This window comes from Channa argus, chromosome 19 (assembly GCF_033026475.1).
Source record: "Channa argus isolate prfri chromosome 19, Channa argus male v1.0, whole genome shotgun sequence".
Classification (NCBI taxonomy): Eukaryota; Metazoa; Chordata; class Actinopteri; order Anabantiformes; family Channidae; genus Channa; species Channa argus.
Genome location: NC_090215.1, coordinates 10,984,558 through 11,127,795, shown reverse-complemented (window position 1 = coordinate 11,127,795; position 143,238 = coordinate 10,984,558). Strand labels below are relative to the sequence as shown.

General features: G+C 39.6%; 5 protein-coding genes across 6 annotated transcripts; 2 read left to right on the top strand and 3 right to left on the bottom strand.

Annotated features, from left to right (window-relative positions):
* Window positions 1-21,641: 21,641 nt before the first annotated feature.
* On the bottom strand, window positions 21,642-23,443 carry LOC137105024 (musculin). Its single transcript, XM_067486979.1, has 2 exons — window positions 22,782-23,443; window positions 21,642-22,653 (listed from the first exon to the last, which is right to left on the bottom strand). The coding sequence occupies exons 1-2, from the start codon at window positions 23,202-23,204 to the stop codon at window positions 22,573-22,575; spliced, it is 504 nt and encodes a 167-aa protein (XP_067343080.1). The 5' UTR covers window positions 23,205-23,443; the 3' UTR covers window positions 21,642-22,572.
* Window positions 23,444-25,486: 2,043 nt separating this feature from the next.
* On the bottom strand, window positions 25,487-41,465 carry trpa1b (transient receptor potential cation channel, subfamily A, member 1b). Its single transcript, XM_067486978.1, has 28 exons — window positions 41,367-41,465; window positions 39,379-39,510; window positions 38,897-39,059; window positions 38,496-38,671; window positions 37,916-38,023; window positions 37,605-37,713; window positions 36,930-37,075; window positions 36,025-36,161; window positions 35,095-35,143; window positions 33,860-33,959; window positions 33,664-33,764; window positions 33,095-33,270; window positions 31,782-31,946; window positions 31,547-31,661; window positions 31,117-31,283; window positions 30,609-30,699; window positions 30,431-30,490; window positions 30,221-30,313; window positions 29,547-29,617; window positions 29,202-29,358; window positions 28,959-29,048; window positions 28,454-28,623; window positions 28,243-28,372; window positions 27,597-27,779; window positions 27,355-27,423; window positions 27,145-27,246; window positions 26,948-27,066; window positions 25,487-26,633 (listed from the first exon to the last, which is right to left on the bottom strand). The coding sequence occupies exons 2-28, from the start codon at window positions 39,472-39,474 to the stop codon at window positions 26,420-26,422; spliced, it is 3,357 nt and encodes a 1,118-aa protein (XP_067343079.1). The 5' UTR covers window positions 39,475-39,510; window positions 41,367-41,465; the 3' UTR covers window positions 25,487-26,419.
* Window positions 41,466-62,187: 20,722 nt separating this feature from the next.
* Window positions 62,188-131,131, top strand: kcnb2b (potassium voltage-gated channel subfamily B member 2b). Its single transcript, XM_067486808.1, has 3 exons — window positions 62,188-62,765; window positions 63,762-64,463; window positions 126,680-131,131. Exons 2-3 carry the CDS (start codon window positions 63,879-63,881, stop codon window positions 128,636-128,638), a joined length of 2,544 nt encoding a protein of 847 aa, XP_067342909.1. The 5' UTR covers window positions 62,188-62,765; window positions 63,762-63,878; the 3' UTR covers window positions 128,639-131,131.
* A 2,851-nt stretch (window positions 131,132-133,982) lies between these two features.
* Window positions 133,983-139,311, top strand: terf1 (telomeric repeat binding factor (NIMA-interacting) 1). 2 transcript variants are annotated; one of them, XM_067486871.1, is made up of 10 exons: window positions 133,983-134,196; window positions 135,152-135,247; window positions 135,659-135,786; window positions 136,578-136,664; window positions 136,782-136,931; window positions 137,865-137,956; window positions 138,061-138,087; window positions 138,181-138,278; window positions 138,443-138,513; window positions 138,671-139,311. In XM_067486871.1, exons 1-10 carry the CDS (start codon window positions 134,031-134,033, stop codon window positions 138,824-138,826), a joined length of 1,071 nt encoding a protein of 356 aa, XP_067342972.1. In that variant the 5' UTR covers window positions 133,983-134,030; the 3' UTR covers window positions 138,827-139,311. The 2 variants fall into 2 exon arrangements, with proteins under 2 accessions (XP_067342972.1, XP_067342971.1); XM_067486870.1 differs by having other exon boundaries at window positions 138,058-138,087.
* On the bottom strand, window positions 139,291-142,540 carry LOC137104963 (somatomedin-B and thrombospondin type-1 domain-containing protein). The gene is made up of 5 exons (XM_067486872.1): window positions 142,003-142,540; window positions 140,968-141,162; window positions 140,742-140,820; window positions 140,010-140,186; window positions 139,291-139,740 (listed from the first exon to the last, which is right to left on the bottom strand). The coding sequence occupies exons 1-5, from the start codon at window positions 142,223-142,225 to the stop codon at window positions 139,623-139,625; spliced, it is 792 nt and encodes a 263-aa protein (XP_067342973.1). The 5' UTR covers window positions 142,226-142,540; the 3' UTR covers window positions 139,291-139,622.
* Between the last annotated feature and the right edge of the window lie 698 nt (window positions 142,541-143,238).

The window sequence follows — 143,238 nt, the reverse complement described above, 5'->3', positions numbered from 1 at the left end:
TCCGATTCAGAGTATAATTAAGGGGTTAATTTATTCTTAATTTATAGACATGTAACCCATAGAATATAACCGGATATCACAAGATAGTAGGCCATATCGGAGTCGCAAGTAAATAAGATTGAGAACTACTGGTGTAATGATCATATAAACAAATCAATATACAGTAACAGAGATTTCTGGCACAACCACATCTGCTTCCTGTGCACATGGACAAAGGGGTCGAAACACTCCACACACACACACACACACACACACACACACACAAAGAATAACAATAATATTTTTATTCTATATTGGTTTCTGAAGTTCTTTAAATTCTCCATCACAATACATTTTTGAGCACACAACAGGGGATACAGATGGCAGTTGAATGAATGTAACGTGTATGTCTATATAGTAAAGCAATTGTCATTCTACTCCTTTGATACTATCAGCTCATTGGACCAGATGATTGGATGGACAGCCCCTAACAGCCCTCACCAATACATCACAAGACAGTTCTGATGATTTGTTGCATCAATTGACTGGTCACATAATCTCATTTGGGTTTGAAAATGCACTCATCCAAAGGTTCCAGTCCAAGCCTTCATTTCAGCACAGCAGCCCACACACCTTCAGATAAAGGGATGCAAGTGGATAGAGAGTGCCACATATCCTTGAGAGCATTTTTTAATTTCTTGGTGCTCCATCTGTTGAAATGATAAAGTGCAGCTGTAATGGAGTGCAACAAGATTAAATTAATCAGGTTTGTCCATTATACCGCCACAGGCTCTTCACAGATGATTGCAATTTTCTCTGTCAGGCCCATTATTGTAAGATCTATTTAGTGTCTTGATGCAATTAAAATGGACTTAATGTAAATTTAACAATACAAATAACACTTCTGTCTGTGTATGTTTAAGAGGGGTGCGGCTGGAGGGTCCTGAAGTGCAACGGTAAACACCCACTGTAACCATTTTTAACTTCAAACAAACCAGGGTGCTATTTGATTAGCGTGGACTCTGTGATCAATAACTATGTTTCATGTTTTCATGTTCTCTGTGATGTCAAAAGATCCGGTTGCATAGACCACCCTTGTCTGGATGTCGGCTGTAAGGAACACAACAACTTCCACAAGCGTATCATGATGCCCATAGATCATTTGAACCTGGAGAGGAGGGGGTAGTAGTGGGGGTTTAATGGAGTCACTCTGATGAAAGCATATAAAGTGCACGCCTTCACTCTTGTGTATGAATCTCATGGTTCAGTGTAGTAGGTGAGGCAGACTTGCGAGAATTTTATTAATTTTTCACAGAGCTGATCTAATATCTTCCTGATTGGTTGCTTCCTTCTGCTGGATCAGGTCACTGCCATGGGACAAAGCCTGCAGGATATGTGCTTAACAGGAGGAGATCTCAGCCTTGCACCACAAAGCTCCCATCGCCACTAAAACATAGGAATGGCAGAACTGTCATGCTGAAAATGTCAGATGCTTTTTATTCTCAGCCCCTCTATAATTTTTGATTTATGCTATACAGTAAAATACAACAACGCACCAAACCTTTCTCTGTAGAAGATATAGCTCTGAAGTTGAGGACCACATTTTGTGGATATGTTTGCTGTGAGACACATTTTTTCATAGATCTATCTGGTACCACATCTGTTTTAAGTGATTGTACTCAGTTTCGAGGCAGCTGAGCTTAAGGTTATTGTGGCTAAATAAAGAATTACCATGACCAATCAGACAATGCACTTTATTACATTATATGCTGCATTTCATTTAGAGGTCAGGTGTTCTGTATTAGTCTCCCGTTACATTGTAAGCAAAGTGAAATAACCCACACCTGGTGAAAAGTACATATTTTCTTTGACACATAAAAGAGGAGGAGATAATGTTTAAATCTGCACAATATTTTTTTTTCTCTTTGCCATCTGCTTGTTTACAGCAACATTTCTAATACCTGGTGTCTTGCTCATGCAGGTAACCGGAGGAGGTATATGCACCAGTGTACTTGTTGCAGACACATTTTCATACGAGATGCATTCCAATGGTCATGGCCAGCCAACAACAAGTCAATTAATCACATTCTCTACACCAGTAATGTAGTAAGTGTCACACTATCTCTTTTGTTAAGACATCAGGGCAGCAGTGTGAGTCATAGAAGCAAGATAACAAAATGCTTTTCAATCTGCTGATGACACATACAACGCAGTATGAAGCCACATACAAGGAGCAGTGTCTTGCCAAGGTCGCTTGGACATTTTTGGACAGAAGGAGATGGGAGTGAAACTGCCAACCCTACAGTCAGTGGACAACTCATTCTGTCTTTTTGAGCTACAGTGATCCCAAGAATCAGTGACCTCCACTTATGAAGAATTTGTGATATCTATGTGAAATGAAAAATTATTTTGAAATTTTCTTCCCCAGTCAAGGAGTTTAGCTATGAAGTGGGAACCTATAAGTTGGCGAATATTCACCAGGATGTACACTAGTCCACATGGAAACATGAATGCCAGTCTGTCAGTTAAAGGACTTTTTGAGTTAAAACATTAGTTCTGTTCTCCGTATCTCTACAATTTAACATACTGCTTGTTTTTCTTTCAGTAGTTACAGATTTCAAATGAGTGTTTGTGTGTGTTAGCTGTTAGACAACCATGTAAAACTTTTCCACAGAAGCACTGATATCCAGTTATGCAGGCTTAATAAACTGCACAAAATAATACTTTATTTAATACCACACAACTCAGTGCAGTTAATTAATTGCCAGTGGTGGTCATTTATATGTTTAACTTGCAAGACATCCAGATATACAAATCCAATAACAACCAAAATATTCTGATTCATTGCTTGGGTAGTGTATGGCCTTAGGATGAGGGCCTTCTAGTTGCCAAATCAAATACCCCTGCAGGTATGTTAAACCATGAAAAATACTATTCAATCTGTCCTCTATCAGTGGTTTTATTGAAGAGGAAGTATGGCCAATGTTTGAAAGTGGAGCATATAATAATGAGCTGGCTCTTCCAAAAAATGTTTAATAAAAACATACAAGCACCAGCAATGCTCAAATCTTCCACAAAATGAGTGAAATGCCATGAAGTTTAGGGAATTTGTAGTGGGCAGCAGCCCTGGTCAGTACACTAAATCACCATGTGTGGAGTCTTTTTAACATGTCATGGAGAAAACCTTATGTCATGAAGAAAACCTTTTCTTTTTTTCTTGTAAAGAATAACTTTTGGAGAAAATAATGTGTGCGGAGGTTACATTAGTGCCTCTACTTAGACCTAATGTGATTCCACTGATGTGCCATCCGCAATCATCTTCTTTAATCTTCCTCTTCTCCACTATACTGACACCAATTTTGCCAGGTTTGCGTCATATATCTGCAGTTTCATATAATAATACAATATCTGGTAGATGTTCGGGTTAAGAGCACTTTCTTAGAAAAAACATTGTACATATATAAAAAAAAGTACTAGTGGGCCGCACAATTTGCTTTAAAAACACTTTTGTACATTTATTGTCCCTTACAGGCTCTACCATTGCATTTTCTACCAAAAGGTTTTATTTCATGATAATGTTCGAAGTTTGTTCTCAGCAGGAAAAAAGTGGATTTGTAATGTATCCATCCCGCTGTTTTATAATGAAAATAAAATGGCCTGTGCCATGAAAAACAGGCCTCAGCCCATATGGTGTAACTGCCTTAATCACAACACATACATTTCACCAGGACTTGAAAATATCTATATCCTTACCCAGGAAACACACATTTAATGAAAATGTGTTTGCCCCATAGCAATAGGTCAGCAATAGGTGTGGCTGAATCCACAGACGGATAGTGATCATGTGGATTAAACTGCATTTAGCCACACTTGTCTCATGGGATTTTCCTTGGCTACATGCAAACAGACATTGAGCCAAAGCCCATCTCAGTATTTTGACAGCAGAGCCAGAAAAAACAAACGTGTTTTGCTTTTCTGTTAAAATAAAAAAAAAAAAAAAAGCAAGAGAGAAAGAAATGAAGATGTAGTGGAGAGAAACAGTAGTCCCCTAGCCACTTCCTTACTCAATCCATATGCGAGGCTTAGAGGCAGGAAATACCCACAATTCAGTGTAATCAGGGTAGAGGCTGCCTACCCCATTGGAATGGACCTGAACTGATTGGGCACCATTAGGGCAAGCAAGAGCTAAATAAGCAGCACACTCAAAAAATTACATTTTCATACGTGCTGAGATGCAATCGAAGTAATGGAAGGGAACAAGTTCTATCTCCCATGAAAATTAAAGTAGAAATGGATTCGTGAAGGTTTTGCTGTATGGATTTTAGTTTCCTTTCTAATCTGACAGCTTTAGTGTGCTGCCAAATATATGTAAGTCCCATTGGTGCACTCTTACCTTAGTTTAAAATGACACATTTCAATGTTGCTGATGTTTGATCTCTGCAATAGCACATTGTGTAAAAAAATAACCAGAATCTTACTATTGCGTATTCTCACTTCCCATTGATGCACAAAAGAAGTTGTACTTTGTTCAGTTGCATTGCTAATTCACAAACTGACTGCTTTGCGTGGTACCAACATTTAACCACAAGTAAGACTTCAACAGAACAAGTGGCAACGTGCTTCCCTAGGAAGGCTGCAGTTGTTTGACAGCCTGGTGGGTTTGTTTCATGATGAGGGAGAACTGCTGGCATGTTAAACCATAATAACACTTCCCCCAAAGTGGCGTGCTAGCTATAGGACCTGTGTAAAAACTAGAGAGGAGTTTCCCAGATATACAAACAGAGTCTTGCTGGCTTGTTGTCTATAAAGCTTTATGTTTATGATATTTGAGGAGTCTGCATGTTTACTGATAGTTGGTTTGGTTTGTCCCTTTTGAGAAATAATTGGGGAGGCCGGAGGAAACGAAGGGAGCGACAGCTAATGTGGTTTGGTTGAAGGGAATGAACATCTGCCTTTGATTTAATTTGTGGCCCAATAAAGACACATGGCACTGGTGGAGTGTGTCTTTCTCCCTGTCTCCATCTATTGATAAATCTGTCTCTCTCTCACACTATTTCCCAAAGTTTTTCTTATGCACAATTCAAAAAGCACTGTCTTCATCACATGGCTCAGTGCTTTGTAATTCTTTTTCTGCACTGTGAATATTAGTCATTTGGCTGCCTACAGCACACAGTTGCACACCAGCGTATGAATTTTGAGTAGGAGAGAGGGGTAGAGAAGTTAAATCCTTGATTTGTACCTCTTGAAGCTCTCACAAGTCCCCCATGCCCCTCCACCCCCGCTCTAAACCTCCCACACAATTCCCAGGTCAACAAAGCCCTCAATACGAGGCGCGTCTGGTCTACTGTGACAGCATATGGTTATCCACTCAAGTTGTCCAGAGAAACTCATTCTTCATACATTTTCAATAAACAATAAGGTAAGAGGATTATTAAATCAAAGTGAATACTACATTGAAAAAGCAAAGAACTTGTCTCCCTTTGTAAAATTTATAATCCTTCCTTTAAATATTGTTGATAATCTGGCACTTTTAACATGTATATGTCCTCATTATTTAATGTTATATTGATACGGTAAATTGGATTTAACAGTTTCAACCTCTCCCTAATTTTTCTTCTGCCTCTGCAATCAAAAGATCTTCTTTTTTAGCTGTAAAACATCTGGCAAAAAGCAGTCAAGCGGTATGCAAGCGAAGAGTAAACACACTAAATTAGACACTGATTACGTCATATTTCGAATCGGGGCTAGAACATGGCATCACATGAAGTTTTATGAGCACTGTCAGTTACCTTTTAAATAATATACTCACCATGGAGATGATGTTTACTTTGAGAAAACAAGCATACGTTGTGCCTGTTAAGAGTCACAGTTTCTTAAGTGCTCAGCAGCTTTGTGCAGATGTTTTTAGTGCAAACATCTACTGAATATTGGAATGTTGTGTACTTAGATGTAATGTGTCGCATTTACTCTTTATTTACAATGCTTAAATTAACAATAAAGCTAATTTCTTCTCTGTATTCTCTTCAACAGATTTGACTTACATACACTGTCTGTCTGAATGATAGGCAGATGCTGCTTGTCCTCGAGTTTGTGTACTGCAGTTGCATGGAGACAGTGTGGTGAGGACGATAGAGACGTGTGCTTGGATTGATAGTATCTCTGAGAGACAGCTCCCCTGGGTTAATGGGGGAGTTATCCTATTAGAGTCCCTCCTCTGCTCCACTCCTCCTCTACAGGAGAGCATCATTGCCCGGTTTCTCCTGCTAGGGGAAGAGGCTAATGGCCTCTACCGTACACAGCACAGCCCTCTCCTCCCGTTCTGTAGCAGTCCCCCGACTGACTGGCTGGCTCTGTCTCGCTCTTACCTTCACAATCCACTGTTTCATTGCCTTTCCACTGCTTCTTCCTCGCTGCAGATTCCCAGGATCGATAATTCTCGGTGGGTGCTCTTGCATTTCCCTCTCAACATACTGGGCCATAAATCACCGCTCTGCTTCTCTGGCAGGAAGGATGCCTCAGTTAGAAAACATCTCAAGCAAACGCAGGTCATGTGGAAAGGTGAAGACAGCTTAACGGGCTGTCCCCAATAACATGCCCTCTTCTATTGCCTCTACAAAAGAGTTTTTTTTTTTTTCTTTAGTCCTGAGTGGAAAGATTGGTGGGGGAATAAATTAGGAAGCCACATTAAGCTGTCACCCAAGACTTCGAACAACAGAGACTGTCTCTTCACATGTGATGCAGCAGCTGGTTCTGTTTGAAGCCACGGTCATAAATATGAAGCATCAAGTCAAACTATAATGGATTTTTCGGACTGTTATCTAATCCAGGGGTTGTTTCTTGCATTATGGGAAGTGAATTTAATCATTTTAAATGAAGATACCTCAAAACCCTGAGACCTTTTTATTTTCCTTAATGTGATTTGTACACTGCCAAGTTGGACTGTATATCATTCAAACATCTCTGCTCACATCAACCAAAGCCACTGGAGAAACATCAGTTTCAACACCTTCTGGCTTGTTTCAACAGTCATATGCCAGAAATGTTTAAACATAACCCTGTTGTTGTGTAAACCACACTGTCTTCGAGTCTTCTTCCATTACAAATATGATCATTATACAGAGTAAAGCATCGTAATTGCACATATATTTGAAAGTGAGGTTAGCATCTGCGCTCCTCACAAATTGTTCACTCCTTCAACTAGAGCTGGCTGTTATTTCCCCATGGCCTCTAAAGGCAGCACAAAGACATTAACCTAGGCCCCAGTAATGGCCCCTGGGTGGCTACTCTGTCCATCTTCAGCATAGTTGAGTGCTGAGGTCCATGACATTTTTATGCTATAACATATGCAACTCAACCATATCATCAAGGGTGCACTTGCAAGATGTTACTGTAACAGATCATAAAAAGTTGGAAGGATTAAAACAACCATCCTACATGCGGCTGCACTGCCCATCAGTGACTGCAAACTGTGCACCGGTTTCTACAGGACATCAAAGGTGCTATGGAGACGGTGAGTCACCCTCAGCAGGAAAGGTGATATACGGTATGAGGAGGGAGAATGTGTAATGCTCACTGAGGGGCTCATGCGCAAACTTCTCTGACAAACTCAAAATGCACCGTGTTTGCCCCTGTGACCGATGTTCCTGACAGCATTCGGCCAGGACAGGAGAAATATTATTGCCCTTTCCTTACAAAAGATGCTCAGAAGGTCAGGCAGTGGCAGACGGCTTGGGTTATACTGTATGTAAGCATGGGAGAAAGAAAATATTTGACATGGATCATGTTCATCTTACACTGTTTTAACCACATATTTAAAAGGTTATCATTGTTAATGGGGTGTGCACCACTTCTTGGGTCTCAAATGGCCTTCGTTCACCTTCTGCTTCTTGAGGATATTAATATTGACCATGTTGGTCAAAGGCATATTTCAAAGAGTTTAAAGTCTATTTGGAAATTTTGCACAAATAATTTACATTTTCAGGTAAATGTATCCCATGAAAAGCCAGTATTTCTTTCTAGCAGGCTATAATCATGCAGATTTATACCAAGAAAGTACTAAACTTTGTCTCCTGCCACAGCACAGGCGGACCATTATATCGCTACAGTAGGATAAAAGAATATAGAGATAAGTGGAGACTTGTACCAGACAATGGCTTTTCTATTGCAAGTGTGGGTAATCGTCTTGTGGAGAGGGGCACTGTGTTTTGGCAAATTGCACCAGATTCGTCTGGCTATAGGCCTCCCCTTTCCTTCCCTCTCCTCAGGTTTCCTCCTCCCCATCACAGCACTGGGTCCTTATCGTGCTGCCCGCTTTTCAATAGGCAGGGCCGATGCTAAGATTTCAGATGCTGGCCATCCTCTCTGAGGGAACAGGTGTTCCCTCTGTCTGCCTGTGGTCGACATCCCATGGTGGAAGCATGGGAAAGGGCAGCCACCGAAGAGGTTCTACCCCAGCGGACAGGTAACAGTGCGCCTTTCAACTCAGGCTGAATTCAGTTAAATTGGCATCCTTTTAGGAACCACGGGAAGCACTTGGAAGTAGAAAATAAAGAGCGGAAATTCACCCAACGATTCCCAGTTGGCTTGCGGAGTATGGTGTTCGCACAATGGGAAAGGAGAGAAACTATTTTGATGTGTAAATGAGATAAGAAAAAAGGTTTTAGTCTGGCCTGGTTTTGCTCTGGTTGCATACATTAATAAAACAACCTCAGTAATGTATTTATATTGTACACATACATATTTTTGTACGTGAAGCAGAAGCATTTCAGGGGTCGCCACAGCAGTTGCCACAGCAGAACATGTTCCATGTTGATTTGGCATGTGATTTTATGCCGGATGCCCTTCCTGTCATAACCCTTCCATTTTTTTGTCCTGGCTCGGGACTGGCACCAAGGTTGCCATTGGTGGCTGGGTGGGGCCACACCTGGTGGGGCGGGATTCAAACCCGCTGCCTTTTGCATCCCAACCCAATGCTCTATCACTGATCCACCAGGCCCCCTTCTTCTCTTTTCCAAACCAAAAGTCAGAAATGACTCAAGAGGGATTTGGGGGGGTTGTGTTGAGCAGGTCATTTTGAGATCAAAAGAGCATCAGTGTCAGCCCTGGAGCATCCAGCTCATCAGTGAGAGCTGTGATCAATGGTGCAGGTGTGGAGGAGAACGCCAGGCCAGATAAATATCTCAGAGGCAACACCTTTAACTCCTCTATAGCCACACATTTTTATAATCGTTTAATTGTATTTCAATTAATATAAACCCAACCTCAAACCAGTCAACGTATATAGGGGATTTAGGGCAGTAAATACATACAAAAGCTAAACATATACAGAAACATATAAAAGGTCATTAGTGTTTTTTGGTAGTGCAAAAGTTATTAATGTTAACTCTCACTGACAATACACTCACCCTGTGATCCCTTCCATTCATAAATGTAGCGTAACATAAACAGATAAATCATCAAAGTCAACCATAGCCTCAAGGAAGCTCTGGGGATGAAGAAACAGACATTTGCAAATGTCATCTGTGACCTCTACACCCAAATTCTGCGGAGTGATAATATATCGATGGGAATGCCATTAAAAAGTGTTTCAAACTCCTCCTGGATTCATTTGCGCTGACCCAGAATGCAGTATTTTCTTAACACAAGCAGCAGGCTGCTTTGATGTTATCTGCCTATCCAAACAGTGGAGGGCCGGCTGCCCCTGCCTCGCCTGTGGCCACGGAGAACTGCGTCGATTAATCACAGTGAAGCCTGCGAGAGCGTGCTCATAAATCGCCTCGCTGCTCCTTAAACAGGAGAGTCCCAGGGCGCAGTGCCGTCATTTATCAACACTCTCCCCTCCGGATGAGGAGTAAATAAACTCTGAATATGTAACGAACGGTGGATGAGTGGGTGCTGTGGGATGCTGAGCATATTCAGTGGTGGAATGGTAAATAAAGAGGTGAAACTCTGACCTCCAAGCAGTCATTAATTTATTCAGTTTATTTAATATGCATGTATATTTACTTGCTTTTTTACACTTTAACAGTAACCCAAGAAGTATATCATAGTATTTGTTCATAGGTTTATAAAGTATTCTATGCATTCTCTCATGTTTTGACCAATACCAAATCTATTAAATGTTGGGTAGGTAATATTAATTAGTCAATGTTTTTGCAACTACAGTAATTTATACATTTGTTAAGTAATTTTTTGAGCAAAAAAAATGTAAATAACAATATCGAAAGTTAAGATCAAGACAATTTGCTGCATTTTTTTATTATCATGCCATAATTAAAACAGTTTAGCCTATGACATGGAAAATTATTTTTTACATATTGGCAGAGAAAATTTGAGAAACTTTGAGATTATTTTACAGTTTAATATTTTATAGTCCAAATAACTAAATTACCTGCATTAACTTTTTCTCCACAGATATGTCTTTAATCCAGGCTGTGTATTAGAGAAACTGGGTGCCATAGCTGCATAATGTTTCCCTCAAGTGGAGATTGAGAAAAATGCATTTGTTTGGTGTTAATGGAAGTGGTTAACTAGAAACATGTCAGTAGATCCACCTGATTTGTATTACATTCCAAGAAATATTTACTTAATATAAAAAAAAAACATAAAAAACCAAACATGCATGCAAATATCATGTGATCACAATCATACATGTAATGTTTTACATTTAAAGTCCAGCTAACATACAGTACAGATGTGTACAGTCTAAATATCAAGGTCGTAAAAGCTCAGATCCAAGATGAGCCCAACATTTATGGACTGGATTAAAGTTTTGGATTTCTTATCCTAGTTTTGTGTGTTAACCAACATAAGGCAAGGCATGAAGTCTAAAACTTTATCCCGGATTTTGTCTTTGGGACTGGCGAGGAGTGTACGCATTGATCTGTGTGTGTCTGTGTGAGTCTGGGAGAGGCAGCAGCAGAAAGCTCCATCGTCGGTGTGCACTAGGGCTGTCTTCACACTGGCAACCTCACAAAGCACAAAGCCTGCCCAGAGACAGATGACAGCGCGACAAAGACAACACAGGTGGCTGGCGGGAGACCACCTGGAGCACAAAAGCCAGGCCACCGTAAGACCTCTGGGAGACACCACAGAGAAGTGAGTATGGAAATAGGGGGGAGGAGTGGAGAGAAGGATGAGGATATAGACAAAGGGCAGGAATTAAGGTTCTGAATCTGGGAAAAGGAATAAAGAAAGAATTTACAGATAAAGTTGCAGATCATCTTTGAAGAGCGAATTAAATGTGTAATGTCTAAAGACAAAAGAATAGAAATGCATCCATGTCTACAGTTTACGTCCATTTGGCAGGTGAATAATTAATTAAAGTCCTTACCATTTTCCCTGGATGTACATAGTTCAGTAAGACAACTCTACTTCTTATTGGCTCTACAGACTGTTATCATCATGGTTAGATAGAAAATGTAGAGTACACCAGGGTAAGGCAAATAAACAAGGTGGTTTGACTGCATTTAACATAAAAAGTGAGCTGTTGCTTTAAAAACTTATTCCTAACAAATTTAGACTCTTTTCCTTTGATTTTGTTTCAAAAATATTTTATGCAAACCTTTAATAGGTCACACTGGTATAGATAATGCCAGATCATCACAATGACAATAAAGTTATGTTCCCTTGAATTTCGATAGATTATATCAGTCAGATCTTACTGTAATATAGTATCTATGGTTTTTAAATTACCTTTTGTGGAGTTTTTGAAAATGACTGTCCGTGTAAGTAGTATAAATTAGTTTTTCTGAATGAAAACCTGTACCATTATTTATAGTGATTGATAAGCCCATAGCTCTACATCTATCACCAGCATCAGTGAAGGATTCGTCTCAGATGTCACAATTAGGCAGCTTACATCAAATTTGACCTCTCTACTTTTTCCTTTAACAACACCATTTAATAATGATACGGTCTGTCACGGTCCATAATATAATTACATGTCCTCCTTTCAAGAGGTCTTCTCCTGACCAAGATAGATCTCTCTTCGGGACTCACGTTCATGCCCACCTTTCAACTATGGCAGATGCTTAATGCCCTGACCACAATCCGCTCCCCTTATATACTGCAGTGAACTTTTATCCAGGAACAAAAATCCCCTGGATCGAATTCTTCAGCACGATAGAAAGTTCCTGGAGCCAGTTGGTCTTTAAAGCAAAGATGGGCTTCCAATGAAGTAGAGTAAACACCAGAGCCTTATAGACCTTAGATCATATTTTTTCTGCCCTGAACATCATCACTAGTGAATCTTTACGGTGACAGCAAAAGGTGGAAGCTGCAGAGAGAATAAAAATAAGTCAGACAGGACACTGGAGTGGGATTGATCAGACATACAGCAAAGACTCATACTCCCATTAGTGTCCAGGTTCAGTTTTTGACCTCCTGCCATTGCCTCTGCTTTTTTGTCACTGTAACAGCAGATATGACCTTATTTGCAGCTGGAAGAGCAGGGTTGGAACATCATCAAGGCAGATTGATAAGCCTGCACTCTCCTGTTGCATGAAAGCCACCCACAGGAGGTTTCCAAGTAATAAACACAATAAAAAGCATCTGTTATTCTTCTATAATTTACCTAGAGTGTGTTAGTTTTTGGGAATAGCCCAAATATTTCATTGTCATCTCTTTGTTTTCATCTCTATGTTTTCTTTTCTTTGTCTCTTGTCAGTCTCACTCCTCCACAGACTTCTTTTTTCAGCCTCTTCATCCTGATATCTTCCTCCATTCTATAGGCCACTCTCACCTCATCAGTAGCTCTTCCCTGTGTGTGCTGCGTATCTTAGCTCTGGAAGCAGGCCTGCTTAGTGGGAGCCCCTCGCCTCCAGTGCAAGGCCTGTCTATACTCCTGTGTAATAGCTGTCAGACCAAACATACACTTTTAATTGATCTTTCATATTCAACGTAGCTGGACTGAAATATTTGCAAAGTTAACCAAAGACCAAGGAACTTATTGAGCAGAGTGAGCAGAGACACTGGCTGCTCTTAGCCGAGTGGCTATTGGATGCCAACCAGTACCGAAGAGGCCAGGAGGCATAAGCAAAGAGCAGTTGAAGAGAGAGAGGAGAGGAGTGAAAAGGTCATAGTGGCTGATTCTATCAGAGTGCTTCACCTCCGCACACATGCTCAGAGCAAACCACAGAAGACCTGACAGAACCCTGCAGTATTATATGAACCCAACACTGGATGGTTCCTGTCAGAGAAAACAAAGTTTTTGTTATTTTGTTACTGAAAGTTCCCCTGTTGCCCTTGCATATGGAAATTCAAATGGAAATTATTGCATATTGAAAGAATGAATCTTGAATTGCAGAAATATTTACGTATTAATGTACTGTGTGTACTGAATGAGTTATGTGAGTTTGAACTGTATATGCATGTAAGAAGGGGTATGAATGTGTGTATGCAGATCTAAATAAAGACATGTGTGCCTTACTTTTCCTTTCTTGTTTTTAAATATTGTTGTTAACTTGCAGGCAGTTGTAAATGGGAATAATGTGTGTCTATATAAAGTAATGGAATAGAAAATGATCTGCCATTGCTCTTGAATTTGTTAACCTCTTATAGCCTATACTGTAACATATTACTAAAACATTACATGTACAAATTTCAACATATCAGTACTATGCAGCACTGCTCTAGACCCTGTCCTCCTCTGTCCTCTTTCCCACATAGTGAACCATAGTGGTGGGCGTTCACAGTCACAGCTGAGACAGGGCAGGGTAATTAAACTAGTCTGGGCCATGTGGAAAAGACATAGAAACTTAAATGGTCTCACTGGAGATAACATGAGCGCCAAGCAGATAGATCACATGGGATCCCCCATTTACTGGGGATGCCAGCTGACTTGAGACACTGTGGCGAGCTTTCTCACCTTGTAAACGAAATTGGAGAGAAAAAGAAGCGTGGGGAAGTGGTACTATGGCATGTCTTTTTGTTGCACACCAGAGGCACAGCGAGCAGAAAGGGGAACATAGAGTCGGAAACTGCACGGCACTTAATAAATCGTAGGAGGCTAGCATGAGACGCACGAAGTAGCTCAAACAAGCATCAGGTGTCTCTGGGATTACAAAGGAAATTTCACGCAGCAAAACTTAATGGTCTTCAGCTAAGAAAGATCGTGAAATACAAGCCCATGATTGTTGACATTAGATATTATGTAGTTCTATTTATTTGCAATATAGATGCAAATGAGCCATTACATTTCCTACACTTCAGTGTAGAGGGAAATTTAAATTCACCAGAGTTACAAGTAATAATTCTATCAAAAACACCAACCATGGAGTCTAATCAAGATCAAATCAAGTGGAGATAAAGTGAGTAAACACATCATTAAACATCTGCTCCTTATGAGTACAACATAATTATTAAATGATTATGGTGATTACACACCCACCAGGGTTTTGTGGCGTGTCTTCATTATCACTCAGATTAATCTACTCCACAGGCTCGGGCGACAAATATTTTTCAAGAAAGATAATAGTGAGGTCAAAAGCAAGAGTTATAAAAAATATAAAGACAAAAACATTCTTTTGAATGGTGGCCAACTGTATACTGTATACTGTGCATAAAAAGCAAAAATATCAGTTAAACAATAGAGAAACTAATAATGAGTATTGTTTAATTCAAATTGCTAAATTCATACTACCAATTGTGTTATTCATGAGTGTCTATTTTCTTCATGTCTTATAATGTTCTTCAGCTGCATCACAGCGTATAAATAACTGCAAGACTGATATTAGCTGCGTCTCCATTCTACAGCCCAGCACAAATTAATCAGTGTCACCGGAACCAGACAGTGGGAGAAGGATGATTGATGAAAAATATCCGCATAGTAAGCATGTGACACAGAAATAGAAAGAGAGAAATGCATTGAAAGGCATTGAATGCGTCTGTGCATCTGTGGTGTAGTGATGCAAAGAGGAAGGAAGAGATAGTGAAAGAAGCATGTGTGTCTCTTCAAGTGTGTGTGTGTGTGTGTGTGTGTGTGTGTGTGAGTATGCCTTTCTATGATGACAGAACAAACAGCCTCCCCTGTCATGCATGGCCTTGGGAAATCTCTATGGATTTAGGGCTTCATCAGCCCGGGGGAGCTCTCCAGCTATCCTTGAAGCTGCCTGTTTGTCTCTTTCCACACCACCGACTAGCCAAACAGCAGGGTACTCTGCCTCTCCCACGGGTCAGGTCCCTCTCAGCTCCCCGCAAGCTTTGATCTGACGGACAGAAGAACGGGTCTGAGAGGGTTTTGGGAACTTTAAGCCGTGTGTGTGGTGGGGTTGCAGACAGAAAGGCAGGGGAATGGTCCAGGTCAGGTGGGATCAAAGGCCGGTGTCTGTCTTGACTGTCCTCTTGTTGAAGAAGCTGCTTGGATAAGTAGCAAAACATTTCCAACCAAGAAGAAAGCAGTCAACCTTGAAATAACCAAACCTGGATGACTGAGAACCTTCCCTGATACCTTGTTGCTTGGCTACAGAAAAACTCCTTCCACACATTCTCACAGACACTCAGACAAAGTTTAAAGCCAATATATTCTATTTATTTTTACAATTTACCAATGTGGGAAATTGGCCTTAGCTTGACGTTTTAAAGCATCTTTCAATTCACAGTTTTTACCCTTCAGCTTTATTGTTTTGTTCCACTCTCACAGCATCACTTCCAGGCAGCATGGCAGCTGTTGTCATCTTTATAAATTCTCTGGATGGTAGCTGTGCAGGACCAAATGACAGACCATCAAAGTTAGCAAAGAGCTGTTGAGCAGACCATAATATTTAGCAGCTGAAGAGTAAGCTTTAGATGTTGGATCAAAAAACAGAGCTAAATGTAGACGTCTTCTGCTTCTTCTGCTCTGAAAATAAAGTGCATGCTGATATAAGTTAACTTTGTCACATCATATCTTTATCTGCTAGATGCAGCAATATTAGAACCTGATTTTCATAATCCAATTAAATTAGTTGTGAATGAATTACTAATCAATTTAACTGAACTTATTCTGCTCATTTTTCTCTGATAGCGACTCTAAAATCCCACAATTACTGACACTGAGAGAGTGGCAATTTTGCATGTTTTGAATGTTTTCACAATACCCTGAATGTTCACTTGTGTGAGCGGTCGCATGTAGATCCGCACATGTGCCCTTCATCTATACACTTTTACCCACATGCAGCCTCTCTGATCACCATGCAGCCATCAGCCCTACACTCACTTCTACACAGGACAGGCCCCTTCTGAAGGCTGAGTAATTAACGTGCCATCTGATACACCATCCGGCCATAGAGGAGGCTCTCCAGGGACACACACACACACACACACACACACAGACATATATACATCCCACACACGCACACCTGCATGCACACGTACGCGCACAGGTGATCCATCAAACAGTGTTAACTGGCGGAGTGTCGCTGTCAGCTGTGTCTTGGCATATGACGGTGACCCCTGAGGTTAACCCAAAGAGACCATCATGAGCTATAATGACAATCCCCACTTCAGCAATTTGGAATTGGATGCACCATAAAGCTAATCCTTTGTGATATGATATGATGTCTGACTGAACGTCTCTAACAATTACCCTAAAGGGATCATTTGGTTAGAGGGGAGATTTTAGCACATTTTCTAGTGACCCATGTAGATGAGACGTGTGTGTGTTTCCCCAACTATGCAACTTTTGAACTTTTGCTGTTGTTCATTGGACATGTATGTTCGTCTGTGTTGCAAAGGTTCACCTCTGTTCATATTAAGCAACATTAAAATGAGCAGCTATTGAGTGTGTTTTATTAATGTTACCCAAGTAATTGTAAAACAACTAAATCCGAAAAAACCAAATATTAAAACAGTTAGAAATAATCTGTGGTTTTAAATGCACAGATTTTTTTGTTGCACCTGTGCACGTTAAAGCACTTCAAAGGCAATAAAGAAGAAAAGATCTCAATATATTTCTCCCTTCCTCTGAGATTTTTTTTAGGACATCACGTTCTGCAAGAGAGCCATGAAATCAATTTGATTTCCGATGTGGTCATGTAAAGTTCAAGCCTCTTAAAGAAAAGGTTGGAATTGGGATTTGGTTGCTTGGATGCAGCCATCACAGACATTTGACGAACTATTTTCTCCCCAAGGTTAAAGGTGATGCCGGAGGCTGTCAAAATAAGAGCAATGTCTGGAAAGCTATCCCTCCAGACCTTTAGCTGGAGTTGTAAAAACACTTTTGTCAAGATTATAGAATGTTTTTTAAGCTTCATTTTCACTTTTCAAAAAGTAAAATACAAGCACTTTTTTTTCATAAATAGCCATTTATACACATGCTAAAATGCCATGATGAAAGGACAATAAAAGTCTTATTCACGTCATATCTTGTTCACCATTGCTAAGGGTGTTGACCAGGAAAGCCTGTATCTTAATAACCACTTTTGATGTGGCCAACGCTGCCACAGGCAATGTGTCACAGAAGAAAGAGAAAAAGACAAGAGAGTAGAAAAAAGAGGGTAAAAAAAAAAGTCCTAATCCATAGTTGCAGGTGTGTTACACTTTTGTTGCCCCAGCAAGAGTTCACAACAGAGTTGATGACAAAGGGCTGGGCCCTGTGGAGTCTATTGTGGCCGGGAGAACAATATGCAGGCAGTGAATGGCTAATCCCCGGGGACCTCTGACAGGTTGGGCTTCTGCCTGACAGGGATGGGAAAACCCAGGCTACTCACAGTGACAGACTTTGCCCAGAGCAGAGACTGGGAGCCATTGTGAAGGGAAAATATTATCTCCATTGTCAGGCTGTGGGCATCTTTGTAATGTCAGAAGATGAACTTGGGCAGGATGTGGCACCGGAGGGGACTGGAACAGTGGAAGTAGCTCAGAATATGTGAATGCCATTCAAGCAGGTTAAGAGGATTTATAGTCTGAAACCTTGTAACAAATCAAATTCTTCTGACCTCATTAGAGTTATACATAAAACCAATGTCCAAATGTGTCAATTTGTGTTGACATTTTGACTGCTTTTATCTGGGTTTAATTTTTATTCCAACAACTCCTTGTCAACCATATAGTTGTACAAGCTGCACATGCACACAAGGTAACAATAATAAATACATTGTTGGGATTGTGGAATAGTTTTATTTGCTTTACACACATAAACATTATTTTTTTAGATTTAAAAAATTGTTTATGTGAATGCATCAGACGTTTGTTTACAGGATGCAGACCTTACATATCCACAAATTCATACAATGGCAAAAACATTCATTGTCCTTGTGCATGTAAAACAAGTCCAATGAAAGAATCCAGTGGTGTAAATGTCCCTGTGAAAGAGACAGAAAGGCGAGGACCAGATAATAGGCCAGGGTGCTCCACCCAGTCCTCGTAAACAGGACTGGGACCCATCCAAATGCCCTGAGAGCAAACCCAAGTATCTGTTTCTTCTGGGCTCCCAGTAGCAGCGGTGCTAGAAGCAGCTCAGTGTCTGTCCCAGTCAACAAACAGCAATGCAGAGCTGATATTCACCCCCTGACCTGCCACCCAGTTTGGGAGAGAATGTAGGACAAGGCCAAGAGAGGACCTCTGGGCTTGTGTCAATGTTGTTTTGTTAACCTTCTCCAACTTGTGCCCCTCTTACCTCTCCACACCAATTTATGCATCTCCCCTCCCGTCTTCTTCTACTCTTTTTCTCTGTTTGGCTCGACTTCCCCCTTCAGAGTCCAGCTCAATCTGCCACAAAGAGCCTCCATTCTCTCCTGAGAGGAGCGGCCAGTCCCCCACTGTAACCCAATCACCTATCTAACAGAAGAGTGTGTCATCTCTACAGAATAACAGGAAGTCTCGCGCACAACAAGATTTCCATCTCTCTGCATCGGTCTCTCTCCCTTTCACATTTACACTCCAGAGGGCAATAATACACATTGTAGAGGCTGTATGTATGCGGTATGCTGGATGTAAGTAGGCCAATCTTCAACAGCAAATGATCTGTTTGGTTTTAGTGGCTAATTCAACACGGAGCTGAGGGATAATGGTTGAAATTAAGCATTTTCAGGTAACATTGTCCTTAATACAGGACATATTCTGGATTTTACCTATTGCCGAAAAAATCCAATGAAAAGAACAGAAATCAATACATTGGTTGGTGTCTTGCATGCATAAAAATATCTGACACCAGAAATACACACTGAAGTAAATAATTCCCCAATGATAACAAAAAGTTTAAATATTTCTTTCAGTACATTTACAGAAATGGAACAAAAACCTGAAAACCGAAATTCTGAACTGATAAAACAGATGCACTTGTGCACTCACAAACTCATGGGAACCTTTTAGTGACCTTCAGCAACACAAGCACTTTCTCCCACTGCTTCCTCCAGCCCAAGTCCAGCTTTGGATCTGATGCAAGTATCTTTAAAGTTCATAAGTTCATGGGCACATTGTTAGAGGTGTTCTGTTTCGGCAACACTTGACTTCACAAAGTGAGTGTGATTAGAGCTGGTCATCAAAAATAATCATCCGCCCTGCATGTTGCACTGCTATTCCATAATTGCATCAATTTTTAGAAAAGCCCAACTGGTAACATAGGTTCAAGGATCAGCATTTTCATACGTGGAAAGAATGGATTTTCCAAACAAAGCATACATGCTGAAGAGGAACTAATCTTTCCATTGGGAAGTGTATACATTAGGCAAACATGATTGAAATAGTTTGGGATTTACTTTCTCATTAGTGGTATTGAGTGACTGGATATTGAATAACAAACATAATGAAAGTAGGTTTGGAAAGCTCAAAGTGTCCAGACCGGATTCCTGCAGGCTTTAAAGCCTGAAGTCAGTGATTTTGGGGCAGCTACAAAGGCAGTCTCACTGAACCTCTAATGTTGGCTTTGGACCTATAGTTCCTTCCTGTTCATGGAAATTCTTCTACAAAAAAATAAAAAAATATTTCAGCGCAAAAAAAAAAAAAAAGTTAAATTGTGCAAAGCTTTGATGGTTAACAGTGGTATTTTATATCAAAGCAACGTGTTTATCCTGAATTTATTTGACCTGAATAGTTTGAAAAAAAGAGCTGTTTGAAGACAATATTGGAGTGTAAAAAACAAACACATGGCAAAAAGGTAAATGAACAGTTGTATTCTCATTTATTTATTCACGTAAAAACAAATTATGTTTGTGCATAGAGAAAAAGGGATTAAGGCTAAGGCTTCCCAAATACCAATATAAACTACTGTGGAATGCACGGAAAGTTCGTCTTTGTTGTGACCATGTCGACCATTGTGAAGCTCTGCTGCCCTCTGCTGGACATAAAGGTCTATGGCGCTTCAAAATTATGATCGTTCACAACAAGAAGCTACAAACTGTTCTGTTCTGCATCTCCCAGTAGACACACGCATGTTCATGTTTGTGTTGAAAATGTTGCATTTTTTAAGACCCTCTCACGAATCAAACAGCAAGAAATAATTAATATTAAGAAACCTGTATATCTCTGCTGTATACTTGTCTGAAAGTGCCTGCTATTGTGCTTCCAGAAACAGTTAAAAAGCAAAATATATATTACAGAATAAAAACACAAGTGTTAGTAATATTTTTAACAATTGTCCACAATATGACAATGAGCCAGCATGTCAAATTAGAATAGGTTGTTTGTGGCACATAAAACATGACCAAACATTTTATGTAAAACTGTTACTTCAAGCACTTTGAACATTTTAAAGATGCAATTATTAAAAAAAAAAAAAAAAGCACTTTTCTTTGAACAGGCTCTGCAATGTTTGCTCATTGTCATGGATAGTTTTTTCGTCCTGAGATTTATTATTTTAAATGTCTCCATTAAAGAGCCCTGCTATACTGGATATGAAGTCTGCAAATTAACGGTTTTAACATTAGTAGAAGTTATAGTAACTGACTGGAGGAGACACACGGTATCACGACAGTGCTATGTTCACGTTTGTCACCACTAGATGCCACTCACGCAACATTACAGAAACTTCACCTGAAGCCACTGGAGCATTGTGTCATGTTGGCCAAAGGCCCTTTGTTGCACCAGTCAGCCTTGTCATGAACTGACACAAACAACATTAGATTTGATTGAAACCCAAAGTTTCACTACTACAGAATGACAACAGCTCACTGTGGCTAATCAGTCAAACATAATCATTTTGTTGATCCAACATGTTTTATAGAAATTGACAAATAAAAAGAGCCACATCAGACGTTTACAAGTTGATTTCTCGTTTGCCACATTTGATGTGGATGTTGCAAGAATGGAGACAAGCCGAGTGTGAGAAGACAGCTCATTAGCTGTTCAGGTCCAGCGGAGTGGCTGGTTTGTCCCTGGAGATCTGTTGAGAGTTCTGGGAAACACGCCCACATGCCAACAGCTGCAGCTCTACATGAACCTGATGAAAACTCTTCCTCTTCTCTTTTTGTCTGTTTCTTCATCTAAAGTACGTTGTTAGTCTGCCACATCAGACTGCCTGGCTATGGATTTCCATCCATCTGTACTCACCTCATTTGGGGGTTTAGCTGAATAAAAGGACTCCCAGATCAAGAGATCACTGTTGGACATTCTGTATGTGTGACTGTGTGTGTGTGTGTGTGTGTGTGTGTGTGTGTGTGTGTGTGTGTGTGGGGGGGGGGGGGGGGGGGGGGGGGGTGATAAGTGGGATTATCTGTCTAAAAGACAATTTCAGCTTCCTCCTGGGTTTATGTGTAATGTTTCTTTATAAATTTAAACATGGAAAGTCACGTCGTAGGATTTTTCAACATAGTATATTTTTGTGTGCCATCAGCTCACTCATTTTATAATTATAAAGAATGCGTATATATGTATATAATGTCTGCATCTGTAAACACTTTCCAAGTCTTTCCGTTGTATTACAGGCACAAATGGCACACATCTGATATTTTTTATTGGGTAATCACGTGTATGAATGCAGATCGACTGCCTACTTCTATTTGAAACCATCAAGGTTCAAAGAGGTTACTGCGTATTTCAAGTCACTTGACAACCTGTGCCTTGACTTTAACTAAACACACATGGCATGCTGCTAAATCTGAGAAATAACAAAGTTTCACATCTAAAAATAAAATAAAATAAAAACAACTAGACTTTTGCCTAAAATGCAAACATTTTAAAACACAAATACTATGTCATCACACAATAAATAGATTTGAATTTTAGTTCATGATAAGGCTCGTGATCCTGCATTAAAACAGCAAACTGGATAACATTTCACATGTTGGCTACAAACACTGAAACAGACTGTATATGACAGGCAGAGTTCATAAAACCATCATAGATCAATAAGGTTTTGTGATCATTTTGTGATGTTTAATTATAAACATTGATCTATATATTGATGTCCTTAAAATAAAAATTCAAAGGTTTAAAAATGAAATAAAAAGAGGATAAAAAGGTTACACTCAGTGTAAACATGCCATAATAATGATTTCAGCAAACATGCACTCAACAAACTATAGTTTTGTGTTCAAAGTCTTTGTCTAGACATGGTGCCAAAAAAGCAGATATATTTTCAAAGGCGAGCCCCGGACAGGAGGGTGGTCTGTGTCAACTCCTCTCACTGTCCTCACGTGGTAGTAGAAGAACTAGAGCTGGTTCCTGTAAAGAGGCGGCCTAAGCTGTAGCTCCACAAAGTCTTACAGGGGGTGAGATATCTTGTTCCTCTGATCGCCCCGCCATCATGAAAGGCCAAGTCTGGTAAAGCGAAACACAACAGATTTATTAGACACATCGCACATATCATCAGGGAACATGCAAGAGCAGACGAGGTGTAATTTGTAAGATGTTACAAATGAGACCCCAGCAAAGGTGCGTCTTCATACCAAACTGACTGGATGCGCAAAGCTGCTCTCGAATCGGTCGTCCTGCAGAAGCTGTCTGAGGTGAGAGATGTAGCTCGAGGCAAGTCGAAGCGTGTCCAGTTTGGACAGCTTGGTGTCCGCCGGTACCCAGGGCAGGCTGGTTTTTAGTCTAGAGAAAGCTTTGCTCAGCACCCTCATCCGCGCCCTCTCCCTCGCATTGGCCGCGTTTCTCTGCGACTGACGCGCCTCCTTCTGTTGCGCCTTGGAGAGCCTGCGCTCCTGCTTGGTTCTCCCGTCCACACCTTCGTCATCCAACTCGTCATCAGAATATCGGTTGTGTCTATAGCAGGTGATTTTCCGTGTAGTCCTCTCTAAAGGCTCTTTAATCCGTCTGTGATATGTCTCATAGTCCTCAGCATCGCTTCCTGCAGAGCCAGTGGACATGGCTGCTCCACCTGCGCCTTGGAGACAGACAGAATTGCCACTATGGGCACAACTCTTAAGAATCTACAAAAAGGTTAGAAGATGACAGACTATATTATCTTTTAAAATGCTCTATATGTAAAAATACAACTTTTTTCTCCCCGAAGCCCAAAACAACGAGATAGCAGGAGCTCAGGCCTGAAATGTGCAGCTCTCCCTTCTTGCTTAGCTACCCCTCTAATTTAAGTGTCCTAGACTTCTGTACATCTGTACATTTTTTTCTCAGTATTTCTCCTCCCCCTTATTCCTCCAAGCCACTATGATCTCAGTGAGACCACAATCATGTCTGCCTGTGTAAACTGTCAAAGACTTACGTTGCCCTTGTGCAACTGGATAACTGGATAAAAAGGAATGGATGATTTTTGGTGAATCTAGTGATACGGGTTATCAAATTGCAAACACCTCCTGATTATACTGATCAGAAATTAAATGACATTTTACAGGTGGGCATGACTTCTCTGACCCAGGCAAATTTCAGTGCAATGTTTACAGATGAGCATGTATTGTAAACAATTCTTAGGTTTGTCAGAATCCCAGATGTGTTTTGGTAATAGAAATGTCTTGGGGACCTTATCAAAAGTGTTTAATCCTTTGCTGGTTTCACAGAGGGATTGGGTTTCTGCAGATGGAGCAGACTTTCACACGCAGCCTGCGTGCATCGAACCCAGCTGTTATCGGTTCCCATGACATCTGGAGTGTTGGCATGACACGGGTGTGGCAGAGGCAGGGGGGCACTGTCTTCATTCCCATAGTCCCACAAACACTTATACTGTGTAGCTTTTGCTTTTGTTTTGTGCCTATGAAACATGGAGATTAATCACTGTAATGTACATTACTGTAGACTAAGATTTAGGAGTTAAGCTAAATAAGTAAAAGACTGAGGTCCAGGCCTTTAAAGAAGCTGCAGGAAAAAGAAAGAAAGTCAAAATGTGCATGAGATACAGAACCATGTTCCCTGGAAAATGTCAGAGAAAGAAATACTGCATTTCCAAAACTCTACCCTGCACACACACAAAAGCAAAGTAAAACCCAGCATAAGAAATATTATATTCAAAATTCAAAAGTAAATCTTTGGGGAAAACATGGAAAATGTTTTGAGGTGTGGGAGCAAAGTTTCTTGGAACAAATGGAATGTTCCATTTCCATTCAGTACTTACAGACACTCCCCCTCTCTTTTCTCAAGATATCCCCTGTCCCTGTTAGCTATTACCCCACATAATATGTGTGAAATTTAGTTTTTTATGACAATATAAAGACTCTGCCAAGAATTACCTAAATGCACTTGAGATGCATGCTGGATTTTTGGTAGCTGGCCATGCCAGGGTGACTAGAGGAAGGAATTATTCTCTGAATGTTGTACTTTACTCCCAGAGTTCCCAGGATGTTGTGGGATGTATAACAGCACGCTTGTTTGAATATCATATCATTTATATTTTATAACTGATTTATAATGATGCTCCACATTAAATTTACAATGTGATTTTAACCTGCACTGTAGCTTTCAACTGCTCATATCTCAACCTCTCCTGGACCAAATCTTACCACTAAACTAAGTATAAAGTCCCACACTTACCTCAAACCTGCTTTTCTGTGCAATTTTCACAATATGTGACTTCATCTTGACCATGGACGAATGCTCTCAAATTATCCTTGGATGTCAGCGCCTCAAATAGGCTTCCATCTAAACCCCTGTCTCTGTGTCTGTCAGTGAGCTGTACGGCTGAAAACACACTTGACGGCTGAAGCTGAAAGGCCCTGATCCAGGATCGAATAGATTATGGATGATTAAGGATGAATTATAAATAGATGATTGCCATGTGACATATTTCAATGCACTGCTTCATTTACTATTAACTGAGAAGCAGGTTGACATAAAACACTCTCATTAGTCAAACTGTAGCTGTAACTCCTTAAGTAAAAACAGAAAATATTGTCCAAAACATGAGTGTAATTGATAGTTACATGGTTCCTGCATTTACCCTGGGAATAATTAAATTCAGGGCCAACAGTAATAAATATCACTTGAAGCTCAACTATAAGGCAGAGCTAGCATTTGTCTATCAACAAAGACTTTTAGGGGTCACAACCTCTATCGCGGCCCGACGCTAGAGAAGCAGAGGGACAGGTGCAGGCTCATGATGTCAAATGCCTTTCTGTGTTCTCTCCCAGTGATCTGTAGTTCCCATGATCGCTACAGAAGCAGCTCGGACCCCAGTGAAGACAGCAGTACACAAATTAGTGGCAATAGTCCATCATGAAGTTCTTTTAATGGTTGTGTCATACATCGAAATACTGTACTTCCTGTCTGCACATGCACAGCTTTTTTTTTTATTGAGGTGGCCAGACTGGGGCACAGATATTCAAACACAATTGAGTAAACTCTAATAATAATGGCTTTATAAAGTAACTTATGTAATTTATGTAGTCTGCCATTTTTAACTCCAGTCATAAACATCATCCGGGAACAGTGTAATAAAACATGATTTCTTCATTTTTAGCCTCACATTTTGGTCAATTCTCTTTGTGCTAAATCTGCCTGCTACTTTCACACTCAGGCAGGAGGTAGCACTTGGGGTAGCCGGTCATATTTTGGGGATACTCCTCTGGCCCTGCACCTACAGGGGAATACTGCTGTCTGTTTTTAAGTAAAATTGAGAGTTTCAGACCTTCTACAACAATAAGTGGCCCACACGTTATTCACAAGAGCTTACATAGAATCACTTATCATGCAGCAGGCCTACATGTCAATTTTGGGACAATGCAAATTTGTCACGTCAATTTTTTCCTCTCAGCTCTCTCACATGTTATAATTCTGTCTGTATCACCAATGGGCCTCACTTACTGTGACAAAAACAATTTGATGAAACCCAATGTGCATCACACATTTTATGGATAAAAATGTTAAAACACACATTCCTTCATTATTATTATTAATCATATTTATTTGATAAGGTAGGAGAAAAAGAGAGACATGAGATAAATAAGAGAGCTCATATTTGAAGCTAAAGCTTTACCCATTTGAAAGCCAGGGGCAGAGTTTTGATATGACTTACATTGTGCAGTATTTCTATAATAAGGTCGTTATTACGTATTTATATATTCATGCAGGCAGTAATTGCTTATTTTGTAAAATGATATAATTGGGGCTATGTTTATATGTGTCTGTGTTATTCTTTTCACTTTCTTTTGGACTCGATGGCTTTTATCAGCGGAACCCAGCGAGACACCATGTGTCCTCTTGGTTTGACCTGACTCAAGTTCGGCCACATGCCGACTTTGACGTTCGCCGGGCCATCGCACTCGTCGGCCTCTGAGTTGATCTCCATCTTCTGGATGATGAGCTTCAGGAGACTGTGCTGCTTCTCTAGCATGCTTGACATCTCTTTCATTCTGGAGAAGAAGACATTAGTTATTTTAGCTCCGTTACGCTTGGAGAGGCTGAAGTTTACTCTAGAGAAGGATTCAGTGAGTCAGAAATGTTTGTGACATGGACTTTTTTTCTATTGATCCACTAGGGGACGCTGATGCATCGAAAACAACTATTACATTGGCCATTCCACACAGTTTAGTTTATACTGTGCATGACAGTTTTGTGTTTTTATTGTTTTTATGCTCTATAATCATAAATGTAATTCATCTTACTATAATGTTTTATCAGTAAATTGACTCTCTTACGTCACAACGTGCACTAGTTTGTGGTTTACCTGTATTTTTGCTTCTTAAGCTCATTCTCTAACAAAGAGCAGTTCTGAGATTTGGCCTGCAGCCGACTCCACACTTCATTTGTTTCATCTTCACCCAGGATTAATTCTTTTAAAAAGTGCTGTGAACAAAGTGAGCACACGGTTACCGGACAAAAGTAACAATGGGTGGTACAGTATGTATTTTGTATTGAGCATACCCTGGAGCACTTGCGGTTGGGGTAGACGGTGATGGAGGGTTTGTCGACTCGTTTCATAAACCAATAAGGAAGCTTATCTTCCAGAGCTGTGTGGAGGTCAATCTGGGGTTGAAAAAGTCAAATTTTCAGACTCTGGGAAGAAATTCTCTATTGACAAGCTCTGTAAATCCTTTTTTAATTTTAAAGAAATATAATCATTCAAACACATACCTGCATGGCAATTCTTTTTAGTGCAGCATTTCTTTGTACTTCTGCAATGTCTCCAACTGCTAAACCAATCTATAGGACAAACAAAGTCATATAAGAACTTGTATTAAAAGATATGAGCTGCACATCAAATGGCAAATGAATGAAAAATAATAGAAGTTCAACAGATTTCCTTAATGAACAAAAATCATTTTTGGTACAGATGGAGGGACAGGGTTAACTATGGGCTGTCAGGACATGCTTACCATCAGGTTCACTAGCAGTATTGGCATGAGCAGAACAAAGGCTACGAAAATGAAGTAAGTCAGGAGACCAAAGGGAAGTTCATTGTTTAGATACGTTTCAAGGAAGTTATTCTGGTAGTTCAGCTCCCCAACCATCATCACAAAGGTCTGCATCACTGAGAGCGGCACGCTGTCAAACTGTCTCTGAAGGTAGAAAAGGATCCCAGCGTTATCCATCATAGTTTAATTCTGCAATTTTCCCACTTTGTGTTTTGTACACATTACAAATAGAGATAACTGTAATCTAAAAATGTGTCAAAATGTCCAACTTTTCCTGTACAATATTTCCTTTCTGCCCACATTCACCAATGACATCTTTAACACGAATGGTTTATCGTAGCATTTGCTGAGCTGATTCATACTAGCAGACGAGCAGCAGTCTTTCCCTATTAATGCCCAAACGCTCTTTTATCCACCTCCACTATAAATTCTGCTTTTAGCTCTACCACCAATAATAGAATGACTGTTGCTTTTTCAAAAATGTACTCAATTTAGTACTGTCTCACTGAGGCTGGAAACCTCCTTTGCAAAGGAGGCCATGCAAGAAACACTGCAGCCTCTTGAGCCTACTTTCGAGTTTTTCACTACTACTCTTTTCTTCTCCTACCTGGTTTAGCATCAGAGCGTGGAAAGCCAGTCCGAAGGCCAACATCAGGTACATGAACAGCATCACTATGCGGACCAATGTCTTCATGATCTCCCCAAACATCACAACATAGATGCCAACACCCTCAAACCTAAACAAGGGAGCAGAATTATACCAGATAATGCATGTGGGTGATGGAAAAGACATTACAATACAACAAAGAGAATAATACCTCTGAAGATAGAGGAGAAATCCAATCCAGGAGTTTAAAACAGCAATTGCCCCAGCTTGCCAATGTAAAGAACCCTCTGCATTAAACATGACAGGGATGATGTACAGAAGAGCAAAGACAGCTGAGAACCAGTCACAGTGGTTGGAGTAATCCTTCAAGTAATTCCAGCGCTTTCATGTGACAAGAAAAGAGAAATCAGCAGAAACACAATACAAATAAATCTTGTTCTGTAGACAACCTTCCTGGTTATTGTTGGCCGCATTGCAAACATACTAGCAACATTCTAACTGGATATTACTGCACATATGTGGGAATTTTTCTTGGAGCCATATCAAAGGGTTCAATGTGAAGGTGACATTGTGACAATAGGCATTCAGTGATCGTGCAGATATAAATCAGAATGTGATCTTGCACACCTGACTGCTAGTGTTCACACAGACCTGGTGCTACAGATTTATGGGCACATGCTTCGTGATTCGTGGTAATGCCACTTATATAAGAGTACCTGCTGTGATATCTGCACCACTTCCTTCGCTATGCAGTAGATGTTCATGATCAAGACCATCACCATACAGAAGGTCAAAAACAGACTTTGCTGTGAAACAACAAATTTGGCACTTAATTAATATGTATGATACATATTTTGTGTCATATCACCTAAATAATCTGTTATTTATATTTTAACAATCTTAAGTTACAAATACACTAACAGAACTACTGCAGTATTACTACTGATTAGCATTAGTACCTCTTTAAAAACCGTGGGCACCATGGAGATACTGTGCTCGCCTGTGTCAGTTGTGTTCATCGTGGGCCTAAGAGTCACTATGAGTTGAGTCAGGGGCATGAGGCCTAACAAGTACATAAACATGTTGAGCAGATGGGCTGTGCTCCCATATGCAATCCTGTGGATTAATACCAAAAAAGAGACATTTATGTAAAAAAAGATCTCATTAGAAGGGGAATACAGTATTGCATATATGAATAAAGTATAATGCTTCGCTGGTTCGGAAGAGATTTAATTATGCTTCTTGCAATGTGATGAGTAGTCAGAAAGCTAAAATATTACTCTCAGGGGTTAAACCACACACACCACTTCATTCGCAGGTACTTTTTGCAGACAGGGTGGTTGAGGAGCTCAATGCGGTTATACAGCACCATTGCCTGCAGGAAGGAAAAGCAAGGCCACTGTTAACAGCACATTGTGGACACCCCACACCACCCACGGTGGAGGCAGCTTACCTGCTGCTCCTATCCCTCTCTCTTTGGACACAAAATCACAAAAGGGCCAAGTTGCACAACAGCAGGAATAGGTTTTATTTTTCTAATTGTTAAGATACCCAGAAGAATGAGAATCTGAAGAAAGAAATTGGCTTTGACACAATAATGACTACATGTCACCTTCAGCTGTGTTATCAGCTGATACTACTTGTTAGTATATGTACAGGTGGCAGAGCCTGAGAGAACCACACTATTACACTTCACCAAGCAGCATAATGAAAATAAAACCTCTTATGAGGATGCCTACGCAGCTGTCACTGCATAAAAACGGATGCAGAAAAGTGTGACCACTATCCCTTATAGTTGAATAGGCAACTCATGATCAGATGATGTTGTCCATGGAACATCAGTCTACAGAATGAACAGTGTCTCATTAAAAGAGCGCATGTGACTACATTAGAACATTACTGCTCATCATTCATATAGATCATTTGCATTCTGCTGCAATAAAGTCACTGAACATACCAGGAGAAAAAAGTGGCTTACGTTGAGGGCGGCTAGTGGCTGGAAGTCCAAGGACTTGTCAGTTGGCTTTTCCTTTTGAAGGGGAGCTTGCAGCCACCTGAAATCGTATTCAATCTACACCACATAACAATAGTTTATATACATTTTATATATATGTTACATTACACAATATGTATGTAGTTACTGTGTGTTAGAGAGTATTGTGGTGTTTTGATTGTACAGGTGAGTTACATGGTAGTCAGGACTGTTGTGGTCATCGTCAGATTCCTTCACACTGCGGTCCAACAGATGCTATGGAGGAAAGTAGAAAAACAGTGTGACATAGAGAGACTGCAGAAAGAGAGGAGCTGTGATGTGCACACAGATTGTTGATAGAAATGATATTTTTTTTATTTCTCAGCGGCCAAACCTTATAAGTCTCAGGCTGAAACTCAATCATGTCTAATATGGGACATCGCTGACCTGAGCCGGGTTTGAACAGACTCAAAGCCTCAGTACATCTGATGAAAGATACACAGAAATAAATCTTAAAACCAATATGAGGTGTGTAAAAATTTTGTATGTATGTGACATCTCTACTCTAATGTAGCATGAATGATGGGTTTATCAAATTCATATAACCCTAAAAACAATGGAAAACCAAAATATAGGCTTTAATGGGTAGAGACAAGCTGTTTCTTAACCTAAGTAAACATTTGAAAATCACTGAGATTATCTGAAAAATACATCATTGCAAAGCCCCGATTCTTTTAAATTAAGTTAAACTTTATATCTTCATGTTACATGGCAGCAATGAAATGCTGGATAAATTCATAAAGTTTTTAAAAATGCATCGCAAATGTATTTTACAGTGCGTTTGCTCAGGATGCGTCTCTTTCTTTATCATGTCTCTACGGAACAAACATTTGTGTTGATACCTGTCACTGTCAATTACAGCGTTCACCACATCTTTTCTCCCGTTTTGCAGAGCTTCATGAAGGAAAGATGTGTCATTCTTATTCAAGACGAGCTCTGCTCCCCGAGCCAGCATGAGCCTGACTGCGGCCACATGCCCCTGTCTTGCAGCTAGGTGAAGCGCAGTGTTCTGGTATACGAATACATAACACGAGAAAAGTACAGTGCATTTATAATAGAACATACGAACAGACATATGTATTATTCAGTGCTACTTGTAGTTATTAGTGCCGTGGTTTTCAGAAAACAGCTCAACATATTTAGAATTGTATATGGAAATATTCATGAACTGCTATGCTTATGGTGTCAAAACTGCCCTAAGATGTTTTGACAGTTTAAGATGAATCATGGGTTTGGATAAAGTTGAACTTTTTCAAAAGTGGTCATACATACCCCATCCTCATCTGTTTTATCTAATAACTTGGGATTGGCTGACAGAAGAATCTCAATTGTTTGTGTGTATCCTTCAGATGCAGCATGGTGAAGACAAGTCAAGCCCTTGTAATCACTGCAAACCAACAGGAATCAGTCACATGTATGAAGCTTGTTTACAGATTTGTTTGATTAGTTTTTATCTCTGATGTTTTGTGGATCTATATTTCCTCTCGAAGCACTTGTTTGGGCTTACCTGTGAAACAGTGCTCCTTTACGCAGCAGCAGCTGTATCACCTTGGTGTGCCCCTCTTTAGAAGCCAAATGTAGCGGTGTCAGGCCCCGTTCGTCACCCTCATTTAGCAAGCGAGAGTCTGTGATGGACTCCAGTAATCGGTGACATGTGTTGATGCGCCCATACCTAAAAGAAGAGAGGACTGACTGAACAAGAAACATGAGGTTGTGAAATGTATATATTATCTGTTGCCCACCTAAAGAGAATTTTTGTGCAAAGCCCACAGCACAACTAAGCCTGAGGTGAGGAGCAGTTACAGCAGAGATCCTCTTGGCAAATTAGTATCTTGATCAAAGCTGTTTAAGATGCTGTTTAAGGGCTTGAACTTGGAGCTCAATAGCTACGAGGCGATTGAAGATTGTTAATGAATACTGCTGTAAACGGCGAAAAGATGTCAACAGAACTGACATATTGGCATTTTCCATGCTCTGTTTTCATCTCTGAACCTTTTCCGAAATTCAGCAGCAGCACCTTCTATCGATGCGGTGGGACAGGTGCCTCTAAGTATGACATCACAGGGTGACCTTCATTTTCCCTATAGTTCTAATATAATCTACTGGATAAAAAAATCAATAACAGTAATGTTGGATGTCCAGTCATTTCACACTATTAGTAATTTTCCTTTATATATGTGACTCGTTAATGGATTTCCATTCTTGTGACAATTCCACTGGGTCACTCTGTAATAGGTATGTCAAGGCAATTGATCTTCAAAAGACTTCAGATTAAAGAACTTTCTCACTGGATTAGAACAACTGAACAGCATGGAAGATGGTCTAAATGCAGATAGGAGAGTCTTAAGGCAAAGCCTCTTGAAGACACACTCAATATTGTACAACCCCTGCGGTGTCATCGATCAATAAACAACATTTGTGACAGAGTAACTAGAAGCCCATTGTAATAAGCTGCCAGTGAAGCTGGGTTTTTTTGACATGGGGAGCTGCATGGGAAGCTACATGTTCTACTTAATGAGATCATTTCCATAAGAAATTGTGTAATTCTGTTTTGAAAATAACGGCTTACAACAGATTCTACAGGGACACCATTTCATACGTTACAACATTAACAATGCATCTTTAAACTAACATTAAAAATATAAAAGGACTATATGCAGTGCATTCCACACAAATCCATGTCAGCAGCAGTTACATTGCTGACACCTCTTTGAGCAAACTTGCAAAGTTTGAGAAACTTTGAGTGACAACCAGGTCAAATTAGTACTTTTTAGTTCAATGGTATGGAAAGTTGTGCCTTCAGGGATTAATTGAACTCACTGAGCAGCAAAGTGCAGAGCAGACTTCTTGTCCTTGGACTTGCATGCGAGGCCAACCTGCCCTGAGAGGCCCAGCATGTTCTTCACTGAGTCATGGATACCCAGCCTGCAAGCGTAGTGGAGTGGGGTGCAGCCCTCATTATCCTCGCAGCTCAGCAAAGCCTTCACACTGTTTTTCTAAAGTTAAACACATTGTTTTGATACATTATGATGTACATTGCAAATACTTATACTTATACTGAAAAAAATAAATCCACACACTGAGACTTAAGTATGCTGCAGCAGTCATAAATGGTACATATACACTAAATCTACAGTTACACACACACGCACACACATGTTTAGAATAAATAAACCATATTATGATTTGGTGATAGTTTTAAATTATCATCTGGCTTAGTGAGAGTCTAATGAACTTCACCAGCTGCCCTTTAATACATGCAGACTGGCTCAGTTGATCAAGGACAGTTAAGTCATTTGATTCCAGTCTCTTAATGTCTGCTAATGTTTGTCTAAGCAGCATGCTCAAAATTTGATGTCCTCCAAACAGAATACATTATTTTAAAGTACCTGCAGTATTTCTTCCGGGAGATTCTTTAGACCCTTGGGCTGCAGAATGGCCAAGTGAAGGAAGTTACAACCGCATCTGTCTTTCACATTTACAATGGCCCCTATAAACATGGCAATGGATGATGCATTATTAATCGCTCTTGCAAATCTTACAAGCATTGAACTTGGAGTTGTGAAGTACATGAGTGGAGCTCACCTTTTGACAGCAATAGAGCCACAGTTTTCCATGCTCCACAGCTTGTAGCCAGCAGCAAGGGAGAGTGACCTTTACAATCAATGCTGTTTAGGTCTGCACCCTGAGGAAAGAATGCTCTAAAGCTTTAACACTACCTCATTAATTAACACATTAATTTTAACACGTATTGCTGTCATTACTTTAAACAAATTAGACCGTTGTGGGAAAAGTAGCCAAGCTTGTTTTAATTAGTACACTGCAAATGCTAGACATGCTAAAAATACAATTAAAATTGCATACAGTATATACATTTCAAATTGTCAGGATAGTTTATGGCAGAAATTCCATATTCTGCATTTTTCATTTTGTCATTTTAATAGAGTCTTAGTAAAATCAAAGATTTTGGACAAAATTCTAAAAGGACTAGTGAAACAGAATGTTTATTTGCTCACTTGTATCTGCTGTCGCTAGCAGGCACCAACTAACTATAGAAGCCTATTGCTGACAATGTCCTTGATGTCCTCTCACATCATATTATTCCATAAGCTTTCTGTAAATCTATGTTATATCTATGTATGTGTTCTGTACACATGACATCTACTGCCTATAGTGTTGCTTGTACTGAGGTTCTTTTTCTTGCATATCTTGTGTTACTGTATATCAGTAAAATTGGATACAATGTGATTCCTAGTAAAATAAGTTGGTAGGACACCAAACTCCAAACTTTGGGAATTCTGCTGCTGACTAGTCTTTGGTGAGAGTTACATTAATGTCAGTGTCTAAAGACCATTTTAGCTTGAAATTAATCATGCTCAGTGTGTACATGTTTATTTCCTGTCACAGTGTTTGCTAACAGAATGAGTTGACAGAAGATAAACTTGGACCCAATCTTTTTTTCCTACTGTAGCAACACAGTTCTGTTTAAATGGATCTGCAGTGTGGAACAGATGGTCTACAAGCATTAACTGGTCCTGTTAACGTTTGATAAGCTGGGGGTGTGTGTTTGAAATTGAAAATGCTGTTTAGTCCAAGCAATGAGAACAGAAATAGACTCGCTGGGTCACTAAATGAAATACAAGGACAGCAAAGACAGCCCTCAGCACAGATGCACACATTTGCCAGTTACTTTAAAAAGTTTTCCCACCTTTGATGCAGTTTAATGCTCTTATGGCAAATAATTAAAAATACTGAAGTTGAGAATGTCCTGTATATAACACGTGGGATGCATATTTGTGTGTGTTGTAGCCCTTATTTACCAAAGAAATGAGGTACTCTGCCAGCTCTGTGTGGTCGAATATTGTAGCCCTGGAAACAGAGATGTAAACACAGTTGATGTTAACCAATCAGACATGATTTTGTGAGTCAAGGTCTTTACCTAATACTAGCTGATGTCACATCAGGACAATCCAATTCTAATTCAACTTTGTTAGAGCACGATATGACAATCAGATGTTTTGTACACGGCTACATTGTCTAGTATTGTAATGGTTCACTTCAGTATTCTAGTGACATTCTGCATCCAGAAAGACTCGAGTAGTGGAAAGAAGATTACTATGACCGAATGACAGTCTGCAGACTTACTAATCTGCAAACCACAGATGATGCTATCTGGGGAATGAAGACAGCATGGCTGTTTGACATCCTACTATCTAATGGTCAGTTGAGTGTAGGCATTTTACTGCACATTAAAGCCATGATGTCAGGAAATTAGTCAAATGGAAAGTGAGGATTTTTGTTTCCACATTTAAATCAAACAGTATCTTGAGAAAGATCTATCCCACTCCTCTTGCCCTTGTATCAGCTCTTACTGTTCTGCTGTGCACACACAAATAACATTTAGGTAAAATCAATGTGGAAATCATATCTTTATTACAGCCACAATCTTGTTTATTATTATCCCAATTAAAGCTCTGTCTGCTGATTGCTATTTCCAAGGGTTTTACATCCTTTTGTTGCCACAGTGTTATAGTGTTGATTTTAGACAGATGGGTTGATCTTTACACAGCAAGAACAAGCAGTTGAGACTCTAACCACATATATTACACATCTACTATACACACATTAAAGGCAGAATCTGCTCTCAACAAACAGTTAGCATATGTACTTGATTTTGGGGAGGTAAACTATTAGTGTGATAAGCTTACTAATTAACACATTACTTTCCACTCAGCTCAGGTTGAGCTCACCTGTGCAGAGGAGTCTGACACGCCCCATCTGTTAGGTTGATTATGTCTTCTACACGGTCAAAGGAGGAGAGCATCAGTTTGACTACCTCAGTAGCACCCTGTGTGCAGGCCAAATGAAGCGGTGTGGACCTGTCATTCTGGACAGCAACAAACATGGACACATTATGAATAATGAATAGATACTGCATAGTAAATATGCACATGATCTGCAAACATGATCATGTGTGCTCCAGGCAGACACACACTGATTAAGACAGAGCATATACAGGCATCAGCATGAACACAGGCACTAACATGTACTCATTTACTGTACACACATGCATATTGTACTGTACACTTCCCCAGTGTAACATCAGCAAAGCGTCTCTTGCAGACTCGCTGGCTGAACACTGGGGGCTGTAACACAAGCCTTTAATGAGATAACCAGGACTGGGAGGATGAGGCCAGCTATTGCTCCACTCAGCTCCATAGTTTAAGGAGAAGTAATTTGTATCAATTTAGCCAACTGAAGCTATTACTGTACTCACTATTCTTGCTGTAGCTGTGGCCAACAGCCCGGGGATAGACATAACGATCATTCTCACATGGGCGTGTTAAACTGTGCTGTAACAGTACATACATTGGCAACCTTTTGCCAGGGATATTCAGAGCAGGTGCAGGAAAATTAGATCTAGATTTGTGAAGAATGCAAATTTAAAATCAAAAGCAAATGCAAATCTGAAATCAAGGTATGAATAGCAGCATGTGCTCTAGCTCCCAGGTGTTCATATGTTTATGATTATGCAAAAAAAACAGCCAGCGCTTTGACAGCCAAATTAATTTCTGCCTTTCTTCACAGCCACTTCGAACATTTATGAGAAATGCAGATGTTTAACCAGTGTGAAGATTCCGTTTTGTGTCAGTACCTGCTGCTGGTCAACTTTGGCCCCGTTAGCGATGCAGAGACGGATGGCATCCGTGTTCCCGCCACGAACAGCCAAATGGAGAGGACTGCTCTTGGACTTATCTAAATAGTTAATGTGGCATGCAATTGAGAGGCCATTCTCCTCTCCTGCCAACAGGGAATGAAACAGTTTGTTACTTGTGAGGGAGATACAAAATTTACATAGAACACAGCTTATAATGAATAATTTTTTATTTGTTAATGTTCGTTGGTATAAACATTTATCTATTTATTCCTGCCACGCCTTCCTTCTTTAACTTTATTATCAGGGTCTTTGTTTTGGTAGTGAAAGGAAGTGATGAGTAATTGTGTTGTAGTAATTCACGATGGGCTTCTGTATACATTTAGAAGGAGCCCGACAGTGAGAATACCCATCAGTTCCACTGCTGAGCAATCAGAGAAATATTCTGTGCTGTTACTAAACCTTTCTCCAACAACACACAATTTACCAAGCAGACCTCCCACTGTGGATAAACACACTGACAGTCTGTGGCATCTGTCCCATTAACAAAGTAGCACAAACATTTTCCAATAAAAAGTCTCTGGAGGCTGAGGTAAAATTTCTCCTTCTTCTTCTTTTAATTGTCAGCACTTTAAATTTTTTGGCAATAGACCATGAAAATTCATTTTGTCATACCGGCCTTTAGGATCACCTCCATGGCTTTCTGTGCACCTGCAAAGGCAGCTGCGTGGATGGCAAAATGGCCAAGCTTGTTCTGTTGGCACAGCTTCGCTCCATGTTTTATCTTTGACAGATAGGAGAATGGATGGAGAGAAAAACAAACGGAGACCATTCTTTGTCAGAGACCAAGCTGCAGAGGGTTGGCTGTCAGTTTAACGCACAGCTATACAATCCATTCTGTACAGTTGGACAGTTATCCTTTACAGACTGGTGCAGCTACACACTACAACTGAATGAATACATGACACCGAAAGCCTTGAACATACCAGCATGCCCAGAGCCTCACAGTTATTGATGGAACAGGCCAGTATCACTGGGTTGTTCCCAAGATCCCCTTCCAAATTACAGTCTGTGGCACTGTAGGACAGCAGCAGCTGTAGAGTGCAGAAATAAAAACTGGTCAAAAGAGTGTGTCCCATGCTGTCCTTACTGTTCTTGACAAATACCTGAACACCTGCATCCTTTATCCTCCACCATGCTGCAATTGTGTCAGGATGTGGGCACCAGCCAAATGCTATGGCGATGACATGACAAGTCTTTCCAACTGAGTTAGGTTTTATCAGATACCGTGTGTGAGCAGGTGTCAGCTGACTTTAGAACAGAGCTGCTGCAGAAAGTGACAAGTTGATAAAAGATCTGATAAAACTACACGGGACAACTGACAACTTAATCTTTACTGGGTAACTGAATGTTTTTGAAAGACTGCTTTATACTCCCCTAAAATTCCCCCAAAACACATAGTTACACAAATCTGTACTTTTTTAAACTGCTGAGCATCACACACTACATGAGGAAACACACCTCATGTAAAATGCTATTACAGCGGGGCATTTTTAACCTCCTCACCTCCACCAGGTTGTTATGTCCTAGGTTGATAGCCAGGTGCAGAGGAGACAGGAGGGCCATGTTGAGAATGTTGGGGTCGGCGCCCAGGTCCATGAGAGCCCTGCAGCTCTCTGGCTTGTTTTTCTCCACTGCCCAGTGTAGGGGCACATTGCCCTGCTCATCACAGCTGTTCAGCTCTGGGATAGGACACAGGAACACATGGAAATACACACAGGAACACACACAAATGCAGATGCGTAAAGATACATACGGCCACCTCTTCTATACTACGTACAGTGTCCGATACATGATGTATATGTATATGTCAGATGCATCTTTAAACAGTATCTGTATTGTGGTGATTTACAATCCACATATTTCATCTGTGTACATCTTATGATTGATTCATGATGCATCCTTACCCTGTGAGTCTATGGCAGTGGTGATGAATTGCATAAGGGTGATGTGGCCCTCTGCGGCAGCGTGATGAAGGGGACTGGCTCCACATTCATCTTTCTCTTTCAGAACCTCTGGGCTCTTCCTTACCAGGTTCTCCAGGAGAGCCAGGTCACCCTTCTCTGCCAACTAGATATTAATGTACAGCACAATAGAGAGAGGAGAGGATTGCCAAGTATTCATAATTGATTCATGTCAGATTTAAGAACAGATTACTTTACAATAACATGCAATAGCTGTTATTCCTTCACAGTTTCCAATTCAATTTTTATAGGCCACTATATTTTTTATTTCTATTTGAATCAAATACTGCAATTCCCAACATTATTATACAGGATTAAACTTGTCATAAGGGTCTACTCAGAACTGAGAGTTTTTAAGTAGGTATTACTACCTAAAATACATTTTCTAAATACCTGTGTTTAATACAATTGGTAGTACACCTCACCTCAAATACATTTAGGCTCACCAGACCTGGATCATCATCTTCTATCACATATGTATAACAGCTGGTCTGTCTGGTGACCTCTCTGCTGAAGTTCATCACTTAACGGACACTGGATACGGGAGTGACTAGTGCCTAGACATAAACACGAACCCATATCAATGCACATAGCCACATACAGAAAAGACCAAACTTCTCGCTTCACAGACATGAAGACACAGACATGAAGACACATGTTTAGACATAAACACATAAAGTACACGCACACAAGCATGCACATATTTATATGCAGGCATCCAAGTTACATAAGTCAGTATGTAAGGAAGAACATAGAGTGTTATGTGACTGAGAGGATAACGATTTAATCCATAGGCTCATCTTGCCAAGAGAGACTGTAGTTGCAGATAATTTTGCCTTTAAGAGAAGATCCACTAAGTGTTCAGAGGTTGAAGCTGTTCGGTTGAATAAAGTAAAATATTCTTCACAACTGGTGACAGCTTGTACGAGTCTATCCCAAATGTCTTTGGGTGAACAGAGATTTGAAATAACTATTTTTATATGTTATACCAAAAATTACATTTTTGGTGAACACATTATTATGGATGTGGCAATGCCTCTGACCCTATGCAGTAGCATTCCCTTGGTGTTAACTGTGAAAAAGATGTTTGTCAGGATTAGAATAGTGGCACAGTTTAATACAATCTGAAGTTCTGAAAAGGGCCTGTGTCTTTACTAGGTCCTTTGGGCTGAACAGAAACATTGTCTTCAGGCAGGAGATCAATAATTAACTCTAGCTCTCTGTGCTGTGGTCACCCTGACAATCAATTTATTACACTTCTCTTCAGGGAGCTGTGAAGATTAGTAATGGCTTGTTCTGACCAGTAGATGAAGAAATCTAATCGCAAAGTAAAACGGTGTGTGTGTGGTCTCTGCTACAGAACAGTACCTTGTTTACACCAGTTAGTGTTTGTTGTAGGTGCACATGTATGTTACAAGACTCAGAAAGTAATACCGTGCAGTTCACCCATGTGTAATAAGACATAGCATAACATTCCCACCTGAGAAAATGTTTCCATTAGGATCCATCAATATTTTAGTACTTCTTAGACTGAAGCTTTGGCTTCACTTAAGTCTTGCCCACAATAAAAAATAATAATAAAGAAAACATAAAAAAAATACTCACAATCACTGACTGACAATAAATGCATTGACTACATCGTCATCTACACATTATTTTACATCTTCTACAGTCTGAATGAATAACTCGCTATATAGCACGTAATGAACAGTGTTGTCTGATTTTCTTCTATTCTGGTGAATAAAATAATGACTCATTGTACTGTATGTAATTCTACTCATCATTTCCGGGGATCAGTGGTAATTAAGTGTCACTGGTTTCTGTAATTGAGCCTGACACTCAACTCTTTCCAGAAGCCATGTACGCAGGAAGTGCACTAATGGGCACTGGTAAACACATTTGAAAAATAAGAAGTACGTATAAATGCATTACATAGTAACATCCTTCCATGCAAGTGATTTGCTTTTATCGTTTAATAATAAATGTTTATATTTAACCATGTACACTCACACCTATGGGAAATATGCTGTTGTTGTCCTTACTTTAATTAAAAATCACTTAATTAACTTAGATTAAGTACAATGACTATTCAGAGCAGTGGCACACTGGACTAATAGATCATGATGTCAAGATAAAATCTCAAGTGATTGATAAATTAATAAAGGACCTATGTAATGAGGACATCTGTTGCTGTGCTCTGTGCTCGGCATATACTTGATGGATGTAACTTACACCCTACACAATCTACAGACTCTAATCAGAGCACTTCAAATATGTTGTCAGATGAACACCTGCTAAAACTTTCAACGTTTTCCAAATTGTGACATTTGTATTAATTGAAATGATCATATTAAGCTCAATAGTCAGTAAAGTTCAAACGTTAAAGGCTAAGTTGATAATATGATTTACTTACTGTGTTTCTCTGATGTTGTTGAGCTGAACAAGCTGAATGCTCTGCTCATCACTGCAATGGGCCTTTAAATAGTGTGGGACGCAAGCTATTTCACTGTCTACCTCCTAATGCAGGCAAGACGCTGCCCCCTGTGACTGTATGGCTCTATGATTTTTTTTTTTTTTTCCATAGGGGAGGCAACCAAGTGTTGTAATGTGATAGAAAATTTGAAATTTGAGGAAACTTGGCAACAATACATTATGCAGCAAATACAATATCTTGCCTATGTTTCATTGCAGTCAATGTGACTGAATGCTCTATAATCTCTTTAGAAGAAATGTGATTTATCTACTTAGACAGTAATGATCAAAAAGTGTCTTTTTTTTTTGTTTTTTTCATTTCTTATGGTGGCTCCGAGATGCAAAATACAAAAATATTTTATGCAGCACAAAAACAGCACAATTTGAGATTATGGATAAAAAAAGTGATCTTAAATGTGATCAATTTACAATGTAATTAAACTGCATTTACACTGTACGTTTTTGTAATTATGGTGTATCTGTACAGTATGTAGAAATACTTGCTTGTAGGTACATGGTAATAAGATTAGTTTGCAGAATAAGGGGATAACAACCTAGGCAATTTTACTCTGCAGAACTATTCTTTTTCTCAGTTTAAAGAGATAACTTTTTACATGGACTATGACAATATTATGGATGCCTATGTTTACAGAAGCCCAAAGAATGCTCAATAAACCAACATATAAAACCAAAATATTAATAAAATGAATCACGATTCATCAGTCCACAAAACTTTGTCTCAATCATTTCCCTGTTGCATATTGGTTTATTGATCTTGGCCCAATTCAAGCTTTACTGCTTTTCTAATTTAGGAGCTCAGTGTCTCTGCACACTTGTTTCTCTCTTGTTTTATTCTATGATGCGACCAATTCAGGGTCTGCAAGGCATCTGCTTCTCAAGGACGACAATGGTGAGTACTTGTCTCTTTGGCAAGATGTGCATTTGGACCTTCCATTGCATCTTCTGTGGTGATGATCAAATTGCAGGATGTTACTGGAGACTATAGTGTAAACCTGATTTTCAAAATCTTATATTTAAAAATCTAATTTCTTGGCTATCATAGAGAACAACCTTCTTTTTTCATGACAAGTATGGACTAATGAGTGTCTAAGGTTGGGTGGCTATTTTTAGTTCTAAATTAAAGGTTAAAATGCAAATTTGCTTAAAAAGGAATCACTCTGCCTTGGATCAACAGCATCTCCTCTACAGATGAGTGCCAACAACTAATGCACAGTAACAAAAAAGACAGACAGGCAAAACCAAAGTTTAAAAATTAATATAACCTTAAAAGAAATAACGTGGTGCATTATATTTACGTACTAAATTCACAATAAGGCATAATAAATTTAGCATTTGCTCTACACAGTGTTTTACTGAGTGCATAAACATACACTTTGTAGACCTGCAGGTTGGGGTTTAGAAAAACCCAAAGTCAGTTCAATACAGTGGTGAAACACTTAAATTATTAACGAAGGTATCCAAATCTCCAGCCATGACCACAGCAGCTAACGGCCAGTATCTGAGGAGTGTGTGTGTGTTTATGAGACTTTGTGAATTCCCTATTGGAAATTTGGCCTAATAAACCAGGCTACATGTGCATTCATATCAGCACGTCGACTCCTTTATAAGTATTAAAGTATAGGCAGCCAGTCTGTCAGCTTATTGATTTCCCAATGCATGTACTACTCCATGTTTCATGGCATAATGTACACCATCATCTTCACTGAAATACTGTCAGTAACTTCTCCCACTGCTCAAATGCATTTATGTACAGGGAAGGTGGGTGGTATTTATACAGTTCTTTTTGTTGTGTGCAAATATTGATTAAGGATTGATCTTAAAAAATACACGCCTAATTTAAAGGCAAGGCACCGCTGACAATGAACAAATGAGAAGAAACACAACCAATTAGCTGCATACTGTGCTGTATACCACTTACCAAACCATTACTGTCTAGGAGGAAACTATATTCCTTACTGTCCAAATATAGTGCAAGGCCTTTGTGCTGCATTACTTGTAAAGCAAGGGACTCTTGACAAAACAGAATAAAAACGACACAAGACATCCTTGTTGATCATGAGGATTAAAGGAATATTCCTCAGGGAATCTTTATCAAGCAGGATTATCAGATAAGGTAAGTCATTATCTAAGGATTATACTAGCATTTCTACCAGCATGGGTTGGACTAAGATTGTAGACAAATCTTCGATTACATACAATATTTATTTTGGATGCTTTGCTAGCAGTATTAGACTTTAAGAATATGAGTGCTTTAAGAATAAAACTTTTAGACTTTAAAAACATTTTTTCCATTTTTCCTAGCTTCACAGTGTAGACAGATGTAGAGCTTAGAAATATAGGCTCTTGGTTCCTTTTACTATCTACTTTGGTTTAGATTGAAATAACTGCTTGATAGTCTACTAGTCTAAATATGAACATTAATGGTATTCAGAGTATGATCATTTATAATTTGAGCAATTTCTGACTAGGGCCACAGGTAGGTCAAATATTTCACTTTTCTAGTCATTTTTTTAGTGTTACAGTGTAATTTAATCATCGGTACGGGGTATAATTTTGTACAAATGGAGAACTGTACTCACAAATACTTACATATTAGCCGGTATATGGTAAAAAGATGCAGACTTTGAGGAATAAGAGGGTGCACACCAGGAAACTTGAAAATGAATTGTAAAGCAAGTATTAAACATAAATATATGATACTTGTTAAAAACAAACCTTGGTCTGTTTCCAGACAAATCCCAGAGAAACTCCACTGTAGATATTTTTTAACAATGGGATGAACATAGCTAGTTTCATGATCAACATGAGCATATAGGCTACCAGATGAAAGTTTACACCAGATGATCATTAGTCAGCCCAAACACACCACAGGGCAGCATCTGTGCATGTCAGCTGCATTCGGACAAACTTGTTCAAAATCTTCCTGCAGCGTTTAGCAGAGGTGTGACCATGTTTGAACTTTACGGCTTGAGGCAATTAGAAATTAACACTTTGTTTATTTGAATCACTACTTTGTTCTTCTTGCTCCCTTGCTTCATTTACTGCTGTCTTTCACTTGCTCAACCGAGGAGGAGAGGCTAATTTCGAGTGTTGTGTTTACTGTCAGCAACAGACAAATTATACTCATTCTGCCTTTAAGGTGCCTATCTTGACATCTGCCTCTTATTGCTGGCTGGTTCTTTCTGTTCACAGAATTTAGGGACAACATTTAGAGGAAAAAAAGAATGGATTAAAAGTAAGATCCCTTCTTTGTTCTAAAGAACTGTTGAAAATATTCAAATTGTCTTTGAACATACCATCATATACTGAACATATCATCCATAGTTAGCTTTAAGTGGCTACACACTTAATGACTGTACAGCCGAGTATGAATTTGGTTGTGAGGACCGGTTGGACCTAGTTGGTCCTATCGGTGCCAGTATGGCTCAGTTGCTGCTGATAGTTAATCGGTAAATGTTTGCTGTGTAAATATTTCAGTTTTAGGATTTCACCGTTAGACACATGGCTAAACAAAGATGCTTAGCCATGAGCTGGAGACTGGGCTTTGGAGCCTCTGTTACTGAGATCCTTCAACCCAGGCAAAGAACTTAATATGGACAGAATATGCTCACTGTACATTACCTCCTTCGGCCAAAGGACTGTCCCCATTCCAGGCTGCGTATGGAAACCAACTATTGATGTTTACCCATCAGGTGGTGGAGACAGCTGCTTCGTATATCCATGTCTTTGTCGGGGATGCAGGCAAACCTGGACACAAACTTGGGCACAAGCATCCTATCACACAGGCTAAAAGGTGTGGTTATCCACCTCTTATCTGCCATTTTGTATGATTAATTAATATGGAAATGTTCCTATTACCAAGGTGGTCAATACAGTGGCTGTGTGCTTGAGGCTTCTTGCTCCCTTTGCAACTGGTTTGTCTGAGGTTCTGTTTGTTGAATTAGAATTGAGTCTCTGTCCTATCAGCCTTATCATGCTTTCTGTTACCTGACCTCGAAATTACTAAATTGCCTAAATTACTCAATTGTGTATCAGTCTCTGCCCTTTTAAACCTGACTGCCTGATGTCTGACCTGGATGTTGGATTCTGTCTCTACTCTTTCTAATGAGTTATGTATTCTAGATCTAGATCTTTGCCTCTTCATTGCTCCCTCTTTATATTGGGAACATACACTGTATGTGCCTTTTCGGCCATTAAAAGGTACACATAGTTACCCTGAGATCCAATAATTACCAATAGTGGAAACATTAATGTATATTGTACCTGGGGGGACAGAAATGGACTCTAACTGTACCCCTATTTCTTAGAGTGCACATGTTCCAAATTGTTAAAGCATGTTACCACAATGATGTTTAACAATTAGCTCCAAACATTGCTGTGCATAAGTGCACTCTGTCTAGTAATACAGGTTATTAGATGTTTTGGATTTGAAGTGACTCTAAAACTTTGGGAAGCTTTACGCATCCCGATGATTTTTTTTATCAGTAACACCTGAACCAACGCACTCAACATGAATTTACACAGGTTTAATTTATAGCATGTTACAAGTTAACACTAATGAACTAATACATCTGCAAACATTTTCATAATTTTATTTGACATCTTTAAGGCCTACGGTATTTTACTGCAGAACAACATACAAAAACATACAACAACGTACAAAAATATCACAATAAATGTCACAAGATATATGTTACTTCATCCATGATTTAGACTCCAGACCTACTACATATCTAATAGCCCTAAAGCTAATATTTGCCCGGTTATTGTTCTCACAAGTTATCTTTGTGATGTATTGTTGCCCAAGCAATGTTTGCAAAAAGGCATGCATGCAGCACAAGTGGAGCCAGTGACACAAAACCAGTATTATCTCTCCTGCTGAGCTTGATGAATTGCTTAGATCAGGTGGTATTAATAAACATGACTAATACCTGCAGAACAATATGGTTTTGTTTGTCTAGGAAATTTGCGGTGGTGACTAATTTAATGCACAAAGGTGGAAATGGTAGAAAAAGAATGACCAACGGATGAGCATGTGTGTGTTTTGACTAAATTTGTTTCGGGAATTGAGTAGAGTGTCCCTGTATGTATAATGTCTATGCAATGATAATATAATTTGAATATTCTGACAATCGGACAGAGGGCATGTGTATTTAGCTGCACATTGACACCTTAGGATGCACCACTACATGTGTTCAATTGTGCCACAACAGCTGACAAATCAGATTTTGTGCTTTGGTGCGGGAAGGGCTACTGGGAACTAAATTATACATGCATACCATTATGTAGAGGGCATTCTACACACTGCAGAATTCATCAGTGAAAAGAAATGTCATTTCCTATATGCTTCTCCACTTGCTCACTCATGCATTTGATACCACTATTACTAATACACATAAAAATTTTATTTCCAGTACTTTTATTTGCATATTAAGCACTTTGTTGGCAACATCCTGGGGTAACACAGGAAAATATAGCTCACACAAGCTATTTACAGTGCCTTACTTGCGTTGGCAAAAAACAAAACTCTTTTTATTTGTAAAGTGTGCAAAGTGCAATAACTGCAGAGCTGTCAATCAGAAGTTTAGAACAAACTAAGTGATGTTAGTGGATGTGTGTATGCATGTTAACATGTGGGAGGGCGTTAATGTTTCATCACTTATAAATGATGTGCCTCTTAAGAGTGGTGTTGTCCTTGGGGGCTGTGCAGCAGGCTTGCTGCCAGACTGCTGTTTGACACTTTATTTGTCCCTTGCTGAAAACCTATTCATGTTTCGAATTTTTACATCACTGAAATAAAATCTAACAAAAGAAATCCCTTCCCCATCCAATTAACCAAGCTTAACCAGCATAAATTTTACAGTGGTCATGCTTATTCAGCTAATTTCCCTGGCTGACAGTCACGCACCTGTCAGACACCATAACGCACTCAAAACTGGCAATGCAAATTTCAGTATTAATATGTTTGCATGAGTAATCTCTTTAGTCATACGGGGGATTAGATTCTTTCTAAGCATATAATTTAGAGCTGAAAGGGATGCTCTTCAGGCTTCAGAGACAGACATATTTAAATGCTTTCCTCTTTTGAAAGGAAAAATTATATGATGCTTGAAATTTACTGTGAATTTCCTGAAAGCTGTTTAAAAAGTGTGGTATTATCTTGGATTAATAACAATGGCAGAAAAGGAAAAATATTATTCCCTAGAACACAGAATGAGTTATCAGTGTCAAAATGTTTGCATTGTCTTTGGTAAGTAAGCACTGTAATAACTCATGATATTATTGTCAATTTTTCTTCTTTTTCTCCACTTTTTAGTGCTTGATTTGCAGTTTGTACTGAACTTTGTCCAGTGCATATTTGTTTATTATTTTGTGAAACAGCAATTTATTTATTTTATAAATTCTTTCTTTATTTGTTTATTTATTATGATTTTAGTGTCCCATTTGTCTTTATTCATTTTCTTCCTCAATTTAAAATATTGTATTTCAGATATAATTGGCCTTATAACTGCTCCCTTGTGAGAGAAGAAAAACATTTTTTGCCCGCATAATACTGCAACGTAAAAAACAATTGTGAGTGACAAGCTGAAAGGTCAGAGCTAACAATGAGATAGATGATGTTTGTTATCTCCAGGACACTTAAAAGTGCTGTGCTTCTGTTTTTACCACTCTGTCTTCCTCTCAACTCTCCCTCTTTCCTTTCTTTTTTATCCCTCCAAGCTTTAGCTGGTCTGAGCTCAGCTGCATTGTCCTGAGAATACTGTGAGCATTATTACTGCTGGAACCCCGTGAGATCTAAATCCTTAAGGTGGCTATGATTATCTGTTTGGATTCACACAGGTCAAACTGGAAAAAAACAATCTTGAGCTTCACATGCTGCTGTTGCTTATCAGGTCAGAGATGGTATCATTTCTATCCCATCAAAATACACCATGTGCTCAGTTTGTAAGGTTGTGCCCTCACACACTTGTTAGAAGAATGTTGAGAATGTTGTCAGTGGTGCAGATTCTTCTGACATTTTTTGTGCTATATTGTTTCTAGAAATACTATTCAAAGTTATGCATTCAAATGTCATTGTGATTTATTGCAGCTGTAGGTTGAGCAGATTACATTCTGAAATTATATAATTATAACACGTTCTTCTGCGTGTAAGATAAATTGCAGTTTTCTTCGGATATTTGAAAGCTAAGTCAACAATTTGTTTTCACTGATGCCACCAGAATAACTCTTTGTCCCTCACAAATCACTTCGATCAACAATAACTCCAGACTCGGAGCCTCATTTGTTTAGCATGCAGAGAGCTGGTTCTAAATGTGTAAACAGGACTTCTGGGGACAAGAAAATTGGCATTTATCAAAGTTCAGCACTCACAACTTCATAAATACCACTGGTTCTTTATCTTTCTCATTGTCCATGTGTAGGCTTATTAACAATACAGCCACGCCTCTAAAATGCCAAATAGTTTTATTATTTAATTTTTTGGCAGTTGCTGTCAGTATAACAACAACTACCTGTCAATTAAATGACTGTCACCAAAATCTAACCTTTCATTAAGGCTACAGTCTAATGTCACTGAGACATCCACTGAATCAGCAAACTGATGCACCTCAGGTGATAATTACATGCTTAAATTAAAAATAAATCTGCAGTAAAGAAAAAGAAACTGATAAATCAGGTGTTTGTATGGTTTATATCATATGGTTAATGCAAACAATGTCCCAGTACTGAAGAACCGGACAAGTGAAGGATGTGTGTTACAGCTGCTTCTGGATCAATGCATTTCACATGCGTTTTACTTCTCCATCACCTGATGTACCTGGGAGATCACCTCCCCTGTGTCCACTTTAATCCTCTTTAACAGTATTCTTCTAGCTGTCAATGCTTGGCCCTGTGCTGATCATTAACTCTACATTTACACTTCAGCAGGCAATCTGGCAGATCCTCTCATCCTCTGCAACTTACAATGTCAGCAACAGAAGTATGTGTCCATGCATGTCAGAGGAAGTGGAAAATATCCTAATATATAAAAGTAACCAAGTGGCTTAGTTTGGTGCAATTTGTCTGTGGAATGTAATTTATGAGCTTCATATTTTACATCATGTGCTACAAGTCATATGCTTATAATCACATTTCAAATCATCTTATATTGCTAATTTAGTTTTGTAGGTCACTGATTATGATGTATAACAAATGTACTAAGTGACAGCTGACATTGGTTAATATTAACTAAATATTTAGTTACATTAACCTTTATGAGCTACTGTAGTTCATGTTATCCAATCAGTTATTATGTACTGTATATTTTAACAATGTATCCTTGCTGAAAACTAGAAGTTGTACAAATGGTTGATGGCCTGTCTTCACTCTTTACAGATTTACATTGGAAACATGTCATGCACAAATATGTATTTTACCAGTAGTTGTTGCTCCAGAACTGGAGACATGATGTACAGATAACAGAAAGCACCAAGGATTTATGTAACTAGAGGCTATTTTATTTGTATTTATTAGGATCCCCTACTCTTACTTGGTTTAACATAGGAAACATCACAATATGAACACACAAACAACTACTATAAAGGTAAATAATGGCAGCATTAAAATAACAACAACAACAACCTCCTTTATATCTCAGTATGAAGTGGGACATAAAACTATCAATAAAAACATTTAATGCAGCTCAAATTAAAGGTTGTGCAATTAAACTTAAATTAAAAAAGAAACACTGTCCTCCAAATTCATTAGAAGTATTAAAATCAACAGATGCTTGTGTTCTGTGAAATTCTGTGTTTTTAGTCTCTTTTTAAAACCAATTCTTTTTGTTTCGTTTCTAACTTTTTATTCGTCTGTACACGCTGATTGTCCTGCATAAACAGGGATTTAAAAAACATTCTTACAATAAACACTGTTACATTTGTCTTTGTTTGGGTCCCTTCATCTATAATTTGGGTTCTATGGCCAGGACACACAAAGCCAACCATCAGCCAACAGCCAGTCAGGTTGTCAGTGAGCATCCATCAGGTTAGTCCTTGTGCCATGTCCCATACTGTCAGTGCTAGTCAGAATCTATATCTAGCCTTTCTGGCTGGGCTGTGTACATGTCTACTGCTAATTACTTATTGAAGAGTCAGATGTCCATGATTGACAGCGCTGACAGCATCAGGCAGCTCTTTACTGACAGGCCTGTTGTCAGTGTGCTTTTGTGTGTGAGCCACAAACAAGAGAGCAACCAGATGTTGCGCTGCCTATTCTAACCACTACAAATAAATCAATGTATGGGAAACAGTAGCAGATCAAAAACACAGACTGCAGTGCTGTTTAGGACCAGCTGCTCTGTCTGTGTGGATCAGGATAAGATGGATTTACATTTGGATGCTGAGTTAACAGCTATTGGACCAACCTCAATTGGCATACACCGCTGTGTGTAATTCATATAGTGCAAGAGGAAGATAACTTCTGAAAAATTGTAATGGTACTAACTGAATACCTTGAGTCACACCACGTTGCAACTGTTTCACATTCGAATAACTTATGTTAACAGCAGCAAACAACCAATATATGATCAATTAAACCGTGGCAACAAATTGACCACGCCAGCAGGTATTAGGTCTTATACCATCTTTACTAGATTACAACTTTGAGTATGTAAGACAGGCCGTCCTTCTGACACATAAACATACTTTTTTCATATAAATATTACAACTGTATATTTACTATATCACCTGAAAGTCATCATAAAGAGCTACATAGTAAGCACATGCCTAAGCTTACATCTTTTTGTAATAAATAGTGTAAAGTAAAAACTGGTCCATGGCAAAATTTACACTGCTCCTATTCTTGGAAACTAGAAATGCTTGTGTGGCTCAGTAAGCAGATCTTGAGTACAGGCTCTGCTACTTGGCCCAGACAAAGCTTGTTGACCCTGACACAAAGTGGAGGCAAAAACAAGAGCTGACCACCAGGACACTGTGTCACAGATAAAATCTACTCACTTATATATGTGCAGTGTATCACTAATGATATATTTTATATTTTTTAAACTGTTTGGGAGATTTTTAGGTGATGATAAGTAAGAAGATTTCAAAAAGTTGGAAGAAGACAAAGGGGGGGAAGGAAAGATAAAAGCTAGACATAAGAGTCATGCAGCATTTCTACATTCTCCTGTTTTTTTTTTTTTGCCTTACTTAGTGATTGAGGCTGTATGTACTTGGACTGACAGAGATTGTGCTTAACGAACTGTCTTCACTCACTGCAACAGTTATTTTGAAGGTCATTCAACGGGTCAAGACAACCAGTTCTATGGACCATCCAAACTGCAGTAATGAGCGGCTGGCTTCTCTGTCACACTTCACTGCACTGGTTTTTGGCAGTGAACGGTTTCCTACAGTCACACTTGGCACTTTACACAACTGGATAACAAGGGTCCAGTGTGATAAACAATAAAAAGCACATGCACAGTAGTTCACATCTTTCAGGTTTTTATTTGATCAATCAGAGTTAAGTGCAGGTCTTAAATCAGCGGTGCTTAATTTCTTTCAGCCAGTAATGTGAAGCAGATGTGGAGACGCATCACAGACACAGCTAAGTGTACAACATTGTAAGAGTCAGACGAGCTGTGAAAATGAGCTGCAGCTAATGAGCATGACACCACCTTGTGGAGACAACAGAGAATTCTGACCTGGACGCAAGAACAGAGGGACTTTGTGAGAATCTCTCAGAAGTCTTCATACCATCAGGAAAACCATACTGTACTGAGACAAGGTGGTACATTTTTAATTGGAGTAAAAATGCTTATTTGACAAATGTAAAAATGTGCTTGTGGTGTGCAGTACAATTCAGAACAACAAGAACATCTTAAAAAAACGATTTTTTTTTTTGTCTTCCTCTTTCTCAACAACTGCTGCATCAAGGACTCTTTTTCTAAATGTGTTCCATTCCACTGTTTTTGTCCAGAGAAACAACACCAAATCACAGTGAGCCGTCTCTCTTTTCACTCATCCAAATCCAATCAGGACTGATGGATTTGAAAGTGATGGCAAATCGTTATGGCTCAGGCACTTACTTGTGTGATGAGGGCCACTGAAAAATGCGAAATCAGAGAGAGTAGAGGCGGAGGGAGAAATAGCAAAGTGAGGACAGCTCAACAGAAAGAGGGAGAGGAGTGAGGAGACACTGGTAGATTTATGACCTCTTGTTTAGAGCATACTGCTGAAACGGACTTATAAATGTTTGCGATGGTCGGCAAATGCACAATAAATAATCCTAAAAAGTTTAATCATTTACCATCCTGTACTTTGGGATATTTAAATGAACTCTTCTCATCTTAACCCATGCATCACCTTCAAATTTAAGAGATTTCAGTGAATATGTATATTGAAATTTAAAAAAGAAGTGCCGTGCCAGCATGATTGTAAGAAACCAGGACTGGAAAAGCTGCATCTGAAATTCTATTGGTTCTCTCCTCTGTGCAGTAATTTCAGTGAATTTGCTGAGAACCGTGTTCACCCTTGAACCTCCTCCTCTCCCACAGCAAGCAGCTTCCCACATGCACAAGTCAAGAGACTCACTGTTAAGGTGCCCTTTGTGTAACTCAGTACTCATTATAACACAGGGAGAAGAGGCCGTATTTGTGTTTGTTTATGCACAAATGCTACATAGGTTGCACCGGGTCTGCATGTGTGTGTGTGTGTGTGTGTGCTATCATGAGATGCATTTCTGTGTAGGAAGATATTTGCAGTTATGCATGTGTTGGTGGGATGTCTGTGATTGACCTGTGTGTGTGTGTGTGTGTGTGTGTGTGTGTGTGTGTATGTGTGTGTTTGTCTGCTTATGTGTGTTGGCGGAGGGTTCCCTGGAGAAGCCGAGCAACTGAGCTGCAATAAAAAAAAGAAAATAATTTATTCATTGGCATTGCACAAATGTCTCTCTATTTTCGGCTGGGTTTTCAGCTGTTCTTTTAGGGCTTTTAAAACATCTCTTTCTGCACTCTGTCCAAAATTGATTTCCATAGACACTCTTTAGTTTAGGACACAAAGATTTGAGATTATTATTTAAAATATAATAGGTGTGCTTTCATTATCTTATCGTCTCCTTCGTAGTTTCGTATCAGTCCACACTCATCAACCTCTCTGTATTGTGTATTTTGAAACCCCAAAACTTAACCTCGCAGTAAAAATGTCTCTTATCGGACATGGTCCAGCTGGCAATGTCAACCAGATGGCTTTATACCCTCTAGGGTTTCCATTCAAAAATAAATTAGTTCAATAAAATATCAGGAGGGCACTCGAAGAGCAGACAATTAAGCACCTTGCATAGAACGTCGTCCAGCTGTATTTTAAATTACTGAAAGCTTATACCAATGAATGTAGTCATTAAGAGACAGCACTCAATAATGCTTCAACAATGGACAGTAAACATAGACCATCCAGAATAAGCCACAGTGAAGATAGGTTTGGAAAGCATTGTTCAAATATGTACTCAGAAACAGGCTTTAAAATAAAGAGCACCTTAACTAAGAATGGAAGTAGTAAAAGTAGTGGTGCTTCCTTTTGATTTGCATGAATAATATTTTAACATCCTGCGAGCTGTCACCTTATATACTGTATAATGCATGATTTAAAAATGTGTCACCAGTATTCTTGACAACATAGAAACTGTGCTGTATAAACAACATAATTAAGTACAGTAATGGGGCAAATCTATAGTCCCAGCATGAGGCATGATGGCTTTTAAATTGCTTTCTTCACTTCTTAAAGATTAGTTAAATCAACCTGATGAAAGATTTTGTAACAGACATAATACCTGCCACATAACTGCTGCTTTCATGTCTTATGTAATCGGGGAAGGAAATGATATCGATTCATTTTCAAACAGATGGCCTCCTCCTCTCAACTGATATTTGGCTATGTAGGTTACATGACCAAGTATATTGGATGTGGGAGTGTTTGTTACATGAACTACATCCAGTCTGCTATTCAGTGGTACTTGTTGGTGGCGTGGCTTTCTCACGTTGCTTGTGTTGTTAGTCACCGGGGATAATAATGAAAGATTCATTGAGCGCTACTCAACATAATTAAACTATATCAACTTAATTACCACCACCTCTACAACGGTAATCAAATGGACGGAGTTCAGCTGTGTTCTAAACTTTCCCTCAGGTGTGAGTTACAGAGAACCCAAGGGATAATGTTACTGCTGCTGCCAAGAGCCTGTCTGTCCTTTCTTGTGAGGGCTTCATTCCTTTATGATGTGCCATGCACAGAATGATTTTCTGCCACAAAAACCCAGAACTCTTAGTGCCCTGCAAAAGCCAAGAAAAGTATCCTTAGAACAATGACCCCGCTGCTTTGTGATGGTAAACGTGCAGCAGATTCCCTCACAGGAAGGTTAATGTGGGTGCAATGATTCAAGGACTACCATCTGTCCTCAGGGGTTCTCCTCTATGGTGACAGCAATAACTCATTTTGATTTTTCTCATCATGAATCCACTTTTGGACAAGGGCTTGGACCTGTGTGCCGGGTGGAGGGCGTGTTGAGCAGCACACGGTTGCCAGGCACACCACATGATGGATGAAGGGAGAAAAGTCTAACGTCTGACAGCAACTATTCTGTCGGGATTTGCGTGTGGAGGACTCTTGTAAGAAATCTTTCGCACACTAAAAATCAAGTGGGTCAGTGCCTCCCGAAATGTGTCTCATAGCTAAGATGTTCTGTGTAAGTTACCCTGAATGTGTTAAAAGATTCACTTAAACAGCATTTACTCCTCTTTTGACTCAGTTGGACTAATTTCATCAGGGAAAAGTATGAGAGGAAACACTTTACTGAAAGTGGCCTGTCTCAGATTTATAGACATAGGAAAAATCCTGTTAGCTTGTACTGAAAGTGCATTGATGTTAAAAGGCCATAAACAACTGGGTGTAAAACTTTCATGCACAACACAAGCAGACCTGGTGGTACAGTAAAGAGAAATGCATATGTCATTTTCATAACACATACCGGCATTGTGTAACAAAAAGGTATGTGTGGTTGCATTGTGTTTTCCCAGACCACAAGCTCAGTTGTTAGATCTATTTTTACACAACTATTTAGACATATTAACAGAATCAAAGATGACTTCACTGGAACAGTATTTTTGAGGCAACTGCCATGGGCGTAGGGGTCAGAAACTGTGTGGGGAAAACAAATGACAACTTCACTTTTTATGAGCAACTACTGCACTGTACACTGTATAAAATTATAAGGCACTGATCCCCCAAGTGATGGGCGACTGTGCAGTAAATCACAAAAAGCTTGTGGTCACATTGGAAGCACTGCACAGTTTTTTTTTTTTCTTTTTTGTAGAGAAGAAAAGTGGGCAGAGGAAAAGCACAGAAAGAATAGGGCAACTTACCTGTTTCACAGAAGAAAGTCAAGGTATTCTCTAGACTGTGGCATTTGAAGCAAGAAAGTGCTTGTACAAAAGGTACAAAGTGAACAGAAAAGTGAAGAATTGAAAACTGACAGTAGCAGTCAGCTGGTGCAATTGAAACGATGGCTCCTAAGTGTCCGTCTGGAACATTTAGGAACCATTTAAGAATGATAGTTTTTTTTTTTTCCTCAGGCAGAATCCCACCACTCTTTTCAAATGGCCGGAGACTAAAATGGGCTGCAGGACCCCTTTCAATTCCCATATTTTTGTTTTACGCCAGTGAAATATTTGATTTTTTTTTACGATTTTCAATTCACAATATTAGCAAAAAAATAATAAGAAGAAGCTGTTTCAGCTGGACTGTGGTTTAAATAATGCCTTCAAAACATGATCTTAAAATCCGGTAATATTCTCCAGCACATTCTTAATTCAACTGACACAGTTGAACAGTTGGGACTGTGTACGTCTGGTGCTTCATAATCCAGGGCTTGGTCCCCAGCGCCACGTGTTCTGTCTTTCTATACCATGATGCCAGTGTGTGTGAGTCACTGTGGGACCCATTCAGGGGATTATAGTGTCAAGGACAGAAATCCAGATCAGCACCAGTGACATCATTAATGGAGTGGTTTAAATTACAAGGCGCTTGGAGCAGAGTCCATCAGCAGCCTTGACATCTCCTGCAGTTAGCATTATCTTTAATGTCCAGTATGTGTAACCTTGAAGGACACACGTGAAATGAAATGAAATCATATCACCCCTGGGAGGTAGTCGTCATAGATTGCTACTCATCTAGTAACTTGGTGAATTACTTATTGTACATATCCAAGTTTATCACTCGCTCATGGCTCCTAGATGAGAGATTGGTTGTCAGTGCAATGGTATCTCCCATAGTTGAAGCTCAGAAGTTACTTGCTCTTGGACACCCTCGTCAAACTGACCACAGACTCAATGTTACAGCAGCAAGGATGAGGAAAATCTTTGACTTCGACACACACGCAATGCATATAAGTGCACATTAATCCTGTGTGTAAACAATCACCATTTGTTTACAGCGGGACACACAATGTGGACATGAGTACATAAAAGTGCATTGCTCAAATATGAGCAGAATGAAGGCAGGTAGAAAGTAAACATAAAAGGAAAAGTCTACAAGAACTCCAAAAGATTCATTTGCTGGTTCACTAGGTTAAGGAGATGTGTATTTTAGCAAACAAATAAGATGGCTCAATCCCTCAAAAGGCAACTTAATTGGACTTGCAGCACATTAGCAGTTACATATGGTATCAATCCAGTTTTTGGCTACTAGCAAACTGCTCCTACTCCTCCCATTATTTTACAAACATGTGGATATAAGCTCATCAGTATTTATTTTTTAAAATGAAATTACATGTTTTAAGTTTTAAGCTGAGATCACTTAATAATAATAAAACTCTGTATCATATACTCATTTAAATAGATCTCTCTTCTTTTCTCGTGTCCATTTGTTAGCGGTTGAAAGACGTTCCCCATCACAGCATCCCTCCGAGGAGTGGGCAAGTTTTGGTTTTCCTGTCCAAATGATTAATCCTTCACATTATTTCAAGGGAGACTCATAACACCATAACACTACCTGTGGACCCAATTACACAGCTGACAAGAGTTTCCAACTGCAACACTCTGACTTATGGTAGTATAAAAACAACCTTTGAATTACATCAGCACAAGTGATTTACAGAAATGATCTGCATAGATTAAACGGCTGATGGGGACGAAAAAAGATGTATTTTACGAATGGCAGCTTAAGGAGAGAAGGCTTACAATGATGATATGCAGGTGTTATCACGTCCAGAAACTGCCGCAATATACAGCACAGTACATGCTGTCTGTTAGTAAATTATTTATTTAATATTACAGGCAGATTAGTGTGAATTGGAGAAGTTGCACTTTAAAATGGCGCAGTCAGCATCAACACATTAAAACAAGTCAGGTTCCAAATGAACATTCAACTGTAAATTGTTCACCCTCAAGCTCAGCCAATCTGCCACCACAGGCAACTTCATTGCTATTCATAGCATGGTCTCTCCTCCCTATCTTTCACTCCAATGTACAACACAGAGTGATCACCGGGACAGGCTGGAGGTGCCACACTTGCCCAGATTACATATTACATCTCATAAGATGATCCTTGACAGTAGTGGCAGGTCAAATTAACTGCATGTGTTTTTATTCCCCCACAGCAATTAAAACAAGTGCATTGTATTCATTTTACCCTGTTGCCACTAAGACTTTGGGTTAAGGTGCCGCATTAAGCATCATGTCTTCTTTGCAAAGCAGCCTTATTCACACTGATGAATTCTAATGAGTATGTTGAAAACTCCTGAAATCTGCTGCAAAGCAAACAATGACACTGAGCTGCAGCTTAATGGACGTGATAACAACTGACCAGCAGCTGCAGCAGGGATCCCCAGGTATAATACTGTGAAAAACTAACAACATTCATTTAATTAGTGATCCACTGCCCCGGATGCATTATGCAAACATAACCAACAGGAAGGAGTGGAAAATCAGTCGTGTTTACTTTATGAGCACCGTGGACATACACATGCAAAAACAGTGTTTTATTTATTTTATTTTATTTTAGGGCATCGTTATCTTGATTGATGGCAGGAAAGAGCAATAATAAACAAAGATAGAGAAGGGAGACAACATATTTCAAAGGTCCTTGGTTGGATTTGAGCAAGGATTTAGCAGTTGCATAGTTACACGGTACAGACTTAGACTGCTAAGCCCCATGGACTACCCATGTACTACAGTTGTATTTTGCACAACCAAATACCAGAGCATGTTTATGTTCATTGTGTTGTGTGTATTTTTGACACATTAGGTGTTGTTGGCAGTATCAGGGCTGAACAGTTGTGCTTTGTGGGATGAATGAAAAGGTGACATAGATTAATGACTTGGGTCTGTGTGAGAAACCAGTACATTGAAGGCCACTGCTGCCCACTGTGGGTGGATAGTTGTGTGGACCTTGACATGGCCAAAAGCTAAAAATAGCCCAAGAGAATAAACAGGCTGCTGCTGTGATGTGTTTCCTCCCTCTTATTGACAGAAACATACACAAAGCCGCTCACACACATTCACGCATACATTTGTACATACAATACTGTACCGTGACATACTTACAAAGTACAGTGTTTAGTCAGTTTCTTGACACCATGGCAGCCATGGGATTTCCTTGACTTTGAATTTCACAGAATAATAAAAGGCACCTTTAAAAAAATGACGTTATATCCAAGTCCTCAAAATACCAGGCACAGAGAAGTGGCAGCAGAAAAAAGAACTAGGAGAGAAAGCATGATCAGATTCTTCAACCTCACCCAACCATGCAGGTTTTTATTTCCTTACAAGTATTTGCATCTACTGCAGCTTTCTATTAATAGAAAAGTGTGCACACAGATTCAGTGCTTATTATTGTAATTTAGGTGAATGTTGCTCGCTCCCTCCTGGTGAAGTTCACAGAAAATTATAGCCATTCACATTTCTTTCTCTATGTGTGTCTCTTCTGCCACACAAAGAACAATTTTACATGCAAGGCAACATCTGTCAATGGCCCATACAGTATGTGGTCAGCTTTAGATCAAGAACAATATGTTTAAACATTTCCTACAGAGCGGCAGACTATTTAAGTAAATACACTAGCTGCTTAGAAGGAAGAAAAAAATCAGCAATTTGATCCTTGGTGTATACAGTATGTGTAATGAGTACATTATGAACAGAAGATGATGTCTCTCTCTCTTATGTGCTGACGGCGTCGGAAGCAGGAGCTGTGGGGTGCAAGTGTCTCCATCGTGTTGTTTGGATGATGGAGTGGACACATTTCATGACAAATTGCAATGGGAAAATACAGCAGGCAGTGACGGCCCAGGGATGAGGCAGCCAGTGCAGTCAGTCAAATGTAGTTCGTTTGGGATTTTTGAAAACTCGCTCACAAAGAGAGAATCTGAAGGTGACTGTGACAGTAAACAGCGATCACCTTTTCTTGCTTAGCTATTTCTTCATGCACAGGTTATGCTGTATAAAACTTCTCCACAGCATTCAGCAGTTATGAATTTGAATTTGAAATATACTCTGATAAATGCAGACACCAAAGGTTAATTGACTGAACAGTTGATTCAATCACTGTCACAAAGAGCAGCCACATTAAATAAGTCAATCGGCTTTACTGCCCAAAGTGTTTTTTCAGCATTATGCTACAATTTGGGTTGCTATGGCAACAGCCCACACAAGCACTGATGCCCACATAGTACACAGGGATAAAAAAAAAATAGAAAACGGCACCTCATCTTTACACACAGGCTCTAGGACAAAAAAATGTTGTCTTTGTAACCTACAGAGCATCAACACTTTTCCATAATGAAAGTTAGCAATTACTGATATCTAGCTGCTAACTAGAGTTATTCCGCCCACATGGTGGGATGCGAGTTGGCTTCAACTCCCCAGTGTACCCATACATGCAGGTGGTGTTAGTAAAAAGCTGGAAGCATCTATTGCACCAAACATTACATTAAACTGCACAATATATTCGCCTGCTGTAGAATCTGTGGCGCACAATCCCGCTCTGCTGCCTGTTATGCATCAACATCATTGCTACATCACACATCCTGACTCATAGCATAGTTGATTGGCTGCCAGTTTAATAATAATTAATGAGAAAAGATACAGTCAATTGCTCGCAATAATTTCTCTGTACCTTAAGTAATTAACAAATGTGGCATCAGCAGTTTTGTTATCATCAAGAGAATCATTTGCATCACTTGGTTGTTAGAGGTCAGAGAGATGCTACTGAGTACTGCCAAACAAATTTCATTGTGGTGTCAAAGTTTTAAGTGCACTCTTTGTGCAAGTGGTGGATATTGTTGTTGCTGAAAAAAACTGTTTTTGCACCTCACATATCGTATATTCACAAAACTCCTGTAAGATTTTCCTCATATTCATATTGAATTTACAAGGGAAAGAGATGAAAAAAAAAAAACACACAATGCTAAAATCACATTAAATGAATCAAAAATAAAACTGTGTGACTGCCATGCTACATATGTGCTGTGAGAGTCCACTGACTCTTTGACATCTGGACACTGCCCAAGCCTTTGACCTTCTAACAAAAGTGCGCACAAAATTAAGACGTATATGTGCACAAAAAGTCTCCTTTTAGTCAATGCAGCATTATTGATAACTTGTCACTGTGAGGAAAGAACATGGCAGGGAAGTCAATTACACATATGCAGTCTCTAATAAAATTTCTGAAAAAATACTTGGCCAAAGGCATTTTGTTTAACACACAAGAGCTTGATGCTTTGTAATACTGAACACTATTCATATGAAGTGAGAGTTAGAGTGAAAGAAAATGCAGAGAGAGTTGGAAGATCATTATGCATTGATGGCTAATAGCAGGGAAGGGCTTTGATTACTTAGCATCCGTTTTATCTGCCTGGATTGATCACTGACTTATTGCTACCAGGGGTGGATCTGGAAATTTTATACTGGGGTGGAAAGATGAGCAATTGTGGCCCATTAGAAAGATTATTTCATATCAACTCAGATTCAAAAGCCTTTTTGAATATGATAAAATGTATAATAGTAATAATGTGTTTGAAATAAGTTTCAGTGTTAGAAACACCAGATATGCACAGCAACTTATGGACATGTGTTGTACTGTTTTTAACCCTAATGATAAACAGCTGGGAGGGAGGTAAAAATCCATACACCTCAAATATACCTTATGAGTAAAAATGTTTTATTTTTTATTATCTATAAGGATATTGATTTATTTCAGCCACAGATCTGGTCAGTTCTCCTTGTGCTGACTTCTAAAGCAGGTACTCTGGCAAGGATGACACCTGGGGTGGCCAATCATCCGGTCCTGTCCCTGTTACTGACTGCTTTTTCAAAGTGTCCGAAAAAGGGTTCCAATGGTTAACTGTTCCTATTTGGGTTGTTTTACTTGGAATGGGTGGCAGCAATGTGTGAAAGTGAATTGGGGTGGAGCAGCAATTTCTGGTAGTTATATGTTAAAAAAGAAACTAGAATAAAATTACTAAAACTAGTTTTAGTAATTTTTGCAATACAGTCTGTATTGTGCGTTTACAAATACTTTATGGTCATTTTACTGAGTGTCCACTATGGAAATATCTGCATCTGCAATCATACTACACTAGTATAATTTTCCAGCAACACTTCAAATTGAAAGCTGCCATGGAGCTACAAGTTAGGCTATGCACTCTTTGTTCTATACAGTATTATAACCTCGATTACAATAGCAGCAATAAAAATAATATAATAAAATAATAACTCCAAATCAACTCCCTTCTGGTTCACACTTCTCTACGCTCCGGATACAGAGTTCTCCGCCTCGGGACGCAATGGAACATGCTCATTTCCTTTAGTACATAAATATGAGCTGCTGTCCAGTTGCACTGAGGTTTACATCTCTAGGATGTGGTGCAGCCCGTGTGCGCCCCTGTGCTCCTCCTTATGTAGTATACAGCGGGACACTCCGCAGTTCTCTTACCCCAGTCTTTCCCGTTGCCTTTTACGCGCACGACGTCTGCAGCTACAGTGATTTAGTGAGCCCGTCTTATCCGCACGCGTCAACATTTTGGATGAAAGCAGGACTGTTTTCCCAGGGTTCCGAAAGCGAAACAACGCTGGTTCTGTTCCGATGAACATTTTTAGAGCGAGGCATTCACGCCGTTTCCTTTTCTTCCCGACTCATTTTCAACAAAATGTGGGACACGCGTTCCGTGCGCGTCGTCCCCGGAGTGCTCTCTTCAGTTGTGGCCGCTTGACTAAAGGGAGATCCCGGCTCCCTTTTCATCCCCTTCTCCCTTAGGAACAAGAGGAGCGTGCATGCAAAAGGTGGTTTATCTCGGCAAGGTGACTATTTTTTTGTGTTCATTTCAATGCTACTTTTACTGAGTCGAAATCAGAATTAGTGTAATGTTGGGACAGACTGTGCAGAGTGATTTACATTGAAGGTATTTAGAAATACGCTGTAGTGTAACAGGTATGAAACAATGCGTTGTTGTTAGTTTTGCTGGAGTTGTTACATCTATTGGACTGTATAACAAGTCGAGATTAGTAAAGCATAAGCATTAGTAAAAGTGATGCCCTTTCCCAGGCTTTTCTAAATACATCTACTGCATTTGGATAGTAATATTGGCACATGTGTGGTCCAAAGAATCAGGTAATGTCAAATGTAAATAGATTTTAAAATTCTCAAATTCCAATTCTGCAGAATTTTTTTTTTCCTTGATTAAGTTAATATTGAATATTGTAATATTTACAAAATTACCAAATGTTAAGACTTAAATCTAAATTGTATATATTGCCTGTGCGTAGAGGGCTATGTTTTTTATTTTTATGTTTGTTAATTACAACTTAATGGAGACTCTACAAATCACTGCCACAAACACCTACTTTATCATACCGTAATAAACACATGAATGGATTTCAAGGCTTCTTTCAGGGCATCTGTTTCCTGACCCACCACTGAGTCCCGTTTTGACCAATCGGCTACGTAGAAAGTAGTGCTTCAGCAGGAGTTCATTGCCTTACTACAGCCATAACAGTGCCGGAGTGGAGTGCAAAGCAAAGCAGCCATATTGACTCTTAAAACAAAATCATTGATTCTGCCTAACACTTTCTTAGAAATGTGATAAGAGGGATCAATATCACTGCAGCTGATACTATTTTTGACTGACAATGTGAAGTAACAGGTGACTGTTTCGTGCTTCTTGGAGAGAGCTGATTTATTTTTTAGTTTTGGTAGTGTGACGTCTAATATTGTAATGTATCTCATTTTGGAAATTAATTAAACTTGTGTCATCTGTCATCGAGTCATCTCTCAAACTGTCTCCTTTGTTTTCTCAGCCATGGAGGGACTTGCCTAAAGAGGATCCAACATAAATCTTTTTTTTTTAATAAATGCAAATATATTTTTTGGGGTCATCATAACATCTTCCCAGATAAGTCTCCTTGTCTGTCACCATGGCTGAAAAGCTTGGACCAGCAGGGCCCAAACCCACCAACATCCGAACTGCTCCATCCCTGGCCCCAGAGCCTATCGACATCATCCGCACCAAAAGTCGTTCCCGCAGAGTTCGCCTTAACGTCGGGGGTCTGAACCATGAGGTCTTGTGGCGGACTCTGGACCGATTACCCCGAACCCGCCTTGGCAAGCTTCGAGACTGCAACACCCATGAGTCCCTAATGGAAGTTTGTGATGACTACAGCTTGAACGAAAATGAATACTTTTTCGACCGGCACCCGGGGGCCTTCACCTCCATTCTGAACTTTTACCGCACAGGCAAACTACACATGATGGAGGAGATGTGTGCCCTTTCATTTGGTCAGGAGTTAGACTACTGGGGGATTGACGAGATCTACCTGGAGTCCTGCTGCCAGGCACGTTACCATCAGAAAAAGGAGCAGATGAATGAGGAGCTGCGGAGGGAGGCAGAGACAATGAGGGACAGGGAAGGAGAAGGAGAGTTTGATAATACCTGCTGTCCAGACAAGAGAAAGAAGCTGTGGGATCTCCTGGAGAAGCCCAGCTCCTCTGTGGCTGCCAAGGTAGGGAATTAAAACTGGAAGTGTGATCACGTCGCCCCCATCTCACATTTTCCTGCACACATTTAAATCCGAACACTGCCTGGATCACAACACATTACAGGCACTCTTAGTAGAAACCCCCTCCCACCTGTAACGAAATAATCACGAGTTCATCGATTTCAATCTTAAACAGCCGCGTACTGTACTCTCATTAGGTGTTTTCTTGTGCCACCTCTTTGTTTTCTATCCTTGTAAGTAGCAACAGTTGTCAGGGAGGAATTAAATATAGAAAAAGTTGCAGTCATTAGGTAACAGTTTGTGTAAATGTAATAGAGGAAAAGAAGCAAAAGGTGAAGAGTGGAAGCAAATGTGTGACATGCAACAAAACATCACAGTAAAGAAAATGCTACAGTTCTGCTGCTGATAAATTAGTAGAACAATCTCTGCAGGAGCAGAATTTAGACTCCTTTTGCTTTGACAAAATAATAGGTAGGTGCGTCAGTTTCTGGTGTTGCTTGCTTTCTTTGCAAGGATAAAGTATGTCAGTGTAAACCAGATCTGTCAATGGCTTGTGATACAGCACATCTTTTGCAGGGAGCAGTGCAAGTCTCTTTTCTCATCCAGCTCTATTATTTGTCAGTCTTACTCAGAGAATGGACGCACTTCTTCCTGGATCGAAGTGTGAGTCAGAGGAATGACAGGATTATGTCAAATGTTTGTTATATGGACCGATATATGAATACTGTTGTTTCTGGAGGTGTTTTCTATATTTATATTTATTCAATTTGATTGAGAGCTGAGATAGTCATTAGTGCTTCTCAGTTCACACATACCACATGTTTAGAGAACTTTTGTCATCAGTTACACACTGTTCTCATTTGTACATAATAAGTGAACAGCTTGTGACTGAGCGGTCACTGGTTAAACTTCCCTAACGGGCAGGATTTAATCTGGTTGGGACAAGTGCAAAGCAGCGCTCGCCCATTCCTCATCAACACTAGCAAGCCCCTAAATCCCAACAGTCCCACGTGGGAATGTGATCAGGATGCTCCTGCAAAAGAAAGGTAGCCTCTCAGTGAAACTACCCATGAATAATTAAAGCTTTAAATAAATAAATCCAACACAAATCAGATGTCCCTGGCATCCTGATGACATCTTTTTTAACTCTTTCAACCTCCTCCAGCTCCTCCTTTCATCCCCAATCCGACTGTCCTCAATTAGGCAGGTCAACCTTGATGAAATCCAATCACTGGTAATTTGCATTGCGTCTCCATTATCCTGATCTCATCACCGGGGAGTGCAGTGTAGCGCGGGCCGGGATTATATTCCATGTCAGAGGATCATAAACACTGTGCCCCGTGTGTGCACGTCTCTGTGTGACCACAGCAAAATCATGCCCTCGGTGTGAGAAGTGTAACTCCTGATGTGCTGTATGTGTTTGGTGGTTAATTGTTCATTGAGCCTTTTCCCTGCGACTGAGACAGTAGAAAGATCAGATTCAACCTAAGACATCTGGCACTTTGCTAAAGTTATACTAAACATATGGTAATTACCCCAAATGCATAAAGTTGAGATCCTTTCATTTAGCTGCAGTTCAAGTTCGCTCATGGTTTGTTTCTCCCCGAATCAACTCGAAATTTGCTTTTAAGAAGGATCCTGCCCCACTTTAATAATTGCATTCAGCCTCCGTTTGGAAGCTGCGATATTATCACATGGATCTGTTATAAGGGAGCTGCCAGTATCCCAAGTAAGGCCAGCTCAGGTGACACAGAGGCGTAATGTGATATGCTCTATGTACATTTAAAGTGATTTACCTTCTCAGCATGGTCCCTCATGCCCCAGACACATCACTGTATTGCTGACCTGTTCACTATTGTGTTGGGGAACCCTGTGAAACCATAATGGGAAATCCCACCCTAATTCAAATTGCATTGACATTCTGCTTAGCGCTCTGCAAGGAGAACCTGACTGTGACTGTAATGGCTCAGCCTTGTGATCACAGTAAGGTTGCCGAAAGTACATTTGGAAATAGACTGCAGGGGCTGTTCGACTGTCAGATGGCAGCTCCCTGAGGTCAGGGAGGCCTTTTATAGGGCACGCACTGTGCAGTGAGAACACTTGCAAACCCTTGAAAGCCCTTGACCAAGCAAATGCCATTACCAGGCCGGTACATAACCATGTGCTTTCATACAAAGTAACCTGAGCCCTTTGTCAAATTCAATAACAGATCTTCTGGCAAACATATATTCTCTCTCCCCCTCTGCCTCTATTCTCTCACTCCTTTTGTTTTTTCCTGACATAGTCTTAGTTTGATATCAGTGGCCAATATTCTGCTTTATGGCATCTATGGCCCTCTTTCTGCCCTTAAATAAAGGTTAAGCTTTAGAGGAGTGACCTTTTTCAGCAGGGTCAATCAAGCTAGAATTACATTCATCAGCAATAAGAGCAGCACATACTTTGTGAGTGCAGGCAAAGTGTTTATAGAGAGCTACAAGGTAAGGAGGAGAGTGACAGGGGAAACCCTGGAAAAAGAGACAGAGAGGGAGAGAGAAAGATGTAAGTCAATGGTCAGGATGCAGAGCTGGGTCTTCACAAACCTTTCTCGATGAATAATAAATGAAATGGTCAAAACAAAGAGGACACAGGCTAATGCGAGGGCTTCTCTGTGTTATTGCATGACTTTTGGTTGAATGTCATGTCGTGCGAGGAGGAGTGGGGAGTAACTTTGTGTCAGGTTCTATCTGATGCTTGGCTTGTCACAAAGTTAGCGTCTAGGGGGACCAGTGAGAAGTTTGTGTCACAACAAAATTTTGCGAGGCCTTGTCTTGTGTTGTATATGTAGACCTGCGCGAATTTGCACCTGCAATATCACAGTTTGAATCCCCATCACATGTGCACATTTTGTTGAAAGGGTTCACCAACAGAAAACAGCTAGAAAGTGATACATCTGTATGCTGTAGCACGTGCACAGCTTCCAGACTGTTGTGTGCTACACGTTTTGGTAGTGGCTGTAAGGATTATAAAAACTATCAGATATATGTTTCTATTGTTTCCTTACTGTAGGCTGTAATTTCTATTAATGCAGTAGAACGTGTCATTGTTAATATTGAGCCAGAAGGATCTATGCTGCACTGACTGGTTGTTGTTTACAGTGAGTCACTGCTGTAGTTGTGCAGAAAATACGCTTAGCACAAACTCATAGAAGGAAGTCATATTAAAATTGCTGGATAGCTGTAAGGAATCTGTGCGAGAGTGACATTTGCTTTTATAAATCCCTGTTTTAACATAATACAGTTTACCATCATAATTTCCCCATGGAAACTGTAAATTTAGTTTGTAACATGGTTTTCCCTGGTGTCTTTTTTCAGTGAGACGGATAAAAAGGACAATGTAAGAAAAGTCTCACCAAACGTTAGTGCACAGCAGTGATTTAGAAAGAGCTTCAAAGTTAACATATGAGTCAGTCTGTTTTCCTGTATCATAAATTGAATGGATGCATAGATTGCAAAGTTTTAATATATATGTATAGTATATCTTGCAAGAGCAGCATCTTTTTAGTTTAATTTATGTTCATGCAAAGGTTCCATATAAGCTCTTTAGAATATTACCAATGTAATATGAAATAGCCTCTTAAAGCTGTAATTCGACAATCAGTGAAGCATTCCTCTGCTTAGGGTTTCCACACTTTGACTCCATTCTGTCTGGTCAGCCCCGGAAAATATAGCCAAGGATTGAAAATGTTTTAAAAGATCAATGTTTCTACTTGCCAGACATTACAAGCTGAGTTTTCTCCCGCACACCCCTGTCTCAGTACATCAGCCATGTCCAATTGATGTGCACCATTACTCTCTCCTTTATCTAATAAGCTAGTCTAGCTAGTGGAAATGCTAAGCAATGGGCCTACATGGGCACAGGTTTGTGATGTTTAGCCCTCCCACGCTTGGAAGCAGCCAAAGTCCGTCCAGCACAGACACTGTAGATGATGATGACACAATGTGAGGAAGCATAATAAAGGACTGCAACAGACACCTCAAATGCCAGTTTTTGTGAATGTCAGTGTTTTTATAATAACACACTGCTGATTTTGTTTTGTTTGATTGATTTATAGAATCGAGGATATGTGAGGCAGCACACGTTAATGCACGGCTTTGAGCACGACAGGGTAAATTTAATTAGCACAATGCTGTGCTGTAACTCCATAGCATTTGAAGCTGCCTGTCATTTTAGAGCGCTGCAGACAGCCTTTTACTCTCCATCCGTTTTCTTTCAGGCTTTTAAAGCACTGAGAAAAGTGTTTGGCCTCTTATGTGTATTGATGTAGTTTCTGACAGAGGGAGAGACATAGACGACGAGAGTTGGGAATAAGGGAAATATAGTAGAGCCCTTTAATCAGCAATAAGTCAAATTTTCCCTACTATATGTGCACCCTGGGTCAAATTCAAGTAGGTCGTCTGCTACTGTACCTTGCGTTTCATTATCTGCCTTTCATCTCTGCATGATTTGTGGTCAGTCTTCCGAAGGTTAAATCGATGGGCATCAAAATGTTATGGAAGAAATGCTCTCAGCTTGTTTGGCAAATTGATTTTAGTTTATGTTTATTTTGTGAGAAGCCTGCCCACTAGATCCTGACCATGACTGTTGCATTATGTCTAGTAAGTTCAGCTTTCTTTTGTAAATGCGGTTACTTCACTCAAGTTGATGCAGAGGCTGATAATAACTCCAACTTGTAGGAGTCATTACTGTACTACATTATCCTATTTGGCCTTTTGCAAGTAATTAGGATGTATTACAAGAGTCTGTCATGTAGGTAGAGCACACCTCCTTGCCTCCGGTAGTCTACCAGTTACATAAGCCTTCCACTAGACCTCTAATCGGTACAGCCTAGCATTTAGGCAGCAGCACCTAAATCCTCTTTACCCTGCAATCATAATCAGATAAGAGAGAACCACCTAAATTATAGGTGGCATGAGTTGTTGCAGTGCCTGCATGGGCATCGGAAGAAACATATATCAGCTGGATGTTCCGGTACCACTGTTCACTTCTGTCTTTCTTGTTGTTCTGGAAGTCACCCGCAACGTTAGGGTTGTATCAAGTTTGGATCAGTTCTATAATAATTTGTTTGAGACCAGAAACTGTTATTATGAGACACTACAGCTAAAAAGATAATGAACACTTTGTGAGAGCACAGGCACTAACAAGTAGCACTTGAACTAAATTTACTTTATTTAAAGTGCATTCTAGTGATAAGCTGCTGTTACGTTACTGACTCCATCTTTTTCATTTGTTAAAAGCATGTGTAACCATGTCTTGTATTGTTTTCACGTAAAGTGGCTGATTTGTTGTATATACACTGAATACTCATTAGTTTGTTCTGCTCGCTCTAAACATGAATTTCCTCATATGGACAACAACCTGCACTCGTGTTGTAAGCAGTGGATAGAGCACTTTCCACTCTCCACAGTTCTGTTAGTGCTGTTTGAATTTATAGTTATGTTACTAAGCAGCAAATATCCAATTTCAAAACAATCGTATTGCACATCCACTAAGTTTACGGCATCTGTTGATCTGCTAATGGTACACATAATATTAAGTACTAAAATTGTTTTAAAACCTATAAAGTGATGTCTTGTAGCTGACTTCTTAGCACTGCAAGTGACTTTACATTCATTTTGTGGGTTCTGCTGACCACTAAATGTACAAAAGTAGAAATGCGTGTGATGAATAATACACAAAAGAAATATTAAAATAAAAATTTGTCACAGGAAAGACATTTTTTATTTTAAATGCTTTGAAAATTGGACACAGTAACTTTTACGCTTAATGACTACATCTTATTTGGATGTTACAGTGGGGACATCCCACACTACATTAGAGCACTACAACTTTATTTATTTAACTAAAGTGTTGCACTGAATCTGTGAGCATTTTAAAGGAAAAATTGAAGGGAGGCAGAGGAAGTTTAAGACAAATGAGGAGAAAGCAATTTGATGCTGCCTCCCTTTTAACATTGATCACACTGTTGTCCATTTTTAATTAGTATAGAAATACTCATTGATCAGTTTGTGCCGTAATGCGAAGCACACACCCTTCCCCTCCTTTTTGTGCTTTGCCACTGCTACTATCTTCCATTTTCATGATCACCAGAGAGCTTGCATGTAGAGAAATTACAGTGTGAGTGCAGCTGACTGGCAACAAGACAAAAGAGTCCACTGGCTTGTCCTTGCACTTGCCTACTGTATGTGCACACAATAGTGATCTATGAATGAAATCGAAAATGAAAATGAAAAAGGTCCCGATGCATGACTATTTCACACCATGCTATTCTCACAGTTTTAGTAATGGAAAAGAGAGAGAACAAGGAGTGTGAACTTCAGTGGAACAAGTAAAATTCACCTTAGTGCAAGTCTAGTATAAACAACATGCCCAATACAAGCCAAGGCTAATGAGTCGCCAGATGGTGTGAAAAGCCCAGTTGTTGAAGTCTCATAAGTAATTTTACTGTCATCCCCAGAATACTCCCATATTTTATTATGTTATGACTTTTACTGCAACTAAGGATTATTTTTATTACTAATTAATCTGCTGTATATATTTATTTATTGAACTCTGTATTGGGTCAGTTAATTGCTGAAAATTCCTGACCAAAATTCCAAAAATATTTAATCTAAAAAATATAACTATTAATGCATATTTTGTAGTACATTGCTGGATTCACGCAATGCCACATACTCGCAGGATACACGTGGTTTTGTTGCTGTATCTTGTGCTCGCAAAAGTGGAATAACACATTTTGGCAACTAGGGGCAGCAGGAACAAGTTGTGAATTTTCATCATATTTTCTATATTTATTTTCACTGTTTGTCGATTGACTCTCCAAAAAATTGCACCTTTTTATTATGGTTTTGTGTCACTTGGCTGGAAAACTTGCACCAGCAGCTTTTTATCTCCACTCCTTATATTTGCCCGATGGGAGTAGATTTCTTAAAAACTTTATTTTGCTACATTTGGATGGACGATCTCTAACCTTGTATAAGTTGCAAACATCTTGCCCATTTCACCTACAAAAGTTCCAGGAGGTGTGAACTGGCACAAAGCCCCAGGTCTGAGAACCATCAAACTGAGGCATAAATCCCACTGTACACTGGGAGTGGCTGTGCACAAGCAGCGAGTGGCAGCACTTGCTGGCACTGCCAGTTTGAGTGACACTCTGAGTATGAGGATAATGTGTTCTTTACTCCTCCTGCCCTCCCCACCTCCTCCCTGTCCTCCATCTCATTGCCTCTACCACTGCCTCTTGTGAGGTTTGCTCACCCTACAGTATGTCTTGGTTTTTTTTAACGTCCCAGGAAGTATCAAAAATAATGTGTGACTGTGGCCAAAGGGAGTCATAATTCTAAAAGCTATGAACATCAGGTCTCTATTACGCACATGAATGCACCCCCCCCATACAAAAACACACGCTGTACTCACAACCACTCTGCCACATCTCTGGACATTATACCACATTATACACAAGCATTACACACAAGCAGGCGTGTCCATATGTAGACACTCACTCACACATCTAACTAATAATGCACCTCTTTATCTTGAAACCTTCCAATAGTGCTGAGCCAGCGTTCTGTGGGTGCCACATTACAGTTACTGTTATGTCCCTCACTCTCTCTCAATGCCACCTCTATTTCAATATCCTTCACCTCCTCTCATATTCCACCTCGGCTCCTTTCATAGCCTCTTTACATTTCCTCGCTGCTCTGTTTTCCTATTCCCCTCCGCATTTCTGTTTTTATGTCCTCACAGAGTGAGAGCTGAATTGTGATCCTGCTCACTGTTCCATCTTTTTGGCAGTCACATGAAAGTGCATTGGTATTCATTGTAGGGTGTTCACATTTGGCTCTTTATCAATCGTGTTTGTGATTCAGCACCAGTGGTCAGAGAACTACTTCATGAGGTGTCTCCACTTTCCATACTAGTGGAGCTGCAGCACAGAGGTGTTATGCAGCTTCATATGCAAAAAAGGCAAAAAAATATCCAGACAGCTTGGAAATAAGGATGTCGGGGAAGACAAAAACATGCATATTGGGAATCTTCGGAAAGGGATATGGTTTTGGAGAAAATCCTCAAAAGTGTTCTAAAAGGAAAAATCAGGAACATGCAATCAACTTTATTTTACTTCCTCTCAAATGCTGCGTTTGTGTAGTTTCCATGGTGACTGTGGTGTGCCATGGTGACTTATCAACACCCAGGGAGCAATGCATCTCTATACAGGCTGTGTGAGAGGCAGAGCAGCTGGTACCTCAGCCCCCACAGCCAGCCCCTAATGCAAATGCAAGGGAAACGCTTGTGCTCTACATTATCAGCGCTGTCTCGCTGACTTCAGCCTGTGCTCAGGTTTAATAGTTCTCACTGACACTGTAATTACCTCAAATTGTGGACAATGCCGCTGTGATATGATTAGCGTAAAATACCTTCCACCTCCATTGTAAAAATCTCTTCTCCTCTGTCTGAAGAGAAGAGGTTAGCAGACATGTTCGGTTTTGTTTATGCGAAAGTAAGAAGAATAGTGTCTCTGTCTTAATGCGACTCAACTCACCAGCCCAAGCAGAAGGTCTCCAGAGCATCAGCAGCAGAACAGGGGCTTGGTTTTGTATGATAGAGGAGATTAATTAAAAACCTCTGCTCTATGAAGGATTCTCTGAGGACATACAGTATAAGAGAAAAGAGGCCGACAGAGCAGATCAGTGGGAGGTTGAAGATGTTTGAAGCTACTTTTTAGCCATTGCCTGGTGGAAACTGGGTGACGAAGCAGAAGCTACTCTGACTGGGCACAGACATATTGTATTGTCACATTTCCCTCTTATCTCCACCACCTCCTCTACAGCTCCCACCATAGCTTTTCCTCTCTCTTTCCTATTTTAGCTCATCTGTCGGACCGCCTCCGTGGACATACACCGTCTTCCCCCTTTTTCACTTCTGTTTTCGTTTGGTTCATCGTGCTGTTGGCGTCACTGTGGGCTGTGCTGCCAGCTGTTTGCTGTCTCAGTGCACCCCAGGAAGTGACAGAAGAAATTATTACATATCCTGCTCTCTCTTGTGTGTAGGCCTCCTGCGTCCTTTGCCAAAGAAGAGTTTTTCGCTGCTGACCACAGTAACTTCACTTTGCCTTAAAGGCTTTAATGCACCTTAAATTTTAGTCCTCCTGACATTCATCCAAAAAAGAAGTTAATCTTGGAGAGTTTATTTTTATATTCAGTAATAAAAGGTCAAGCATAGCATTTACTAATTTCCTGGTTCTTTCAGTTGCAATGCTGACAACATGGATCTAGAGATGGCAAAATCACTACTTTGGCCTTCACCAAAATATCTCAACAACTGCAAATAAACCTTGTTGCTCACATGATAAATTGTAATAACACTGGAGATCCTCTGCCCTTTCACCCATAATGCCATAAGCATGTCAAAATATTCACATTCCAAGTGTCAGCTGTAGTGTGCAAGTAGTTGTAATGAGCAAAGTCTTGCATGATAAGACGATAACCCTCAAAACTAAGATATGAAAATACCCCTCATTAGCAGTGTGATGCCATAGTAGCATTTGGCTCAATGCACCACTATGCTAAACTAACTTGCAGCTAAACTAACTTACTTGTTTTGTAGTAAAAGCCCCTTAAGTAGCATGACATTATCTAAAGGCCACCTAGGATTCTTAAGCATCCTCGCTGTTCCAACGCAATGAATAAGGTGTCTAAAAGAAATAACAATACTAATGTTGATAGATGACTGTTGATACAAGGCAAAGTAGGGCCAGTCTTTGTCACATTTTCAGTGTTGCTAATCTCGCCTTTCTGAGAGGTTGCTTTCCTCCAGAAAGTCTTGCTCTATTTGAATCACACTAACGCCACTTGAAAATGGCATTAATGTACCCATAGCCAATTCACCTTATGGCATAAATAGACATTTTAAAGCTATGCATTCATAGGATAGAGGCAGTCGATCTGATCTTATGTAAGCATATAGCTGCATTGTGAATGGGTAAAGGTTAATGCAGATTATAATATCAAGCATTAAGTCAGATAAAGCAGTGGCTCATCCCCCTTTGGATGCATGATTCATGACCTCTGCTATTACTTTAATATGTATTTATTGTCTTTCCTCACATGTCATTGATGATGAAACCCTGGCCTTTAATCTTTACTAAATTCAATTGGGATAGTGTAGATGTTTAAAACATGAAGCACTTCCAAAGTGATTTTTTTCTGTGTGTGACTCTGTATGTGCTGTATTTGAATACGTGTATACTAATGTATAATGTGTGGGAATAAATGAGTCAGATGATATATTAATTTGATTTTAAGTTATCTCATGCATAAAGATATACACAGATGAAAAATTGAGAAATATCCAAACAAAGCCTAGTGTCAGTTTCATTTCCATTTTGCAGATAACGGTTTTGTTCTGAAAGACCAGGCAGATTAGGAAGAGTAAGGAAATGTATTCACTAATTTTTATACATTAAAATGTGTATTTATTTTTTGTTATTGTCTTATTTATTCACTTGAGGTTCGCTCCTTTACTTTGCTCAGATTTACAGGTATATACAGCTTATGAATCTCTTCATAGTTGGAGGAATGTGTCTGGAGAAAGAGCACACACTTCAGCAGTGGAAAGTTGTGACAGTGGAATGCTGTTTATGTTTAATAGTTTAAAAGCTTAATAAATATTAATTTAAAAATGTTTACCATTTCTGCGTGTTTAAGAGGTGAGCCGATTTACTCCTGGCAGTGTAATTTATCTTACTGAACCCATAAAATTCCACAAATTACTCTTTCCTAATTGAAAGCCCAAGCCTGTCTACTTGCAAGGATTAACGCTGGTGTAGAGAGTTTTAAATCCAGCCTTCTGTCTGTCTGACTGACTGACTGGCAGACGCACCCTCAACCTGATGTGCTGCTCCCCTAATCCCCTCTGATGACACTACAGAGTCTAAGGACAGAAATTAACAGCCCTGTTAGACAGTGTCAGCTGCAGCATCATGTCTGCCTCTCAATCACACTGATGACCGCAAATCAATTAACATTGTTGACATATCTCAGATTAAGGCTACAGGCAAAAAAGTTGGCTCATTAAAGTGGTTGTTTAAATGGTTGGTGTGTGTAATAGAAGGCCAAGCAGAAGCTTAATGGGGGAGGGTGGGAGTTACTGGGGTTCACAGCTTAATCTGGAGCGGCTGGCTTCTCTGTCACAAGGCTTAATAAAAATCCACCATTGGGGGGGCAAGTAGTGGAGGACATAAAAAGGAATACTGCCCCCACCAATATTTTCATTTTGACAATGGGTCTTAAAAAACCCGATTATCAATTATTTTTGCATATCTTAAATCTACGTACATTTTTTGTATGTTTCAGCTCCTTGTTTTGGTTTGGTAACACTGGTAATGTTTGGTCACTCATAAACAAACTCTAAAACACTACTTACACTCCAGCACTAAACAGCCGAAATACAAACACATTAGCATTTAGTCAGTGAACACATTTGAGCACAAAGCCACTACGGATCTGAAGTTTGTGGAGACCAAAATCCACTAAATGAAGGGTTAAAAATATTATTTGTGTTTGTGATTCCATCATTTCACATTACTAATTTTAAATTTTAATACCAACATATAATGAAAATATTTTTAAAATTGCTTTTAAATTGAAAAAAGCTTCTGTTTAAGCCAATCTGGTTTTATTTTTTTACACATGCATTGCAGTTTAGTACCACAACAACATACACTGCAGAGCTGGATACATATCACAACAAACATAATGTCAACCATAAAAAGATTAGAACTGAAAAAATAATCATTAAATCTAGCTTCGCATGCCTCTAAAAACAGCATATCTTCATTCCCCAAGTGCCTATTCTGGAAGATGCGGATTCCGTGTGTGTGTGTATTACACTCATGTAGGGAAATCACATGTGTATGTGTACATGACTGTAAGAGCTCAAGCTGTAGTCAATCACGTAGAACATTGCAAGGAGGGTTTCATGGCAAACATGTTGAAATTCAAGTGCTTAGCTGCACACAAGTAGCTCTATTCACCAGAAACATTAAATATTGTGCCACTGGTAAATGTCAAACAAATTTACCTTTGCTCTTTCTGTCCTTTAGATCACAATGTGCTCCGAACGAGTACGGACACTCTGCTGTAACAGTCTTTTTCAATGTATTTCAATATTATGTTGATGAATTCTCCAGTCTTATCAGCTGCAGATGTCTGCTGCATGCTCACACTCATTCATTTCTAGTGTCACCGGTGAAGTATTATTCTAAAAGAGGAGTAAGTAAGGGGAGATGTACTTTGATTTGAAATGTTGAGAGTGTGGATAATTTGCTACTTTGCTACAAAGTAATAGCATACAGAACCAGGCCCAGAGAAAAAAATGGAGCTAGGCAATACCAAAGGCAGAGGAAGAAAGGTGAGGCACTGTGTGTCAGACTGCAGCAGCTCGAGGGATAAAGGCTTAATATGAAGAAGTGCAGTAGACAGCTTTACAAAGTTGGGGCTTTTGTTAAGGTTATGACTCTGACCATAACGAAGACGTGGCTCCTATTCACGAGGTTTTACTCATTGCTTGGAAGCAGAAGCTTGTCTCCTCTCCTTTCCTCCTCCTTGTCAAAGCAGCCAAACTGCTTCACAGAATGTTTGTTGCTAGGCCACACAGAAGACTGAACATGGAAGAAAAACACACTACTGAGGTGCAATCGATAGCTCCTAAATAATTTCCCAACTCCATTTATTTAATGTTTGGTTCAGTGCGAGAGTTTCATCAATACGGCTGTCAAATTAAATAATGTTGTATTTGGTGATTATATCTGGCGACTTCCGTTCTCTCTCCCCCTCTTTTTGTTTAATGGTTGTGTGTGTTCAGCCTCCGCCCTGCAAAGCTCAAAGCCTGTGCCTGAGTGGATGCACACTTCCTTCCCTTCTACGAACTCTTTCTCACCTGCCCAGCCCTCATATCTCATGTCTCTGCTTATATACATATGACACATATTTGCTTTTAGCTGACTGGGCAGAAAGTGTGACAGGACATGATGTACAGTTGTACCAAACAGACACACAGCACTAGGTCAAGGCATCAGGTTCAGTGTTAGACTCAGATATTGATCTGTAAAATATGGGGCAGTGATCCTCTGTGCCTGCACCTGATTTGCAGCTTCACTGATGTCATAAAAACACAATATTGATTCTTTAAATACGTTTTTTATTTCTCTCATTGACTTCACCTCCTTCTAACCTATGCCAATCCTATACTTGCTATGCTTCCGTGGAAACCCACTACCCACAGCTCCTCTATTCAGCCCTGTATTACACTTCTCTCCTACGGGGAACACTGCATGTAACCTCTATCTTTCTAAATAGCACGTTATGTTTGTACTTGGTTAATATTTCATAAAACTGTATCCAAGCATTTTTCTCAATGATTTCACGCACTTGAATTTGTATTTTGCTTTTGTGTATGTGTGTGTGTTTGTGTGTGCTCCTCCTCCACCCTTGAGTGAACAATGAATGACAAACCCACAGGCCCGTAAGAGTGTAAGTCATCACATCACCTAATCTGACACCACTGTGTAATACAATTTAGGCAAATTAGCAAGTGAGCTATGGGTACAGCATTGCTAATCTGGCATAAACATAGAGTGGGTTATTTAAAGTTCAGTTTCCACTGCGACAAGTCAAATTTAGCTCCGCTACAAAAGTCTGTCCGGGTATCACTTTATCATCCTGATATGTCATGCAAGAGGCAAAGATGGAGGGGTTTGAGTTGAAGGTTAGATGTGTGTAAGTGTGTATTAATAATGGAATTCATGGAGGTCTAGCTGGAGCAAAAGGGAAAATACTACATACTGTGCTTCTGGAGCAACTGGAATGGGTTGCATTGGATAGATAGTGATGGATGGCAATTTGTGTTTATGCTTTTGGTTTAAAAAACAGAGTTTTTCAGAAACGTGAGAATGGGACGTTTGTCTGACGTTGAAGTTGAAGCAGCTTCAAAGGAAGCAGCAGGAGTGTTCGCCTCAGATAGTGGGGTGTTTAAACACAACACACTCCCACACAACTGCTTCCAAGAAACTGCAGAACCCACTGAAAGTGATGTTTACTTTATTGCAATATACACTGTCAAGTTATTGAGGATATGTGTATGTGTTTGTGTCTATGTATGAGTGTGGTGAACACACTTCTCTACGCCCTTTCACTACTAATGTTGCTATTTAATCAAGACTTTTTGCTGCAGTTTTTATTAGACTTTAATATAATTGTGTTTATGTCCTCATGCAGGGAGGAACTGAAAAAGAAGGATGAAGCAGATCGGTAGGCTTAAGGCGGAATATGGGCGCACAGGCGAACTATAGCACAGAAAAGGATAAATGTATGTAAATGGATATAAAAGAGGAGAGGCATAGAGCAAATGATCAGAGAGTGCATCAGGAAAGGAAAGAGAAATGAGAAAAAGGAATGGGATGGTGGGAAGGGTGGGGGGGGCTAATGTGTCCTTCATGGCATGAGGTTGGGTCAGAAATGGCTCACCATGGAGCTAAATTGACTCTATTACAGGGGCAGTGCACCGGAAAGCATCAGTGACATCACCCACCCATTCCAGACAGGCAGTTACAACTCTCAAAGGGAATGATGGGAGCAGCCTTTCTGCAGGATGCAGCAACCGCTTGTGGTTTAGGTGTGTTTACTGGTGCTTTGCATGGTTTACACGTGACACTGGGAAAAAACATGCAAGATATTTTCTTATTCTTTATGCTTCTGAGCCAAGAGGTATAGTAAACAAGTACATAGCTCTATACTCAATTTAAATAGTACCTATGTGTGTACAAGTGCGGCACCCATCAGTAAACTCTCTCTCTCACTCTTTAACAATGACAAAAGTGCAAACATATTGATATTTGACTTTTATGTCCGGTGTGACTTTATGAACACATTAGCATCCATACACTTGCGTTTGTGTTAGAAGTTTCACAATCTAGGTCATAGCAAGTTGCAAATACTGACATCTTCAAAAATATTTCTATTCCCGATGGATTTGACAGTTTGTTTTTTCTCTCAAAAATTACCTGGTTTGTTTTAATTTTCTGAGTTTATTTTGTGTTAATGTAAATAAACAGGATGAGAATGTCTATCACAGTTTCCTAAAACTGAAGCCACTATGGAAAAGTTTATTTTTTTTAGGCGACCTTTTCTAATGGAAGTGCAGTAAAACTGGAGTGTAGTCCACAGGATTTTACATATATTTGCCTTATCAAATATAATACATACAGTGCAAATATTGAAAAGACCCTAACTCTAACACATATGACAAAGAAATACAGTATATTAACTTTAATCCTACCAATAAGCTTATAGGAAAGACTGGTTGTGTACCCCAACATTTTTGTGTAACCTTCTAAACTTTACATCTCAACCAACATCTACTATGTCATTTGTTAGTTCGTCTTAATAGTGTTTAGGTTTCAGAGAAAACAGGTGTGGCTTCTGTGCAACACATATGACCATCAACACCTACACTAAAAGCAGAGCCACTACCTACAAAATGCAGTTAAAATTCTGAGATAATCCTACCTGCCAGCCTGGATCAACGGCAATACACTGAGATCCCTATCGGCTATCTTCCAGTGTTCCAGTTGCTCATGGACTGGCTTAAGAGAAGGTCATGCTAACACAAGTATGGGAATCACATGCCATTGTGTCAAGTTGCTTTGTGTATGTGTTGTCTAATAAAGGCTTTGTTTATATTCATTAACAAGGTTGCATTATTAGATGTTTAAATAATCTTGTGTCCCACATCGCCTCCTAAACTGGACTGATAGAGTTTATGTGATGATGTTCATTAGACCTGCATTCTTTTTTTTATTCTGTCATTCATTTCTGCTACTTGATACTTCACACTGTGTTCCAACTGACTCATACCAATGGGGGCTTCCTCTGCATTCAGACCTTTCAGTATTATTTATAGAGATACAAAAGACAAGAAGGAAGATGTAACCAAGACAACAGTGGACACTTTCACACTTCACACTGGATTGGGGTGAATGGAAAAGAAAGCATACAATTATGTCTCTTCTCTCACTGTGATACAGCTGCCTGATTATAGAGACAAAACACACACAAGCTGGTGAATACATCCAAACAGGGGCGACCATGGAACAGAGTGTGCAGCATGTAAACACATTTCAGACTGTAACGTCTTGTATAATAATTCTACTCTCTTGCTCTCAAAATTGCTTGCATGTTGAGTTTGCGCCAAACTTATCTGAAGTGGTGTTGCCACAGGCTTCAGGTGCTCTTCCCATTGTCCAAAACACTCAACCCTAAGTTGTCATAGCATTAAGAGGAGCAACAGGCAGGTAATGAACTATGAACAAAGGCATAACAATATTGTGTGCACCAGCAAGCGTCTGATTAGAGGAGGTTAGAGGAGTAATTATCCAGCTGTATGGAGTAGTTAATTAAAATGAGCACTTGGCAGATCGAGTGTGTTAGACACACAGAGCACAAGATGGAGGCGCCTCGCCACAGCCCGGGCAGGACACTGGGAATTGTGCAGCTGCGTTCATTCTGGCCACTGGCCCAGGTGTTAGTTTGTGCCCATGGCCTCTCCTCCATTTCCCCAATCAATCCCTGGCTCTTCTATGAAGCCAGAGCACCTGCTGCCTGTGCTTACTTGCATTGATTTCCATCTGTTCTTTTCTGAATTCCCTATGAAATGTAAGCTATGGGAAGACAAAAAAGGGAGACCCTCTCATAGTTCATGCAAATGAACTATGTTGTATACTCGGCTCATCTCTCTGGCCCTTTGCATTATTGATTGCTTTTTCCAAAGGAATTGCACAGCCACTGACTTGGTCCAGATCCATAAATGACAATCATAGATAAAAAAGCTCCAATTATCTCTCACTGCAGAAGGCAGCACATGTCCGGTATATCATATTTCAAACTGGCCTGCACTGAAATATTCCCATGATCCTCTTCTTCCTGCATGACATTTGAAACCTAGAGAGATCCTCAGGTGACTGTCATCTTTTTTATTAGGAACATCAACAACAGATTTTATCATGAAGGTTTTTTTGTGGTGACTAGTAATTAGTGCATAAGAAGAATACAGAGATATATTGCTATTTACAATTCACTTAACCCCTATTATCTGCACAGATTTGATCTGGAACCCCTTTCCTCCCATTAGCAGGTTAATTACCAAACAGAGCCCCAAGACACAGAGCTGGGCCACAACATTTGGTAAAGTAGAATAGCTCTGTTAATATATATACCTCTTTGAAGTAGACACATTTTGACTCAGCTTAATGTTAATGTTCTCATGTAATCTAAGTACTCTCCAGTGAGTGTCCTGTAGCTTTGGAAACTTCCAACACCTGCATCGCTGAGTATCTGTTCCAAGGCCATCAATGCACCTGCATCTCTTCATTTGCTAATAACACAGTGACCCTGCTGCAAGAGTGATTCCTGTGACCCCTATCATCAGAGGGCAGCACTCCATCATCACAATTAAAGCTTTATGTTTCAAGTCACCAGGCTGTCCGTTCCGAGGGGGTGAAATGAAAGGCACTGCATGCAAAGGGGCTCATGGGAAAGCAGGCTTTGGGGTAAAAATTAAAGAAGGGCGAGTGTGCCGGGATTATATGTCCTTGCATTTATGCAACTAAAGAAGTTTCCTATTCAAAGGACTGGGAAGAGAGGGGAGGGGGTTATTTCATGAGAGGAAAAGAAACTGATGAAGTGAACAGAAGGAGAGAAGTTATTCCTCAATCTATAGAAACTGAAGGAAGATAGGAGAAAGAGTGACAATGAAAGGCAAAGAAAAGGACAGAAATCTTTTGATGTGGAGCTGGTTTGGCTTTTTAGATTGGCTCACCTTTATTGTTCAGGTGCACTTCATGCCTAGATCTGAAGCAGGCAGACTTGGACAGCTCTGTGAGGCTTATTTCCTTATCAAAGAGTGCTACCTCTTAGAAACCATGACTGTGGGGCTGACTTACTGTCTGCCCTGTCAGTTTATTTCAATTAATCTGACTTTCATGCAAGCAAGTAAGGAGGAGTGGTTCCCCTAGATCACTTCAATCTGCAGTAGCAGATTTTTGCCTAGCAGTCACGGTTTGTTATTGTTGTTGTTTACTCATGCTTGCTTGCATTGATTCCATTCACTTTAGATTTTTTAAGTAGCCTTTTAATGCATTTCAATTATGTAATCACCTTTGCATATAGTTCAGTGTCAGTCTGCCAATCTTGTGCAAGATTCAAATGACCAATCTGCAGTGAGAACAATACAAAAGGACTTGAAATTTTATATTTTGGTCTGTGGCAAACTGGCACTGGACCACTGGTCACCCACAACAGAGGTCGCTGTTTCCTGGCCTACCAGTGAAAGCTCACGATTCACAGGCCTAAAGATGTGGCCCGTAGATATGAATTTTACACTGATCAGCTTCAATCTATTTAGGTCTATTCTGGCTTTGTAGTCAGTGAAAGGATACATTATCCTAACCAACTTGTGTTTGTTCAGTCAGCCATTCATAGTATAGAAAAATGCATAAGAAGTATGAAAGCAAGAAAAATGAACAACCCTGTTTGGTCTAAATATATCCAGTTGGAGGTTAAGTGTATTCTAAGGTGGAAACAGACATAACTGTCCCTGTGGGCACCATGTCCCAGGCTTTATTTTTATGCCTCAACAGCAGGACTGACTTTATGTGTTCTACCTGTCCTATGAATGTGGCAGACTCCCCCTCATCCTTCTGTGATCACGCCCACACAACAGCGAGCCAACATGACCACTGGCAAAGTTAGCTTTTCTGCATCCATAAGGGACAGACACACATCCACACGTGCACACACACGGGTGCTAACACAAACACACACACACACACGCACAAACACACACACACGCACACACAAACACACACACAAACAAAGAGGCAGGGATAGAGATGTGAGCAAGACGATGAAATGAACAACATGAGCTGTAATCTGCAAAGTTATCAAATGGAAAAGACAAAAAAAAGGAAGACAAGAAAACAACACTAAGTGGTTGAACACGTGCAGGAGAAAGAAAGCTACAAAAGGAAGAGAAAAATGAGATGATAGAATACAGTAGAGACAGCTGAGTCACTTGGCTTTGGTCTGATATTGTTATTCATGTAAAGCAAGCTGCTCCACGCTGCCACAGGCCATGTGCAGAAGTTGAATGACTGTAAAGAAAGCCAATGACAAGCTAATAGACTTTTGTGGGTGTGCAAGGAACCACTCTAAGGGAGACTATGTGGATGTGCACACTGTTTACTTGGTGGCATTTGTAACATCACTGGCTCATTACTGGGTTGTGTTTCCTTTCCTTTTTTTCTTTTGTTGTGCCATGCAGATCATTGAGCCTGTCCAAATAACAGAAAAAGAGAAAGGGGACTTGTGTTTTTCTTCTTGAAAAGCAATCTCTCATAGATTACTCATTTCTCTTGTATTTACCTCACAGAGAACAATAACCCTATATTATGTGACTTGACCAAAGCTAAAGGACACACACACAGTAACACATATGGACTCACACAGAAATCTGCACCTCTTTGCAGAAATACATAAAAACTCACACAAAATGTTCTACAGGGAATCATTGCATTGCAGTTTAGCAGATCGTATAACTGCTGTGCATGTTGCCTTTGTGCTTTCTCTTTTGTTTTGAAACACCACAGCCAACTGATACACACAAATGTCCTGTCACCTCATCAAACCTCATAATATCCTGACATTTCATCTAAAACCCTGAGGAAGGGCAGAACCAGGAGCTGTGAACTGTGTGTGAAGCTACAGTAATTTCCCTCACTTTCAATGCACCGTCCAGTGTGTTCACTGCTTCTCTCTCTCCCCCAGCTCTCTGTAGTATTAGTCCATGTAATGCACCACTCCAAACATGTTAAGTGTGCCATTCACATCTTTTAAACAAAGAATGAGGCACTATTTTATCAGCCTCTTCAAGTTCCACAGTGCTGAAAACCATCGGTTACGAGCAAACTGAGGTTTGACATAATCCTGAACAGCTAAGTATGAGACACAAAGAGAAAAACAAATTAGTTATTATTTTTGTAGTACAAATAAACAGCTTTTGCATTTCCTGCATCACTATATTTAGGTGGGAGGTTCAGATAATTATAATAATAATAATAATAATAATAATAATAATAATAATAATAAGTTACCTCACCCCATATTAACTGCTAGTAACCATCTTGCGGCCATCTTGTAGTTTTAGGCCATAATCATGTAACTTTTCAAACCTCTTGAAAAACCTATTAGGACAGCACAACAATCATTGTCTGCAACAACAAGCAACTGAGAACTAATGAAGCTTGGAGCTGCATATGTGATGGACGAAAAGTTGCCCATTTCCACTATCGATTCTCTGTCCATATCTTAGATCATATTCCTGTGGAAAAGTAATATTGGGAGTAATGCAACAAGTCACTTCTGGCAAGGAGTAATAAAAAAGTAATATTACTCACTTTAAATACAAGTTAAAAACTAGGTTTTATATGTAACGAGCCCAACACTGCCATCTTATAATATCTGTGTTACCTGTGCCTGCTACTGTGGTTAGAAAAGGTTACTTAAATATCAAAGAACTTGATTAAATAGTTCAGATTTTACTTAGATGAGCAGAGATGCAGAGGAGGACAAGTGACCCTGCCTGATGCAGTAGCAAGGAACAATATCTGGCAAGAGAGAAAAGGTGGCTTCTTCTACTGACCACGTATGACAGTAGCACTGAGCCACTGTGGCAAAGAGCACCTGGATCCAACAATCAACATGGCGTGATGTTAACTCACATTCTCTAACCTACATACTGTATCTTTATAGTTAGTTTTTGCTAACCAGTGAGATTACTCAACACATTATATATTTAGAGGATAACTTTGGTCATTTGCTAATTTAATTATATTGTCAACAATTAGCCACATTGAATCCTCTTTTCTTACTTTGGTTGGTGGTCAGAATACAGTCTGTATTAACTTGTTCATCTGTGCCATATGCCTTTGTTGTTGTCCAAAAACTATTAAAAACACATCAGCCAGACACACTGGTCCACCGGGTTGACATATTTGGTTATTCAATTGCTCTTCAAAATAAATCCACACAGTAAAACATTTACACTATTTTGTCTTTTACTCTCGTAGGCAGGGTTCACAGGTGGTGTGAGGTGTTTTAGAGTTACTTACACCTCGCTTTGGTGTGGATTTTCATATTTGTTTCTTGCCTAAGGGCTTAACATCATTTATGCTGAGATTCACCGTGTATCTCCTGAGACCTCTCACAGCTCAGTGAATTGCCATGAAATGAAGTACAACCTGCCACTTTCTGTAATAGTGTCATGTCACACCACTCTCAGAAAAAGCCAGGTGCATGTAATAAGTGATTTCATCATTATCCTCAACTATTTACTTGTGTTAGAGAGCAAATGCAGTCATCAGTGGAGGAAGAAAATTGTAGGAGAAAATTGCCAAGGATTTGATATAAATTCTGTCACATGTGTGATTGAGTTGTCTGATCCATTACAGGGTCGTGAGGCAAATGGTCGTGGAAACTCTAAGTAGGCTCCTACAGCTGGTATTAATTTGATATCCGGTTTTGGTGGAAGGGTGGGTATGAGTGACGTTCTACCCTATATTTTCCTCCTCACAGAAACCATTATTCTGTTTCATTTGTCACATGAGGCGTACAGGACGGCCCAGTGATTAATTGTTCGCCTTACATCCGTGTCTTCATTTCATCTCCTGACTCCCTTGTTTCCTCCTCACTTTCATTCTGATTGACTTTTAGTGAATGATGCATCTTTTCCCTCTCTTTGAATGGCACATAATAAGCATAATGCTTGAAAAAATCTTGAATAATAGTGATCAGTAGTGAGTGTAAGCAGACAGCTGTCAGTCACCTTGAAAAGTTTATAGATGATAGATAGACACCTTCTCTTAAACTCTTCTCTGGAGACGTAACATTGGCTGCCTTTTACCACCAAGTCCTGACCCACTTAGTGGCCTCACATCTCTCGGGGATGGCAGTATGGGTGACAGTAATTAGGTACCCTGTTGTGACTGGGGTGACATTAGCCTCTGTCTAATTTAACGCAAGCTGATTATATGACACTCTCACACACCTGAAGGGTTTCATTGCCAGATATAAGGACGTGAGCAGAATTTGTGTGGTCTGCCCATAGCTGGGCGCTGATGAGTGCATTGATTGACTCTTTTATGACGATGCTCATAAAGAGTTTCTGAGGTTCGTGGCTATTAGCAATCTTGTCAGAGAACGAAAGGTGGGGGAGAGAATTAATGAGTTTCAGTTTGGAGCCTAATATAGCCAACACATTATAGAACATTCCCCATACCCTCATCCTATTAAATTGCTAGCTGTTAAGAGTGGTAACATCCTCTATGTGCTTGTTTCTCAGTGATGGGAGTTAAATATGTGTGATGTTTGTTTGGCAGGCTTACTACGAGTCAAGAGTGCCTGCTGTGTTCTACTATCGCTATTGAATATTGTAATTTGCTGTACTCTACACAAAAACCATCATTAACGTGAGGAGCTGAATGATGCTTTGTCGCTGATTGCCGGAAGCAGCATGTGATCTGTTGTATTGAATTAGAAGTTTAAGCCTTTATATAGATCCTCAGCTATAGACTAAAACAAGGTGGGGGGGGGGGTAAAAAAAAGAAAAAAAACATAGCAAATAATACTGTTCACACACCGAAACCAGCAAACAGGTTGAACTAAATAAAAAGAAACTTCTTGTTAACTTAGGTCTGCAAACCATCTTCTTGCATACAGACTCACATGCACGTGTGAGACAAAACCAATATATGTTCATTATGACTGTATCATAAAGGATAATAATGTTACACAAGCAGACAAACCATCAAAACCACACATACAAAGACACAGTTTTCAAATATAATGTGCAAGCACATAGTGAGGCTCATCCTCATCCCAGCAGTGTCCCAGGAAATATTGACTTTATTACTGCACCACTGACGGCTCCACCCACTGATAGCCATCAGCTGCATCAGCCACTGGTCTCAAGCACGTCTCACATCATTAACAAGCCCATTATCAGGATGGGTCCAAGCTTATCAGGATGGGAGGGACATTGAACATGGATGTGTATGTGAAGGTCTGGGGAAAATTGTTTTTGCAGGTGTCAAGGACTTGATGACTTTCCTCTTAGGTGTGTGTGTGGTCATGGCCTGACGTATAGAATGCTCCAGCCCATATAACACAGCGTTAAAGGATCTGTTAAGTGAGACAGAAATTGTCTGTGTCCTATGATGAGACCCATTTCAAGAAGTTAGAAAAGCAAGTCATCATTATAACGCTGCGCCTATCTTTACAGCAATTTGTAGAGTCAGGCTGGTAGCTAGCACCAGTGCGTGACTCAATGCAGGCCAATTTTGATTTATCCACAGCTTTTGCATTGTGAAAATGATTCATGGGACTATTTTTTCAAAACCCACGCAGCATGCATGGAGTCTGGCACACTTCCCGCAACTGCCTGCATTCATAAATCATGTTCTGAATATGCATCGATTTGCTTTTACGATGGAACTTCGCATTATTTATAAAGCCCACAATTTAGTGCAACATCCTCTCTCGTGTGCCATGTCATATTTCGGCAGTGGTACAAAGTATTTATTATTTACTTTTTTTTTTAAATAATTATAAAATGAGAAGAAACATGAAGAGAGTTGTCCTATTGGTTTTGTATCAGAACACAATGCCATGTTAGGATGTGCATTAGCTGCAGGATATATGCAGCGGTTGAAAATGGTTTTGCAGACATTAATGCTTGTCCCCATGAGGAAGCTGCTAATTGTTAGAATTAAAAGAGTTTCTCTTTAATACTATGTGTTGTGGGGTATAGAAATGCTCTTAGACATCAATGATTTTACGGGGAAGAGCTTTCTCACCACACATGGCCCTCTTCACTCATCTGTACAACTGTAGTGTCTTTTTATTCAAAAGGCTAAGTCCACTTTGTAGAAGAGACAAATAGGGGATAGAGTATAAAGCGTTACAAGTATAAAGTAAAAGTTTTATTTATTTTTTAACCAAAAAAAACACCATCAATGGCAAGCTCAAACATTTTACTCCATTGTTCGTTCATGGCGTATTTTGCAATTATTGCTGCAAATAACTTTAGCTGGATAATAACAAGGTATTCTCATATTTTCAAAATATTACCTGTATAGTACATTGTACTACAGTTCCTTTTGTCTAGAAGCTCATCCATGAGTTAAGTAACTACAGTGATCAGCTTACGTACATTGTTCCTATTTCAGTCAAGCATTCAACAGTTTACAGAGAAAAATGTCACAATGTGCTATTTTACGTGAGCACAAAACCTACAGACTCAACAGTTGCGGCAGGGGCAGTGAAGCATGCTGTCTCCAAGTTCATCATGTCTTTTGTGTGTACTCAAAGTGCCCTCCTGGAAATGATAACTATGACAGTTAATAAGAGGTTGGTTGTTGGCATCTGGCCTACCTGTCACTTTACTGTCTCTTTATACTGAGAGAGGGGCTTGATGTAAAGCAACAGCCAACATATGCACACAGCGTGACAAAGTCACTCAACCACTTAAAGAATTAAGAAGTATGAAGAACATTTATACAAAGATGCAAAACAAAATGTGCAAGAATGGAAAGATGCACTGCACACATGCTACAGTAAAGGGTCAGTATGTAGACATAATCACAAACCCTCACTACCCTTTGTTAGAAAGAAAAACTTCTCCACCTTCATAATGGTGAAGACAATGGTGCAGGACATCCATTATTCATAACATCATTACACATGTACAGATAGATACTCACTTTGATTTCTCTCTGCTTGTGTGTGTGTGTGAGTTGGACCATGCTTAACAAGCAGCATGGGCAGAGTTTCTGTACAACCTGTTCGAGTCAGTATTGCATGTCCACGAAGCATTTGACAGAGGTTAATCTACTTGAATAAGACTGAGCCTGTTTGTACATGATTGTGGCAGTGTTTGTTGCATCACTGTTTGGTGGAGAAGTTCCGAACAAAATTAGAGGACAGTGAGAGTGCCACATCTGTATTACACATAATAGCTTTCCTGACGGAAACGCATGCCTTGTCAGATAAATGTTGAATGTGGACACAAAGTCAAAACATGACTGCACTGTAGGATGCAAGTCGGGAAAGAAAGTTAAGTGGGAATTTTCATGAGATTGACAGTGTCTTGAATAGTGTTGTTGTTTGTCTGTGAAGTCATTTATGAACGACAATTAACCTGTGAAGTGTGTAATTAGGGGCTCTCACGCTATTTAACGCGCAATAAAGGAACCTCTCCGGTTTACTAGCACCTTCATTTATACTTCATTCATTAAAAAGTCTGTGTCTGCTTCTGTGGAAAAACACCTCCGACTAAACTGTCTCCAATTATAGAACCAAACACCTTCTATAATTGAAGTGGACTGAGCTCTGGTGTCCCCTGAACCTCAGCAGCTATGCTTTGTCGGCACTTTGATATCCAGCCTCCACTTCTCGTAGATTTGCAGAATGTCCTTGCCCAATGACCTGGAAATGTCAGTGCTGCTGTGACATTCTGCCACCTAATAAACCTTCTCCTATGACAAGCAAAGAATGACCTGTGAACTGTGAACTATAACAAGCAAGCACATACAATCTCTGCAACCACCATCTCTGTTTCATACTTAGCACCTTAGAATGACACCTTCTCAGACATTTACAAAGACACAGAAACAATCTTCATGTTTTCCAGACAGAGAAGTGGTTTGTTTAATGTGTAAATCGGGATCTTTTGTGAGTGTATAAGAGATGCATATGTTTGCTCTCAAACTCGGAGCATTTCACTCATTGTCTGCCCGGCTCTTGTCTTTGTCTTCCCATGCCTTGGAGCTCATCCTACAAATACTAATCTTGTGTTCTGATGGGGATTTACTCCAAATTCAGACTGTTCTTAAACCCTGGCATCAATGTTTTTACTCAGCAGGCAGAACCATGCACATTATGTCTCAAGATTAGGATGTGGCCTAAATGCTTCATTCTCACAGCCCTCTAAGCCTGAAACCCAATTCAATTAAGGAACAATTGCAACTCTAATTGCATTCTAATTGCCATTGCATCATTGGCTTGTTGGCAAAGTCACTAAGACCTCTTCATGTGTTTTCCGGAAAGCTGCACAAAACAAGTAGGCATTGTACCGGAAGTTTTGAGTGGATAGAGAAAGACCCACTCGGATTGAATTACTTTGCCATTACTGACCACTTAACAGTGAAGACTCTGGCTCTCTCCCCTGCCCCCCCACACTGCAACATCTAGGTTATGAAAGTGTAGATGGTAGGCACTCTATTTCATCCACTTCCCGGAGACAGATGATGGAGACAGAAAATTAAGAAATACACATCAAGCTGCCAATGTCTACTGCTGGGACCTAAAACTCTCTAATGTCACATAAAAGTCAGAACTACAGGAAACATTGCATAGGAAATTATTGAGGTTTGAATCATATTCAGACTTTATTGCCCTGGAGGAAGCATCAGAGCTATGGCGTGCAGTCGATTAATGGTTAAAGGATAATGGTGAGTTTCATTATGTGGTATGTGCTAGTCCCTTCATCCTCAGTGTCTTAATGGTAATAGCCCAGAAATTTCTGAAACATTACACCAACAACTTAAAGAAAATGAATAACATATTGGTTTTCATGTTAACCTCTTCACCCAGAATGCTAGCAAAACATTTCGGCTCTGGCGACTACTGACGTATGTTGAGTAATTGACCCTGTTCAATGAGTTAGTGATTAGTAATCAGCAGGAATGGCCTGCAGATCGAAGTGGTTGAGGTACAATTTGGCAGATTACATGCTGTGTCGTCTGGATGCAGCATTACAAAGTTAAAGTTCGTGAGAAGAACTGAGGTCAACTGACACATAACAACGTGACGTTTGGTGTTGTCCGCTGATAAGGCTAGTTACCATGCCAACAAAATGTAATGGCCCCTGTGCTGTAAATGGAAAAATTCTTGACGCGTCCTGACACTGCTATATGATTGAGGTGTGATAAGATTAAATCAGTGACGGTGCTATATTGTAAAAGCAACAGGGTATAGAAAATATACATTTTGAAATTTAAAGACACAAACCAGTCACCAGTCAATTCTTGCTTGGAGGTCAGAAAGAAGCATCTATTTTGAGAACATTCTATAACCCTGATTCCTCTCTGTTTCAACTCCTTTTTTTTCTGAAACTTGTATCATTCTAACCATAGTTAGAGTAATAATTCAGATAAGAAGTTTCACTGAATGGGGAAGACCTACTTTACTTTGAACTATAGCCCTTGAATAGCCATTAGTTAAAGGCCATCTCTGTGACCAAAAATAATTATGGCTCTATGAAAACAATGTACACACATTTTTAAGTTCACAAATACACCTACTTTTCACAAAATAAATCTATTTGACCAGTAATCAATCGGTGGAGCAATGTCTACATTTTGTTAAGAATACACTTTTTCTAGGACACATGCTATTGTTGATATCTAAAATGTAATTACAGATAGAAGTGTGGTTCAAATTATTGTTAAAACAGCTTGTCATGTAAACAAGGACACGTATACATGAAGTGCGCCAGTAAACTGGCATGTGCCTCCATGCATGATTCACAGAGTATAACTGTATTAACCCCTCATTCACACTCTGTAGAAGTAATGCATTAACAAACACACTCAGCAAAGGGTAGGGAAGAAAAGGACAGCTAGCTAGCAAATATAAATGTACAATAAGCAGGGTAGGATTTTAAACGTGTTCACAATTGTCTCGGCCATTAGACAGTTCATTTAGCAAGTTTAGACTAAAGGGTACCTGTAGATTGTCTTGGTGAGGAACACAAGCACCCATCTCTCCTCTGTGTCTCCTCTTCAATCATTTAGGACTCGGTTGCTCTGATTATCAAAGCAAACAAAGGCAACCTGGGAATTTCCATGTTTACCCATTTCTTTCTTATCCTGAACTGAACCTCCTACTTTTCCTCTGAAGTGACTTATTCATAATTAGGTGCAAAGGGGCTTGCTACGTGCAAAAATATCCTCTATTCTGAGTGGGCCAGCACTGCTGACCCATCGTTCGCTGTGCAGATGATTGTTTGCTCCAAGCATGGTGTAACACGTTGTTCTCTTCTGTTAGGGTAGCAAGGAGACAAGCTTGTTGTATTGGTTATATAAGTGCTGGTTTTGGAGAATGAATATTTGATTGGGGCCCTTAATGCAGAGTGAACGTTCAGATGAGGAGGCGGTCAGTAGGCGGGGAGCAGCGGCTGCATCTCTGTCCAGGGCCCGGCAGCATGCCAACACAGAGGAGAGCTTTTACTGTACCCACTCTTCTACTCTCCTCTCTACTCTCCAATGTCCTTTTCCATTTCCCTCTTCCTCTCCTCTCCTCTCCTTCATTTCCTGGCCCATCATCATTCTTTGCACTTTAGCACAATTTTTTTTTTTTTTTGTCTTCTTCTTACCTATAGATTCCTCTTTATCACTGATTTACATCTTTGTTAGCTGCTCCCAAACTCCACTGTAGTACACAGAGTCAGGGTGCATTTGAGGGTTTTTGTAAACAATGTTACTCGTCTGGAGAGGTTGTGAAATCTATGTGGTGGAATGTCAGATGTTGATCACAATATTATGTAAATGAAAATTTGAAGATTTATGGAACAACAGGAACCTGTGCAGCTGATGAGCCTATATTAAATCAGTAAATGCTGAATTAATAGTGCTGAGGGCAATTAAACTATATTAGAAGGAAATCCTAGTAAGTTAGAGCTTTCAAACAGCAAAAAGGTGACAAAAGAAACCTTTCTCCTATAATTATCTTCTGAGACTGCTTGCTGAAATCCTGCTCAAATAATAGAGCAGCGAACTATTCAGAGACAGAAAATGAGCCTCAGGGCCACATTCAGTTGTAGAATAGTCTCATCTACTCCTGACAGAATGCTTGAGTGTTTCAGGCTGCACAGAGCTGCATCATCAAAGTTATAGTACTTAAACAACGGATTGAAAGACTGATGAATTTTGACAGCTAATTTTTAATGTTAAATGCAAAGTAAGCATAAATAATGAATATAATTTATAAAGAGTAAATAATAAATTTTAAATATTTCTATTTTTTAGCTTCTCAAATGTTAGAACGTTTTTCTGTTTTTCTGTTTGTCTCTGTTTGTCAGTACTTTGTAATGAATATAGCTATCAACCAATGTCAAAGTGTCACTTTTACTTTTATTTGGATTAAATTACTCTAAATCAGTGGTGAAAGACACTTGAACTTGTAGGGCACAGATATGTCAAGTTACAATGCAGTGCTACATTCGGTGTAGCAAAAAAAAAAAGGAAAAAAAAAAGATTTTAACGAATAGAAACAATATTTGTTTGAATAAATTTAAAGAAATTATGTTGATTCAACTTATTATATTAACCTAATTTACTTATATTTTTTTATTGTGGATCATCACTTTTTCTGTAATTCTTGACGATGAGTCTGGGGCAATGTATGTTCATCGTTACAGAAATCATTTTGGAGGCTTGCGTAAATTATTTTACTTTATTTCCCATCTCACCTTTCACTGTGTGTTCATTTGGAAAATCTCTCTTTTCCCAGCCAACCTCTCCTTCTAACAGCTGGATGATTTTGGAGGTCACACCCTTTGAGAAAGGGGTGCATATGTGCACTGGCTCTTTTTCAGCTCTCCTCTCTCTGTTCTCTCTCAGCTAGCCCTCCTTCCCCATGGGGGAGGTCATGGAGAGAGGCGGTTTGTCTCACCAGACTAATGCCTCTCTAATTGTCGCTCCCAGGTGGGTGACTGTGGGTTGAGAGAATGATAGGGAAGCAGAGAGGAGGATATAAGGGTATGATGGGGCTATAGGGAAATTGGGTACAGGCTAATGATAGCAGCATGGACACACAAGAAGGTATTCAAAGACCTAGGATGAGAGAAGAAAGAAAAAGGACAAATAGTGAAAGTCATCAATTCTTAGGATTTACGGTTTTAATAACAGCCAGTTTACAAATGTGTTGCTTTTCTGTTTTGTGACTTAAATAATTAGAATCTACTGCAATTACAGATTCCCCGTGGCCACAATCTGGAGATAGACATGACCAGCATATGTTTTTGTTACGTGATGAGGCCTCGCAAATCGATTTTCTCACAATTTTCATTGGTTAAAGGCGGGTTAAAAATAAAGGACACCGGTGTAATTCCCCTAGAGTTACGATTCTTTATTTGAATATTCTTTTGACATTTAGTTGGATTTGTGGTGTGAGCTCCCAGTGGGTAAAATGTGCTCCACTTGTGCTGTGGCATTTAGCTGTTGCTATGGACGTGTGCCGTATTTACCGACTGCAGGCCACAGTGAGTTCTTGACAGCTGTGCATGTGTGCATAGTAGTCTGGGGCTGAGCTTGTGTGTGCTTAGGCATCCCTCGTGTTCAACATTGGGCCTCTCACAAACAATTTGAGATGTGTGTGAAATCAAGTTTTCAAGCAGTTTTGACAGATTACTTTGCCCTTTACTAAACTGTTACCAACAAGGCCACTTCCATAAATAAGAATATTTACATAAAGATAAGCAATCAAATTACTTTCTGATATTGTAATTATGAGTGATTGATTCCCTGCATCATTGTTATTAATTTTATCATGCAGGGATCATTATGTAAATTAAAGGACTGCATTTCATTAAAATGAACTGTCAGCATGAGAGGAGAAACTCATTTACTGGAACTGCAAAGGTTTCTTGTGAATGATTTTTCTCTAGCCCTTGCTCCAAAATCAAGTTATTCTTAGCTTTGGTAGCTCTAGGCAACTGTTGCCATGCATACATATCCATAGCACTAGCTGGAATGGGCTTTTCTTTTTCTTATTTTTTTTTGCAACAGTGGGGAAGTGCAGTGCGAAGGAAGGTGAAGGTGATTGGTGAAATGAACCCAGTGGGCTATTGATTTTCAAAGAGCAGAAGATACAGCAGTTTGTTTCCACTGTAGGGTATGGAACCATGAAATGTACATAGTTTAACCATAATGCTTGAATTGTTGCTAGGTCAATGGAGAGGTTCTGTGGTGGGGTGCAAAAGCATGAAATGAAGTAGGAAATAAAAATATGACATGGGAAAAGATTTATAGGAGTACACACAGTGTGTGTTTGCGCGCGGACACGCACATGTGAGTGCATCAAACAGCAGCTTAGTTATTCCTCCTCCTAGGCTGGTGTGGGCAGATGTTTGTGGAAAACTTTGCAGAAAAGAAGGCTTTCTTGGGTAAACATTTCAACAATACCTTAACCTTATTATAGTCAAAGCTGTGTTTGATTAGCATGGCTTTAATTTGCCATGCAAAACTGTCATCTCAGCCTTCAAATGTCATTGATGTGGAGTTATACACCCGTGCAGTCTGTACCTCGGCTCTCACGCAATGTCAGCTGCGATAGGCTCTAAACCGCAGCTTCCAAAACTGCAATTTGAAACATGTAGTGGACAGGATGTAAGAAGTGCAGTGAGTAAGAAGCATTTATGTTTGCTTTACTGTAATAGCTTGTGCTGAGATTACTTAATTTATATCCTTTTCAATAAGTAACTAGATTCTGAAATTGAACACCAACAGGAATTTTCATGACTATGACACCACTACTACCCTGTTAGACCATTTCAGGTCAATAAATTTCAGAAACTCAATTTCAATCAATTCTTTTGCGTTTATATGTTGTTACTGGTGACTTGGTGGACAACCAGAGCAACTCTGTGACTATTGATTCACTTTAGTACTAAACCTTCAAATCTGCCAAATCGATGTTAGACTTTTTGACTGCTGACAACATGGCACTTATGTAAGATCTCACTGTCTCGCTGTCTTGACTAAACCCTCCAAAGACTTGTGAACAATCGTCACCAATGAAAAGGGGAAGAGAGAAAAGGCTGTGTGTTAGCCTTTACTGCAAAGGTTAGATCAACAGATTGAATGTCTTCAGCTTTTTTTTCATCTATACATGGATTTATCCCAAGTGAGCCTTAACCTGACAATCTTACTTCATTACTTCTGTTCTGGAGGTGTGTGCCTATTGAAGCATATGTGTGTGTGGATGTGTGTGGGTGCCAGTGCTTGCTGACAATGTATCTTTCTCAATGGGTCTGAGCGTTTGACATGAGGTGGCAGTCTTGGAAGCAAGAGGAACTTGGGGAAAACTCTAACAACTTTTAAACTCATTGATTGGCTCCAAATCAATGTAATAGTTTTTCTTTCAATTTCATGCAGTGTGAGCTAAGAGAGGCAAAAAGCTCTCTGCATTTGGGAGTTAGGGGGAGGATGACGATGTGGTGGTTCCTCTCCCTTATATACTGTATCTCTTAATGCACTACACCATTAAAAAGTGCTGAAAAATAAACCAAAGTCATGATGTGGTTTTTTTTTTTTTTTTTTTTTTTTTTAAGATTTCCAAAATGTGAGTAAATATGATATAAATACTGCAATTCTTTCATCATTCTGAAGCAGAGAGAAAATGTTTGTTTTTACTTGATTTCTGTGTGCAATAAGACGACTACAAATAGTCAGCTAGTCACCTGTAGGCTGTTGGATCAAAGTCTCCTGGGATGTTGCATAGAAGATCAGCAAGCTTGCAGCCAGAGTGACAGTAGCATTCATAATTTAATCACATACACATTCACATGCAAGGCTGTATTATAGCATAACAGCTGTATTGTGTTGTAAGGGATGTGCTGCAGATTATACTGTGCTTTGTTTGTGTTAGGTTCTGTCGTACAGTTTAAGGAGGTTTTGAAAAAAGGTTATTTAAATGGGATCCAGACTTACAGACTCCAGACTGCTTTAAATGCTGCTATAGAGGCTTTTAAAGTGGCCGTGGAATTAATATATTTCAATTGAGTCACTGCATTGAGTGGATTAGTTTCCAGGGAAAAAAGTAAATCTGCACAAATAATTCAACAAGTTGGAGCTTGAACTGCCTGGACGGTGGTGACATGTGAGGGGACAAAGACTGTTGGGAGACAGAAGTTATATGATATAATGTGAAGTGAAATGATATAAACATTTCTCTTGAATAACTTACAGTATGTGATTGTTTTGTTTCATTCAGAATCAGAGCCAACAAACTTGCTTGAATAAACAGCCCAGTGCAGCTAAAATACAAATAAAGTCAGCAATCTTTAGCCACTGATTAGCTCTAACATAGCATCTACTTTATAATTATTGGTTAATTCCAAAAAGCTCTCAACACTTTATTTCATCCAGGTATTGCATCTTGGCTACAAATGCTGCTATAATGTTTCCTTAAACAAACTGTACCTCTTCTCTCCGTCCCTTGGTATTCATCCTTACCCTTCACCTTCATACATCACCAGAACACACTCAACCAGCACAATTCCGCTCATCCTAATCCTTCTCCTATTTACATATTGCTGACTGTCTCGCCGTAATCACTATCCTGCAGGCGTGTCCTGGACAATCAGACCTGCCTCAACCTCCTACCTTGTCAAGTAGTCTTTGGCCTCTTACTCTACTACCATCTGTCTTCCTGTAGTTTCCTTATCTCTCCGAAACTGTCAGTGGCTTGGCTTCTACAGGCAATAGCTACATTGTTGTGATTATGCTTTTAAGCAAACACCAGTAGACAGTGTGCAGCACACATTTCGCTACAGGATCATTTCAGAGAGCGGCAACCTGCAGTGTGTTCCTAAAGAGAGCTAAGCCACTAACAGTCTTCTTCTTTGTATTTACCACCTACAACCTGCAAAAAAACACTTTGTTGCTTATTCCCACCGAACTTCAAAGTTACATGTTGGACTAAAATCCTGTCAGTTAGAACTAATGCTCTCACTAATGTTAATCTTCTTTTCATGTTTTGGGCTTCGAGCAGGCAAGCTTATCATCATAAAACAAGACAGTTTTATGCAGCATTTTATGCAAATCAAGTTGGCATGAAGAGTCATAGCTGTGTCTACTCATTCTATTTATGTAGCTGCTTGGGTGTGTGGTATTTATAATTTATCATTTTTGATTTAAACCAAAACAGCAGTGTGTGGCTTTTCTGCTGCATGGTGTCTCATGAGTTAAATACTGATCCAGATATACACCGGTGATAAAACCGCTATCTGGGGAGTAACTAACAGTGATGCCACAAATCTATATTTATGATTGTTATCATTACAGCAAAATATTATGGTCGTCTAATGCTGGGGTTTGAGGGTTGAGTTGTGTTTGTCTGTCCGTACATCTGCTCTGATATTGACAAAACCTGGAAGGATGATGTGTCTTGGCAATGTACTGTGATATTTAAAGCTGCATTAAGCTATATTTCTGAATCAACAATGAATCAAATGACACCCTGTAAAAATCAACAAACCAAATCAACACCCATCCCCATAAAGCCCAGGGCAGCCTCTCCCTGGTCAGAAGCTCACATAAACTGGACGTCACCTAAAAGAAAGGAGTGTATGAGGGTTATTCCTGGATGCTTGGTACAGTTTTTAAAATTATAGCCTATTTGACAGAGTAATGACAAGAACATAATTAAAGTAAAAAAGAAAAAAGAAAACCTTTCAAAAAACACAAATGTGACTCTAATTATATTCACTTCTGTTTGGACTCCAGAATTAAATTAGTGAAATTTAGAAGGCTGTAATTTAGGATTGCGCCATGATTGAATCTTACCAATTATCATATTTCATGATAATATGATCATGTCACGTCACCACTATACCCAATTCTACTAATGGCACCAAAGAACCTGCAATTAAAGGGGCACTCCAGCAATATAGTCTTTCTATAGAGTCGGGTGACTTGCAAGAAACATTTGTTTTAATAAGTTGAAAGCAACAAAGAATGAAAAGTTATGACTTTTTGTCCTTAATGTGAAAAAAGCTCCGGGAACACAAACATATGAGTTTACTGACGGGTATATTCTGACATCTTTCATCCTCCACACCTACCGTTTGTGATACATTGCTTCTGTTATACATTTCAGTGTACTTTGAGTTAAACTACTGTTTCCAACAACAAGAATAACCAAGTCAATGGGATTATTTTGTTTTAATATCATGAGTTTGATTTAAACTTTATCACCCAGCCCTACCAGCACAGAGCCTGTCCATAAAATCTTGCAATGTTTTACAACTGGTATTAGTGGCAGCAAGGTGCATAGGAGACAAGGCCCAGTTAGATATGTTACTTTTAAATCACTGCAGCATTTAATATAACTGTAATGTGACTGACAGGGTTTGTTGCTTTGCTTCTAGGATGCCTGATGAATTTTATTTTATGTTGCGTATTATGCTATTTTTTTTATCAACATTAAACTGTAGAGCAAAGAATGTGATATCACCTTTGGGGAAATAAAGTAAGGTTTGATATGTGTGGGAGATAAAGTTCAATGGGCCAAGTAAAATGGAGGGCTGCCACACCCCAAGCTATGAGCAAACACTCCAATAACCCAGCAAATGAATCATCAAAAGACTTTAAACTGGAGTTGACATATTTTACTTTTACTCCATCCTGTTGAAATGAAAAGAGGAAAGAGCGCGAGCAGAGAAAGCACCCAACCTTACAGCCTAATAGTAAAGTAGATTACTACATAGTCACAAATACCCTGCCAGCAGTGTGATAGAGATAAAGGCAATAGAAGTTGGCCATGTAAAGAAATATGAGTGCCATAGCCCATGTTCTAGATACTTGGTCTTACTTACGACTGTAATGCCCAACTATAACCGCCAGTTCATAAGGTACGATAGATTATAGCCCTCTACTGTGGACACATTAATCATTCCCTCACGCTGCAGGCTGAAGGAAACCGTCAACATCACCTCATTAAAACAACATCGAAAAGGAAACTTAAAGCAGAAGAGTGGCCTTGCACTTCCACAGAATACCACACACAGTTTCACATACTTGCACGCACACGAGCACTCTGACTTCATAAATGGCTGCCCCACTATTGACTGTGTTATTTTAAGTAGGTAGTTACAGGTACTGAAAGTGGCTTTATGTCACGTTGCGACACTTAAGGTCAGGATTCTTTAATTAAATGCCTTTGAGGAAATGCATTACTTCTACACAGCAGGTGGAATAATGCCATCATTTGAAATTAACTTGCACAAGCACTCATGTAACACCTTAGCTTTTTGGTTATTTTAATATCAAATCAAAAAAAGGCTTGTTGAGACCTTCCTGGGAAACACTTTGGATTTGTCTCAATAGTATTATCTCTATTGGACCAAAATGTGGAAAATTCAATACACCCACTTTGTCATTGTTCCTGGAATAGCTGTGGCTAGTATTGATCATGGCATTCTTCAGTTTTTGGCAAGAATTACCAGTCTCACTGTGGAGGACAGAACACTCAAAAAGAAGTCTTCCCCAAAATACACAATCTTCTGCCGGTCAGTGCTGTTTTGTTTAGGTTTATGTACAGTATCCTGTGATAACTCTCATATGATGAGTAATTATATCATCTGAGAGCTCCAAATGTAACTAACATCACTGGTGCTTGTTAAGGTAAAGCTGTGCCCCTCTATAGAAATCCAACATTTTACCAGCCTGTTTACTCTAAAACCAATAAATATAAGGGTTTGGAAAATCAATGTGGATGAAAGTTGAAGGAAGGTCTATATTTCAACGTCTATGAGATTGGTTACTGTAAATCAATGCCTACAGGGATATTGGGAAATTAAAAACGTATAACTTTTCAGCTAAATTTCCTGAGGAAAAATCTCAAAGTGATACGTAATATGTTGCACTATACTAACCACATTATCATTTGTAGCACCTGTTACAAGGACTAAAAAGCGAATCAGATCTAAGGCCCCGGCAGAACACAGGTCAAGGACACAATGGAGTTCTACTCTCTATTCATCTGTGATCCACACATAAAATACACATTGGTACTCTTTCGGCTTATCCCATGAGTTCAGGGTCACCACAGCGGATCATTGTCCGCATGTTGATTTAGCACAGTTTTTTTGTGCACGGATGCCCTTCCTGACACAACCCTCCCCAATTTCTACCAGACTTGGACCGGCACTGCACAGTTGGGGAGGGGAATGGGCTGTTAAGGGTTCAGTGTCTTGCCTAGGGACACTTTGACATATAGCCAGGGCCGGGGATCAAACCACTCACCCTGTGATCCGTGGACGACTGCCTTTACCAACTGAGCTACAGCCGCCCCTTTACATAAAATACACAATAATGATTTTATATATTTGTTATATTTAGCTGTGATTCCAGTTCTCTAGAAACTGTGCTATCTAACATGTTCGTACTGACACCATAAGCAAGACTACTTATTCCACTTATTCCAAAGAAGTGGAATAAGTAGAAACAGGTTGTTCCACACTGACTCTGTAGTGTTGTGGGATTGTGGGAGAGGAACAAGGCTGCTTTGCAGCAGTTATGAATTTAAAATGTATACATAATTATCTATAAGCCATATGGTCATCTGGAAGTAGAAGAGAGGAGAGTGCAAAGCAAAAATGTGCAGACCTCCTGCAGGAGCAAGCAAACAATGCTACCTTTTGCTATTTGTTGTTCAAGGACTTGTTATGAACAAGCTGTTCATCCCAGCCTGTGCACAATGTCTGGGCAGGCACGGCACTGTGCTGAGAGGATGCTGGATGTTCACACCACCTGGGCATTATTTTTTATTTCTATAGTGGTTCTTGGTTTCTTGCATCATCTGGCTTCAAACACGCAGCCATCATGATCTACCATGTACACAGCTGTTGTAGCTGCCAGTGTCAGTGCCAGGACAGTTTGACATTTTGGGACTTATGAGTTATGAGGAGATGGTTATCACTCTCATACCTGTAAACTAAATTTAAAACTACAGTCAGTTTAGCTTAGGACTGAAAAGCAGGAGGAAACAGCCCCCCGCCCATTTTCAAAAGTTCAAAGTGTAAAAAAATTACATTGCAGGGATTTGTTGATTGTAATGTAGTCTTTCTTCATTAGACGACATCAGGATTGTCGACTTTGGTTTTTGTATGGCATTAAAAATTAGCTAACTTTGTGATTTGTGAGCTTTAGGGGTGAGCAATTCATCCTGTTTCCACTGTAATTCCAAAAGCAATAGTCTCCAGGCTGTAACTTGGTGTATAGAATGCACGTTGTATTTATTAGCATAAATTAAAAAAACTCAAAATGTGTGTTTGTGCATCTTTATAGGTGGGAGTTTCGTTTCTGCACATCTCTGCAACTTTGTGTTTCAATTTGTGTATATGTGTAAAGGCTTTATAGGAAAAAGCTCAAGATGATTTGTAGATTTCATTATGTCAGATGCAGTGATACCATTTACATATTCCTCTGTGATTTGTCGTTCATTAACTTTCCATAAAAATATTCAAATGGATCATTCAATTAAACCATTTTCAAATTCCTCATAGTATGCAAATTCAGATAGATGTCCCCAAACCGCACATATATTTTTGCAGATTCGTGAATTATTTTAATATCTTAAACACATGGTCAACACTTTTTGCAGGTTTTACTTGTATACATGCACACATAGAAATCCTGGAACACTTATCTCTCCACCCATGCGACTAATTGTAACAGACTGGAGCAGGACGCAGTAAAGTGAAGGTCACCTTGTGTTTGGCCCCAACTGATAAGCTGTAATGTTGTCTTTTATGTGATGCCATGCTCTCCAAGGAGCCTGTGCAGCCTACAACCACTGATCAATACACTAAATCAGACACTGTTATTATTGCACCCTTGGGCATGTCTGTGTATGTGTGTGCTTGTGTGTGTAAAAGTGTGTCATGCAGGAATTATTTTGTTCATGGTGCGTGTGTGAGGATTTTTCATAGTTGAGGTTCATGCATTTGTGTGTGTGTGTGTGTGTGTGTGTGTAGGTGTGTGTGTGTGTGTGTGTGTGTGTTAGAACATGCATACAGGTCACTTTGGTAATGCGGTTATTTGATATCATTAGCTCATATATCAAATTAAAGCCAATTGAAGGTGACTGAGCTGGATTTGTCTCAGTTGACATTTCAAGACATTCGCTGATGAGTGTTGCATTAATACATTATGAAATTAGGATTTTTAAGCTAAATGTCATCGTTATAAGCCATAACATTTGCTATTACTTAAGATCATTCTTCAGCTCATCAGCAAATTTTTGTTTAAGCTCTCTAGTGTTGAATGGATGACGGTCATTTGAATCATAAATGGTAGAAAGCAACTTGACCTTTTCATGGAAATTGGAAAGTTTGTGCCTTGGTGAACTATCGTTTGTATGTGTATGTGTCCAAATGTGCATGCACACGCACTTGCATTTGCAAGTGCGTGTGCAATAGATGTGCAATAGAAGAATAGAGTTCAGCCAAATGCCTGGAGCCAGTAACAGCTACCTTGAAAGTTCACCTTCAAAACTCCAGATTACAAGTTGTACCTATTCTTCCTCTCCTATGATTTCCTTGGCTCTTGTTATTACCCTGCTCTCCAGTTTTTTCATCTACCTTTTGTTGTAATTCATACATGTCCTCAAAACCCATCAGCTCACTGTCTCGAACAATTACAGAAACGGAAGTAGGAAATGGTCTTACCAAATCGTGATCTTTTCGGTCTTGTTGGACTTTGAACATAGCGTCATTGTTGTAGAACACTAAAGTCCTACTTTGTCTAAGTATCAGTGACGGTGTTGTATAAAATCTCATTAGCACATTGGCAAAAAGAAAACTAGCATTTCATTTTACCTTGGGGATTGATAATAAGTTTATGTCCCTGATGAGTAATATCTTTTTATTTAGCTCATTGTGTCCTCATCTCACACACACAGACACACAGGCCTGTAATTTCTCCTGCCAGCTTGTTTTTATCTCCTCTATAAACGATAAACATAATTCTCTGTAGACTTCCAAATCTGCAGTGGAATATGTTGCTATAAACAATCTTGTGACAGATTTTTGGGGTTTCTCATCTCAGTCTGAGCAGTTTTACGTGTAGCTGGAGGAGGCATGGAAAAAAGATGTGTGAGAAAAGGTCGAGCGATTGCAGGGAGGGATGGGGAAGAAAAGTCCTGAAGTCAGCCAAGTTAAATCTAAAAGAAATCAAAATCTTTCAATTAATCTGCTTTAGCTCTCGTGTGGGCAGATGTTGGAGAGACTGCAGCAGGGCACAGGTCAAAGAAATAAATAAACAAGGGGAATAAAGAGTCAAAACAAAAGATATCAGAACTTCAGCGCTGTCCCTGAGTTGTTACATACCACTAACAGACCTCTGCATAATCTTCTCTGTCCTTCCAGCGACCTTGACTAAATCTTCCCTTCTATTTCTTTTTTCCCCATTAACCACCAACCATCTGGGTTCTGTGGGGCACAAATAACTTAGCAGTGATGCCAGCAATGCTCAGAGTCTGTGTCTTAAGCCCTAGAAAATTGCTCATCCTCAACTGCTTACAGTCTGTTGACCACTGACAATATGACTTGACAAATGACCTCGGTTGGGCACTAAATTAATATATTTTCATAACTGATCTATTATAGTAGATACAATTTTATTGTGGTTGTCATTCTTTGAAACATCACATATATCTTTGATGTTTTCGGAGGTAAATAGAATGGTTCTGAACTTTTTAGGCTGGAACTGCTATAAGGAGAGAAAGGAAAGAAAGGAAAAGAAAAATTACATTTGTGTTAAATAAACTGTATTTCTGAAAGATATCCAGCAACTTAGTAGAGTGGGACTATCGAAGATCATATGAGCCTACAATCTGAAGTGCATTTTGTACAAAACAAGGTCCCTCATTTCTTACAGCATACTTGACAATTTATATAGTGTTCTTTCTGAACACACTAAAAAGAACTGTAGCAATCCAGACCTGCTTTCATGTACACCTAAATACTGTCAATGTTGTTTGTAAAACAGCTTAAAGAATCCAAGACTCTTCTGTTAATACTATAAGTTTCTGATGAATTTTTTAACCTTCAATTGGCACCAATTGTGAGCCCAAATGATATTTTATTGATAATGTAAAAGGGGCAGGAAGGTGGCAACGCTGGCCACTCGCAGGTAGAAGGTACTGGTTCGATTCCCCGGTCATGCAGAGGGTACTCACGTTCCAAAACATGGTTAACTGGTGAATGTAAATTGCCTGTAGGTGTTAATGTGAGTATGAATGGTTGTCTGTTTGTGTATGTCTCTCTAGGTTGACTCTGAGATAGACTGGTTACCTGTCCAGGATGTACCCTGTCTCCTGCCCAATGACAGCTGGGATAGTTATATGATTACAGATGATAGATGGATGGATAATATTGTCAAAGTATTTGTTTTGAAGTATTATATTATTTGAGAGTATGTTTACTGTACAATTTTAATACTTGTATTTTTGTAAGATAAATATCAACACACTCAAGTCACCCAATTATCTCTGTGCAAACAGTTCTGGACACACCATGGATACATTCCTAGTGAACATATGCACCCCATAAATTTGACACTTGACATTTTTGTTTTTAGCTCTACTTATGTCATCTACAATCACAATCTACAATCTTTTTCTTCTTTGTCACTGTGTATTCAAAGTATTTTAAAGAAAAAGGTAATTTTTTTGCATTTACTTAAATGTTACAGGATAACAGTGTTTTCTTCGCTGTTGCTTTTAACATCCACGAATGACAGCAGGTGAAGACACAGTGCAGTGTACGCAGTCAACAAAAAGGGTAAAAGTCGTTTTCAATCATCTTCCTTGATTATTACCGTGAAATATTGAGGCAGACTCGGCCAGCCAATTACGTAACCATACAGCACAGACAAAGCAGCAGAGTCAATTTCCTCACCATCTTCTCAGAATTTAATCAGCAAGAGGAAACTAAAATTGTTTAAGTAATGATGTATAACAGACGATTAGCCACACTGCGTGTGGAAGTGGGAAACTCCTATCCCCATTATTTTCCATTGTGCAGCGTAATTTAACAAACAGCAGTAGTCTCCCGTACTTTAGGAACCCCTCGCTTCTCAGGCAGGGAGTCGGCTTGTAATCTATTGCTCAATTTGTGTTCTTGTAGAAAAGAGATTGTTCAGCAGAGCTTTAATCAGCACCGACACTCTCACCACTATCTAATAAACAGGCTACGTTTACTTCAGGTGGACCGTGCTGCGAGCGGCATCAGATAGAGAGGGCGGGCAGACTGCAGGGAGAAGTGTTGATGAAGGGAAACACAAAGAAAAGACAATCAAACCTAATACTTAGTGAGCATATAGACTCAGAGAACATTGAGGTGGTTTCATGACTCCTCTGTTATTCACTTGATTGGTGCTTGTGTATAGTAGTAACTGGTTTATTTGAACCAATATGCTGAGTTGATATTCACATCACAGTTGATATTCCCATATCTGAAATATGCTCATCTGCAAAATAACAAGTAGAATTGAGCTGCACAAACAATGTTGCTTTTGTTCAGTCAGGCACAGAGGAGCTTACCTAATACGCCCATCTACACTAAAGGATTTTTGTTCTTCTTTCAGAAGCAATAAAATTGTGAAAGCTGTGTGAAATGGCTTTTCCTAAGGTATATATCTGCTCAGAGCTCACTGTGGATTATCTCTTACTGAATATGCTAGAGTAATACCTCTTTTGATAATGTGCGTCTGTGAGACGGCCTGGGTATGACATTGGTATTGCCTCTGCCGGAAATATTCTTAGATCTATTTTCCATGCGAACAAACTCTACTGAATGTGTGAAAAGAGCTCATAGCTGTAAAGAGAGATAAATTGAACCTGCTCTTTTCTCTACATTACAAATGGAAATGATTGATTTGGTTATTACATATAATAGGAAATAAAATTATGTTTTTCTGCACCGGACTCAGTAAAAAATCCCCTGTTAGAGTTTTCATTACCTTTGTCTGGTTTCAGCCAGTGTGCGCTGCATTCTCATTGGGGATCATTGTGTGGATTAGTAAAAGATCTTAACGTACACAGGCTTTTCCGTTCTGCGTCTCGATGTAATTATAAATCAACTTAAAACTTTCATCATTTATTCAGTTCAGGCTACATCAGCACCAGATGCTTATATAAATGGACATTTATTTACATTTGTCTTCGAAGTAAATATATTGTGTTCAGATTTTGTTTTCGCAGATTATTTGATGTTTTACTTTTTTTGTTTAGGCTTCAGAAGTATATATAAATATATCCAATTGAAGTGAAGGTCTGAGAATCTGGATTTTTTGTCTTCTCTTTTTTTTATTAAATTCACCCATGTTGAATTTGGGTAGGTTTTCCATAAGTTACTTTAAATAGATATCCAGCCGCTATTAAAATTAAAAGTAAGAAGTAAAGTTAAAGCATTGCTAAATTTAGCAGGCTTTATAATCCATGAACCATGAATTTATGTACAAAATGTTGTGGCAGTATGTTCAATGGATGTTGACGGTTTTCTTCAAAAGCCAAACTATTCTGATGGTGCTATAAAGTCAGGTTGTCATAGCAATCGATCTGGACTGGTTGGCATTCCCTTCACATGGCTAAAAACTGCATCACACATCCTTAAATTCAAGCTTCCCAGCCTATCTATGTATCTATCAGCAAGCAGTATCTACTGTACATCTGGTCCCACTGCTCTGTGTGCAGCCATGTTGTGCTTGTTAGCACCACAGCTTGCAGCCTTATTAGCACCAACAAATTTGTTCTTGACACTAATTGCAACTTCACCGTAAGCAGTGCAGTGGGCTAGACAAATGAAAGGCAGCAATCTCCTCATCACTGAGACCTTTTTGTAAGCACCGAACAGTGACAGGTGAGTGGGAAGTGGGAGGAAAACAATGGATCCTCTGCTCATTGCTGGGTTAAAGGTGGCCTCTTCAAAGTAAGGACAAAAAGGAAAAAAGGATGGGAGAGCAATGTTAGTGAGGTCATCCTGAGGGGATTTCTTTTGTCTTTATTGAGGGTAGGAGGAAGTTAAGAGGAGGTTCCCTGGGCCTTACAGCACCATGCATCACTGGAGAGGCGATATGTCTATGTCAGGTCCTGTCCTCCTCCTGCTGCAGCACTATAGCCCTCCCTTCATTTCATGTTTTACAGCCAACAGCCTTTTATAACTCCCAGCAATAGGAGCTCAGCATCTCTGTATAGTTTTCATTGCTGTTGTGTGAGAACACCCAGCATTTCCTGTTTCGGGTTTCAGTTGCAGTCTGCGTAGGTCTATCCTGATGTAAAATAATATTTCATACAGCACATCTCGAGGACCAGCAATGCACTGTGACTATGCAGGTATCTAAAAATGGAACAGTTGCTCTCTGTCAAGTTACTCCCAACCCTCCAAACATCCACTGTGAAGGCTTACCGTGGTAAAGTTTCCCACTTCAGAAGAGTCAGGATGCAGCTGACGATGAGGAAGGTGTGTAGACCTTCACGCCAACACTGCTGCAAATTAGTGTTGATTGCAGCAGCTGCAGCATACACTCACATGCACACGTACTTAGTGGTGGTCCGACACTCAGCTCAGAAAAAAATAGTGAGCAGCAGAGAGATGAGTGTGTGCATGTGAGAGCATGTGTGCATCTTGGGGAGTGTAGATCATAAAGTAGTTACCAGGGATTGAGCTTGTTTCTGGTTAGGGATCATAAGCCAGGCTGCAGGATGCCTGAAGGGGACTTTAAGGAGCTGAGTGGACAGTGGTTCATTCAAGAGGGCCAGCACGCTTCGTCTGGCCTCTTATTTAGTGCTGAGGGTGGTTTAATGTCACACAAGGGTTGTTATGCTTTCTTTAGGCCGACTTGTTATATTTTAGCTGCCAAATGGGGCAAATTTGTCAGATAAGCACCAAGAGAAAGTTTAGGCAATCCCTGGAAAGTATGTCTAGGTCAATTTATTATACTTTTCTGTGAACTACATCTGGCACATCTGAATACTGCTGATACTGTAAATGCCAACCTTCAGGCAGCCTAAGCAGGGTAAAACAAACACTAGAAATTATTTGGAAAGGCTTTTTATCCAAGGTCCACTGGACATACACACTGTATTTTCAAACTTGGCTTGACTGACAGCGATACTCTGAAGCACCAAATATGGTGTAGATGCGGCACAGACTCTTGGGGAGATTCCGTGGTCCTCCCACATGTACTCCCATCTGCAGTATTTTGTGGTGGTGTTTGACTCATCCACTCATCCAAACTGCACACACATACACACTTGTGTATGTGAGTCCATCCATATAATGTATGCAAGAATCTCAGCATGGTGAAGCAGCCAAATTTTCAAGCCTGCTGCAGATCTCTTATAATATTTAATCTTGTGGCTGGATTACCTGGAATTTACAAAGTAAATGAATGTGGAATGAGATGCTGGAAAAGTAGTCAAAATGTAGTGCCTATTTTTGTCTGTGTGTGTGTGTGTGTGTGTGTGTGTGTGTGTGTGCGTGCAGTTCATTAGTCATAAAGGAAGGAGTGGCGAAGTCATTTCTTTTCTTGCCTTTTTTCTCCCTTCTTTCTCTAATCCATCCACCGTCCATCTCTCTTTCATTTTTCATCCTTTTTATCTTGCTCACAGAAGCGTTCAAGAGGTTATAAATTACTTACCTTCTCTGATCATTAGTTACATTTATTCATTCATAAATCTGTGTGCTGTCACTCATAAACACCTGTGCAATAAATAAAGGTAATGCAAACTTTTGCACATCCTTGTTTTCTAATAGACATTATTAGTAAATAACTAATGGACAGTTTGTGTTTTAGTCCCTTTACCTTCCATCTGACCCATCCTACAATCTCCAGTCTCCCACAGTCTCCCTTTGGAAACTCTTGGAACATTTACACACCCATAAATAGTCTACTTGCCCAAAGTGCTGACCCAGAACAGCCAGCTCCAAATAAAGATAAAGCCATCCAACAGTATTTCTAACATTTCCTTACTGAGTGATCAGCATTATGTGTCTGTGTATTCATTAAGGCCAAAGCAATCATACCCTTGAACACAAAGATGGAAAGTGGCAGCTTTTTCATCTCAGATTAATAATTGAGAGAGATTGATTATTTAAGTACATACTACTTCACCAGCCTGTGTCAAGTGTTCTATTTTAATTGGCCCTTTGTCTCTGATCATCAGTGTTTGGTTCTTCAAAGGTCCTGGGGTTAACTTCAGGATCATTATTTGAAATAACAAAAGGAATGATTTAACTAGCTAGAAAAAACAAAGCAGAAGAAATTACCCTTTCAGCATATTTATTATGTTTCTTTGCATGTACACATGCCTATTTGTGTGTTTTTAAACCCACATGCAGTGTACTATATGTTGTAGTTGCTCAGATGCCTAAAATACTGCAACCACCCTTACCTCATATATCATGACATGCACGGGGAAAAATAATCTTACCCAGCAGCCCAATGCGTAGCCATATGCTCCGGCACAATGCACCACGAGTGGTTTCCCATACTGTCATCAATATCTGCCATGTTGGCATTAACAAACTTGACTGTGCCACACAGAGTCATGCAGGGGTTTACTTCTTACTTACAGATGGCTTCAGTAAATTGTTTATTTTCTTGTCCTGAACAGAGACGTAAGAAAAAACAAAGAGCGTGTCACACGTCACACGAGAGTCAGCCACAAGTGATGATGTTGTGAAGCCAGACATTGCTGTTAGGAGCTGGACTGAAATGCGGTGAGACGAGGTAGAGGAGAAAAAGGCAGCAAACAGTTTTACAGTGCATGACGCCCAAAGCATAACTGTATTAATGTGATTACAGTTGTGCTTTGTGCATCGTGACGGAGTTAGGTCGTGTCTGCTCTAGCTGATGTTATCTACGGTTTGAAATATCATAGAGTGTGATGTTAAACGAGTCTCGATGTTTGCATCCTGCTTCTATCCCTGCCTGTTGATCCTAGTTACATTCATTTAAACATGTTTGATTTTTACAACTGGTACATCGATCAACAACATTATATTTGAGAGCAGGAAAACTAATTATTCTAAAAAGTGCTACTGTCCACAATTGGAAAGCAAATGGTGATTATCTTACAGTGTAGTGCAGTTCATTCAGGTTTGGTGAGGTTCATTCACCTCACTTGTATGAAGTTGCTGAGCAGCCCCACATCTTTCTGTATTAAGCCCAGGCTACTCTGAATTACTGTACACTGGTACTGAACAATTCTGCATATGTATTAGCTAGAAACACGAGCCACCAGAAAAAACTTTACAACAGTATTAAGAAACAAGTCATTTCTGATCACAGTCTTATACAGTGTATATTGTTGTAGTCACTCAGTCACAGAGAAAGTGAGATTAATACACAGGATGTACCCAGGATTCCCTAGAAAGCTGTATTAATACTAAATGGAATATTGTGATGGAAAACCTTTTGTGTTTTCAGCTGATAAAAAGACACACACAGTAATTTAGGTGGAAGTGTGGTTTCTCAGAGAGAATGTAGTGTGACAATAAAATAAAAAGCGAAGGGATTGCTTGACAGGAATGCGGCGATTGAACGCAATGTAATGTGGGTGCCAAGGTTAAAGCCACTGTTGTTCATGTGGCAACTGTTCTTTAGACCCCTAGTGACATCAGAGGGTGGCCCGCTGTCCCCAAGCCTAATTTAGTGCTGGCAGCCGCAGGATCTACTGTTCCTGTTTGTCAAGAAGGTGCCACTGATACCAGTAATGACATCATCATCCAAATACATAGGAAAGCTTTCAAACCAAAGAAGCACACAAACATACTGTAAGTAAACAGGCATTCAAGATTCCTACAGGTGTATCATCTTTACACAGTACAAGTGTAGTCAGTGTTATTTGTGTAATACTGATGTCATGTCACAGTCCAGTCATTGCGTCAGTGGAGAGAAAGGCAACAAAGATTTTTAATCTCACTCATTAGACCATTAATCCCTGTAGTACCCTGAGCATTCTGAGCATTCATACTGCTGTCCTGAATCCATTACAAACCCCCTGCCCAAGTTTATGTGAACCCAGCTCTCTGCAAACTAACCCCATTAATTCTGATGAAAGTTTTAAATGGGATTTTCAGAGTAAAAGCTGTACACTGGAAGCGCTTAAAGAAAGAATCAATATTTGACATTGATTGTTGGGTTTTGTTAGTGTCCAGTGTGAATACGAGTGTATGGGCCAATTTACTAGCATACATTTTGTATTTTAACTGAAAGGTGAAGCTTAACAGTGAGGCAAGTTCAGCACAGGAAGTAAGAGGCTTCAGTCCTGCTCATTAGTAGTGGTTGGTCAGCTGCTAAAAGCTGGGTGACTTGCAGCACTGTTTTTGCATACGTTACATAATGCAACAGCATTTTCACCTGTATTTAATTTTCCAATAGAAAATCAGCATCCTGGTTTTAAACTGTACAGTATAAATTGCTTTAGCTTATGAGCGGATGTACTATTGTGGAGCTGGCAGGTTTCAAGAGTCTCCCAGCATCAGCTGACAAATATCCTGTAACATTACTTGTTACTTTATAATGACTGAGGTAATTTGGGAGTTCTTAAAATGTGAATGTCTTCAACCATGAAAGCCACTGGCAGAGTTTTACACTCATAAAATTGTACATTATTCAGTGTGTGTGTGTGTGTGTGTGTGTGTGTGCGTGTGAGACAGAGAGGGAGCGAGAGAGAGACTGCTGTTTTCTAAGACTAGCCCCAAGCATATCAATCGTGTTAAGCTAAGTGTTGTGGAGAGTGGTCATGTTTGTTTGCTCAGCGAAGAATCACTTTGTGAGGTGTTAGCTCGTTGTGCATCACTAGCAGGGCGAGACAGAGGGGACTTATGTTCTTGTATCCGGGCTTAAATTATGAAGAGAAAGCACTTCCCTGCTGTTAGGGGGGTGACTATAATAACTTGTTTACCTGCTGTTACATAGCTGAGGCAACATAGCAGAAAAAAAATAGGATCAGTGACACCAATTATTTTGACCTTGAGTTTCTCGAGCTAAAGCAGGGTCACAGTGTGAGGTGTTGTTCAACTGTTTTCAGTTTTCCAGAGCTGGGGTCAAATAAGCGAAAAAATAAAAGTTCAAAAAGCTGCCCGATTACTGCAGGCCTGAAAGTTTGAAAACTCTTGTTAATAATTCTCCGCTTTTTTCACATGCTCAATAGGAAGTGAAACCACAGCTATAAATAATTTATACTACAGTTCACTAAACATAACCAACATAACTAATTTGGAATTTTGAATGACTCTTATGACTGTTTGAGGTGGACGGCTTTCAATGATGCTTACAGACTCAAAGTGAAGGATTAGTTTACAGGAGAATGTCTCTATTTTACAACCTTTACACAAGCCAAAGGAGAATCTTCTTAATCAAGATTTAATTTATCTGCCAATTCCACATTAGCCTATTTTATGATGTTTTTTCCTCACGGTACATAGGAATTATTAGGCCTTTAAAATATAATAGTTCCCTACAAGGTTATACTAATTCCTGATTGCATTAGGAGCTGCCTGGGAGCATTAGTAGAATAAGTAAGGCCAGGGCAGGGCTGGCTGCTCTTATTTTCTCATCAACAGCTTCTGGCATTTTTTTCTCTTTTCTGTCTATTGTTGTCCTTTCTATTGTGCATGATTGTCAGTCACTGACAGAGCTGTGCAAAAAATGTTATTTCCATAAAACGGTCTTTGTTTCACAGCTGATCCACTTCACAGTACACTAATATAGAACAGGACTTCCCTCACTAATAGGATTCCACATCCAAGAAAGTCTGTGTGCAATTATTTGTTTACTCTTTATTGGATTTGAGTATGGGCACAATATACCATCTTCCTACTCTTATCCCAACAGCATGAGCACTACTGTTTCTGTAATGTTTTGTGCAGCTCACACAAAAGTTGTCTTTGTCCTCCTGCTCTGCAGTTATATAAACTGTTTACAATATGATTTCTACTATTAACTGATAACAGCTGATAATTGTTGGGTCTACTAAATATGAAAAAGTTTGGGTGTTTTCCAACCAATAGTCAATTATAATTCAATGTTAATATGCATGTAGACTGTAAATTGCAGCTCTGATCTGCCACAGTGTGAACCATCACTATGGAAGCTGGTATGGGAAATAATCTTTATTTGTTCTACATAGCTTATGAGAAACACAAGAGATACTATTAGTACAAATACTGTCAGTTTTCCCCCCCCACCTGAATTTTAAAGGTCATAGTCAGCCACAGAGCTGGTTGGGATTTGGTGTCTTCCACATTCAGGAGCGCAGATGCTTGCCATGTGGGTGTTGAATGTTGTTGAATGGGTCTTCTGTACGGAGGGCAGCATTTCTTCCGACTGATCCACTTCATACCACAAGTGAATTTTTCATGTGTTCTGATTTGTGCATCTGCAAGAAATGCAGCCCCAGGGCATGATGACTATATTATTATCTGCAAAAGTTCTGCTGTAATTTTTGTCTCTTGCTATGTCTACTTATGTTATATTCAAAGCTCCAACTCTCTTATCTCCTACATCAACCCACACACTAGGCTGTGATAACTGTGCACCAGTGTACTTAACCCATGCTGTGCAGAGGAAACAGCTTGAGTGTTGAGAATTCACCGTCCGTGTGTCGGTGCAACACCAGAGGCTCTCCCTTCACTCCTCCTCAGTCTCAGGGACCTGTGGTTTTGGGTTTTGCCTGTGCAAGGGCATCCATGCTATTCAGTGTGTGGATGATTCAGGATAATTGTAATAGGATTTGAAGTCTATCTTTAGTATGGATATAAAGACGGTTGTAAGTGGTTACTCACTCTTTCCCTCACATGTGGGGGAATAAATAAATAATCTGATAGTACACCTAGGTTTTCATTTTCAGCTGCCCCCACGCCCTCATCCTCCCCCACCTCTATGGAAACACTGTTAGTGTTTGCGGAAATGTTGCGGGAGCTTATCATCTTATGCACACAGATTTGTTAATCCTATACCTGCTCCAGTGCAGCTGTGCTGATTACCTGATTTAACGAGGTCATAACCCGGATGGCCACACTGACTCACATTCCCACTGAAATGTTTTCCCATACAAGCAGTAGAGACAGACACACGACATGAAAGGTCAATTCAAAATGAGTAAATCAAAAACACATAATCACTCAATCACAGATGTTTACGGAGATGGCTTAAGCCATGCTAGCTGTCACTAATCATTGTTTTGCAAGGAAATTTTTATGTTAAAGATAAACTTTTCAAATAACATATGTAAACAGTTCTCACAGTCCTACATTTTCATCCTCTCCCACGCTACTGTGGCCATGATTGCTTGTGTGTGTTTGTGTGCCTGTGTGAAAGTGTGTCCTCATTTGAGTTAATTAAAGGATATCTCCCGTGAAGCGTGGGGGCATCCCAATCCGGTCTTCTCAAGGACAGACAACCTATCAATAATTTTTGAGTCGCCACCACAACCTCAGTCCAACCCCCAACTTAGACGGACACACACATGCACACACAGACATACCTCAGTCTAACGCCATGGCAACAATCACCCAGTGCCGATCCCAAGCCCGGTGATCATCACTCTCATTTGCTGTGGAACAAAGGCTGTGAAATTCTGTCTGTTATTACAGCTCCCTTATCAGTGCTCCCTGCTTCCCTCTGCCATGCTCCGTCATTCATACCCCCTTTTTTTCCCAAGTCATATCTCTATTGTGGTGTGTTGCTTATTTTTTTGTTGCTGACAACCATTGAGTATGATCCAGCATGAGTCATTACTAAAGTAAACATCATGGCATATTGCAAGAGAGAGAGCAGCATGTGTTGCTCTGTGTAAAGGGTTGCCCTGGATAAGATAATTGCTGAAGTTGCTCAGCTGATCTGTGGTTTATTAAAGCTCTAAGGTGCAGGATGTGTTTGTGCATGTGCTAGTGTGTATTATAAACCTTCAGTAGCAAAATCTCCTTCAGTGTTACAGTTTTCCCTGTAATGATGGCAGCCTTTCAGACATGAGAACCAAGGATTCCATTCACAAGTTTCTACGGTTACGGAAGACAAGCCTCAGTATGTTGCTGACACTATGTTCGCTAAACCTCTTTCTTTCCCAAGAAGCAGATGGCAGCGTCAAGGTGTTTTTTGGTAATTGGAATAAAGAGATCTGAAATGAAAGTGGTATAAAATGGGATTTAGATGGTTTATAGAACACGTTGATGCAGAGTGAGAAACACCTGCAGTTAAGTAGAGGCTCTGAAGTGTCACTTCACAAGCATTTAAGACAATTTCCTCTAAAGACAGAGTGCTATGTCTTTTTGTATTTTTTTAACTGGCTTTTTTTCTTGCTTGTCTATTATGTCTGACTCTTATACCCTTACTTGACTGCTCTTGTGCTGCCTTGTTTCTCCTCCCATGTTGGTCTCACTCGTAATATATTCATGCAAACATCATTAGGGTGAATCTCATTATAGCTCATGTTGTCAGTTGGACATGTTTCTTGTTGTAAACAGAGTTCGGTTATATTCCCCACATTTTTCCAGAGAATTGACAGGAAGGGATGTGCAAAAAATGAGGGAATGTGAAAATATAGTGTGTGTGCGTGTGGGCAAGAGTGTGCGAGCATAATATTGTGTTTGAATGGTGCATGTGTGAGTGAAGCATTAAACACAGTCAGAAAATGGAAGCACAGGTCTGTCCTTGGAAGAAAAGCTGAATAATAATAAATCAGGCAAGCCACAACAGAGAGTTTTGCACTGCCAGCACATAACTTGAAAGAGACTTTGTGAGAGTTACAATTAGATTGACACAGTTTGCTCAGTCTGAAACCAGGCGACACACAGTCAACTTTTTGGATGGTTTGGTGTATGGTGGATGCTAATATCATGGGGACTGTAAATGAAGGGAAGTGGCACTCTGTGCTTGGGACTGCGCTTTCTCCTTTATTTTTTATAGTTGATTAGGATTAGCTGCTCCTCAGTGACCACTAGCCATCTGCAGTCCCAAATAAGACACAGAGAGGAAGACACGGAGCAATAGGAAGTGTGTGTTTTTCATTTTCTGTATGAAGGATAGAGGGAGGGAACAGCCAAAGGGATTAGCTTAACAACAATTAACAGCAATTTAGCTTGGAACTGGGGTTTTCTCTTCAGCTCCGTGTGACCCTTTGGCAAAGTAAGTCACAAAGTCATAAGAAGACATCTCACTAGTCCCTGTGGTGGACTCCGGCACCCTTGGGTTGGCGCTGGCTAAACTACTGGCCACACTAATGTCTCTGAGGTCATTTACAGCTTAGTGGGTGAGCTGTAGTGGAGTATACTGCCAAATGCTGAGATTCTTTTCAGTTTCACCCTAAACAAAAAAAGTTCCTCCAAACAATGAATGCTATCTGATCTGATATTGTTGGAATTTATGACAGCTTTTGCTTTGAATTCCAGTGCATCGAGTAAACTTTCTAAAATCTGCCTCCCATCATCCTCAGCTGAATGGTAAATGCTCTGCATCGCAGAAGAAAAAAACAATGTTTGTCATAAAGCAAAGTCATAAAGCTTCTTTCCGTTTAACTTGCATTAGTGCTGCTGGGATACATCTCCATGGTTATGCAATTTGACTCAGCAAGGTGACGCATTGTCATTGAAAGGAGGGGTGTGTGTGTGTGTGTGTGTGTGTGTGCGTGTGTGTGTGTTTGTGCGTGTGTGTGTGTGTGTGAGTGTGTGTTTGCGCATCCGCCTTTGTGCATATGTGTGTGGGAGGTGAAGGGATGAGTGAGTTTTTCCTGTGAGGTTTTCCCAGTGTTATCTGTGAAGGAAAGGCGCCCAAGAGAGCTATGAGAAGAATAATTCTTATTCTGAGTAAATGTCTGGAAAGCACCATGAACATATTTGCCTCTTCACTACTGCTACCCTGCCTCAGCCTCTGAGCTCAGATGAATGATGTTATCAGGACACTCAGGGGTAAAGGAGAGCAGGGAGCATGTAAGAGATCCTTCCTGTGCCGTTATCTGCATACGTTCAGGCTCTGGAGCAGCCAAGCTCCCTGTGAGTTATTTTCCACCACTCAGCACATCATGAATATTAATTCTTGCATGGTTCATGGATGAGTGTTTGTTTCTTCTTCCTTCCTCTGCTCTGTGACACAATCATGTTGGTTGTGGTGTACTGGGGTGATTAACACAGTGATCACTACTGAGGCGCAGGGGCTAGCACACTTAGCCATAATTAAACTTCGCCCTGTTGACTGTACTTTCTTTGTCACACATGAGGACACACTCTTTGGAGAACACAGAGCTGCTCAGCTGAGTGTTACTTAAGTATTAAGACGGTTATTTACTGCAATTACTAAATGTAGCTTCACCTTAATGTTATGGCTTTTAAAATATTCCTCTTTGCACATACAGAAGAAGCACATATGCTTAGTGAAAAGGCCCTCGCATGCATTTACATGTGCATCAGTGTGTGAGTGCTGTGTAGTTCACTGACTATATGACTGGTTTTCTGTATACCTGCTGTTCTCTTATGGGGAGGTCAGTGCCATACACAGTAGGTTAATTATGTTATTAAGCCATATTGACTGAAGGCTTCTTTTCCCCCACAAACACACACGTGCAGAAACAAGGAAACACACCATTTTCAAGAAATATGCCAGTTTCTCCTAGGAATGAAAGGGCACTGAGGAATGACCCAATGTAAATTGGTTTCTATTGTATATACAATATATATCTGGGCCATCACCAGAATGATTTAATAGTATAGTATCGAAACAATAAAGCTATGGAAGCAGAAGACAGAGGTATAGAAATAAGCAAACCCTGTGTCATAGCTCATGGCAAATGTTTACATATATATGCTTACATTTTTTACCTCTAAAGAAATGTATTTTATTGGACTTTCTGCTGCTATGGGGTGATATATTTTATAGTAACTATATTTTGTTTTATTTGATAAATGAACAAAGCCCAGCCCAACAGATTTAGTGCAAATTGCTCTCCCCTGCTCAAGCAGGTCCACCTGTCATTTCACCTTGGTCTTTCTCTGTTTTTCCCTGACACTTGTGTTGTGAAACTTAAAAATTCTGATTGACTGCAAAGTGGCCCAGGGGGCAATATTGATGGACAGATTACAGAGGAAGGACAGAAAGGACCAGATGAAGAGCACAGCAAAGATTGGCGAGATTACAAGTTTGAGAAAAGTCAAAAGAGGTATAAGTGATGACATCGTGCTAAATCTTTGTATTTAAGACTTTGCATTAAATGCTTTGTGGTGCAATATGCATGACTTTCCTCAATGTCCTTCCTGGGAGGCTTGATCTCAGCGGGAAACCACTTTTACATCAGTGCTTAAATCATAAAGTGCTGAGTCGTCTATGGACATTGTGTCAACACACTGTGGGATATCTGATTAAGTAATATATATATATATATATATATATATATATATATATATAAGTGTATAGGTATATATAATACACTGATTAAGTATTGTGGAACTTCAATCATGTCTGTCCTGAAGACTATACTGATCTGCTAACAGTCACAGAGGGCTGCTGTACAGGATATACTATATGGACCAACCATTAGGTTTCTATTTCAGTCAGTGGATGGCTCAAGGATCCCATCAGAGCAATAAATAAATTCATCAATATACTGTATTTACTTGAGAAGGCTGACTTTCTCCCAAGGTTAACACCAAAAATGGTTTAGCTAACATTTAGTGTGAAGTTCAGCATTTGAAGCGTTGCTGTGAATTTAGTTTGTGGCAGTTGACTCATAAATGTTTAAGTTTACCTGAGTGCTGTTGTGCTTTATTGCATTCTGGCCTAAAACAGCTCTGCTGGTCAGCATTGTCAGAAGTTACTCACCTGTATTTGACCTTCCTTTTTTAACCACTGACATTGATGAATACACAAGTATTACCCCTCAGAAAATGAGGGGTTTGGCCCTCTAAATGTTACAGGCTCAAGTTAATAAGTTTAAGCATTTCAGCATCTTGCTCATGAGTGCAGGTAAAGCAAGAGATGAGAATGAGGTTGACATATGGATTGGTGCTGCATCAGCAACAATGGGACCATTCTGCTGGACTGTTGTGGCGATAACGGAGCTGCACTAAAATGCTAATCTGTCAACTGTCTGTACCACAAGACATCTGATACATTTTCCATGCGTGATGTTTCAATCTGCTAATCATGGGCATGTTACTCAGCCCATTCTCCTCTGAGCTGTAATAGATTGCCACATGCTGGGACACACGCACGACTGCATTGCCTGTTCTGTGCAGGCGTGTTTGTGCAACAACTGGCCCGACAGATGAACACACACTATAAATATTTCATGCAAGCCCACTTTCCTCCCAGTTGTACAAGAATTAAAGAAAGTAAAGAAAGGAAGGAGCGCATAAACAAATATAGGAAGAATAAATAAAGCCTGGAAAAGAGTGGAAAAACTTTGAGGGGGAAGATGAAAATACATGAATAATGTATTTACAAAATTGTAAAGAAAAGAAATGAAGTTTAGGTGACTCTGGGGTAATGTAAATTGCATTTACTTAAACATTATTCCTTACTTTTCTCTCCTGGATTTTTGTAGCTGAAGAAGAAATCTAACACCTAAGAAAACAATCGATGCAGGTGGCCTGCATGTAGATGAAAAAAGGTTATTGATTTAGGTTTCTTTCATATGCTGTCCACCCACTCAATAGTCAGTTTTGCTTTTGTTTTTTTCTCACAAACTCTGCATATAGTGTTGGCTAAAACCCTCAGGACCACAGCTACTGCATGCCTCCAGCGACAATACTATGACAGTAAAGGAATTCTAGGGGTACACATCGTGTAGATGATATTTGGCATTTTAAAGAAAAAATCAACGAGAAAAATAATTGACAAAGAATTTGTGTCTCACACTGATTGCTAAGGCAGTTCAGACTGACCCTGAAATTCTGACTTCTGTCAATACTACTTACAAATGCTGCCAAGTACAAAGAGACATATAATATAGTCTTGCTGATTGATGACAAATTAAATTGTAAGTGACAGAGTATAGGGATGCTGCGTAATGTTAAGACGAATGGGTTATATTCACTGCAATAATTGACTGCACTGAGGGCTGTCAAATGTATATGAACAGCTCAACAGTTTTCTTCCGATAATAAGCATTCATGATCATGCACTGTCCTCCCACTGGAGTTGCCAAAAATACATAGCCAGCTGGACATTGGAGGGGCTTCTTTTATTGGATTTTGTTGCAATGTTTTAAAAATTATTGGGACATATTTCAGTTAAACACATTTTCGTTTTGAATTCTTTGGAACCTGTTTTAGCTTTTTTATTTTCTCCTCTATGAACTAAATTATTTTGTCCACAGACTAATGGCTTTAGTATCGAGGCCCAAATTGTAATTGCTGTGGCATTCCTCCAGATTTTTCTGAACCTTGGAGGAGCTGTAGGACAAAACAATGGATGTCCACCAAATATCAAAATCCCTCTCTGTTTTTCTGTCACTGTGAAGTCTTTGGAAACTTGCCATAGAAAAGGCAGTCAGCCAGCAGAGTCTTGACAGAGTGGGAGGGAAGATGTCGCTCCTCCTTTGTGATTAATGTTGAGTCTCTCTAAGGGTGCATGTATTCACATCATACCCTCACCATCAATGCTTTATAAATTTCTTTTAAAGTATCTGACACAAGTTCCTTTATTTGTGCTTTGCCATCACTAATTGCTGTTAAAGGCTCACTAAGAGAATTAGTTCACATTTAAGAGTCATACCTCGCTATTTGGGTCATTCTCATCCTATTTCCTCCGTATGAAGCCATTGGTCTGAAAAATGAAGGGAAATGAACCACTAGTACAATTAAACTTACGACAGTGGCATATTAAATTAACAAATTATATTTTGTTTTGTGTGTGCAAACCTATGTGACCTTGTGGCACCCAGTGTTTGTTTGATTGCATCATCATGCTAGAAGAGATATACTGTCATAAGATGAAATACTACACAAGTCCTGGAATCAATCCACATTACCATAATCATAATCACCTGAATTGATTCAAATGGCTCAATTTGTCCAGCACAAATTGATGACACAAGTGGGGGAAGGCAGGGGTCAGTGAGGCAGATCATGGACCATAGGAGCTCTGAGCAGGGAGATCAATAGGGTCTTGCTGAGCCTGGCTCAGTGTCCATAATGTGATGTGTACACAATCGATAGCCCACCCCAAGCAGGCTGATGGACCACTAGTGTGGCACGGGTTATTCTTCCTTCCCACGGCATCTACTTTCCCTCAAAGTAAGGGATGATGGGGATGCGGGAAGAGAAGCTGATGCGAGAAGTGGGCTGTAAGTGTGCGACCACAGGCCTGTCACTGCTGACAGGAGATTTACAGAGCAGCTAGAGCCCCTATTGACTGCTTTCTGTGGGAACTGAAAGAGGATGTGGAAAGGTGATTCTCACAATTCAAGAGTAGTGGTTGAGATGAGAGGCATCTGAAGATGGAAATCAAGAGTCTCAGAAGAGAGGCTTAACAGAGCTGTTAACTCAGTGGCTCCTGAGTGTTTTCTCTTCTGGATAAACCTTGTTGCTTGGGTATCACTTTGGAACTAATAGTATTATGACACTGTTAGGGTGAACGCACATATTGGTGGCTAATCACTTCCACTTTGTTCATACACAGGAGATATACACCAAACAAATTTAACCTCCGCTCCATTATTATTTAGGCTGTCCTTTGAGGATTTGAGCCAGCCTGTTTTACTTTTTTTGTGTGAGTGGACGATTGTCAAGTGATTTATTTTTTTCTTGGTGTTTTATATTGTGTTTAGGAGTAAAGAGCAAAGTTTTAAAAGAAATCCTCCAAGTATTGTATAAAACCTGAAGTCATGTTATACTAAATATTTTTTTTCTTTTTGCATTTGTGTTTGATTTGATGGTAAATCTCTCCCCAGCACAGTCACACTAAGCAGATTCTGTGGGAGAGTTCAGCGACAGTAATAGAGCCAGGATAACTACAAACAACTAAGGCATGTCCCACATCTCCTGATCATCTGAAGACAGAACCCTCCTGCCTAAGTCAATCAGGTCTCATGACTGGCCTGGGCATGACCTGACTATGGCATCTTGACCCTTCACATAAGTAGGAAAGCTGAGGGCTGTTGCCTACAGTTAACTTATCTTCCACTCCATATGAGATTGTTCTTACATAAAAATCACTTGAAACAATAGACTATTTGGCATTTGGCAAACGTTTCATTAACTACCAAGACACCACAGTAAAATGTTGTTCTCTGCCTTATTTACATTATGTGTGCAGATTATTCACAAGGAAGCACTGATTTGTTTAATAAATTCTATATTTTTTTTCCTTTCAGCTTTTGGCTCCCGTGAGTTCAGGGTCACCACAGCGGATCTTTTGTACGCATGTTGATTTTGCACAGTTTTTACGCCGGATGCCCTTCCTGACCCAACCCTCCCCAATATCTACCGGGCTTGGGACTGGCACTGCATGGCAGGGGATGGGGATGGGCTGTTGTGGGTTCAGTGTCTTGCCCAGGGACACTTTGACATGTGGTCGGAAAGAGCGGAGCACGCACTGCCGACATTTTAAGCCAAGTCCTCTTAATCTTTGAACTCCTGTTCAAAGAATAGCAGTCGTGTTCTTCTTTTGTCTATATTAGTTTTCACTGGGTCACTCCAGGTCAACCAGCATGACTGAGCTTGCTTTAATCCACCACTCTCAGCATTTGATTCTATACTTAATGCCTGAACACAACAAAGTAGACCAATGCTGCATTTGATGCACATCACAGGTTGGAAACATTAGCTGTGCATATTTGCTCCACAATGACAAACACCATTAAACAGTTTTGTTGGGTTTTGAGTTTTCCAGGTGGAAAATGTAACACTGTTTCAAGTTAGAGGTCATAATCGTGTGTGTGTGTGTGTCTGTGTGTCTGTGTGTGTGTGTGTGTTTGTGTGTGTGTGTGTGTGTGTGTGTGGAGCCGGAGGCCAAGTAACAGATCATAATTACTCCCACTCAATTACAGTATGTTAATCAAAGCCACCTCAGGATTGCTCATCAAAATGCTCAAATGCCACTAACTTGCTGGTGTCAGTGAGTAAAGGGTGCATGGGTGTGTATGAATGTGAGATCACATGGTAGTGGGTCAGTGAAAACATTAATCACTATATCTCTCTCTGTGTGTGTGTGAGTGTTTGTTTGCGCCCTCACATCCATTCATTCAGCTGTTCATAGTGTACTTTTAAAGCCTCCCTTGTCTCCATTGAGGCAGTTCTTTTGAATCTTACCTTATTAAAATCCTCTTATTTAACTTTAGTTTGTATTTATATAACTTATATTCTTGTACTGTATTGGATAATCAGCTGCTTAAGCAGCTAACAGTATTTATTGACAGTAAGTTAATGAACTGTGCAAAAATATCATCTTGTGATCTAATCTACTCTTCCACCTGACTCGGTTCCTAAGTGTTCAGCAACAGGGACACAAGTAAAGGTCCTCTGATTAAGTAACTTGGCACCAGGAGGTGAGCTTCAAATGAACTTGCCAAAAAGTTCAGGGTCATGGAAGCAATCTGCATCCTTACAGTGACTCCACAGTCTGTCAGCTTAGTGCCAGGCCTGTCCAGGTTCCTTCACTTAGCTGCTAATAGGTTCAACCTAATCGGCACCGGTGTTTATTTAGTGATAACGCTTCCTCTGCTGAGCCATGATAGCACTTTATCTCTATTTCACTCTCAGTTACTATCCTTTATTCTCTTTTTGGCTGGTTTACCAGGCTACATCTCTGGCCTATTTGGCCTTATAGACACACTTTCCAGTGTGTCAGCACAGCTACAGGCTAGTAAACAGACTTTAAAAATGTCTAAGTGGTTAGGAGTTTCAAATCTTTGAGCTCTATCTCTTCATGATATTCACTAATATTTGATAGTCTCAAAGAAAAAACTGTAGTTTTTACCGATACTGACTCAGAGTCTTTGTTTTTAGATATGGTTTTAGAGATGGGTTGTAAAGAACTTCATAGAATATATATATATATATATATATATATATATATATATATATATATATATATATGTGTGTGTGTGTGTGTGTGTTTGTGTGTGTGTGTGTTTTTGTTGTTAGTTCTTTTACCTGACAGGTTGACAGGTTATATTGCAGTACTGTACAGTGTAGGTCAGAGAACTTTCCCTGTGTGGGTTGAGACACAGCTGAGCTGGAAACAGGACATCAACTAACCCAGCAGCACTGTAAGGAGTTTTATCTGTGGTTGTGATGACAGGTAGAATGAGAGATAAAATATGGGCAGGTACTGTAGAAGAAAGGACTGTTGATGAGTGAGTCACGTACAGTAATACTTCTCACTTTGAACCAGCAATACTCATCACATAACATGATGTGACATTCACTCTTCCCATTACCATATATTGCTTACACACTCTCATTTTATAAATACCAAACCTCAGTCACAACATCTCTAACTAGATTTAATCTATTGGAATTAATAAATCCTGGTTAAGATAAAGAGCCACTTAAAAAGCAGCGTTCACTGGATCATACAAGATATTTGTATCTATTTCATTACACAACAGATGGCAAAAGTATTCAATTTCCTATTTAGATTTCAAGTGTAAAAAAAATGCAAATTACCTTTCTTTGAATATTGACATTATATTTTAAGACAGATGAACTTTTAGATGGTTCCCAGCAGGTGGAGCCAAAATTCCTTTGTTTTTATATTGATTTTAATTTAAACAAGCAAGATTTGGCACTAGTTTTTCCCCTAAATTTAATTTCATCTGTATCTAAGATCCTTTGCACTGCATTCATCCAAAACTAATTCAAAGATCACTCTGTTTTCTTTAGTTGTTAGTTGTTTTTTACATGACCATACTACTATAATATCACATGCCTAATATTCTTAATTAGCTTAGGTATAGATCAGACACTTCCTTCTTATTATTTATACTCAACTTCTTTCAGCAATGTTTATGCATCCTTTTCTGTACTGAACTTAAATCAAAGCAGCAATGATTATTCATAAACTATTCCAGTCACTTCTCGGTCATTTCTTTAAGAAAAGTAAAATTTTTAAATGAGCAAAAATCAACTGAATCCACATTTTCATGTATTTCTAACATGTCTTTATAGCAACTGTAAATGTGTCATAACTGAACATGAAAGTTCTTTTTCACATGAAAATGGATAAATAATTTGGTGACCGGCTAAAATTTTAATTCTTTCTTTTCCTTTTTTTTTTTTTTTTGCAGATTCTTGCCATCTTATCAATCTTATTCATTGTCCTCTCCACCGTCGCTCTGTCTCTCAACACCTTACCAGAGCTCCAGGTCCAAGACGAGTTTGGCCAGGCCAGCGACAACCCTCAGTTGGCCCACGTGGAAGCTGTGTGCATTGCCTGGTTTACTATGGAGTACCTGCTTCGCTTCCTCTCCTCCCCTAATAAGTGGAAGTTCTTTAAAGGCCCACTGAATATCATTGACTTGCTGGCTATACTGCCCTACTATGTCACTATCTTCCTAACAGAGTCCAACAAGAGTGTGCTGCAGTTTCAAAATGTGCGTCGTGTGGTGCAGATATTCAGGATCATGAGAATATTGAGGATCCTGAAACTAGCCAGGCACTCCACAGGGCTCCAGTCTCTAGGGTTTACTTTGAGAAGGAGCTACAATGAACTGGGCCTTCTTATTTTATTTCTAGCCATGGGCATAATGATATTTTCCAGCTTGGTTTTCTTTGCTGAGAAAGATGAAGATGCAACTAAATTCACCAGTATCCCTGCCTCCTTTTGGTGGGCAACCATTACAATGACTACAGTGGGCTATGGCGACATTTACCCACAGACTTTGCTTGGAAAGATTGTGGGTGGGCTTTGCTGCATTGCAGGGGTCCTGGTAATTGCCCTACCAATCCCCATTATAGTCAACAACTTCTCTGAGTTCTACAAAGAGCAGAAGAGGCAAGAGAAGGCCATTAAGAGGAGGGAGGCATTGGAGAGAGCCAAGCGGAATGGCAGCATTGTGTCAATGAACTTAAAAGATGCCTTTGCCCGAAGTATGGAACTAATGGATGTAGTGGTAGAGAAGGGAGAGGACAAAACCTCCCTTGACAACCACCTGTCTCCTAGCCGGTGGGGCAGCTCGACTAGACACGCAATTTCTGACACTAACCTGAAATCCCCAGATAAAAGAAACCCAGAGTCTGTTCTCCAAAGCTCCCCTCACCATATAACCATCACCACCACTGGAAGTCCACAACGAACAAACAGGACCCCACAGCACCTGAATGTTCAGAAACTGGAGGAAATGTATAGTCTGATGACCAGGTCTCAGTCATTCAATAACCTCAACACTACAAGCTCCATGAGTACTCTGAGCACAACTATGACAGCCCCGGTCTCACCGAAAAAGTCACACAGCCCAGAATTTACATTAAAGGAAGAGGTGGAGCTAGAGATGAAGGAGGTCCAACCCTCCTCAGTGGGTAACTTTAGAAAAGAGGGCTCTGAATCAGATGATCCTGGACCGTGTCAAATCCGACACCCCAGGGCACCACCACATTTGGATCTTAGCCAACTAACAGCCAGCAGTCTCCAAAACTGCCCTGGCATCACAGGTGACCTCTATGAATCCGTCAACCCTAGTGATGGATCACAGCTCCATATAGAGGAAGGAGAGAGCTTTAACAGTGCTGTGGAGAATATCCAGAGTTCCCCAAAAGGGAATAACCCTCTTAAAATAAAGGGGTTGAAAGTCAACTACACCAAAACCTCTGCTGAAGCCCCCCTAACACCTCCCAGCACTACATCTCCTGGAGACATCAGCTCCAGTGTCCTGGAAGATGAGTCCCCAGAGGGAGAGATGTCACCACTTATCCCCAGTTCAGATGAGCTTTTTCCCATCTTAGAAGAGGATATTAGCCTCTTGTCCCCTAAAAGGCTGGTAGTTGATACACCACCCGGTGATGAAGATCAATCCACAGAGAACAATGAGGAGAAGCATCTGATGGAGGTGGCGGGTGCAGCAGTTGCGCCTTTATCACCTAAGACAGCAGCACAAAATTGCACCCAAGGTGTGGCTGGGGCAGGTGAGGGGGTCAAGGCTGACAGCAACCAAAGTGGACACAAAGTAGAGAACCACATGTTTACATCAGACATCCACCTGATACCCGGGGACGGCAGCCTCTCTCCAACCTGTGAAACCAGCATGTGACGGCAAGGGAAGCTCTGAGAGACAATAGACCCACTGCAACCTCAGTCTGGTGTGTGGGAGAGCAAGACAAAAAGACAAAGGTGCAGTTGTAGTGAGAGCTATTTTTGCATGGCATGACAAGTCCCTTTTACTTGTATTGTTGTGTATTGCTGAAAAAGAAGCTACATGTGCAGAGTTGAGATTGAGTAACGGTGGGCTCGTAAACAACAGAGGGAATTCATCAACTAATGTAGACATTCTGGTCCTCTCAATGTACATGACAGTCTCCTTTTTTCTAGCAAATGAAAGAAATGCAGACTTATCTGTAAAAAGCATGCATTTACTGTAACAAAGACAGATATTTTACGGTGCTTAGTTTGCTAAAAGCGCTCCACTGTAAATACTAGGACATCTAGGACATTGACAATGCACAGGATGGCAAAGGAAAAATGTCACTGAAGGTACAAATATTTGAAATGTGAACAGCGAGAGGTGGGGTGGTTGACTCGAGAGCCCTCAGACCCGGCGTTGCATCGTAGCGACCTATAAAAAAAACATATCATTACCTTTTGTGGAAATGCGAAGTGTTCCCATGACGACCCTGTAATGTTACTTTGTGTGGAAAATTTGGTGTATAAAACATTGTTGCTTTTGGGTTTTTACAAATGTCGTTGAAATTTTAGTCTTTGAGTTAATGAATGTGGGCAAGGAAAAAAAGACCCTTATTCCTTTGAAGTGCATACACCTATAGTTGCCAAATACATATATAATCTGTAAGGACAGGCGCTATCTGATACTACTGCTATTGAAAATATTTATTGTGGGGTTTCAGAAGTTTGGACAAGGTTTAAAAGAATTGAGAGGTTCTACTCCTTGTTCAGCTTTTTGATCCAATTCAAAATAAATAAATCTTATTTATTCTCTGACATCAGTTATGTGCATCTAAAAGTAGTTTTAAGAGTAAAATATGAAATACATAGGTCTAGATTGGTTGTAGAAAAAAATCTACAGTAGATAAGTGAGATTCCACAAATTAAGACTATTTATTAATCAGCACACTAGATCTAATCATCAATACACATAAACAGTAGGCTTTACAGTATAATTATCTATTTTGGCAATGAATAAATGGGATAGACTACCACAACTATTTCTTGTGATATCAATGGACCAAATCAAGCACACTGACAAGCATCATCTATCTCAGCTGCATAATAACATATATGGTAATAACGTATTATGACAGTAGTTATGTTTTTTTTTTTCCTGATGGTCTGTTTACCTGCATTGTGTTCATTGTCCTATCTGCAGCACCCTGATGTCGTTGTTAATATGTGTTCTATACAACTGCAAGGTTATCCAATCCTGCTGATAAGTTTAAGGCATCTTTTTTTTCCCCCTAGTGTCTTGGACTATATTATTTATTGCGTTGTATTGTCAACAAAACTATTTTCAGTCAAGCTTAAACCCAAAGGAGTTTTTTTTTTCTTCGTTCTTGCTTTTGTTTTACACTGACTGAAAATATCTGTTGTTTGTTGCCTTTGATTCCAATTTTATTGCTGGAATATTTGTTTATTGTTTGAGCATGGCATTTGACTGATTGTACTAGAAGTGTGTTTGTGAAAGCCACACAAACCAGAATGGTACTGACAGGAAGTATGTGGGTGATATTTTTTTCTTATTGTTGTTATTATCATGTGTTTCTCTTCTCACAGAGAGGTGTGGAATGTGCAATACCGCATACTGCAATCTATGCAGGCCAAGAATTGTGGCACTTTATTTTCTGTCTATGGGAATTTGTAAGTGTACAGGCAGAAATCACTTGTATTTTTCAAATGTTATATCTTTAATATCAGGCGAAACAGTATTATAAGTACTCTCAAGAATCTCACAAAGAATGCAAAGTACAATTTGACTTTTACATATTTCATTTCATATGATCTAACTGGCATAATGCTGTCAAGCACCTTAATGCCAGTAAACACTGAACCTCAAATTTGATTATCTGTGGGCATGGGGATCCAAATTAACCTCTTTGGGCCTTTTATATTACTGTTAGATTTACATAAAATCTAACAAATGTCTGTAGAAGATAATCTAATTTCAGTGGCCACACGCAAAATATTTTATGTTTTTTGTGAATTAACGTTGAGAATGATTCTATTTTTTCTAAACCAAAATGGAGCACGACCACAATTTCCTGCCATATGGTGGTTGAAATGATGCATGCCTTTTCATAACAATGCTGTTTATGAGAAGGTAGCAAGTCATTTTGCTTTGTTCATATAGCACTGTACAGAAAATTCTAATTTTATAGGAGAAATCAGGTCTTTATGTAATAGAAACAAGTAATGTTATTGAGTTCTCAGGTTTTCTATAACTCTCTGATGTTCCAGTTGGATAGATTATCTGTTTGTTCTTTAACAGCTAATGTCAACTAGTTACTTCTGTACCTTTTGAAAGGTGATGTTGTCAAATCCACATTGATGTCTTGGCTCCCAGAGTAAGGAGCGGCAATATCTCTCCCTCCTCCTGGGTAATCTGTGTTCCACATTCAGTATCCACTCCCATCAGTCTTCAGCGAGGCAGGAAGGAGCACAAACAAAGGGACAGAAATTGGACCGTTAGAGCTGAGAAATAGACAGAGGGAGAGGGATGAGTCTAACTGACCAGAGACAGGCAAGAAGAGATCCCCACTGTCACTGAACTTATCCATCTGATTATTTCCCATGCTGACACCACTGGGTGCTCCAATCCCTGCAGCTTCAGAGGCTCTACCCCATGGCATGCCCTCAGAAGTGGTGATTAATGGGTGAAAGAACGGCTAGGATAAAGGGAAGGCTGTGAGAGCAAGGAAATGAAAAAAAAATCTCCCAAATGGTTACATCACATCACTTGTGGTCTGGTTTTCTTTTTTTTCCTCCGTGTACTTGCTGTTTTGTGTGCAAACTGAGTACATGTCCACTCTGGCAAAATTTGACTCATTAATCGGAAATATATGTGAATGATCATGGAGTTATCTTTGTGAAATAGTCAAACCCTCTTGGAAACTCTCCAAAGTTAAATGCGGGGTCAGTGGTGGTTGTTGTTTGGGGTTTTCATTTGTCTTTTTTAAATTTTTCTACATGAAGGAAGGTTAGATGATAACCTTCTTTTTTTTCTGTCCCTTTATGTTAAATTTTTTCTTCAGTGTATGTTTGTAGTAATCATGTCTCCATGTTCGCCTTGAGTAATCCTTCAGTTTTTCAGGTAGTGTACAGAAATGGAATTCGGATTTGTCAGCTCTTTTCGCTTGGGATGATGTTTGTGTAGATACTGACATTAATTCTGCGAGCTGACAGCAAAAGGAGTGTGCTCTATCTTCTTGTCTCAACAATGGCATTATCATGTGTGATACTGTAAAGAATGGAAAGGTTGCGTCTTTGTTTTCTCTGAGAGATTGGGTATTGTCCATGTCACTCATGCATGCTTACCAAACCTTGCTCCCTAATAAAGCTACATTGTTTTTTCCTTTGTCTCTCTGTATTCTGCCTTTTTTGTTTTTCTTTTCTTTTTTTTTTTTTTTTGCTTTATTCAGCTTTGGAGAACATTATCATTAGACACATTCTGAGCTACAGACTGTTTCTGTACAAAGTGACATCTTTGTATGCATGTACTAGTCCAAACAATTATGTGACCACAGAACACTTTATGATACATGTATGTCAACATTTCTGTAAAGCATTGTTCCCCATGACGTCTATTAGAATATGCAGAATAATAAATAAATGTGCATATAACTCGTGTGTTTATGAGTCTGGTGTTCTCAACAAATGGACTGATGCATTTTGTGATTATTGGAAATAAATACATATATGGAATGTGCATAAATTATCTTCACATAACACAAAATAAAACTTACATTGCATTTGCTTCAATAAGTAAAGCTGTTTTTCATATCTGAAAGTGCCCCATCCAGATTCAGCAGTCTGGCATTAGTGTTTGATAAATGATTTATCACTGCGGGCAAATGCACTCCATTCCATTAGATGCAATTAATGGATGCATTTCTGTTGTGTACTGCTGCCAAACAAGGATTCTAAACAAAAACAACAAGTTCCCAAAGCCCCAAAAGCAAAGGCTCTTGCATGTATTGTGAGATTAATTAGTTAGCTCATTTTGTCTATATTTGTTATATTCATGTATTCTTTTGAGTTATATGTAAGTTCCTCTTTTTGATGTACCATAAGATACATAAAACAAGATACCCAACAGTTTAACTGAATTTATTTTATATAGATGTTTTGTATATAGTTATATAAAAATGATATCCAACTCTGCTAGTTTGTACATAACCAGCTGGGGCAACATTCAGTAATAATTTAAATTAACTAGATCCTTTCAAACCATGGCTACAGAAGGCTTTGCAGTAAAGGCAAATAAGAAGAGCAATAATAAAATCAGGAGCAAATATGTAAAGATAAAATATTAAAGCAATTATAACATATACTTTCTCAAAAAGCTATGAAACTCCTTTGTAAGTAGGTCAAGAGATTTTGATTAGAGCACTGCCAGCATAGTGATCAGCCTCACTGGGAGTTAAGAAAGTATGGACAAGTGCACGTAAGGACAGATTGTTTAAGGCTTTAAACCACAGGTAACCAATGAACAGCAGTAACTGATGTGTTACGGCTATTTCTATTAGGTAGTGTTAGAAGCTGCTTTTTGTATCAGCTGTGGTGTTTAGATTTTTAGCCTGCTGATACTAGAATAAAGAGAATCGCTCAGCCTGGGGGAGATGAAAGATCAGAAGGCCTTTTCTAGATCAGCACATGAAAGGAATGACCTGATCTTGCTTACATTTCTCACTTGGAAAAGCCAGTATTGCACACCCTCAGTGAATGGACCATCTGTCTGGAAGTCTGAGTCATGAATAACAGTTAAACATCAGACTCAACGCTACATTTGGTTTAATCAAAACACTGCATATTATTATCACAAAAAAGAATTCCCACGTGAAGCATGGTGGTGTTGGCTTCATGCTGTTCCTTTTTTTCTTTTTTTTTTGCAGCAGCAGCAGCAACAGGCCCTGGAAGGCTTGTTAGGGGTGAGGGTGAGGGTGAGATCTCCTGAACATATAGGGGAGTACTGGTGTAGTCTGCAAGAGATCTGATTATGCTTTGATGTATAGAAATTGTTGTCCACAAACGTTGATTTAAATTTTAATTTTCAGCCTTAGCCACAAAATTGACCAACTTTTGGACGTTAACCCTGGTTAAAACCCGGCAGGCGTGATTACGCCTCCTGTCGCCTGGAGGCGCTGCAGTGTGTCCAAGCGACGACAGACTCAAAGAAAAGCGCGCGGAAATCCAACTCCTCCAAAAGAAGAAGAAACCAAACGACGTCGAGAAGAAGAACTGGTTTCACAGTAAATATGTCTGAGAACAACAGTGCAGTCGATGCCGAAGAAAGCGTCAGTTTTTCCCGTGTAACAGCTGTCGTTACAGACTGGATGCTGGACTTTTTGTTTGTAAGCCTGTGTCGGAGTTTCAAAGAAGGGAAACTCGACGATTTCAACGTGAGGCTCTCAAGTTTCGAGGGTAAGTTATTCCCGTTCAGCGTTAATAAGTCCCCCTTACTTCCATTTAGCAAACTGTTCGCTGCCCATTTAAATGCAAAGTAAATGGAGATAATTTACATTTTTAAAAGTTCCTAGGCTCATTTTGGAAAAAAGTGTGTTTATTACGTTTTAGTGAAAGTACTAAAAAGATACCTCACTGTTACTGAAATAGGACTGAAGGACATCATTTTAATAAAGGCACCTAAAATGCGCTCCGCTCCGCACTTTACCTCATATTAAACACATACTACAATTCTAGTAGGAATTATCACCTTTCTGATAGTTTTAGCTTAAAAACTGAGAAATTATAACCTTGTAAAAGTAAAATTCATGGCAGAGCCACTGTATTGGATTGCATTGAATTACACAGGTGGTGGTCATAATGTTATGGCTGATTGGCGTAAATGTATTATATGTATATAGTGTGGTGTAATTACAGTTACTGAGCATTATGCGATTATAAAGGGGTTACAACTGAAAATATATTTTTCAGTTAAGAAGTTTAGCCTGTAGATAAACTATGCTTTAAAATCTGAATATCCCAATGTTATTCTGGGTCTTTAAGAGTTGTGAGGTTTCCCCTGCCCGGTTTAAGTTTATGCTTTTAGGCCTTTCCAGCTTTACTGGCCAGTTTAAACCATTTGTGGAAACGTAATCAACTGTTATAAGGTTTGGCAACATTACATTTTGAAAAGGTAACTCGTAACCTGTAACCTATTACATTTTAAAGGTAATCTTCACAATCCAAACAACAACCTACGTTAAATTGTAACACTACTAGAACAATATTCTTCTCCTATAAAGAAAAAGGAAGCTTCTGCCTGAACCTACATGGATTGTAGATCAGTAAAGTCAGTGGAAGGTAAACTTGCCGAAGAGCCTAGGCCCAGTGGCTAACACTCTTTTGAATATGTGTTTATCTTTGTGTTTTTCAGCCATTTGTCACAGTCCATCTCTTAAAGGAGACCTATGTGAAAACAAAAAAATGATAACTGCCTTCCTTGCAAGAGTCATGCATGGCAAGCAGTTGGGTAAGTTGTCGCAGTTGGGAGATAAACTTTATCTTATGACATCATTTACTAGTATCTATAAAAGCAACTTTTGAGTAAATGCTAGTGCCATAGGAAGGTCTTTTCTGTGGAAACTCTACTTTTCCACGACGTCTCAGCAATAGCTCACCAAATCTATTTACTTTTTTAATTTGGCCATACATTTTGTGGATATTTGCTGCTATCAGCTTGGGAGTGAGATATTTAACAGCTGAAAAATTCCCATGCTGATATAAAAGCAATAGATTATTAAAGGATAGTTATAACTACTACTACTTAGTTATAACTATAACTACATTATCATAACATAAGTAACTTTAAGTATAGATTTATGGATTAACTCTGCATATACACAAAGGTAAGAATGTAAACACGAAGCCTGTTTTTCTGCAGATGTCCAGTTTGAAGAGGATGAAAATGTGATGCCTCTCATGTCTGCCGCTAAGATTTGGTCACATTTGGAAGACACTGTAGCAGACAAAAGCGTGTTTAAAAACATTACCATCCTTCTGCTTGTCCAGGTAATCTTACAGCATATTCAAGATCTGCATTTTTTTTCCAACTGCAGTCTGGCCATCAGACCCTATGATCAGGGGGATTGGATCTGATAATATACAGTCACATCTCTTAATCCGTCTGTGATTGAAGGTTTAAATATAAGTCTGGTGAAAGCTGCAGTGTGCTGGCTATAATGAATAGTTAATGGTTTAAAAAAACAGGAGTCCTGATATTGATTTTTATTTTATTTTTCTCTCATTTGTTGTTTTGGATCGAATTTATTAAAGTGTCAAACAATGGGCGATGCCCAGTGGGATTACGAAACGCCTTTACAATAAAAATACAAACTTACATTAAATATTACATATAAGACACCCAGTAAACATACAAAGTAATGGTAAAAATAGTAATGGCAACAGTGTTTTAACTGGTTGAACCACCTTTGGCAGTAATATCTTTACACGTGTGCTTCCTGTAACTGTAGATTGGTTATGCTCAGGAGGAATTTTGGACCACTCTTTCTCACAGATCTGCTTGAGTTCAGCTTTAGTCTTACAACATCCGGTGTGGACTGCTGTCCTTAGGTCATTCCAACAGACACTCCAAAGGGCAGATTTCTCTGAAGCCATTCTCTAGTAGAATTGTTATATTTAGGGTCATTGTCCAGCTGCATCAGCTGGCTTCTTTTGAACTTCATCCTTCAGACAGCCACCCTGACATATGTCTAACTGTGGTTGTTTAAATATATAAAGTCACTGAGACCACTCTAACTGTTTGTGTTTTAACAGACCTCTTCTATTTGCTCTTCTATTAGTCTGTGGCTGTGTGCTTAGAGAACGGCCAAATAACTTCTGCCTGCTCTGCCCTCAAGTGGCTCGAGAATAATCAAAAATTCCCACAGGTCTGTATGTCCATCACTGTTTGTTTGTTTCTCTTCTTATATGCACAGGGTCAGTGCTGGAATATTTGGTTGACAAGAACTTTTTTTTGTGCAATAACAATTAACCTATTTTAACAGAATGTGCGAGTGAAGTTGTCAAAAATAGTGAAACAGAAGGAAACATACCATCCATTCCTGATGAACCTCAGCTACAGCTGCCTACTAGAGAAAATCCAGTGTTACTTGGATGCCTACCTGGAAAAGAATCCCTGTGATTATCTTCTGAAGGTACAAGCCCCCCACCCCCCACAGTATTTTATAGGTTACCACTGAACATTGTAAATTATTCCTTAGAGTTCTGTTTGAACAGTAAAAATTGAGAGGAAACCACTGAGAGGTGGTGTTCTGCATACTGTGACATGACCTTCAAGAGCGGACCTTGAAAATAATTTCAAATCATTTAATTCAGCTACCTTAAAAAGATCTTCAAAACTTTTAAATATATTACTAATATGTTTTCTTTGTTGTCATGGACAGCAACATTATTTAAAACTTTTATGCCTTGTCGACTAAAAGGTTCCACACTCCTCTTAGAGAAGAAACCTAGTTTCTTTTATCCTTTGAAGTTCTTTTTTTTTTCAGCTAACCTTGGTGACTTTAAAATACATTTTATTACCGGCACTTAATGGAGATGCTGTAGTTGAGCCATCCAGTTGATCTCGCAGTCCCCTGGACCTATTTACTGTTCAGCTCTTTGTAGGTTAGAGGATTTTACACATTTGATTGGCAGTTGTAAAGTATGTCCATAGTTTTCCTCCAGTTAACAGCAAGGTTTAATGATCACATTTCAATAGCTCATTGTCTTCATAACTATGCACTCATTCTTCTGACTAATGAGGCTCTGACCAACTGAAGGTGCTGATGTGACATTATCAGTCATACCTAATTGATAATTTGTCAGCAAATTAGTTGGAAGGGCAAACTGATGCATTCTGCAGCGCCTACCTCAGGGTCTAACAGTCACTTATTCATGACATTTTCAGGAATGATTTACATCAAGGCCGTGGACTAAGGTTAAAGTTAGAAGGGTATTGTAATGACAGGCCTCATTAGTTTTGCTTTCATATTATAGCTAGTGTATGCAAACATTTGAAAGTTAATTGTTCTGGGACATTGTGAAAAGTATTATTTGAAAGTATAATTTGTTTTTCTGTCTCTCAGGCAGCCACAAAGATTATCCAGTTATCAACAAATACGGAGGATTTGAAGGACATGGGGACACAGGAGAGCTCTCTCTCTAAAAAGAATAAAAAGTAGGAATTAATCTTAAACACTTCTGGCTGTATTTGTTAACATTTGTGAATGATCTTTTACTTTTTTGTGTTGAATAAAATATGTTACATTGTTTTCCTAGCAGGGGAAATGAGACTGCCACATGTTTGAGGTCAGGTCGCTGTTATAATATGTATTTCCAATAATAAATGTTATTATAAATTGAGCATATAAATAACTTTGTGACTCTGTTGCACTTCTGCAGAAGAAAACGAAAACTACTCTCAACCACAATTTCTGATGTATGGAAACCTGATACATGCAAGAAGCCTTATGTCTATCTCAGAAGGATTTCCAAGAATGGTGAGGTTTTTTTTCTTCCTCATTTTAATGGTTATGTTAAAAAAGCTTTTAAACAATACATTTAACTTGCCGTGAAATGTAGAAATGCATTTAGCAACTTATTTCATAGTTGTTTCTGAGTTTAAAGATAAAATTATAATAAGCATTAAATCTCCCATCATCAGAGTTGTCTCATTTGACATCTGCAAAGTCAGTGAACACCTCAGAAATTCATAAAAGAAGAAAACCACCTCAAGTAAGTTGAACCACACAGCTCATGCACTCATGAGACTAAATGTCATGTGACTAAATTCTGAATTATGTGACTGTTAGTAAGAATCAGTCAAATATTATCTGTGGTTTGGAATTCTAGAAAATCCAAAACATTCAAGTTCGTGTTTTACTTTGTTTAGAAGTGGACACCGCAGCTGGACAAATATCTCAAGGCTGGTGTTGAGCGTCATGGCCAAGGGAAGTGGGCTCGCATATTATTGGACTTTGACTTTGAAGGACGCACTGGAACCATGCTCAAAGACCGCTGGAGAGTTTTAACGAGAAGTCAGCTATAGAGTTAGAAGGAGCCCCTCTAACTTTAACAATGTAAAAAAAACTTTGACTTCTCTCCTCTGCTCATATTAATTGATGTTTCATTAAGTTATTGATCTAATGTCGTTTCAATTTGTACAACAAATCTACCACTAGAGGGCGTTCAACACAGCCTTATGGGTCAGAACAGATACTTTTGATACAAAAGTTTTCATCCCAGGAAGTTGTACAGTTTGTAGTCACTGTGAATAAAACATTTGAGCGCCCAGTAGCTGATGTCTTTTTAGCCCATGTTTTAGCAAACTGTTTTTCAATCTTATGGCTTTTTTGTGGATTTCTGTTGTGCGGCTTGCAAAAAGAGACTTTCATACCACCAGAGGGCGCTGCAGACAGAAAAATTGATTTGTGTCGGTTTTGCTTTGTTTTATTAATGAATATATTTTCACAAATGTAGAACTTGAAAATATTAAATATTTTTAATAAAATGCTGTTGCAAAAGCAACTACAACAGTGGCTTGTTGCAAATGTATATACAAGATCAACTGTGATAGGTGCTTAATGTGCCATGTGGTATTAAACAATGTGGTACAAAGTACAGAACAGTGGAGTATGCAGGGTGATTGCAGTGAACATGTGTTTATATCAGTGTGTAACATTAGTTGTACCATTACACAGCCATCCAGTTTTTCGTAGTACTGAGAGCCTGCTGTATTGGAGCTTTTGACCAAAACCTTTGTTATTTCAGTTCCACTCTTGAAGCTTGGCTGTGAAATGTTATTGTGGACACCAGATCAGAGGACTGTTCAGGGGCACTTTGGCTCAGATGAAGACGAAGCTGTGTTGTGGGGGACAGTTGCACTGCTGAGTTTTCTGTATCATTCTCCATGTCCCATGGCACTGCGGGTTCCCCACTGCCTGCCAGTGGAGCAAAGCTTCTCTGCAACGCAACCCCAAATGTTTGTTTTACCATCAACATTTGCATAGCTTCACACATTTATCTTAGCAATGCACAATTCCAATATTATTTTCCTGAATTATTTCCATTCCTTAAGTGTACTTGTGCGAAAAGTTTAGAGCATGTTGCTCAGATGTGTCTTACTTAGAACTTGCTTCATGAAGTCTTACATATGTTCATTTACATCTCACCTACGTATATTAAACCATGAATGTTACTGAAAGGAAAAGTGAAAATTAATAGTTTCATACTTGTTAGATTCCTGTCCATCTCCTTGGCAGCTGCCACTGTTGTTGTGCATGGCAGGAGGTTCACAAGCCACACACACTTTAAAGCCTTTAGCTATATAGCGCATCCAGTGTGTGTGTGGCCGGTTCTCTACTGTGCAGTGGGGTGTCCGGGACTCCAGTGTGAATTCCACACAGAACCTGAGGGATGTATGGGGTAGAGTCATGAAGATCACACAATAAATCCTGGGATACTAGGACCAGCGAATTAAATTGATGTACACTATAGTAGGACATCTTTGCCCAGTTTATGAAATTGTTTTATTGGTGCATCTTATGAGAAGAGAAAGCTCCTCGAATCGCTGTATAGTATGGACACACCTTTATTGCAGTGGGAAGAACTATCCTTTAGATATTCGGAGCTACTCACAGTATCCTACCTACTGTGTCATCCAAACCTTTTGTGCATGTGCTTTTCAGATGACAGTCGGTGAAGTCTGGGGTTTTAATTTCAAAGGGTTGTGGGCTGTCTCTCGGTATTGTTATATTTAGTGGCCTGTGGACAGACGTCCAGGTGAGCAAACACATACTGGTAGCTGATGGAAATGGAGGGAAACATTGGGACATTCCTTTTTCATTTTTTTATAGTTTTGGTTACACAGCATGAAGCTAAAATGGGGTTAACTTCCTACAGATGCCGGAGGTCCTGTGCAGAGTGGTCAAAAAAGCTTTTGATGAGTATGATATCAAACCTACCCAGGGTCTAGGGGGTTTCCATAGCTGTCATGTTTGGGCCTTCTCTTGCCAAATTCCTCACTAGTGATGAAGGCAGTTCCTAGTGAGAGAAAGCAAATCAGTGTTTCTGTTATTCCAAGTTTAGCCCTTTTACAGACACAATAAATTGGGAATAAAGTCGGTAAATAGCATGCAAACACTTAGTATTAAAAAAGTAAAAAGCACACAGTTTGTGCGGTTTGTCTACCTGAGTTGAGTCCACAGTGGTTTCCCTGGTGGTCTCTGTACTCCATGCAGCCGGCTCGTTCCTCTAGACTGGGACAAGGCTTTCCACTGTTACTGGATTCCTGCTCAATGCGTCGGACCCGAACTCGTACTGAAGGCTCGCAGGGCTTTGCACAGCCGCTCCAAAAGCTCCAGTCACTCATTGCACAGTCATGAGCTGGATGTTGACAACAATATTAGTGAAGAAACACTACGACAGGACATCCTTTATAGTAGCTTATTCAGTAAAAGTAAACGTTTGCAACAACTGCATTATTTTTTATTTCCTGTGTGATAATGTAATTAAATTTTTCAGGAAATAACATTGATCATTACTTGTAAAATCAGTGTTTCCTGCTCTACAACTTAAACCATGCCAACATGCCAAGAGAGCCACCCACTCGATCACCAAGTCCCGTGATTTTTTCTTTTCAGTTGTTCACTTTGCTCCATGATTAAGCTTTGATGTATTTAGAATGTCGATTGAGTGACTGCCGGCTTATAACACGTATTGGATAAGCTTGGCTTGTTTGACTGAAACTGTAATTGCTACAAGTGATGGACAGAATCACATTCTTAGAATTTTTGTACTAATTCCATATTGTGGGCCAGTGCACTGAGAGGTGGGATACTAAGCTACCTAGGTTATTTGGTGTACAGATTTTTTCTTCTCGTGATGTAACACAAGACACATATTACACAAGAAAAATAAATGGTGGTATTGTGTTAGAGGCCCCCAATAGTTAGGCAGCATACAACAAACCACACATGACCGGTTGACAGGAAATAAAATGAAGTTGCACAGGATATCTTACCGGATGAGGAATTTGGAAACACTCTACAGGCTCTTTCACCAGAGATTCTGTGTATAGTCATAAGCAGCTCTGTGACTAAAAATTATTTTAAAAGTGACCTTTATCTTCTGTCTTATTAACAGACTCAGAGATCTGCCTTTGGAGGTCAAGTTATCTAACTTTAGCATTATACACTCAGAGCAGCCCCTTCATTCATCCCTCACCTGGACAATCTGTGAAGTAGTCAAAGCAGCAGTCCTTGTTCCTGACGCAGCCCTCATCACAGTAGCACGTCCCATAAACCCGGTCCATCCTCCAGTCAGTGGTAAAACAGCTTAAGTCTCTGCCCTGGCAGCATTTGCCCAAACAACCACCAGACACCAAGTGGTTCTTTCCAAGAGTAGAAAGCACTAGCGACAAACAGAGAAACTCCACAGAAGATCCCATTATGAGGCGGTCAGGTGGGTTTCCCCAGTTATTGATTAATCTCGCTGTTCTCCTTTTCTAAAAATGTTCATTCTCAGTCTAGTTCTACTCTATCTCTGTCATAATCAGGAGAAAGAGAGGTTAGAATACCCACCCAGCCCAGCCCAGCTCAGCCCAGCCCAGCTAAGTGTGCTGTGCCACAGGATCCCTTGTGACCTGAAATTCCTGTGCCCTGCCCCTCTGTTTCCCTGCAAAAACAGGTCTGCAGAGCAACCTACAGTACAAAACACTATTCCAACTCTGATCAGACTCTACTGTCCTGCATGTTGTGTGAGCACCCTGTGAGCTGTGAGCACCTCCCTCCAGTCAATCCAACACACACACGGGAGGAGACAATGTGGACCTAGGAGGGGTGAGCTGCTGAGTTTGCTGTGTGTTTTCCTTCTTGGTTCTGTTATCTCTTTCGATCTTATTCTTGTTTACCTTCCATTTTCACCACCTCCATGCAAAATGTACTGTGCCAGTCATGCCCAGCCACTCTCTGCCACATCAGACCTCTGAGACCCAAAAGAAAGGAAGGAATGTGAACCATTGGCAGGTCTCCAGTCAATTGTGCCAGGGGGCCCGCTGAGCGTTGTAAAGCCACCCTTTGGTTCTCACCTCTCTCCCCTTTTCGCGTTTTCTTTCAGGTTTCTGTAATCAGGCAGTAAGCTGAACAGTATGCGTGGTTTTACTTTTGACAATTGGACTACAGTAATTGTTTTCCTCCTTGATTTCTCAATATTTTATGGAGTATTGGCCTATCGGAGTTTAGTTCTATATTTGGGGGAAATACTTATACGCCCTCTGGAAGAAAGTTGAATGAGAATGTTTGTGACACTCTCATATATGAGTAATATGAAGCAAGCACCAGCAGCAAATTAGCTTAGCATAACTAAAACAGATGGAGAAATAGCTTGGCTGGATCTTTTCCAAGAGGGGAAAGTTAGGCTACAAGTATGTTATATCTTGTTCATTCTATCTGTAAAAAAAAC

Coding starts and splice junctions, on each gene's coding strand:
- trpa1b (XM_067486978.1), bottom strand. CDS start 39,474: ATGAACTTCAGCAGAGAGGTCACCAGACAGACCAGCTGTTATACATAT. Junction 38,024..38,495: donor GACATAACAACCTGGTGGAG/GTGAGGAGGTTA, acceptor TGCACTCTACAG/CTGCTGCTGTCCTACAGTGC. Junction 27,067..27,144: donor CCAACCGCAAGTGCTCCAGG/GTATGCTCAATA, acceptor CTTTGTTCACAG/CACTTTTTAAAAGAATTAAT.
- kcnb2b (XM_067486808.1), top strand. CDS start 63,879: ATGGCTGAAAAGCTTGGACCAGCAGGGCCCAAACCCACCAACATCCGA. Junction 64,464..126,679: donor GCTCCTCTGTGGCTGCCAAG/GTAGGGAATTAA, acceptor TTTTTTTTGCAG/ATTCTTGCCATCTTATCAAT.
- LOC137105024 (XM_067486979.1), bottom strand. CDS start 23,204: ATGTCCACTGGCTCTGCAGGAAGCGATGCTGAGGACTATGAGACATAT. Junction 22,654..22,781: donor TTGCGCATCCAGTCAGTTTG/GTATGAAGACGC, acceptor TCGCTTTACCAG/ACTTGGCCTTTCATGATGGC.
- LOC137104963 (XM_067486872.1), bottom strand. CDS start 142,225: ATGGGATCTTCTGTGGAGTTTCTCTGTTTGTCGCTAGTGCTTTCTACT. Junction 140,821..140,967: donor CCACTGTGGACTCAACTCAG/GTAGACAAACCG, acceptor TTCTCTCACTAG/GAACTGCCTTCATCACTAGT. Junction 139,741..140,009: donor GATGGACAGGAATCTAACAA/GTATGAAACTAT, acceptor GTTGCGTTGCAG/AGAAGCTTTGCTCCACTGGC.
- terf1 (XM_067486870.1), top strand. CDS start 134,031: ATGTCTGAGAACAACAGTGCAGTCGATGCCGAAGAAAGCGTCAGTTTT. Junction 135,787..136,577: donor CCATCCTTCTGCTTGTCCAG/GTAATCTTACAG, acceptor CTCTTCTATTAG/TCTGTGGCTGTGTGCTTAGA. Junction 136,665..136,781: donor ATAATCAAAAATTCCCACAG/GTCTGTATGTCC, acceptor CTATTTTAACAG/AATGTGCGAGTGAAGTTGTC.